Source organism: Cervus canadensis, chromosome 11 (assembly GCF_019320065.1).
Source record: "Cervus canadensis isolate Bull #8, Minnesota chromosome 11, ASM1932006v1, whole genome shotgun sequence".
Lineage (NCBI taxonomy): Eukaryota > Metazoa > Chordata > Mammalia > Artiodactyla > Cervidae > Cervus > Cervus canadensis.
In genome coordinates this window covers 39,649,038-39,760,210 of record NC_057396.1, presented here as the reverse complement: position 1 = coordinate 39,760,210, position 111,173 = coordinate 39,649,038, and the positions used below count along the sequence as shown (strand labels likewise).

The window sequence follows — 111,173 nt, the reverse complement described above, 5'->3', positions numbered from 1 at the left end:
AACACTGGTCTAGTCACACCTCCATCTCCTCTTCCTTACCTTCCTCATTCAGATCTCATTATCTCTCTTCTTACTCTCCTTTAAGCAATTTTCCATATTACCACTAGACTGGTGTCTGAGAGACCATCTCGAAGCCCTTCATGGTCTGACACAAGCTTAAATAGCTGACTGTGAATCCAACATAAATAAACAAATAAATGAATAAAAGGAACCATTCTGGGGGATTTCCCTGGTGGTTCAATGGTTAAGAATCCACCCGCCAATGCAGGGACACAGTTCGGTCCCTGGTACAGGAAGATCCCACATGCTGTGAGGCAATTAGAGCCCATGCTCTGCGATAGGAGAAGCCACCAGAATGAGAAGCCTGGGAGCCGCAACTAGAGAGTAGCCCCCACTCACTGAAACTAGAGAAAGCACACAAGAAGCAATAAAGATTCAGTGAAGCCAGAAATAAATAAATAAAATAAAATTTTAAAAAAGAAACCATTCCAACCACACATAGTACCCTGAACATGCCATACTCAGTTGTGCTGCTATGGCCTTGCAATAGTTGTCCTTCTGCCTTTAAACGTCTTCTCCCCAGTGTTTTCCTATGATCAATTACTGCTTATCTTTGAAGAGTTCTTCTAAAGTTAGCTACCAGCCATGACAGGGAGTCCCTCCCCTGGATTGACTCTATTTTAGTAATTATCTAATTATATTTGTTTACTCTTGTGGGGGGTGCACACAGCACAACATATGCGATCTTAGTTCACCAACCAGGGATTGAACCCATGCCCCACTCATTGGAATTGAGGAGTCTTAACCACTGGACCGCCAGCAACGTCCCCTAATTGTTTACTCATTGTCTACCACATAGACTACAAACCCCTTTGGTGATCCAGCATGATGCCTTTCTCAATATGTTTTTTACAGTGAATGCCTTTGAGGCACATGAAAGCTCTCCAAATACATATAATTTATTGTTGTTGTTCAGTCGCCTAGTTGTCTCTGACTCTTTGTGACCCCATGAACTGCAGCATGCCATGCTTTTATATATATATACATATGTATATATATATACACACATACATGCATAGTTAGTTAAATGGGTAAATGAAAAAAGAAGACTGAAGGGGTAGACCTGTACCAGCAAATATAAAAGATATTATAAAGTAATTAAAACAGGCATGTACAGGGTCAGGAAAAATGTAGGCAAATACATGAGATCAAATAGATTCACATAATCATAAGGATTTGTATATAATAAAGGAGGAATTTTAAATTAGAAGAAAAAAAGGATTATTTAATAAATGTTCTAGGATAATTATCTAACCAATTTTTAAAAATCAGATAACTATCACGTCAGTTCAGCTCAGTCACTCAGCTGCGTCCGACTCTTTGCAACCCCATGGACTGCAGCATTCCAGGCTTCCCTGTCCATCACCAACTCCTGGAGCTTGTTCAGGCTCATGTCCATCGAGTCGGTGATGCCATCCAACCATCTCATCCTCTGTCGTCCCCTTCTCTTCCCACCTTCAATCTTTCCCAGCATCAGGGTCTTTTCCAATGACCAGTTCTTCACATCAGGTGGCCAAAGTATTGGAGTTTCAGCTTCAGCATCAGTCCTTCCAATGAGTATTCAGGACTGATTTCCTTTAGGATGGACTGGTTAGATCTCCTTTCGGTCCATGGGACCCTCAAGAGTCTCCAACACCACAGTTCAAAGGCATCAGTTCTTCAGTGCTCAGCTTTCTTTACAGTCCAACTCTCACATCCATACATGACTACTGGAAAAACCATAGCTTTGACTAGACGGACCTTTGTTGGTAAAGTAATGTCTCTGCTTTTTAATATGCTGGTTAATATGCTTTTTAATATGTTGGTCATAGCTTTTCTTCCAAGGAGCAAGGGTCTTTTAATTTCATGGCTGCAGTCACCATCTGCAGTTATTTTGAAGCCCCCCAAAATAAAGTCTGTCACTGTTTCCACTGTTTCCCCATCTATTTGCCATGAAGTGATGAGAACGGATGCCATGATCCTAGTTTTCTGAATGTTGAGTTTTAAGCCAACTTTTTCCACTGTCTTCTTTCACTTTCCTCAAGAGGCTCTTTAGTTCTTCTTTGCTTTCTGCCATAAGGGTGGTGTCATCTGCATATCTGAGGTTATTGATATTTCTCCCGGCAATCTTGATTCCAGCTTGTACTTCATACGGCCCAGCATTTCGCATGATGTACTCTGCATATACAGTAAATAAGCAGGGTGACAATATACAGCCTTGACATACTCCTTCCCCTATTTGGAACCAGTCTGCTGTTCCATGTCCAGTTCTAACTATTGCTTCTTGACCTGCATATGGATTTCTCAGGAGGCAGGTCAGGTGGTCTGGTATTCCCAGCTTTTGAAGAATTTTCCACAGTTTGTTGTGATCCACACAGTCAAAAGCTTTGGTGTACTCAATAAAGCAAAAGTAGATATTTTTTCTGGAACTCTCTTACTTTTTTGATGATCTAGCGGATGTTGGCAATTTGATCTCTGGTGTCTCTGCCTTTTCTAAATCCAGCTTGAACATCTGGAAGTTCACGATTCACATATTGCTGAAGCCTGGCTTGGAGAATTTTGAGCATTACTTTACTAGAGTGTGAGATGAGTGCAATTGTGTGGTAGTTTGAGCATTCTTTGGCATTGCCTTTCTTTGGGATTGGAATGAAAACTGACCTTTTCCAATCCTGTGGCCACTGCTGAGTTTTCCAAATTTGCTGGCATATTGAATGCAGCACTTTCACAGCATCATCTTTTAGGATCTGAAATAGCTCAACTGGAATTCTGTCACCTCCACTAACTTTGTTCATAGTGATGCTTCCTAAGGCCCACTTGACTTTGCATTCCAGGATATCTGGCTCTAGGTAAGTGATCACACCATTGTGGTTATCTGGGCCATGACGATGTTTTTTGTATAGTTCTTCTGTGTATTCTTGCCACCTCTTCTTAATATCTTCTGCTTCTGTTAGGTCCATAAAATTTCTGTCCTTTATTGAGCCCATCTTTGCATGAAATGTTCCCTTGGTATCTCTAATTTTCTTGAAAAGATTTCTAGTCTTTCCCATTCTACTGTTTTCCTCTATTTCTTTGCATTGATCGCTGAGGAAGGCTTTCTTAACTCTCCTTGCTATTCTTCGGAACTCTGCATTCAAATGGGTATATCTTTCCTTTTCTCCTTTGCCTTTAGCTTCTCTTTTCTCAGCTATTTGTAAGGCCTAGTCAGACAACTATTTGGCCTTTTTGCATTTCTTTTTCTTAGGGATGGTCTTGATCACTGCCTCCTGTGCAGTGTCACAAACCTCCGTCCATAGTGTAGGCACTCTGTCTATCAGATCTAATCCCTTGAATCTATTTGTCAACCTTCACTGTATTTTGTAAGGGATTTGATTTAGGTCATACCTGAATGGTCTAGTGGTTTTCCTTACTTTCTTCAATTCACCTATCACATACTATATACAAAATTAATTATAGATTACATTAAAGCTTTAAATTTAATAGGAACTATGAAAGTACAGAAAGATAAAATAGAAAAAATGTTTTTATTACCCTGAGCAAAAAGACCTTTCTTAGTATAACCTATAAGAAAGCCTCTGATTTTACCCCTGTGAAAACTAACAGAATTTAGCACTTTGAGTGATAGTTGCTCAGTCATGTCTGACTCTTTGCAACCCCATGGACTGTAGCCTCCCAGGCTCCTCTGTCCATGGAATTATTCAACAAGAATACTGGAGTGAATTGCCATTTCCTTCTGCAGGATTTAGTACTTTATCCCACACTCAGAGGAAAATCCACTCCACAAAACAATAATGAACAATGTAGACATTATTGAATTGTTTGAAGAGAAATAGAGAGACAGTTAGTAAATTCTTTTAGACATTATTGTTCCTCCCTCTCATTGTGAGCACCTCCCTTTTTCTTCCCTTTCCTAATCTCTAGAGCAAACACAATCCTTTTCCAGGTTTAATCTTGACTCATAGGCCCTGGAGGTCTAGCCTCTGTGCAGGCATTCCAAATATTTATCTAATAAAACTTGAAGAGCTTTTTTGAGAATCTAAAACTAATATTGGAATAAGGAAGAAACTGAAGTTTTTATTATAAAGAAATGTGGGCATAATTTAAGTTTGCAATTGGCTGAATATTCAGACTCAACAGGGGAGTCTCTAAGAGACAAAATAGTACCAACACCCAGAAAACCCCATATTTCTTTCCAAGTCACTATTCACCCTCCCAAAGAGACACTGGAGAAGCCTCTTAAGCAAAACCCAAAGCCAGTTTCACATTTCTTTATCAAACCGTGACAAAGGAATTGGGGACCTCTCTGGAAGTCCAGTGGTTAAGAATCTGCCTGCACGTGCAGGGGCATGGGGTCTAACTCTGTTCCAGGAAGATCCTACATGCCACAGAGCAACTAAGCCTCCTCGCCACAACTCCTGATCCTGTTCTCTAGAGCCACAGCTACTGAGCTCACAAACTTTAATGATTGAAGCCCCAGTGCCCCAGAACCTGTGCTCCTCAACAAGAGAAGTCACCGAAATGAGAAGACCCAGCAGCACAACTAGAAGTACGGAGGCTTCCGGAGCAGAGCCGGAAGCCCTGCTCACTGCAGCTAGGGAGAGCCTACACAGAGCCATAAGTAAGTAAACAAAATACTGGTGAAAGTCACTTTACACCTTAAGGAGCTAGAAAAAGGAGCAAATTAAAGCAATAGCTAGCAGTAGGAAGGGAATAGTAGAGAGGACAATGGAGACTAATACAATACAGAATGGAAAAACAATAGAGAAAATAGAGAAAAATCAATAAAACCAAGAGCTTGTTTTCTAAAAGAAAAAAAACTAACAAAATTCACAAATATTTAGCTAAAGTAAGATACAAAGCAAGAAAAATCAAAGTATTAAAATCAGAAAATAAATCGCTACAGAACAAAGTTCGTGTGCCCAACTCACAGTGAGGTCAAATAAACTGAAACATCGGAGCCTGGAGCACAGAAAGGTTTATTGAAGTAGGACATTTCTACAGATTTTACAGAAATGAAAAGGATTATAAGAGCATACGATGGCTTTTCATGAAGATGGCACCTAAAGCAGAGAAGGAAGTCCCTGCCCCTACCCAAACTGAAGCCAAAGCAAAGCGTTTGAAGACCAAGAAAGCAGTGCTGAAAGGGATCCACAGTCACAGAAAAAAGATCCAAAAGTCACCCACCTTCCAACAACCCAAAACCCTGAGGCTTAGAAGGCAGTCCAAATATGCTCAGAAGATTACCCCTAGGAGAAACAAGCTTGACCACTATGCCACCATCAAATTCCCCCTCACCACCAAGTCAGCCAGAAAACAGAAGACAACACACTGGTATCCTCTGTGGATGTCAGGGCTGAAAAGCCCCAGATCAGACCAGCTGTGAAGAAGTTCTATGACACTAACATGGCCAAGGTAAACACCCTGACTAGGCCCGATGGGGAGAAGAAGGCATATGATCAACTGGCTCCTGACTATGATACTTTGGATATTGTTAACACAGTTGGGATCATCTAAACTGAGTCCAGCTGACTAACTTTTCATGTAAAAGTTTTCACTAAAAAAAAAAAAAACATGGAGAAGGAAATGACAACCCACTCCAGTATTCTTGCCTGGAAAAGTCCATGGACAGAGGAGCCTGGCGGGCTGCAGTCCATGGGGTTACATGACTGAGCATGTGTGCATGAGGATGGAGGGAGATGGGTTGGTAGCAATAAAGTGGTAGAACTGAAAAAAAAAAAGAGAGAGCAAGAAGATACTATAAATAATTCTCTTCAGGGAGAAGAACTGGGTGGCAGGGGAGCAGTGAGATTTTACTTTTTGAATTTTGTCGTGTATGCATGAATAATTGACCAATAACAACAATAAACATATGAGCCCAAGAACAGGTAAAAATAATTCTTTAAAGTGTAAATTATTTTTACTGTATTTTCTAAAGTATTTGCAACAGGTTTATGTTATCGTCACAATTTGAAATAAAAACAAAAAAGATTTTCTAGGTGTTTGTAGTGTTAATGTGCATACAATTTTTATTGTGTATCGTTAATATCAGGTCTTACCTCTTCTTTGACTAAGGGACTTTTGGTGAAAACAGCATCTTCTTCTTGGCTGTGAGCAGGAACTGGAACCCCTAAGTTTTGCACTCCCCGATGAGGAGACATCAGCCTGAACTGGGAATGGAAACAGTTTAGAAACAGAAAAAGAAGAGTAGTTTCTCAGGAAGCCAAAGAAGGAGGATGTTATCCTAAAAATAGGTTGGAATGCAGTGGCTGGACTCAGGCATTTAGAACTCATTTTTAAGTCCCAGTGTTCAGGCAGCTGTCAGACAAGGCCGGCCGGAAGCCGGTGAAAAACAGCTGGTAAAGCTGGAAGGAAGTAGCAGGCTGTGCATGTGGGGTAGGCAGGGTTGGCACCTTCACATACTGGCACAGCAGTGAGTTCTGTCCCCAAACTGAGTGGAAAAGGCCTGGGCTCCAGTCAAGAGCAACCAGCCAGGTCCAACTCTCTGGATTGACATCACTCTTGTGCCAAAAGAATGCAGGGAGCTCAGATTGCCTTTTCATTTGTGCTGGGTGGAGAGAGTGTTGGCAAAAGTCCAGATGGTTCAAGGCTTTGAGGCTTGGCCCTCTGGCCTGTTTCTCTTAGTGCTGCTATTTGCCCAGGCCAGTAAAGAACCCTGGTTTCTACAGAGTGAAGATTATCTGAACAAATCAGAATAGAATAACTTTTAAAAATGAGAACTTTTTTTCTGGCTACGCTGGGTCTTCGTTGCTGCCCACGGGCTGTCTCTAGTTTCGGCAAGCAGGGACTACTCTTCCTTGTGGTGCATGGGCTTCTCACTGTGGCGGCTTCCGTTGCTGCAGAGCACAGGCTCTAGGGCTTCAGTAGTTGTGGGGCACAGGCTGAGTTGCCCTGTGGCATGTGGGGTCTTCCCAGACCAGGGATTGAATCCATGTCCCCAGCATTGGCAGGAAGATTCTTAACCACTAGACCACCAGTTCAGTTCAGTTCAGTTGCTCAGTCGTGTCTGACTCTTTGCGACTCCCATGAATTGCAGCACGCCAGGCCTCCCTGTCCATCACAAACTCCCGGAGTCTGCTCAAACTCATGCCCATCGAGCCGGTGATGCCATCCAGCCATCTCATCCTCTGTCATCCCCTTCTCCTCCTGCCCCCAATCCCTCCCAGCATCAGGGTCTTTTCCAACGAGTCAACTCTTCGCATGAGGTGGCCAAAGTATTGGAGTTTCAGCTTCAGCATCAGTCCTTCCAATGAACACCCAGGACTGATCTCCTTTAGACCACCAGGGAAGTCCCTAAAAATGAACATTTTTATTTTTAAAAAATATTTTTTCCATGGGCCATGTCATCAATTATCATTTTATAATAGCACATTTGTATAGATTTTTTTATTTTATATTGCCCCCCAGTTGGAATGTAAGCTTCATGAGGACATGGGATTTTTCTGTTTCATTCACCGCTGTCTTCTCAAAGCTCGGAAGGATACCTGGCACAAACTGTTGCTCAGCAGATTTTAGTTTAGTTACCAAAAAAAAAAAAAATTACTGCCAAAAAATTGTTAGAAAAAATTCAAATAGTAAAGTTCAAAAAGTGAAAATTAAGAGTCTTTGTCCATACCTCTAATTCTACCCACCCCCTACATAACCATTATAACATTTTTGTGTGTACAATATTAATCCTAGAACAATCTATCTTTTTATTTCTGTATATCTTAAGCAGAGCACAATGCCTGGCATAGAAGAAAGTACTTGATAAAACTAGTTGAAAAGTCACCGAAAGAGTGGTAAGCAGTCTTGGAGTTGGGGTGGAGTGGCTAAAAAAAGGGTTGGCTGCTATAGGCCAATAGCTATAGGCTATTTCCTCAACAAGTTAGGGTGAGTTCCTTGAGTTAAGCATTCATCTATGTATCACACATCTCAGGAAGAGTGTCTAAACAGGACCAATTATTATTTTTTTGTTTGTCTTTGAATTAATTTTTGTTGGCGTATAGTTGCCTTACAATGTAGTGTTAGTTTCTACCGTACAGCAAAGTGAATTGGCTGTACAGATACTCACATCTCCTCTTTTTGGATTCCCCTCCCATTCAGCTCCCCACAGAGCACTGGATAGAGTTCCCTGTGCTACAAAATAGGTTCTCGTTGTTGTTGTTCAGTCACTCAGTTGTGTCCGACTCTGCAACCCCATGGACTGCAGCACACCAGGCTTCCCTGTCCTTCACTATCTCCCAGAACTTGCTCAAACTCATGTCCATTGAGTCGGTGATGCCATCCAACCATCTCATCCTCTGTCAACCCCTTCTCCTCCTGCCCTCAATCTTTCCCAGCATCAGGGTCTTTTCCTGTGAAGCAGCTCTTCACATCAGGTGGCCAAAGTATTGGAGTTTCAGCTTCAGCATCAGTCCTTCCAATGAATATTCAGGACTGATTTCCTTTAGGATGGACTGGTTGGATCTCCTTGCAGTCCAAGGGACTCTCGAGAGTCTTCTCCAACACCACAGCTCAAAAGCATCAATTCTCATTAGTTATTTATTTTATACATAGTATCAGTAGTGTGTATATATGTCAATCCCAATCTCCCCATTCATCCCACCCCGAGGACCGATTATTTATTAAGCACTTCCTCTATGACCCAAGCATACAATGAGGAGAAAGGTTTGATTCCCCAGCCTGCTGCACTACATCTGGCTTCCTTGAATAAGACTCTTTGCCCTGTTAAACTGGCTCAGTGCCTTTCTACCTGAGCATGCTGGCTCCAAGGCAGAACTCCCATCCCAAGGGGCTCTCCAAGCCTTCTGGCTGCTGGCAAGATGGAACGAGAGGACTCTTCCACAGGCCAACAGACACGGACACCCATGCTCATGCCCAGCACGTCTGGATGGAAAGTTGCCCAGTTAGGACCTCTGAGAGACAGACATCTGTCAGCATTTCTTTGTGAGGGTGTCTCGGGGGATTTGTCTGAGTGCCAGCTTTTCTATGGAAAAGGCAGTCAAAGCCAGAAAAAGCCAGCCATTCAGTCACACTGAAAATACAATATTGAAGCATTCAGCTGGAATGCGGCGATTTACAGCTGTCACACCACACTCTCTAAGTGAAATCACATTTTGTGCCAGACTTCCAAAGACATAATCACATGAAAACTATTTTTATTGCCTTGATGCATGGTTACAAGTAGTTTACCACAAATGTAAGAAAATCTACTATGGGATCTCTGTTGAGAAACAAATACAGGGAGCAAAGTGGTGTTTTCTATTTCACTTCAGGAAACATTTAGTTATAAATAGAGTGATGCACTAAGTACAGAAGAGTGACTTAGGGTGGATTCCTTGCTGGTCAGTAACTTTATTGAGTCAATGAAACTAAATTTCCTAGAATTCACCTTAATGATCTTAATGAAGATCTTCTTAGTAGGTCTTTTAGGTTCCAATTCAGCTTCATTTTCTTCATGACTTCTGCTTATTTCCTTACCAGATCTTTCACCTTCTAAAAGTTAAATAAAATATTCCAGTCTTACACTACACTTACCACTGCGTTCTCACATGGGAGGGGCAGGGGTGAGAGGTGGGTGTTGGAAAGAGGGCCTGCATTCTTAGTAACCAAAACGTTAAAAGTTGCCACATATGGGACTTCACTGACCTTCCAGTGAGGAAGGTCTGAAGGAATAATAATATTCCAATAATACACTTCACCTTCCAATAATACACTTTCACTTTCCAGTGCAAGGGGTATGAGTTCCATCCCTGGTCGGGGAATTAAGGTCCCACATGCGTTGGGGTGAAGCCAAAGGAAATAAAGTTGCCACACATTCCCTCAAGCCCCTGCATCGGCTTGTTTTTTGGTTTGAGAGGAGGCTCTTTTCCAAGTCTTTGAATGGCTGCCTCCTCATTATTTCAGTCAAATGTCAGTCCTTCCTGACTATCCTATTTAATATTACACTCCTCCCATGACTCCGTCTCATGACATTTAATCTTATATTCCTCACACTACAGCATCTGAAATTTTACTTATTGGATTACTGTCTGTCTACCTAGGTTAGACTGAAGCATCATGAAAGCAAGTAACTTGTCTGCCTTTGTTACCATTGTACGCCAGCACATCTACTAGTGCTTGGTACAGAGCAGGCTTCATGTACGTGCTTATTCATAATTGAATAGATGGAAGCTGATAGATGGTAGTGATTAAGTATAAAAGCTTCAGAAGAGTGATTTGTTTAAGGATTTAAAAAGAGAATTTTAAATTTCCAGTCAATTACTGTCTTACCAAAAAGAAAAATGAATTGGGATTATCGTGTCCATTGTCAACTTCTGATCATGACCTTAGCGCCGGTTTCTGTAGCTGGTATGAGTGTATCACACACACAGTGCTGGTTTTACCACTTGGATCTGAGATCAAAGGAAACCAGAAGATATTAGCAAATCCTAGATTAACCACAACACATGTTTTCCTTAATAGCTCTTGGGAGAGTCACCCTAAAACACATTGTTGCTCAATGGAATATGTAAATAAGTAATGAAAAAGTTCATTCAATTAAGGTGAAGCGATACATGTGTATAGAGAAGACACATTTTAAAGGGATAGAAAAAGTGCCTCTTGAACTTAGCAATAATAAGATCATTCTTTTCTTTAGTTCTCTGTAGTGAAAAAACTGTAAGGATGGCAAAAAAAAAAAAAAATGACGTTTTATGGCTCTTATACTCGTGAATTGATACAAAGTAAAGGAATATATTTGCATCAGAAAAAAATTAACATTAGCAATCAGAGCTATATCCTAGATGTCCAAAATATGACTTTGTTGGAAAAGGAAATGGCAACCCACTCCAGTATTCTTGCCTAGAGAATTCTGTGGACAGAGGAGCCTGGTGGGCTGCTGTCCATGGGGTCGCACAGAGTCGGACACGACTGAAGCGACTTAGCTAGCTATGACTTTGTTAATATTACCTCTCTGAAATCTTAACTAATTATTTGCAGGGGGCCACTATAGAAATTAGGTAAGAAACAGGGCTCTCTTTGCTCTAAAGCACAGGAAGCTCAGCTCAGTGCTCTGTGATGACCTAGAGGGGTGGGATGTGGGTAGGGTGGGAGATCCAAAAGGGAGAGGATATATGTATGCATATGGCTGATTCACTTCACTGTACAACAGAAACTAACACAACATTATAAGGCAATTATTTTCCTTTTTTTTTTTTTTAAAGAATGGGAAGCAAGAGAAAAAAACAGGGCCCTAAAATAATGGCAATTGATTTAATTCCTCTTACTTTCACTATCCTCATCTGTAAAATGGAGCTAATAATCCTTCTCACATAGAATGTATAGTTTGTACTAAGTGCCTGAATTCAGTATATATGCAATAAATATTATTTTGGGTTGTTGCTCTATTTAAAGTGCTTGAAATCCAGAAGCCCTTTGAACAGCATCTGGTCTGCGGTCGCTAACCTGCTTCAGCCATCCTGAGCTCTATTATACATCCTCCCTAGGAAGTTACTCAGTGGGCACTGTAGGAAATAAGAGTTTGTTCTGATTGTAATCTGCCCCTATCTGTCAGAACAATAACAACAATAAAAAAATCAAGCCTCATTTCCAATTTCCTCTCTAGTACCAACTGTGCTTCAGTAATCTAACACTGGGCTTCCCTGGTGGCTCAGTGGTAAAGAATCTGTCTGCCAATGCAGGAGACACTAGAGACATAGGTACCATCCCTGGGTGGGGAAGATCCCCTGGAATAGGAAATAGCAATCCACTCCAGTATTCTTGCCTGAGAAATCCCATGGACAGAGGAGCCTGGCGGGTTACAGTCCATGGGGTTGCAAAGAGTTGGATACAACTGAGCACGCACACTCACACCAAGGAAACACTAAAGAGGTACCTGAGGTCAAACTGAACATATGCCTAAAGAGATTGTGTACCCATTCAGGTGAGACTGCCCGTCCACAGAGGCCACAGCAGTAGCAGGACAAAACTGAACCAGAGCAGTAATTTCAGGGCTGCCTCCCCAACAAGAGTAAACTAGCTACTAAAAGGAGCTCCAAAGGCTGCCTCCCTCTCCCTGACCCCTTCCTGAGAACAGGGAAGGGGACGAGGTGTCCCAGGGTGTGACTCAGCTTCCACCTGTCCTCCAAGGCACTGGAGTGGGAGGAGGATTTAAAAAGTCCAGGGATCTCCTCTGCCATAAGTCCAGCTTGTACCAGGGGAAGTGGAGAGCTTTGAACCAATCTTGAGATGGACATTTTAAACCAGACTGAACTGAGTTTTAGTTGTCATATTACAGAATCTGTCCAAGATGACATTAAGGTACAGATGAGGGGGAATTGCCACATCATACTTGAAAGTGGTAATCAAAAATAATAATACCTAAAAATTACCAAGAACTTACTATGTGTTAGCCTGTTCAAGAACTCTACATATATTGTCTAATCCTCATAATAACCTTGTGAAGTAGATCCATTACATTCTCCACTGTACATGAGAGGAAACTGAGGCACAGAGGAGTTAACCTGATGAATACAGACTCCAGCAGTCCTGCTCCAGGGTCCTGCCCTAGACCATCATGTTCCACTTCTTCTTATGCCCTGATAGGGTGAGATTTCTTCATAAGCCTGTACTCAGGTATGTGGGCTCCATCATTTATCAAGACCATATAAGCTGTCAGTGCAGAGTTCTCTCTTTTGTTTACTTAAAGAACAAAACCTCTCAAGACATCTTAACTAATGCAACCAGACCTTTTCGTTTTTGTTGCTTTGTTTGTTTTGACTGCGCCACACAGCTTGCAGGATCTTAGTTCCCTGACCAAGGACTGAACCCTGGGCTGCGGCAGTGGAAGTGATGAGTCCTAACCAGTGGACCACCAGGGAACTCCCCAAGTAGATGTTTTAAAGGCAAGGCTACACATGGCCATGCTACAGCTTCTGAGAAAGTACCTCCTCCACTCAAGCAACATGCAAATACTGAAGAAGAATTTCTCAAATTCAATCATAGTTTCTGATGGAACACATATTCTTGAAGCCAACTCCGACTTCATCAGACTTTAGAAGAATGAAACAATAACCTTCTTTTTTTCACCTGGTCTGAATTGAGTTTCTGTTATATGCACTTGAAAGAGTTCAGAATTTCTGATGGTAAAAATTATAAAGCTCCAGAATGCATTCCAAGAAAGGTTTCATTTCCAAAGAAACTCTCTCCAAGAATTGTCTAGAAAGGAAGTTGTCCTTTCTAGACAATTCTTTCTTTCAAAGGGCCTTAAGTCTAGATTTTTCCCTCTAGATTTCAAAAGCAAATAAATAAGAAGAAATAAATCAATCTTCTCAACATCTTCCTGGAGAGACAGACAGGTATTATTATCCCAATTTGATAGGTTCAAATGGGCACAAAAATACTGAATTATTTTTTGTTGTTATCCACCATGTCAAGAGCCCTGCTAGGAATGGAAAATACTTTTTAGCCTCAGGACAACGCTTCTCCTATTAAAAAGAAAACATATAGAATCCAAATCTAAAAGAATCTAAAAAAGAGAGGATATATGTATGTGTATAACCAATTTACTTTAGTGTACACCTGAAACTAACACAACATTGTAAATCAACTATACTCCAATAAATTTTTTTTTTAAAAAAGGAAGAAAGAAATTTGCAACAATGAACACTTAACCAAGAATAAAGGTTAACTTCTAAAGCTCATTTATTCCACCAAAATAAACTTTAGCCACTCCCTTAGTCAAGTACCAGACATAGTTCAGGCAAATGAATGCGTGAGCAGAAAATATGACTGGGAATTAGATCATTTAGCTTATCACCTTTTTGCCCAGTTATTTCTGTATACATTTTCTGCTTTGAATACTCGTTCATCATTTGCTCTTCAGGGAATCTGATCATTTCGTTGCCTTTTGAGATCTAGTTGTGGGGCATCTGGAATTCATGGTGAGAACAAGATTTCCAACTGTGAGAAAGGTATTTTCCTAATAACAGCTGTTACCTCTGTGGGGGGTGGGATTGTACAGAACTTTTTTCCTAAATTAAATATTTCTGAAATGTTTGAAATTTTTCAATCAGTATGGCTTGCTTTTGTAATCAGAAAAAAGTAAACACATATTTCTTTAAATGTTCAATGCTAAAAATAAAAAAGCAGCCCCACAAAAAAGAAAGATATTTTACCTATGGAGTTCTCCAAGGGTATTTCTCTATCAGTTCAGTACGGTTGCTCAGTCATGTCCAACTCTTTGGGACCCCATGGAGTGCAGTACGCCAGGCTTCCCTGTCCATCACCAACTCCCGGAGCTTACTCAAACTCATGTCCATTGAGTCAGTGGTACCATCCAACCATCTCATCCTCTGTCATCCCCTTCTCCTCCCACCTTCAATTTTTCCCAACATCAGGGTCTTTTCAAATTTCTCTATCAACTAGTGCATTTTGTCCTTTTTATCTTCTAATGATAAAATCCTATGTTCTTAAATTTTGTGATGTCTCAACAGAATTATAAGAATCCCAGGTCTCTGCTTCCAGTCATCCTTTTCAAATCATTCCCCACACTGTTACCAGAGGGAGCTTTCTAAAACAGATCTGAAGAAGTTACATTCCTGTTTCAAATTTGTCTGAAGCTCCTCCTCCTCTGCAGGGCTCAGGGGGCTCAGTGAACCAGTCTCTACCCACCTGCTGCTTCTCAGCTGCATTGCCCTTTACTTGTCACCTTGCTCTTTAAGGCTCTCCAATCCCAGATAAGTTTTAGGGACACCATCTCAAGGCCCCGTCTGAACCATTTCTGTCTCTGTCTAAATGAGAATGCACAAAGATCTCTCCAAAACGCTTGACTTGCTGGGGCTGCACTCAGAGGTGCTCCTGTGAGTAGGATTGAGGTCATAGAGATTGAGACACAAGAGCTGGCACTACAGTGGGTGGAGTGTCTTGCAACAACATGGACAGACATAGAAGGCATTATGCTTAGAGCAGTAAGTCAGACAGAGGAAGACAAATACTCTATGTTGTCACTTATTTGTAGAATCTAAAAAAATAACAAATGAATGTATATAATGAAACAGAATCACAGACATGGAGAACAAACTAGTGGTTACCAGTAGGGAGAGTGAAAGGAAGAGGGGCAAGACAGGAGCGGATTAAGAGATACAAACTACTATCTATAAAATAGATAAGCTACAAGGATACACTGTACAGAATAAGGAAATGTAGCCATTGTTTTGTAATAATTTTGAATAGAGTATATTCTATAAAAATATTAAATCACTATGCTGTACACCTGAAATAATAAAACATTGTAAATCAACTAGAATTCAATTTTTTAAAAAGGTGGGTGGAGAGCCATCACTTTGCTGATCCTCTGTGACCTATCACTCCTGTCTTAACAACAGAAGGATCACCAGCACATCTCTACATTGCTTGATTTTGGTTTTCTCTGTGACTTTAGAGGTTTAACATAACTCTCTGGTGGCTGCTGTGATGTCTGCTAAAATGGATCACTTGGTATTTCTAGCCCAGAACCAAGCTCATAGTGAGTGCCATGTAGACCAGAGGCTACTCTGCTGTACCGGACCTCCTGAGTTCCTGTTGTTGCTGAAGCATCAGGAAGGAGACTTAAGAAGGAAGAGAGGCCACACCAGAGTAGTTCAAAGGCCAGCTTGTTCCTTGCCTGCTCTTATTATGCAATAATTGGAAGCACCCCAAGCTGTGACTTGTCTTGATCATGTGTGGGCTGTGAACTGGGGCTTGTAATGACACAAAAAGCATGTGATAGTGACTGCAACTGGAGCAAATATGCAGATGGGTGGTCAAGATCTGGAAAGGAATTAGCCAAAATATAATTAGTAATGTGTCAGGTTAGTGGTATTATGGATTACTATTTCTTTTTAAAATTTTAAATAATTTAACTTTTAAAAAAAATAATTTTTGTTTATTTAACTTTTTGGCTTTCCTGGGTCTTCGTTGCTATGAGGGCTTTTTTCTAGATGTGGCGAGCAGGGTCTACTGTTGTTGCAAAGAATGGGCTTCTCATTCTGGTGACTTCTCTTGGAGCACAGGCTCTAGGATGTATAGTTTTCAGTAGCTGCAGTTCCTGGGGTCTAGAGCACAGGTTCAGTAGTTGTGGCCCACAGGCTTAGTTGCATGTGGGATCTTCCCGGACAAGGGATCAAACTTGTGTCTCCTGCATTGGCATGGGCTTCCCAAGTGGTGCCTCTTCACCACTGAGCCACCAGGGAAGCCCTAAATAATTTATCTTTTATGTACTTGTTAAGAGAAGAGGGAGTAAGGGAAGAAAAGAATGCTGCACCCTTGAGACCTGAATTTCTAGGGCTTAGTGTAATGGGATATATATGTGTGTGTGTGTGTGTATAATCATCCATCCCACAAGTCACCATAGAGCTCAGTTGAATCCACCCATAGAATTAGAAAGTCATTGAAGGTACATGTGGGGCACCTTAAAGACAGTCTAGTCCAATTCTTCCTTTTATAGAAGAGAAAACTGAGTTTCAGAGAGATCAAGCAGTTTTCTACACTAGCACAGCTAATCTGTGGTAGAGCTAAAAGGAGAACTCAGGCTCACCTTTCCACCAATGAAAGGAAAACTTTTATTCTTTCTTATTACTGCCTTTCAAACACATTCTGTCAATTCTGTCAATTCTCCCTTCCCAGCCACTTAACCTACCGTCTTTGGTCCTCCAGCCAGCCTCAGCTATGTGAGCTCTCAGGTGAGAAGAAAACATCAGTCTCTCTCCACAAGTCAGGGAACTCTGGTCAGATGGTCCCAAGAACTCTCACCACACTCCGCTCCGGGTCTCAGCTGCCTCGGGGCAGGTCTTCCGTTCAGCACACATCCACCTGGGTGTCTGTCAGTCTCTCCGCTTGATAGGTCCCTATTGTTTCCTTTCCCTTGACCAGAGAGAGAGAAAACCACAGTGCTTTTAGTTATTTTCAAAGTAATCCTCTTTTTTTTTTTTTCATATTTTAAGTGTTAAAGCCATCCTCATTTTCTAAACCTCTTCCCTTGATCCTCTTTTCTCAAACCGAAAGTGGGAGTGCCAGGTTACAGATGTCAGAACCAATGTGGGGGCCACCCCTTGAGCAAGTTGAGCATAAACAACCTGACAGGTCTCCTTATAATATGAGGGTACTAGCCACCTACTAGCCTAAGCTCTGAAATGAAGAAAAGAAGGACATCTCACTTAACATCTTGGGGAGGCGGGTTGAATTGGGAGATTGGGATTGACATATATACACTACTATATATAAAATTAGATGACTAATGGGAACCTACTATACAGCACAGGGAACTCTACTCAATGATCTGTGATGACCTAAACGGGAAAGAAATGTATAGCAGATTCATTTTGTTGAAGCGGGAACTAACACAAAATTGTAAAACGATGATACTCTAATAAAAAATTTTTAAAAACACAAAAAACAAACAAATATGATTGCCTCTATTTCTTTCCTGGTGTCTTTGTTTCAGCTGAATCTTTTTTCAATTTTATTTTTATTACATTAGGCATTCAAATGAGAGATGCATGTTTCTGGTTTTTTTTAGTTGGTTGGACCCTATTGTGGGACCAACTTCTGTCTCTCTCCTTCCCCTCAGCTGAGACTCTCAATAGCATCTGCAGAACCCTGCACAGAGACAAGAGGAATTTACAGTATGTCCATCCCTCACTCTCGGGTTTCCTATCAAGGCTGTCGATCATCTAAACTTAGGTCCCGGTCCTATCTGTTATCTGAACTTCAGTCTTATTCTTGAGACTCAGCCCTCCTGGCCCTGCCGTGGACACTCCAGACCTAGTCCATGGATTTCGGCCTAGTCTAGTGACTTAGCTCCAATCCTGACTCCCTGCCCAATCTCAATCCCCCTGCAAATGGCACATGACTACCCCTTTCAATTTCTTAAGATTGTACTGGCCCTGAACTTTAGTCCAGTGGCTAGGGTCCTGCTACCTGCCAACCAGACTTATCTGTTTATCTGAGATCCTGAGTATTTCCTACCTCGGAATTTTCTGTCTCGCACTGAGACGTGTCTTGTTCTGTTTGGTCCCGGGAACTAACTGCTTGCCTATGCTACTGCTTGCTATTTGCCTCTGTGTCCTCCCGATGGTAGAGCTGGCCTGCCTAGGACTATTTCAGGTGACACTGTGTTCCCTGGTGGTGTCAGATCCCAGTCTCTTCTCAGTTGGCTGTAGACTATCACAGGACTCCAGCCAGGCATAAACCATTTCCCGAGAGTAGAATGTTTTGTTATATAACTGCTCTGAAGAACAGCACGACCCTTGGGACTAAACCAGGAAAACACTTATGCAGTGAGTCATTTGAGGGCAGACCATGGGCTTCCCAAGTGGTGCTAATGATAAAGAACCTGCCTGCCAATGCAGGAGACATAAGAGACATGGGTTCGATCCCTGGGTTGGAAAGATCCCCTGGTGGAGGGTATGGCAACCCATTCCAATATTCTTGCCTGGAGAATCCCATGGACGGAGAAGCCTGGTGGGCTACAGTCTGTAGGGTCACAAAGAGTCGGACAAGACTGAAGGGACTTAGTACGCATATGTGGAGTCACCTACTGTCTCTACTCAGGCACAGTCAACATGGATCACAGACTGTTGAGTCCTAGCTCAGTGAATGTATGTATAACACACATTTATCTTGCCTGTCCAGCATCCTTTCTAGTCTGGTACCATAATCTTTTTCCTTTCCCATTCTCAATCCATAGAGTTCTAGTAGGGTTGACCCAAACCTCAGGCTTACCCCTGGCCAATCAGAGCAACACAACACTCCTCAGACAGTGATTATTTCAGGGATGTGCATGTGACCCAAGCTGGGCCAAGGACAGTCTTACTTGGGAATGTTACAGGGCCTATCAGAAAAGAGGTGCTTTCTTCTGGGGTTGTTAAATTGGTAGAATGTAACCTGGAACTACTGGGAGCCATCTTTTATATCATACAGGGAGAGACTGCCCGGTAATGAAATCAATTTAGAGGAAAACAAAACAGAAAGCCAAAGGCAAACTTGTTACAACATTGATGCAATCCTAACACCTGCAATCCACCAATGGACTCCTTGATTTATAAACCAATAGATTTTCTTCTATTGTGTAAGTCAGTAGGAGCTGGTTTCCTATTCAATTCAGTTCAGTTTAGTCACTCAGTCATGTCTGACTCTGCAACTCCATGGACTGCAGCACGCCAGGCTTCCCTGTCCATCACCAAATTCCAGAGCTTGCTCAAACTCATGTTCATCGAATCGGTAATGCCATCCAATCATTTCATCCTCTGTCATCCCCTTCTCCTCCTTCCATCATCATTTCCTAGCATCAGGGTCTTTTCCAATGAGTCAGTTGTTCACATCAATACTTCCAATGAATATTCAGGACTGATTTCCTTTAGGATTGACTGGTTTGATCTCCTTGTTGTCTAAGGGACTCTAAAGAGTCTTCTCCAACACCACAGTTCAAAGGCATCAATTCTTCAGCACTCAGCTTTCTTCATAGACCAGCTCTCACATCCATACATGACTACTGGAAAAACCATAGCTTTGACTAGACAGATCTTTGTTGGCAAAGTAATATCTCTGCTTTTTAATATGCTGTCTATGTTGGTCATAGCTTTTCTTCCAAGGAGCAAACATCTTTTAATTTCATGGCTGCAGTCACCATCTGCAGTGGTTTCCTATTACTTGAAACTAATACAGCTGGTAAGAAAGACTGATTGGTATTTCCTTCTGCTTTACCAGCTCAGTAAACCTCCAGGAAGGAAATATGACAAAGAAAAGTCAGTTGAAAAAGTGTTCAAAAATGTATTCTTCATTTATTCAACTATTCAGTTTAAGAAAGCAACATTATACAATGAAAACAAAACAAGTTACAGAGCCTGTCAGAGCTTGTCAGAACCCTACTCAAATCTTATTTTTCTTTTTCTTCCAGTTTTATTGAGATATAATTAGCATACAGCACCATATAAGTTTAAGGTGTACAGTATGATGATTTGAATTACATACATCACGAAGTGATTATCACAATAAGTTTCCTGAATATCTATCATCTCATATAGATACAAAATTAAAGAAAGAAAAAAAGTCTTTCTCTGTAATGAGAACTCTTAGGATGTACTCTTTTAACAACTTTCATATATAACGTACAACAGTGTTAGTTATATTTATTATGGTGTACTTTAAATCCCTATTACTTATTTACCTTGTAACTAGAAGTTTGTACCTTTCGACTGCTTTCATCCAGTTTCTCCTTCCCCAATCCCTCCCCCTCAGGTAACCACAAATCTGATCTCTTTTTCTATGAGTTTGTTCATTTTTGAAGCATAATTAACCTACAACAGGATATTAGTTCCTGTTACACAACATAGTGACTTGGTATTTTTATACATTTCAAAATGATCACCAGGATAAGTTTGGTTATAATCTGTCAGCATACAAGATATTACATAATTATTGACTATATTCTCCACATTGTGCATTTTGTACCATGACTCATTTATTCTGCAGTTGGAAGTTTGTACCTCTTAATCTCCCTCACCTATATACTGGGCAGGTTAATTACTACCTCTGAGCCTCTATTTCTTCTTTTATAAAAAGGGAATAACAGTACCTTCATCCTAGGGTTATTATGGGGAATAGACATCCTGTATATGGTGCCTAAAGAAGGTTTTCAATACTTGGTAGCTATTTTAATTATCATACAACTTGACCTGCAAAGTGCTTTGGCCTAGTTATTTTAGAGGGATTTACAAAACAAAAACAAAAGGGAAAAAACTTGGTCACTACCTCCAGAGATTCAAAATCTAACTAGAGGAAGCAGTGTTAGAGAAAGAGAGAAAAGAAGCTGTCACGTGACTGGTAGAAACCTTGATAACCGAGAGGAAGGAGATAATTTCCTCTGGGGTGAACACAAAAGTCTTCGTGGAAGGAATGGAATTTGGACCCTAGAATGAACAGTATTTTTCATAAGCAGAGATTGGGAGGAAGGGCATCCCAGAAAAACAAAGAGTGGGGGGAGTGAGAAAATGCATGGCTATGTCTATGGGAGTACAGAGCATGTCAGCATGGCTGGAGTCAGAATCCATACAGGAGAAAATGCTGAAGCTGCAGAAGTTAGCTGCTGGCAGACTTGAGGTGTGGGATGTGCTAAGGTATGTGGCTTCTATTGTATTCTCAGGGAATAGAACCAGGCAATGGGAACCTTTGAACGCTTTAGGTTAGTGTTTATACAACAGGAAAGTTATGATTGGTCAGAAATCACTTAGATCCTCTTTTAAACTGCACAGTTCAATCAGCTGTCCTTAGAACGCCTGCCTCAGTGAACCGCTATTACTGAGAAGTGCATGTTATAACTCTCAGCCGTGTCTTGGAACATGAAGGATGGCTGGTAAACATCATCCCAGAGGCAGAGACGCTATTCCAAAGACTACCGTGTATGATCAAAAGGGCACCAGGGTCAGTAAAGCTTTAAAAAAATGGAGGGGATGTGGGAAGGATCTGTGTTCATCTCTTGCTTGGACCCCTACAATCATTTCCTCCTAACTGCTTTCTCTGCCTGTGATCCTTTTCCATTTCAAACTATTTTATATTCCATGGCCAGATTAATTTTTCTGTCCTGATCCTGTAATTCCAACTCCAAACCTGTAATAACAAGCCACTATCTACAGAACAGACTGAAGTTCTTGATTTCCCTTGGAAAACTCCTTTTGAATCAGACTTTTAGACCATGCTTCATGCTTTTTTGTCATCAGATACTTCTGGTCCACCAAGCAACTATTCAAGAATCCCTTGTTTTCCTGTCTCCATGCCTTTTTCATGCTGCTCAATCTATGGGAGTATTGAATCACTCCACATTCCCTTTCTTATCTATCTTCATTTTTTCCATCTTTAAAGGCTTAATTCAGATGCCTTTCCTGAACCCCTCTCTCTACTACTGTACCTTTGATAATGTCTCCCCATTCTGAACTCCCATAGAACTTTACTTACATTTCTCTTTCAGTTCAGTTCAGTCGCTCACTCAAGTCCGGACTCTTTGCGACCCCATGAATCGCAACATACCAGACCTCCCTGTCCATCACAAACTCCCGGAGTTTACTCAAACTCATGCCCATCAAGTCGGTGATGCCATCCAATCATCTCATCCTCTGTCATCCCCTTCTGCTCCTGCCCCCAATCCCTCCCAGCATCAGGGTCTTTTCCAATGAGTCAACTCTTCTTATGAGGTGGCCAAAGTATTGGAGTTTCAGCTTTAGCATCAGTCCTTCCAATGAACACCCAGGACTGATCTCCTTCAGGATGGACTGGTTGGATCTCCTTGCAGTCCAAGGGACTCTCAAGAGTCTTCTCCAACATCACAGTTCAAAATCATCAATTTTTCGGTGCTCAGCTTTCTTCACAGTCCAACTCTCACATCCATACATGACCACTGGAAAAACCATAGCCTTGACTAGATGGACCTTTGTTGGCAAAGTAATGTCTCTGCTTTTTAATATGCTATCTAGGTTGGTCATAACTTTCCTTCTAAGGAGTAAGCGTCTTTTAATTTCATGGCTGCAGTCACCATCTGCAGTGTTTTGGAGCCCAAAAAAATAAAGTCTAACACTGTTTCCACTGTCTCCCCATCTATTTGCCATGAAGTGATGGGACTAGTTGCCATGATCTTAGTTTTCTGAATGTTAAGCTTTAAGCCAACTTTTTCACTCTCCTCCTTCACTTTCATCAAGAGGCTTTTTAGTTCCTCTTCACTTTCTGCCATAAGGGTGGTGTCATCTGCATATCTGAGGTTATTGATATTTCTCCTGGCAATCTTGATTCCAGCTTGTGCTTCTTCCAGCCCAGCGTTTCTCATGATGTATTCCGCATATAAGTTAAATAAGCAGGGTGACAATACACAGCCTTGACATACTCCTTTTCCTAAGCGGAACCAGTCTGTTGTTCCATGTCCAGTTCTAACTGTTGCTTCCTGACCTGCATTCAGGTTTCTCAAGAGGCAGGTCAGGTGGTCTGGTATTCCCATCTCCTTCAGAATTTTCTACAGTTTATTGTGATCCACACAGTCAAAGGCTTTGGTGTAGTCAATAAAGCAGAAATAGATGTTTTTCTGAAACTCTCTTGCTTTTTCAGTGATCCAGCGGATATTGGCAATTTGATCTCTGGTTTCTCTGCCTTTTCTAAAACCAGCTTGAACATCTGGAAGTTCTCGGTTCACGTATTGCTGAAGCCTAGCTTGGAGAATTTTGAGCATTACTTTACTAGCGTGTGAGATGAGTGCAATTATGCAGTAGTTTGAGCATTCTTTGGCATAGCCTTTCTTAGGGACTGGAATGAAAACTGACCTTTCCCAGTCCTTTGGCCACTGCTGAGTTTTCCAAATTTGCTGGCATATTGAGTGCAGCACTTTCACAGCATCATCTTTCAGGATTTGAAATAGCTCAACTGGAATTCCATCACCTCCACTAGCTTTGTTTGTAGTGATGCTTTCTAAGGCCCACTTGACTTCACATTCCAGGATGTCTGGCTCTAGGTGAGTGATCACACCATTGTGATTATCTGGGTTGTGAAGCTCTTTTTTGTATAGTTCTTCTGTGTATTCTTGCCACCTCTTCTTAATATCTTCTGCTTCTGTTAGGTCCATACCATTTCTGTCCTTTACTGAGCCCATCTTTGCATGAAATATTCCCTTGGTATCTCTAATTTTCTTGAAGAGATCTCTAGTCTTTCCCATGCTGTTGTTTTCCTCTATTTCTTTGCATTGATCGCTGAGGAAGGCTTTCTTATCTCTCCTGGCTATTCTTTGGAACTCTTCATTCAAACGATTTTTTAAAAAATCAAAAATTTAAGTACAGTGTAATAAATAAAATCACACAAACACCCACCACCCAGAAGCATCAATTTTTAACCTAAATGTTTGTACTCATATTCTTTTTTCATTTTTTAATTGAGGTATAGTTGACTTCCAATGTTTCAGGTGTACAGCAAAGTGATTCAGTTGTATATATATATACAAATTTGGAAAATTCAGCAGTGGCCACAGGACTGGAAAAGGTCAGTTTTCATTCCAATCCCAAAGAAAGGCAATGCCAAAGACTGTTCAAACTGCTGCACAATTGCACTCAACTCACATGCTAGTAAAATAATGCTCAAAATTCTCCAAGTCAGGCTTCAACAGTACATGAACCATGAACTTCCAGATGTTCAAGGTGGATTTAGAAAAGGCAAAGGAACCAGAGATCAAATTACCAACATCCGCTGGATCATCAAAAAAGCAAGAGACTTCCAGAAAAACATCTACTTCTGCTTTACTTATCAAAGCCTTTGACTGTATGGATCACAACAAACTGTGGAAAATTCTTCAAGAGCTGGGAATACCAGACCACCTTACCTGCCTCCTGAGAAATCTGTAAGCAGGTCAAGAAGCAACAGTTAGAACCAGACATGGAACAACAGACTGGTTCCAAATTGGGAAAGGAGTACGTCAAGGCTGTATATTGTCACCCTGTTTCAGTTCAGTTCAGTTCAGTTGCTCATTCGTGTCCACCTCTTTGCAACCCCGTGGAATGTGGTACACCAGGCATCCCTGTCCATCACCATCTCCTGGAGTTTACTCAAACTCATTTCCATTGAGTCGGCGATGCCATCCAACCATCTCATCCTCTGTTGTCCTCTTCTCCTCCTGCCTTCAATCTTTCCCAGTATCTTTTCAAATGAGTCAGTTCTTTGAATCAGGTGGCCAAAGTATTGGAGTTTCAGCTTCAGCATCAGTCTTTCCAATGGGTATTCAGGACTGATTTCCTTTAGGATGGACTGGTTGGATCTCCTTGCAGTCCAAGGGACTTTCAAGAGTCTTCTCCAACACCACAGTTCAAAAGCATCAATTCTTCAGTGCTCAGCTTTCTTTACTATCCAACTCTCACATCTATACATGACTACTGGAAAAACCATAGCTTTGACTAGACAGACCTTTGTTGGTAAAGTAATGTCTCTGCTTTTTAATATGTTGTCTAGGTTGGTCATAACTTTTCTTCGAAGGAACAAGCATCTTGTAATTTCATGGCTGCAGTCACCATCTGCAGTGATTTGGGAGCCCAAAAATATAAAGTCTGTCACTGTTTCCACTGTTTCCCCATCTATTTGCCATGAAGTGATAGGACTAGTTGCCATGATCTTAGTTTTCTGAATGTTGAGTTTTATGCCAATTTTCACTCTCCTCTTTCATCAAGAGGCTCTTTAGTTCTTCTTCACTTTCTGCCATGAGGGTGGTGTCATTTGCATATCTGAGGTTATTGATATTTCTACTGGCAATCTTGATTCCAGCTGTGCTTCATCCAGCCCAGCGTTTCCCATGATGTACTCTGCCTATAAGTTAAATAAGCAGGGTGACAATATACAGCCTTGATGTACTCCTTTTCCTATTTGGAACCAGTCTGTTGTTCCATGTCTAGTTCTGTCACTTCTTGACCTGCATACAGATTTCTCAGGAGGCAGGTCAGGTGGTCTGGTATTCCCATCTCAAAGAATTTTCCACAGTTTGTTGTGGTCCACACAGTCAAAGGTTTTGGCATAGTCAATAAAGCAGAAGTAGATATTTTTCTGGAATTCTCTTACTTTTTCGATGATTCAGTGGATATTGGTAATTTGATCTCTGGTGCCTCTGCCTTTTCTAAATCCAGCTTGAACATCTGGAAGTTCATGGTTCATGTACTGTTGAAGCCTGGCTTGGAGAATTTTGAGCATTATTTTACTAGCATGTGAGATGAGTGCAATTGTGCAGCAGTTTGAGCATTCTTTGGCATTTCCTTTCTTTGGGATTGGAATGAAAACTGACCTTTCCCAGTTCTGTGGCCACTGCTGAGTTTTCCAAATTTGCTGGCATATTGAGTGCAGCACTTCCACAGCATCATCTTTCAGGATCAAATAGCTCAACTGGAATTCCATCACCTCCACTAGCTTTGTTCATTGTGATGCTTCCTAAGGCCCCCTTGACTTCGCATTCATCATGGGAAATGCCAAGCTGGATGAAGCACAAGCTGGAATCAAGGTTGCCAGGGGAGACATCAATGACCTCAGATACGCAGATAACAACATCCTTATGGCAGAAAGCAGAGAAGAACTAAAGGGCCTCGATGAAACTAAAAGAGAAGAGTGAAAAAGTTGGCTTAAAACTCAACATTCAGAAAACTAAGATCATGGAATCCGATCCCATTGTTTCATGGCAAATAGATGGGGAAACATGGGAAAGAGTGACAGATTTTATATTTTGGGGCTCCAACATCACTGTGGATGGTGACTGCAGCCATGAAAATTAAAAGATGCTTGCTCCTTGTTAGAAAAGCTATGACCAACCTAGACACCATATTACAAAGCAGAGACATTACTTTACCAACAAATGTCGACAGATGTCGACAAAGGTCCATTTAGTCAAAGCTATGGTTTTTCCAGTAGTCATGTATGGATGGTAAAGAAAGCTGAGCACCGAAGAAATGATGCTTTTGAACTGTGGTGTTGGAGAAGACTCTTGAGAGTTCCTTGGACTGCAAGGAGATCCAACCGGTCAATCCTGAAGGAAATCAGTCCTGAATATTCATTGGAAGGACTGATGCTGAAGCTGAAACTCCAATACTTGTGAAGAACTGACTCATTTGAAAAGACCCTGATACTGGGGAAGACTGAAGGCAGGAGGAGAAGGTGATGACAGAGGATGACATGACTGGATGCCATCACTGACTCGATGGACATGAGTTTGAGCAAGCTCTGGGAGCTGGTGATGGACAAGGAAAACTGATGTGCTGCAGTCCATGGAGTCGCAAAGAGTCGGACATGACTGAGCAACTGAACTGAACTGATAGATATGTACATATACATGAATGTTCAGTTGCTCAGTCTTGTCTGACTCTTAGTTACTCTATGGACTGTAGCCCACCAGGCTCCACTGTCGGTGGAATTTTCCAGGCAAGAATACTGGAGTGGGTTGCCACTTCCTCCTCTAGGGGATCTTCCCAATCCAGGTATTGAACCCGTGTCTCCTCCAGTGCAGGTGGATTCATTACTACTGAGCCACTGGGAAAGTCCAATATGTATATATGTATATATATTCTTTTTCAGATACTTTTCTATTATAGGTTATTACAGCATATGCATTTATATCCCTAAAAGACTAAAACATTATAGATAAAATTATCTCCTTTAACCACACACTTTCCCACTCAGTCCCATTTCCGCTCTCAATGTCCAGTGGTAACTGGTACCATGAGTTTGGGTTGTATCCATCCATTCCATTCCCTATAGTTTTATCTGAGTATGTATATGTATCCATATCCATCACCAATGGACTGTGATGTTGTGTGTTCTTAAATTTATGTTAATCATATCATAATGCATGTATCAATTTGCATCTTGCTTTTATCACCCAAAAATGGTTTTTGAGACCAGTTTAGGTTGATATATGAAATATACTGGGTTGGCCGAAAAGTTTAGGTTTTTCTGTAAGATGTTACAAAATACCTAAATGAAATTTTCAGCCAATCCAATACTATTTTTATTTTATCCATTCCTTTTTGATAAAAATATAAACTATTTCTTTTTGCTATTATAAACAGTGCTCCAGAGGACATCCTCATACTTGTTATTTTGTATACATAGGTGAGAGTTTCTTTAAGATACAAACCCAGAAGTGTAATCGCTAATTCATAGGGTATGTACCTTTTAAAAAATGTTTAATTGTGGTTAAATGCACATATAACATACTTTTACCACCTTAACCATAGTTAAGGTGCAGTTCAGTAGTGTTAAGTGTATTCACAATGGTGTGCAATCAATCTCCAGAACTCTTTTTATCTTGCAAAACTGAAACTCTAAGAGTTTTTAACACATTATTAAGTTCATGACTTATTTCATCTACTTAACTGTGAGCTTTATATGATCAAAATCTTATTAATTTCTACACCATGTCTACTACCATTGTTCAACTGGCAAATGCCTAACAAATGTTTGTTGAGTAAATGAGAGGAGTAATATAATTTTCACAATTATAGTGAGACAAAATTTCCTCATTACACAGATGAGGTACTGGACTCAGTTCTGGGAACCTCAACTATTTGGAACTTATCCTATAAGCCAAAAAGGGACAATCATGACCTCTGAACAGATTAAATAGCTGACCAAAAAAAAAAAAGAATCAATGCTCTAAAGTGTATGTGCTTTAGAGGATTCCCTCCTGAACTTTTATTTGGCATCTACTTACTAATTTAAAAATTTTATTATATAGCATTTTTGATGCCAAAATTAGATTATAAAAATATACAAAATAGGCATCTTTAAATAATCACCCTTTGTTGCAGATAGAGAGATGCACTAGTCAGATTCCCCCCAAGAAAGGGCTTTTTGCCCAGCTGCAGGAAAGGTGATGGCCTTCATCTGTTAACTTCTTGATCATCCTTATCTTTCCAGCCTCTGTCACTCTCTTCTTAGAGTGACTCAAACCAATGACCATGGAAGGTGGTGGTACAAAGTCCTGGCTATTACCACAGATTACAGGACACCTCCAGTAAGGCAATCTTTGCTCCAAAGCTCCCCGTTGGCAGTGGAGATTTTGTACATCTGACCACTACATCTACCCAATCTGGCTTTCTCCTCTTTTTTTTCAGAGGAATAACTTCCTAATGACATTTTCCACTTGTAACTTCAACCCAGCAATTGCTTCCTAAAGAAACCTAACTCTATTCTAATACTATAATTCCAATTCCCAGAGATAATATTTCCTCCCAGTCTGTTTACCATGAGTTTATGTACCTTTTTTCTTTTAGGCTGCACCAGAGGCCTGCTGGATTTTAGTTCCCCAACTAGGGATTGAACACAGTCCCTGGCAATGAAAATGCCAAATCCTAACCAGTGGACAGCTAGGGAATTCCCTGAAGACACACACTTTTGCCTTTTATTTTCACTCATTTAAAATTAGCATTTTACTATGAAATTAAATAATTCTCAAAACTGTTATTTAATAGAATCATCATATGATTGCACCATGATTTTTTAAATTATTGTCTTACGTTAGACATTTATATTATTACTAGTTTTTAAATAAATAATCATGCAATGACTATTGAATGTAAATCTCTGCTCATATCTGTATTTTTCACCTTAGGATAAACAAATAGAAATTAAATTACTGGAACAAGTTTGTATGCTTTTATTTTTACCACATTAAAAATTAATGAAGTTTAAAAATATCTCACTGGAAATATTCCTTGACATATTGAAAAATATTTCAATACTTCAAAACCCTAGACAAGATAGAATGAAAAACACTTATCTTCTGCCTCATTCCTCTTCATAACCCAAAGACAACCAGTTTCCACTTTCCATGTTGCTTCAGGTATTTACCACCATATATTAAAAAGAAAAATGTGTTTATGTTGCTATGTGTTAAACATGCTCTATTGCCTTCCTGTTGTGGTAGATGAGGATGTAGAACTCTGACAAATACACCACACACCCAACTCCACTTCTCCTTCCCTATCTTCCCAGAGTAGTTAAATCATAATTTTAACTTACAATAATAATCAATGCAGATTGTTTACTGTCTGAGCCACAGATGGCAATCAATGTTTACATTATGATCAACACCTATAATTTTCAGAGTCAAAAAGTGAACTCTGACTCCTGTATTGTAAAACTCTAGTGAATAAGAAATCTGTTCCAATGCAATGACTTTTTAAAAAGAAACAATGTTTCTCTGGGACTTCCCTGGTTGTCCAGTGGTTAAGATTCTGCTCTTCCACTGCAGGGGGTTCAGGAACCAAGATTCTGCTAGCCTCCTGCCCAGTCAAAAAATTTAATAACTAACTAAATAACTAGATAAATAATTTTTTAAAAAGTAAAACATGTTCATGGTGGAAATGTTTAATTAAGAAAGCACCTGAGATCAAATGTAATCGAAGTCCCTGTGTAAAATGCTCCTCTTGTCGCCTCTCTGATCCCTTGTCTTCTTTCCAAGTACCGAATCGAATCAATGCTACCTGGGCTATCTGCAGAGTATCACTGAGATGTCCTTGACCCTGAGGTCCCTTGGAGCATCCACTCTGCCAACTTGCAGACCTGTGCTGCCCTTCTCTCTCTGATCAGTTGGAAAAGCCTGTCTCTTCCTCATGCAAAGCTCTTTTTCACGGGGAAATCCCACAGCAGTGTGTGCCAAGTGTGCCTAAGAATTCAGTTCTTTCAGGGAGCTACCCAGAAAGGTACGTGGGCTCCTGGTGAGTTGGCTGCTTCGTTTTAGTACACAACCTTCTCCTTCCTTTGACTGACTGGAGGCAGGTTCAAATACAGCTTTATAATATCCCCACAAACACCCTTCCCTAGCATTCAGGCCCCCGGCTGATTCCACCCTCTATGGAAACTCCTTCCTCAGTTGGGGACGTTTCCCATTTACTTCCAACAATCTGTGTTTCATGAAGTGATGCTCATTTTAAAACCCAAATTTTATTTTCCATAGTACTTCTGGATCCAAGAAAATCAAGGGAAAGTGCTGTTTCAGTCATCGTGTAACAACAGTCCAGAGCCCAGCATGACTTCCAGGTTCTGCACCAACCATGACACTGATACATAACGATGATCAGAGTGCTGGCAACTACCGCCAAGCCGCCAGTTACTTCCTCTGTGAAACTTCTCCTGTTCCCCTTCTACTCACTGAGTTGCTTCCTCTCTCGTCCGCGGGCTTCCCTAGTAGCTCAGTCAGTAAAGAATCTTCCTGCAGTGCAGGAGACCGGGGTTCGGTCCCTGGGTCAGGAAGATTCCCTGGAGAAGGAAATGGCAACACACTCCAGTATCCTTGCCTGGAGAATTCCATGGACAGAAGAGCCTGGCAGGCTGCAGTCCATGGGGTCCCAAAGAGTTGGGCAAGATTGAGCGACTTTCACTTCACTTTCAGTTATCCACACTTAGAGCAGAACTCTTGCTACATGTATACACCCCCGCTCAGCTCTGACAGGGCAGGAAACTAGGTGCCACAATGCAGGACGAAGAGTAAGCATACATATTTACAGGAGGGATGAGGATTTGGGTAGTCCAGGCTACATTCTAATGCTTAAATACCAGGAAAGGGACTTTCTACTCAGTCAAAAAACAAGGAGGTGTCACGTTTTCTTGAGGCAGGGCAACTGGCTTGAACAACTGCAGCGTGCCTTAAAAATATGCCAGGTCATTGAGTGAGAGTCGGATGGGAATGCGGCAAAACCAGTTAGGAAGTCACCCGTGGTGATCCTGCATTGAGATGTGAAGAAGGTTGCAGTGGCGGGGAAAGGAAGAACTACATCCGAAAGGTATTTCTAAAGAAATAATAACCAAGTTAGATTTGCTGAGTTCCAGCTCTTTGCTAGGCTGGGCCAAAAGCACCCAAGTGGGTGTGGACTCAGCCTATTTCGCCCAGGTGCAAAGTGAGGTGGACCAGATTGAATGATTCTCTAGGGGTGACCCACCCGACAAGTGGCAATGTCGAGCTTCCAGCTCAGCTCGTGGGGCTGCCGAAGCCTCAACTGGCCCAGCCCAGTCACCCACGCTTTGCACAGCGGGCTGTGGACTGTTCTCCTGAGCCTCTCAGTTCACTGAGAAGAGCCTCGCAGGGCCCTGGAGTTCAGGGCTGCTTTACAAGCTGCCGAGCCCTGTTGGGACCTCAGAGCTCGGCGCCTCCGAGGGGAAGAAGTCTCTCGTGGCGGCGGAGGCTGGCGCTGACCGGGGCCCGGGCCCCGCGGGGCGGAAGCGGCTGAGTCACGGCAGGGCCGGAGCGCAGTCAGCGCGCAGCGGCTTGGCTGCGGGCAGCTTCAGCTTAGTGAGCCGTGACGCTCGGCGGCCGCACCTGCGGAGCAGTCGGGAACCCCAGCTGACCCGAAGCGATGAGTCAGCGCAGGTGACGCCCGCGGATGTCCGTGCCGAGGGCGGCCGCGTGGCTCCACGGCCTCCGTGCCTCCGGCTCCCGAGCGCTGCGTCCCGGCAGCCCTTCGCCTAGGGCTGAGGATGGCGGATCGCAGGCCCTCCCCGCACCTCCGCTCCGCAGAGATTAGGCGCAGGTTTTCCGCAATCCCGCCCTGGAATTGGAATCTGAGACGGAAATTTGACATCCACTGAAACCTTGAGTGGATGTTGAAGATCAAAGGGACTGGCCCAGAACCAAAACTTGATTTGCGACTCAGTTCCCAAGTTTAGTAAATAATAATGAAAACAAAACACTTTTTTTTTTTTTTTAATGCAAGAGAAGAACTTCCGAAATTCCAAGAAAAAATGAACCTTGGTTTCTGAGATGATATCCCAACACGGTGGGAGCATGCCAGAGGGAATTCCAGAGATCCCCTGATAAGCATGATCTGAAAGTCTTTCTCCAGTTTCTCTCCACTTGTGCAGTGCTGAAGCCAGAACCCATTTTAGTATAATGATGTTTTATTGTTCCTTGTTTATTTTTTAGATAAAAGATGACACCACAGAAATTGCTGCGGGGGAGGGGAATGACACCTAAATACAGTCCGCCAACCAGAAACCACAATTACTTCTGCTTCTCTCTTTACATTACTGTTCATAAAGAAGAGATTTTTCACATAGCTGCAACAGAACTGTCATTTTCTATTTTACCGTTTTCAGGTAATGTTATGTAAGCATTGGCCCATGTTGCACAGACCTTCAGGATCATTATTTTAAATTACTGCATTATGCTTACCACATAAACTACTATCCTCCTGTTGCTATGCTTGTAGGTTGTTTTGTTGACTGTAGGATGTTTACTGCTCTCATTTCTGATTGTCAGTCTTTTTCCTCCATCCGAAAACGTTCTCACTGGGCAAAATGAGGAAACTTATGAGGAAAAGTAGCTGCCAACCATTGCCTTACAGGAAAGCTTATTTTCTTTTTAAGAGTTGGCATCATTTTCCCAAATAGTCTTTTGATATTTTATTCCGCTTGAATCATCATAGTATTTTTTTAATGTTGTTCGGTATACATTTTAAAAGACAAGGACTTTCCAGGAGTCTGACAGAAGGGGGATTCAGAGTTGTGTTATGAGACATTTTCAGATTTTCATCAAGCAAGTTTGTGTTAAATTGCCACTGTTTACTGTCTTCTGCATGACTCAGAACATGTTATTTAACCTCAGTCTCAGTTTTCTCATCAGAAAGACAGGGATAATAATAGTACATAGTTCATAAATTGTTGTGAGAATTAAATGAGATCATATTTGCAACATGAGTGCTTAAAATGCCTGAACATAATACTCAGTAAGTATTTACTTTAAATAATATTGTGTTTTTACTATTAAAGAGAGAGCAATGGCTCTATACTAATGACGGGCAACATCTGCCATGGCTACCAAAGCTAATGTGTTAAGTCTTCTCAATCAGATCAGCAGTTTCATAGAGAAAATGGATAAAGCTGAAAAAAGGTACATAATGTCATCTGATCTTTTTTTAAGGTTTTTTTCTTAATTTATTTTTTGGTTGTGCTGGGTCTTTGTTGCCACATGCAGACTTTCTATAGTTGTAGACAGTGGGGGCTACTTTTCATTGTGGTGCACAGGCTTCTCTTGCAGAGCACAGGCTCTAGGCACACGGGCTTAGTAGTTTCAACTTATGGGTTCCAGAGCACAGGTTTTCAGTAGTTGTGGCACACAGTCTTTGTTGCTCCTCAGTATGTGAAATCTTCCCAGACCAGGGATCGAACCCGTGTTCCCTGCACTGGCAGGCAGATTTTTATTCACTGTACCACCAGGGAAGTCCAGATCTTTCAAACAGTTTTACCTTTAGAAAGTTGGACCTAGCTGGGATAAAGACTAAAGGTGGGAGAGAAGATCAAGAAGCTGTTACGTTTCATTTTAGACTCTTCTACACTACTTTATCACTGTGCACACATATTCCTTACTTTTTCATTGTAATTTTGTATAGTCTGAATGCTTGCTTTGAGTCAGACAGTTTGATGGTTCTTCAAACTGAAAACTAATAGTAAGTCCCAGATGTGATTCTGGTGTAAAACCCACTAGAATTTTGCTTTTTCGTTTTTTTGTCTTAGGCATTGTTTTCAACTACTGCTATTCATTCATCCATTCAACATATATTCGTTAAGTGGCTATTATGTGTTGGGCACTACTGTTGTTGATTAAGACATTCCTCAGCAGGCAAATAAAGTTTGAAACACATTGTGTGCCAGTTACACAGAATGGATATTTGTTAAAGACTTCTGTAATTGTTGGTCCTTGCACTTGTTGCTATTGAATCTTGAGATGATCTGACAGAATGTAGCTTTCTTTGCAACAGAGCTGGACCTAAAACATTCTATTTCATACTCCAGAGTCCTGCACATATGAAATATAGGTAGGATTGACTTTGGGCCTTGTGGTGAGGGAAATTCTTTCACAACATTACTTTTCTGCAGTTCTGCCCAAAGATAATGTTATATCAAAGGGCCCTGTGGGCGTACTTTGCTGGAGAAATTATTTGATTCAAATCAATTCAATTCAAAATCAAGTATTGAGTGCCTACTATTAAAGCACTGGGGTAGGAATGGGTGTGCATGCTAAGTCGTTTCAGTTGTGTCCGACTCTTTGTGACCCTGTGGATTATAGCCCACCAGGCTCCTCTGTCCTTGGGATTTTCTAGGCAGGAATAACGGAGTGGGTTGCCATGCCCTCCTACAAGGGATCTTCCTGACGAGCCAACTATGGAAACAACCCAGACCTTGAAGCTCATTATCTTTTAGGGCCTTAAATCTCTGTGAAGGGCTTCCCTGGTGATCTAGTAGTTAAGAATCCACCTGCCAGTGCAGGGGACACAAGTTCAATCACTGGTCCAGGAAGATCCCACATGCTGTAGGGCAACTCAGCCCATGTGCCGCAACTACTGAGCCTGCAAGAGAACCACCACGATGAAAAGCCCATGCGCTGAAACTAGAGAGTAACCGCCTCTTGCCGCAACCAGAGAAAGCCTGTGTGCAGCAACAAAGACCCAGCACAGCCAAAAATAAACAAATAAATTAATTTTTTAAAAAAATGTAATCTTCCTCATTAAAAAAACAAAATCTTCCTGAAGATTGTTCTGATCTAGGTACTTCTCTTTTTTAAAAATCTTGAATGGATCTCTTTTGCTTTCAAAAAATTATTTTTTCATCTCAGAAAATGCTAAATGAGTACTGGGCACTGTGCTAGGGGTTGATGATACCATTTTAAAAAATTACCATTACTGCTTGCATTATTGTTGATGGCATCTCATTCACCAATACAATGCACTTAAATCAGTCTGAATTGTAGCCAGAACAGATATAATTTTGTCTTGTATTGCTGCAAGCATCTGACCCCTGCTTTATGACTTCTAGTGTAGCTGTTCCATGAGAAATCTTGAAATATACATTATTTTATTATTATCACTTTCCTTTTATTTCTTCCTTGTATTAAAGCACTATATTGATTCTCTAAAGATATGTGTATTTAGTCTATAGTATTTATAATCCTCATTTAAGAATAGCATAGAAGACATTACAAGAAGATGTCTGATAAAATTGAGAACAACTGGCCTAGTCAAATAAATCTAAATGACTCATTTTGGCACTTATGGCCATCATTGCATTGTCTCAGGTTTATTTTTCTTTGCTATATCTAAGATCAGGCGAAGTTGCTTCACTTGATATTACCACTTTTGGAGCAGTGCCTTCTGCTCCCACAGCTCTGAGGTCACTTTGTTCTATGCCACTGGGCTCTGTCAGCTTCGACACATCCAATTGACCAGTCTATTCATAGTCTGTCCAACTGCCAAGAGAGATATTCAATAGGAATGACAATAATTAACCAGATCAATCAAATTTTCTCTTGCAAAGATTGAATTTGAGACCCAGACAGATAATTAGTTAACGGCAGGATCAGAAGATGAAAAACATACAGAGAAAAAGCTGTAACTAGATATTATAACACAGTGGAAGCCAGGAGTAGACAGAAGTTCTTGAATATGCAGAAACAAAATGAGAAGCAGTATTAGCAGGAGCGCCAGATGCAGAGAGAGTCCCTACCCGGTCTGTGGCAGACCCTTAGAAAGGGGTCTAGACAAAGTACGTATTCTCTTGAGCTGCCTTGGATCTAGTATAACCTTCCAGTTCCCAGACAGAATTTAATCCCCCACAAGGTCTTAGTCCTATGTGACTGAGATTCCTGTCTTCTTTATTCTTCCACATTGCCTTGGAGAAATCTATCACTTAAGATAACGTGATCATCATGCTCTCCCATTGCTATGCCCCTTCCATCGCCTCTGTTTACAACGTTCTGCCCCCATGGTCTCCTTGTTTCATGATTCAGTGTCATGTGCAGAATCCAGCTCAGACTCCACCTCCTGCATCCTGAAGCTTAGGTGCAAGTAATGCTTTTCTCTCTCCTTGGAGCTCCCATTTCTACTTCCCTTAAGACTATGTCTCTCTCCCAATTCTGTTACAGAAAAACATCACCTTTATTAGGCCTCCCTGGTGGCTCAGACAGTAAAGAATCTGCCTGCAATGCAGGAGATCAGAGTTCAATCCCTGGGTTGGAAAGATTCCCTGGAAAAGCGGCTACCCACTCCAGTGTTCTTGCCTGGAGAATTCCATGGACACAGGATCCTGGCTGGCTACAGTCCATGGGGTCTCGAAGAGTCAGACATGACTGAGCAAATTACACTTTCACTTTCTAAGACTATTTCTCACTCCCAACTCTGTTACAGAAAAACATCACCTCTATCAAATTATGAGTACCTTGAAGTAAATACATTGACTATTCTATCACTGTTACCCTTCACAGCAGAGCTAAACATAAAGTCATGCGTAGAATAGATGCTTAATTCTTTGCTTCTCCTTCTACTGATACATTGCCTATCTTCTCCCTATTTCTCAGTCTTAGTTTGTTCATGGTGTCAGTTATTTTTAAGAACATGGCTTTGAGGGTGGGAGGTGGGCTCAAGGGGGAGGGAATTGTAGCTAATTCACTCTGTTGAGCAACAGAAACCAACACAACATTGTAAAGTAATTATACTCCAATTTAAAAAAAAGAAAAGAACATGGCAATTGAACCTGAACTGGTTTGTACATAGTTTTACTTGATATCTAGGGCAGCATCATGTCCTATGCACTGGGCATCACAAGAATATACCCAGATATTTTAAATGAAATATTTTCAGTAGCCCTGAAATATTTTCAGTTGACAGTTGCTACTACTTCATTACTGGTTTCTTCTAATGGCATTACCACTCTCCAAATCACTCAGATTTAAAAGGTTTAAAAACCTTGAGTCATCCAAACAAACAAAGACAAAACCGAACCACCGTAACAACAGAACCAAGCTGAGTTTGACCCATGAGCCATAGTTCTCCAACACCAGATCCAGAACCCTGGGAACATGTGGCAACTCTCTTTTTTGAGCTTGCAAGAGACACTGTACAGTGGTTTTACCTGCCATGGATACCTCTGGCATATCACATCTACTGAGTCATATGACCCAAGTGGCAGAATAGCTTGCTCTGTTGCTTGGACTTGCTACAAAGCATACAGTTGCTTGGACCTCGGTAGCAGGTCCCTCTCTTGCTCTTAGTCTTGCTCAAAAGTAGGAGCTTTCCTAGATACTCAATAAATGGGTAAAGCAGTATCTCCAAGGTGGCTTATGCTGCTCTCATAATTGAAAGAGCTCCACCAAGCATAGTTTCTTTTGCTTTCTTTCCTAGTGCAAGGTGAAGCAACTTGTCCTTTAACTTTTAAGGGATGCCACAAACCATTGGATCACTAAACACTTCACCTGGTAGTTTTAAATTTTCATGAGTTTACATGACCTACATATGTATTACTAGGGCTTTGAGGAGTATTTATCACTCCTGCTCACCAGATCCAATTAGTATGATGTTCTGACTACAGTGATGTTCTGTAGAATGTCAAGAGATCAAGGTCACTGCAGACTATATATACAGTGACAAAGCAGGAGAATTAAATAAAACAGCCTTGGGGCAAGACACTAAATGGATACTAATGACTTTTCCACTAAAGACAAAATGGTTTGGGCCCTTACTGTCTGTATAGCCATAACCATTTACTAATTGCTAGAAGCTGTGTTGCTGTGTTGACAGTTCCTTGTATTCAAGCTCCGAAAGAGCCATCCCCAGCAGGATATTAGGACCAGCTCCAAGTGTTCTCTTGCCAGAGAGCTGAATCTGAGTCTTGGATGCGTGTCTCCATGTCAGTAAATTCTCACCTGTTTGGTTTAATAGTCCACTCCCTTGCTCTAACTCTCTCAAGATAAGCTCTTTTGGTTTCGGTTGTGACATATTAGCCAAGTCCTATAGTTCTTTCGCTGTGTAATTTATTTTCTCTTGGAGCAGGAAGAATATTTTTCCTCCTGGGCTATCCTGAGACCTAACCCTGGCTATCAGTATTATGAGCCCAGAGCAATGAGGGGTGACAAGGATGGATCTTAAGAAGGACAAGTCATCTTATGAGGCATCTGCTCAGGTTAAATCTTCTCAGGGTCCTCAAGGGAGGGGAGGTTTTTTTTCCTTCAGCTAGAGGAAGGAAGGGCTTCTGCTAAGCTGGAGGACTTAAGAGAATCCAGGGGTTCACAATTCTCATGCTTGTCCATCTAAGTATCTTTATCCCAGTTTTCTTTTCTTATTAATTTTTATTGGAGTATGGTTGCTTTACAATGCTGTGCTAGTTTCTGTTGTACAACAAACTGAATCAGCTATGTGTATACATATATACCTTCTTTTTAAGATTCCCTTCACATTTAGGTCACCACAGAGCACTGCGTAGTTTCCTGTGCTATGCAGACAGTTCTCATTAGTTTTCTTTCTTATACATAGTGGTGTATATAAGTCAGTCTCAATCTCCCCAGTCATCCCACCCCTCCTTCTCCCCTTGGTGTCCTTAAGTTTGTTCACTACATCTATGTCTCTATTCTGCTTTGCAGATACAATCATCTGTACCATTTTTCTAGATTCCACACATAAGTGATATTATATGATATTTTTCTCTTTCTGACTTACTTCACTCTGTATGACAGTTTCTAGGTTTATCCACATTTCTGCAATTGGCAGTATAGAAGTATTCCTTTTTATGGCTGAGTAATATTCCATTGTATATATGTTTATATGTACCACAGCTTCTTTATCCTTCCTTCTGTTGATGGACATTTAGATTGCTTCTGTGTCCTGACTATTGTCAATAGCACTTCAGTGAACATTGGAGTACCTGTGTCTTTTTGAATAATCATTTTCTCTTGAGTATATGACCGGAAGTGGGATTGCTGGATCATAAGGTAATTCTATTTTTAGTTTTTTGAGAAATTTCCATACTGTTTTCCATAGTGGATGCACCAATTTACATTCCCACCAACAGTGTAGGAGGGTTCCCTTTACTCCACACTTTCTCCAGCATTTATTGTTTGTCAACTTTTGGATGATGACCATTCTGACCCATGTGAGGTGATACTATCCCAGATTTAGTGCCCCACCTTCTTCCTATCAGGGACTGACTTTGACTTGAGATCTGTTGCAGCTTTGAAACAATGCTACCCTTCTGATGAGAACCTAGGCCCAGTTTTCAGCACAGACTGCTCTATTATTTCAGGTGTTGAGAGTCTACTGAAATGTATCACAGAGGTCCTCCTGTGTCAAAGCTTAGTTAAGTTGTCAAGGCTAACAGAGGTTTGTCCTTTTCATTTTTTCTTCAAGTCTTACAATGCTAATAAAAAATGAAGTCCCTCCACAATCTTCATAATCATCATTGCCCCAAACTCTTCAAGCGTCACAGCTACTGTAGATATAGCGAAAATCTCCCTTTCATATGCACCTCATCCCAATCAACCACAGGTGAGTCTTAGTAAATGTGATCCCAGGGAGATCAGAGGTATCACTAACACAGTTTTCAACAGCATGAAGTCTTCATTAGGTGATGCAATTCTTTCCGAAAGTTCTGCTTTCTAAGACCGTTTAATGCATCGCTGTTCTTAGGCTGGATTGCCCTGAGAGCGGAGCTTAAGACAAAGGCATATACAATTATTTCAGAGCACAATCCCAGAGGGCAAAAGGAAGGGACAACAAGGGTTAAAACAAGGAAAGAGAAAGAAGCCAATATAAAGGGGGCTCTGCAGTCAGCTATTGTTCTGGACAACTGGGTGCTAGATTCTGTGAGGCTGTCTCAGGAGTTATAGGAAAGATACCCCAGGACTATCCACCTGAGGGAAGAAAAGGAGAAACATTTTTGGGGGGATCCATTCCTGTTCTCATTGCTTAGGGTGTCCCTACAAGGCTTAAATTTCTCTGGGCACTTTTGGGTTATGACGTGGGAATACCCGAGCAGGTGCCCACAGGATCCTAAGGAGTGTAATCAGAGACATCCTCAGACAGGAAGTGAGACGTCAGTTACATGCCTGAAATGAGACTTTGTCAAACTGCACCTGCATGAAGGTGGTTGAAACCACACAGAATTGGTCACTACAGCTAAAACTAAGAGGATTTAAAGCGGTGCATAAGAAATATAGGAAAGACTCAGGAACTTTACTTCCTGAAGTATCACTCTATAGCAACACTTAGATCCTAATCATCTCTCACCTTGACTACTACAACTCATTTTGTCTAATTTATCTGCTCTTAGTCTCACTCCTTCCAAGTCAACTCTTTATTACCAGAATAATCTTTCTAAAACACAGGCAATTCTCTGGTTCAAATAATAAAGCATGGTGATATGATGATGAAGATCACACATACACATACACACAAATAATAACTATCATGTCCTAAATGTGTACTACATGCCAAGTACACATTTGGCGTATAGTATGCACTATAGAAGGGTATCCATGCAGTATAGTACACTGTATAGAAACAGTGACAGATTTTATTTTCTTGAACTCCAAAATCACTGCTGATGGTGACTGCAGCCATGAAATTAAAAGACGCTTGCTCCTTGGAAGAAAAGCTATGACCAACCTAGACAGCATATTAAAAAGCAGAGACATTACTTTGCCAACAAAGGTCTGTCTAGTCAAAGCTATGGATTTTCCAGTAGTCATGTATGGATGTGAGAGTTGGACCATAAAGAAAGTGGAGTGCCAAAGAATTGATGCTTTTCTTTCTTTTTTTTTTTTTTCAACCCCATGGACTGTAGCCTACCAGGATCCTTAGTCCATGGGATTTTCCAGGCAAGAATACTGGAATGGGTTGCCGTTTCCTTCTCCAGAATTGATGCTTTTCAATTATGGTGTTGAAGAAGACTGTTGAGAGTCCCTTGGACAGCAGGGAGATCCAACCAGTCAATCTTTTTTTTTTTTTTTTTATCTACACAAAGTATAGGTCATTTATTTCCCTCCTAACCCTGGGCTCAGTACATAGATGGCTTCTCTTCACCCTTTGGGTTGACAATTTTCTCCAGGTTGCTGCTGATAATATGGTAAAGCTCAGCATAGAAGGCCCTCAGGTCCAGCACCATGGCCCTGAGCGCCCCATAGACTGCCTCGTCTCGTTCGTGCACCAGGGCCCGGTAATCCATTACATGGGTCTCCTTAGAGGCCTTGGCCACAGCATCCCCACGTTCTGAGAAGTACTTGGAAATAGTTGTCTGGAAGGCTTCCACTTTGGTCTTGACTGCATTTACCCTCTCCAACACCTTTTCCTGGATTGCCACCCCAAAGTCATTTCCATCCTCAATTTTGGGGATCAGGTGCTGGATCCATGTGATCACCAGAATGCATTTTTCTTTGAGAGTCCAGACTTCTGGCTTAACCAGGGCAAGCAAGGCCAGAATCTTCTCATTCCCAGGGAGAAAGCCGCACTTAGGGACTTCTTTCTTCTCCTGCTTATCTGTTTCCATCTCATCATCCTTGGGTGGGGGGTCTGGAATAGGGATGTCCAGTGGGGCCCGGAGAGAATTCAGGTCAGTCACATTGAAGGAGTCCTCTTGCAAGAGCTGATTAAGGTATATGATTTTCTGAGGCAAGAATCTGTAGAGGAATTCCTCGGCCTCCTGGAAAAGATTTTGCCTGAAGACGTCCACCTGTTTGCGGGCTTCCCCGCTCAGGCGCACCCCACAAGGCTTGGCCATGCTGCTCCAGTTGCTGCTAGATCTCCGGTCCCCCCCCAACCAGTCAATCTTAAAGGAAATCATTCCTGAATACTCATTGGAAGGACTGATGCTGAAGCTGAAGCTCCAATACTTTGGCCACCTGATGGGAAGAACTGACAAACTGGAAAAGACCCTGATGCTGGGAAAGACTGAAGGCAGGAGGAGAAGGGGACAACAGAGGATGAGATGGTTGGACGTCAGCACCAACTCAATGGACATGAGTTTGAGCAAGCTCCGGGAGATAATGAAGAACAGGGAAGCCTGGAATGCTGCAGTCCATGGGGTCACAAAGAGTCAGTATGACTGAGCGGCTGAAGCCAAGTACTGTGCGCAGAGGTTTATGTGCATTTTCTCATTTCTCACAAGTCACTCATAAATATCATTATTTACTCTCAATGAGAAATTGAGTCTCATTGAGAGTAAATAACTTGCCCAACATCATACACCTGCCTTGTGGTACGGTTCAGATTCAAATCCAAGGCTTTTAAATTCAAATCTGAGCTTTTCAACCACTCTACAGTACTGCCCTAAAAATTACTTTCACCTGTAAAGCACAAATTCTAACATGATACTTTTACATTTTGGCACTAGCTGAGCTTTCTGAATTCATCTCTCATGATTGTCCTCCCCTTTCCACTCTCAAATGCCATGCATTCTCATTATTCTATGTTCCCGTACCTATGCCTTCTTCCTGGAATGCTCTTCATTCTAACTGCATTTAAAGTGGTATCTCTCATCCTCCAAGTTCAGGGATCATGATATGTAGTAATCTGAAAATCCTCCTGGACTCCTTGAAAATTAATAATTTTGACCTATATGGTCCTTCCTGCCATCTTTCCAGCCTTACTTTTTTCCTTCTTTTCCTCCCAGCTTTTGGATCTCAGATGTGGAGACTTGAGTTAATTATAATCTCAACCCCTGGCACATTTATTATCAATGGTCCTTGTTAGATTCCCTTCTTTTATTCCCCTTAGTCTGTGACTCTCATTAACATCTCTTTCCCTTCCATGGGCAACCATTTTAATATGTTTTATACATATCCTTAAGTAATTATTATGCTTATAAAACATAAAATACTATTTTTTGTGAGTGGGCATTTTTAAATGTCAGATAAAATAGACTTTAATGAAAAAAAAAATTACTGAGCTAAAGACAATCATTTCATAATGGTAAAAGTTTCAGTCCCCCAGTAAGTAACTTAGCCCCAAATATCTAATGCAAGCCAACTGATAGAATTACAAGAGAAAATGTAAAAGTCCACAATCATAGGTGATTTTAATTTTTTTAATATTTGAAGAAACAAAGAGGAATTAGGAAGAAAAAGGACAGAAGATGTTAAAGTCTAAACAGTGTCCTTCCAAAATTCATGTGATGAAGCTTTAACTACCAGAATGTGACTATATCTGGAAATAGGGCCTTAAAAGAGGTGAAGTTAAAGTGAAGCCATTAGGACCTAATCCAACTTGACTGGTGTCCTTATAAGGAGAGATTAGGACACCAAAAAAAGAGACACCAGGGACACAGTGTCCATGGAGAAAACACCATGTGAAGACACAGTGAGAAGTTAGCCATCTCCAAGCCAAGGAGAGAAGCCTCAGGAGAAATCAACCCTGCTGACACCTTGGTGTTAGAATTTTAGCCTCCAGAACTGTGAGAAAATAAATTTCTGTTGCTTAGAAGGGAAAAAAATGTGACAATGTGGGATACTGTTTCATTATTTTTATATTTTTTAAACTTTTAATTTTGAATATTTCTTTATTATTTTTAATTTTAGTTTTCAGACTTTATTTTAAAAAAGTACAAAAATTCCCATACACCCTTTACCCTGACTTCTCAAATGTTAACATTTTACCACGTTAGCTTTAGCATTCTCTTTGCATATGTTTCTTTTTTGACAATAAATTGCAGACACGATACCCTTTTATTTTTTATTTTTTTATCGTTTTATTTATTATTTATTTATTTTGGCTGTGTGGAGGTCTTTGTGCACAGGCTTCTTCTCTAGTTGCATCGAGCAGGAGCTGCCTTCTAGTTCCAGTGCACAGGCTTCAGTAGTTGTGGCTCCTAGGCTCCGGATCACAGACTCAGTAGTTGTGGTATACTGGCTTAGCTGCTCCACAGCATGTGTGATCTTCCCAGATCAGGGACTGAACCCATGTCTTCTGCATTGACAGATGGATTCTTTACCACTGAGCCACCAGGGAAGCCCCCTATTTTTTATTTTTCAAGAGAAAGCGAGTTTGTTTAGAAACATACACATTCCATAGGCAGCATGCGATCTGTCTCAAAAGGTAAGAACAGCTCACGCGACACCCCTTTAATGCTAAACTCTTCTCTGTGTATTTTCTAAAAATATATTGGGTTACTTTTGAGGGTTTGTTTTCAGATTTTATCAAGTTGAATCTAGCAGAGCTTTTTCTTTAAGATATGGTCCTTATGGCTAAGGCGCAGATGTCCTAACGTCTCAGCTGAAGTCCAGGGATGTTTAATGGGATCTCTTTACTCTGTCAGGGTTGGAAGTGACTATCCAGTGACTCCCAGACAACTTGGTCTCTACCATCTCTGGTCCATTCTCTAGCTCCTGGGAGCCTTTATCTGGCAAGCCTTGGACGCTTTCACTTCATGTACATACAACAAAACCCTCAGCCATGTTCTCATGAGCGATCATCACTACCCAGACTTCTGTAGCTCACCTATATACAGCTCCCGCTTTGGGGAAATCTCACCTCAAAGATTCCAGCGATTTCTCCTGGCCTGAGCTCTAATCTCTGATTTCTTAGATCAGCAGGATCCCTGTGTTCTGCCAGAACCCTCTTCTTTAAGCTGTAATTAAGAATTATCTTTAGACAGGATAGACTGGTGATTGCCAAGGGGGTTGGGGGTTGGATTGGGAGTTGGGGATTAGCAGATGCAAACTGGTATGTATAGAATGGGTAAACAAGGTCTTACTGTATAGCACAGAGAACTATGTCCAACATCCTGTGATAAACCATAATGGAACAGAATATGAAAAAGAATGCGTGTATATACACGTGGGCAGTGGTTCAGTGGTAAAGAATCTGCCTGCAATGAAGGAGACTGCCCGCAGCGCAGGAGATGTGGATTTGACCTCTGGGTCTGGAAGATCCCCTAGAGAATGAAATGGCAACCCACTCCAGGATTCTTGCCTGGGAAATCCCACAGACAGAGGAATCTGGCAGACTACAGTCCATAGGGTCACAAAGAGTCTGACATGGCTTAGTGACTAAACCAACACATATGTATATGTGTAACTGAGTGACTTTGCTGGACAGCAGTAATTATCACAACATTGTAATTCAACTATACTTCAATAAAAAATATTTTTTAATTAAAAAAGAGAACCAAAAAAAAAAAAAAAAGAGAACCATCTTCAGACAGATAGGTGGACAACCATAAGGTTCACTTTGTAAGTTCCTTTTCTCTCAGGGATCAGTCTTACACTGTCTTTTTCTTTTCCTTTACCTAAGGATGAATATCTTATGTAGTTTGTCCAATTTTATAGTTGGTTACAGTGAGATGGCTCACCCCCTAGTTACTTTGTTTTGGTCAGAAGTGGCATGTGTGTGGGTTTGTAATTTACATCAATGTCATACGTCATTATGCTGTGAATTTCATTAGGTTGCTTCCTTTTTCACACAACACTGTTTTCCAGATCTGTTCATATTGCTATAGATACATTGAGATTGTTGCTTTTAACTGCCTCATACTGTTCCAAAATGTGAATTGACTACTTTTGTCTTTTCCATTGCTCTTCCAGACTTTCTACTGCTCTAATGATAGATACTTGGGTTCCCTTCGACTTTCCTCTAAAAGAAAACTATGAAGATTTTGCTCTGGATTGCAGACCTAGGACTGGGAGCACTGCCTTATAGTATGAAAGCACTATTTGCTTTCGCTAAGAACTAACAGATTATTTTCCAAAATAGTTGAATAAGGTTATACTTTCACAAGCAGTACACAAGAGCACCATTCTTCCCATATACTTGTATTGACAAATACTTGGTATTATATTACTTTATATTTTTTTGTTGCTGTCCCAGTGGAATAAAAAGTGGCAGTTCATTGTTTCATGTTTCACTAATTACTTGTGACCTTGAGCATTTCTTTATGTCCCATTTAGCAATTCAAGCTTCCCCTTTTATGAATCGCCTCTTAATACTACATTTCCATTTTTCTTTGTGGTCTTAATTATACTGACTGCAGAAATTCTGCATATATACTTGATAATTATCCTCTGTGGGTTTTAGATGTGGTAAATTTCTATATAGACTTTGCCATTAACTTTGTCTCTTGTATCTTTAATTGGATAGAAATCCTTGTTTTTATGTAGATACATTTTTGTTTTTGAGTTTTAAAACCATTTCCCTCCTTCTAAGTTAAAAAAAAATTCTTTTACACTTTTTCTATTAGCTTTACAGTTGTACTTTGCAAAGTTATATCTGGCTACTTCTTTGGTGGTCCAGTGTCTAAGACTCCCAAGGCCCAATGTAGGGGGCTTTGATCTCTCGTCAAGGGACTAGATCCCACAGTCTGCAACTAAGACCCAGCACAGCCAAATAAATAAATATTTTTAAATTGCTGCAAAATTATATTTGTAAGCACATATATAATAGAGTGCATTAATCTTAAGTGAGGACCTAGGTCATTTTTTAAAATATTTATTTATTTATTTATTTATTTTGGCTGCATTGCGTCTTGCCAGTGGTATATGGACTCTCTAGTTGAGGCACGTGGGCTAGTAGCCCAGAGGCATATGGGATCTTAGTTCCCTGACCAGGGATTGAATCCATGTCCTCTGCACTGGAAAGTAGATTCCCAACTACTGGACAACCAGGAAGTCCTAGGACCTAGATAATTTTTGCATGTGTATGTAACTGTTGTAACCACTATTCGAACCAATACATAGAACATTTCCATCATCCCAGAAATTTCCTTGTTTGCTCCCTCTGTCTGTATCCTCTCTAGGGGTAGCTACTATTCCGACTTCTACAACTACTGATTAATTTTCTATACTTTTGAATTTTAATGTAAGCAGAGTCATACCGTATATACAGGATCTATATGTGTGACTTCTGTCATTCAACATTGTCAGGGAGATTCATCCGTATCATGTGAGTATCAGTAATTTGTCCTTTTTTCATTTCAGTGTAGCATTCCAGTGCATGAATTTATTTATCATTATATTAATAGATATTTGAGTCTTTTCAGTTTTGAATGATTGTAAAGAACACTGCCACAAATATTCATGTGCAAGTCTTTTGATAGACATAAACACTACTTTTTTAAAAGTGTATATCCACTGTCATCAGTTCAGTTCAGTCACTCAGTTGTGTCCAACTCTTTGCATGGACTGCAGCACTCCAGGCTTCCCTGTCCTTCACTATCTCTCAGAGCTTGCTCAAACTCATGTCCATTGAGTTGGTGCTGACATCCAACCATCTCATCCTTTGTTGTCCCCTTCTCCTCCTGCCTTCAGTCTTTCCCAGCATCAGGCTCTTTTCCAATCTGTCAGTTCTTCACATCAGGTGGCCAAAGTATTGGAGCTTCAGCTTCAGCATCAGTCCTTCCAATGAGTATTCAGGGCTGATTTCCTTTAGGATGGACTGGTTTGATCTCTTTGGAGTCCAAGGGCTCTCAAGAGTCTCCTCCAACATCTCAGTTCAAAAGCATTAATTCTTCAGTGCTCAGCTTTCTTTATGATCCAACTTACATCCGTACTTGACTACTGGAAAAACCATAGCTTTGACTATATGGACTTTGTCAGTAAAGTAATATCTCTGCTTTTAAATATGCTGTCTAGGTTTGTCATAGCTTTTCTTCCAGGGTAATTCTACCTTATGGTGGTTTAATTTGCATTTCTTTGATAACTTTATGATGTTGAACACCTTTTCATATGTTTATTTTTCATATTGTTTTTTTCTCTTTTTCTCTTTGGTGAGACATCTATGTAAGTCTTTTGTAGACTTTTTGAGTTTTTTTTTTTCCCAGTTTGCAGGAACTCTCTGTATATTCTGGATATAAATCCTTATGTATTTGACTTATGTATCTTATTAACTTAACAATATTCATTATTTTTTAATAAACCTTTTATTCTAGATTTCGAGCAGGAGAGGAGCTAACTCTTCTCTAAACTTTCGCTAGAATTTGACTGTGAAGCCATCTGGCCCTGGGCTTTTGTTTTTGGAAGGTTTTTTTTTTAAATCACAGTTTTGATTTCAGTGTTTGTGATTGGTCTGTTCATAGTTTCTGTTTCTTCCTGGTTCAGTCTTGGAAGTTTGTATTTTTCTAAGAATTTGTCCACTTCTTTCATGTTGCCCATTTTATTGACATATAGTTGCTTATAGTAGTCTCATATGATCTTTTGTATTTCTGCATTGTCTGTTGTAACTTCTTTTTCATTTCTAATTTATTGATTTGAGTCATTTCCCTTTTTTTCTTAATGTATCTGGCTAATGGTTTATTAATTTTGTTTATCTTCTCAAGGAACCAGATTTTGGTCTTATTGATCTTTGCTATTGTTTCTTTCATTTCTTTTTCATTTATTTCTGCCCTGATCTTTTTATTTATTTATTTATTTTTAAATTTTTTTTATTTCTGCCCTGATCTTTATGATTTCTTTCCTTCTAATAACTTTGGAGGTTTTTTCTTTGGTTCTTTTTCTAGTTGATTTAGGTGTAAGGTTAGGTTTTTCATTTGACGTCTTTCTTGTTTCTTGAGGTAGGCTTGTATAGCTATAAAATTCCCTCTTAACACTCCTTTACTGAATCCCATAGGTTTTGAGTTGTTGTCATATAGTGAGTCTGCAAGTGATCCTCCCTCTGCAAATTTTTGCAAGATTTAAGCAGGACAGGTGTTAGCACTTCTCTGAACTTTTGGTAGAATTTGAACTTTTTATTTTAGAATAGCTTTAGGTTTGCAGAGTTACTGCAAAGATAGAACAGAGTTCACCCATACTGCACATCTAGTTTCCCCTATTATTAACATCTTATATTAGCATGGTATGTTTGTCACAACTAATGAGCCACTACTGATACATTATTATTAACTGAAGTCCTTAGTTTATTCAGATGTTCTGTTTTTCCCAATGTCTTTTTTCTTTTTAAGAATCCTATCCAGGATGCGACATGGCATTTTACCTCTATGTCTACTCAGACTCCTCTTGGTTACAATGTTTATTATTTAAAAAATTTTTTTTCTTTTTTGTCTTGAGTCATACAGTTTGTGGGATCTTAGTTCCCTGACTTGGTATTGAACACAGGCCCACAGCAGGGAAAGCACAGAATCCTAACCACTGGACCACTATGGAACTCCCCCTAAGCTTTTTATTATTATGCAATTATAGATTCACAGGAAGTTGCAAAAACAGTACAGAGAAGTCCTATGTATTCTTTACCCCATTTCCCCATTGCATCTTGGACATTAGCACAATATTAAAACCAGAAAGTTGACACTGGTACAATGTGTGTATAGTTCTATGCCATATTATCAAATGTGTGCATTCATGTAGCAGCCACTGCATTCAAGAAGTCTGGGGACTTCCCTGGCAGTCCAATGGTTAAGATGCTGGACTTTAATCTTGAGAAAGAAGAATGGAACAGGAGGAATCAACCTGCCTGACTTCAGACTCTACTACAAAGCCACAGTCATCAAGACAGTATGGTACTGGCACAAAGACAGAAATATAGATCAATGGAACAGAATAGAAAGCCCAGAGATAAATCCACAAACCTATGGACACCTTATCTTTGACAAAGGAGGCAAGGATATATAATGGAAAAAAGACAACCTCTTTAACAAGTGGTGCTGGGAAAACTGGTCAACCACTTGTAAAAGAATGAAACTAGAACACTTTCTAACACCATTCACAAAAATAAACTCAAAATGGATTAAAGATCTAAATGTCAGACCAGAAACTATAAAACTCCTAGAGGAGAACATAGGCAAAACACTCTCCGACATAAATCACAGCAGGATCCTCTATGACCCACCTCCCAGAATATTGGAAATAAAAGCAAAACTAAACAAATGGGACCTAATGAAACTTAAAAGCTTTTGCACAACAAAGGAAACTATAAGTAAGGTGAAAAGACAGCCCTCAGATTGGGAGAAAATAATAGCAAATGAAGAAACAGACAAAGGATTAATCTCAAAAATATACAAGCAACTCCTGCAGCTCAATTCCAGAAAAATAAATGACCCAATCAAAAAATGGGCCAAAGAACTAAACAGACATTTCTGCAAAGAAGACATACAGATGGCTAACAAACACATGAAAAGATGCTCAACATCACTCATTATCAGAGAAATGCAAATCAAAACCACAATGAGGTACCATTACACGCCAGTCAGGATGGCTGCTATCCAAAAGTCTACAAGCAATAAATGCTGGAGAGGGGGTGGAGAAAAGGGAACCCTCTTACACTGTTGGTGGGAATGCAAACTAGTACAGCCGCTATGGAGAACAGTGTGGAGATTTCTTAAAAAACTGGAAATAGAACTGCCACATGACCCAGCAATCCCACTTCTGGGCATACACACTGAGGAAACCAGATCTGAAAGAGACACGTGCACCCCAATGTTCATCGCAGCACTGTTTATAATAGCCAGGACATGGAAGCAACCTAGATGCCCATCAGCAGACGAATGGATAAGGAAGCTGTGGTACATATACACCATGGAATATTACTCAGCCATTAAAAAGGATTCATTTGAATCAGTTCTAATGAGATGGATGAAACTGGAGCCCATTATACAGAGTGAAGTAAGCCAGAAAGATAAAGACCATTACAGTATACTAACACATATATATGGAATTTAGAAAGATGGTAATGATAACCCTATATGCAAAACAGAAAAAGAGACACAGATGTACAGAACAGACTTCTGGACTCTGTGGGAGAAGGCGAGGGTGAGATGTTTCGAGAGAACAGCATCGAAACATGTATATTATCTATGGTGAAACAGATCACCAGGTTGGGTGCATGAGACAAGTGCTCGGGCCTGGTGCACTGGGATGACCCAGAGGGATCGGGTAGAGAGGGAGGTGGGAGGGGGGATTGGGATGGGGCATACATGTAAATCCATGGCTGATTCATGTCAATGTATGACAAAAACCACTACAATATTGTAAGGTAATTAGCCTCCAACTAATAAAAATAAATGGAAAAAAAAAAAAAAAAAGATGCTGGACTTCCACTGCAGGGGGCATGTGTTCAATTCCTGGTCAGGGAACTAAGATCCCACATGCACTGCAGCCAGAAAAAAAAAAAAAAAAAAGATATGGAGCTATTCCATAATCACATATCCCTTAGTGTTTTCCCTTTTAAAGTCACATTACTTCTTTTCTTTCTTGTCCACCACCATCTCTAACCCTTGATAATCACAAATTTGTTCTCTACTTATATAATTTCATCATTCTGCCACTATTGATTTTTTAATTGACTTTAGTTTTTAGAGCAGTTGTAGAATAACAGAAAAAGTGAGCAGCAAGTACAGAGAATTCTCACTTACCCCTTCACTTCTCCCCACTCAGTTTCCCCTGTCCTTAACATCTTGCATTAGTGGTACATTTGTTATAGCTGATGAGCTGATATTGATATATTATTATTTTTTACTAAATATTTTTTAAAACTTTTTAAATTTTGTATTGGGGTACAGTGTGTGTGTTTGGGCTTCCCAGGTGGCTCAGTGGGTAAAGAACCTGCCTTCAGTGCAGGAGACACAGGAGATATGGGTTTGATTCCTGGGTCAGGAAGATCCCCTGAAAGAAGTGACTGAGCATGAGCACAATGCGTGTTCAGTCACTCAGTTGTGTCTGACTCTGCGACCCTTTGGACTGTAGCCCACCAGGCTCCTTTGTACATAGAATTTTTCAGGCAAGAATACTGGAGTGAGTTGCTATTTCCTTCTCCAGGGAATCTTCCTAACCTAGGGATCAAACCCACATCTCCTGTGTCTCCTGCACTGCAGGCAGATTCTTTACCTACTGAACCACCAGGGAAGCTCCTCTGAAATGGGGTGTAGACGATTAATAATGCTGGGCTTCCCTGGTAGCTCAGTTGGTAAAAAATCCTGCAATGCAGGAGATCCAGACTCAATTCCTGAGTTGGGAAGATCCCCTGGAAAAGGGATAGGCTATCCACTTCAGTATTTCTGGGCTTCCCTGGTGGCTCAGATAGTAAAGAACCTGCCTGCAATGCGAGAGACCTTGGTTTGATTCCTGGGTTGGGAAGATCCCCTGGAGGAAGGCATGGCAACCCACTCTAGTATTCTTGGCCAGAGAATCCCCATGGACAGAGGAGCCTGGTGGGCTGCAGTCCATGGGGTTGCAAAGAGTTGGACATGATTGAGTGACAAAGCACACAGTGCTATGTTAGTTTCAGGGGAACAGCGAAGGGATTCAGCCATACATACACATGTACCCACTGATATTGATATACTATAATATTTACTGACATGCACAGTTTACATGAAGGTTCATTATTTGTGTTGTATATTCTATGGGTTTTGACAAATGTATAATGACATATGGGATTCCCTGGTGGCTCAGACAGTAAAGCGTCTGCCCACGATGCGGGAGACCTGGGTTCGATCCTTGGGTCGGGAAGATCCCCTGGAGAAGGAAATGGCAACCCACTCCAGTACTCTAGCCTAGAAAATTTCATGGATGGAGGAGCCTGGTGGGCTACAGTCCATGGGGTCGCAAAGAGTCGGACACGACTGAGCGACTTCACCCACTCATACTGACATATATGCACTATTACTGTATCATATAGAATAGTTTCACTGCCAAAAAGTCCCCTGTGCTCTACCTATTCATCTGTCTCTCCCTGAGCCTCTGGCAACCACTAATCTATTCACTTTTTTCATAGTTTTGCCTTTTCCAGAATGTCATATGGTTAGAATCATATAGTATGTGGTCTTTTCATATTGGCTTCGTTCATTTACTGATATACACCTAAGCTTCCACTATATTTTTGTGGTTTGATAGCTTGTTTCTTTTCATTGCTGAGCAATATCCCATTGTATGGATTTACTGTGGTTTGTTTATCCATTCACCTATTGAAAAACATCTTGGTAGCTTCCAAGTTTTGGCAATTCTAAATAAAACTACAATAAACATTCATGTACAGATTTTCATTTGTACATAAGTTTTCACCTCATTTGTGTAAATACCAAAGAGTGCGATTGCTGGATCATATGGTAAGTGTATGTTTAGTTTTGTTAAGAAACTGCCAAACTGTCTTTCAAAGTGTCTGTACTATTTTGCATTTCCACGCAGTGAATGTGAGTTTCTGCAGCTTCACATTCTTGTCAGTATTCGTTGTTGTCAGTGTTTTGGATTTTAGCCATGTACAACAATAGATATACAGTAGCATCTTATTTTAATTTGCAGTTCCCTAATGACATATGAGGGCTTCCCTGGTGGCTCAGTCGGTAAAGAATCTGTCTGCGATGCATGAGACCTGGGTTTGATTCCTGGGTTGGGAAGATCCCCTGGAGGAGGGCATGGCAACCCACTCTAGTATTCTTGTCTGGAGAATCCCCATGGACAGAGGAACCTGGTGGGCTACAGTCTGTGGTGTCTCAACGAGTTGAACATGACTGAGCGACTAAGCACAATGACATGTGATGTTGAGCATATTTTCATATACTTATCTGCCCTCTGTATATCTTCTTTAGTGAGGAGTCTGTTCAAAGTGCGCATGTGTGCGCGCACTAAGTCACTTAGTAATGTTCCACTCTTTTCGACCCCATGGACTTGTAACCCACCAGGCTCCTCAGTCCATGGAATTTCCCAGGGAAGAATACTGGAGTGGGTTGTCATTTCCTACGCCAGGGGATCTTCCTGACCCAGGGATTGAACAGCCACTCTTTTTTTTTTTTTTTAAATTAATTTATTTATTTTTTCAGTGGGTTTTGTCATACATTGACATGAATCAGCAATAGATTTACACGTGTTCCCAATCCCTATCCCCCCTCCCCCCTCCCTCTCCACCCGATTCCTCTGGGTCTTCCCAGTGCACCAGGTTCGAGCACTTGTCTCATGCATCCCACCTGGGCTGGTGATGAACAGCCACTCTTGAGTCTCCTGCACTGGCAGGCAAATTCTTTACCACTAGGGCCACCTGGGAAGCCCCATCTGTTCAAATAACTATTGGTTAAATTACCTTACATTGTTTACTCTGTGTGCAGGGCTCATACTAGTTGTTTGATATATGTGACCTATAACAATCTAATGATAAAATTGCTATTGTTCCTGTTTTATAGCAAAAAATCCCCTTAGCTCCTCAGTCATGTCAAAACTAGGAAGTTATAGGGTCAAGATTTAACCCGTTTGTCTCTTATGCTAATGCACCTTCTACTAAACTATAATGGTACTGAAGCTCTATGACTAACTAGAATAATTTTTGCCAGCTAAAAGCTGAGTGTTTCTGGATCAACTCTTAATGAGACTGTCTTCCTAGAAAATGAAGGCCACCGAATAACCAATCACAGACCTCCTTCCCAGGAAGTGAGGTATTCTGACCTCAGGTCAGAGTTTTCTGGTTATTGGGGTCAATACTACCTCACATGTATTCTGACTGCTTTCTCCCCTTCAGTCTGCTTTTTGGGCTAGATCTGCATATAAAAGGACTGTGAAAAGTATGTAGCAATTTTCACCCATATTATGAGTGAACAGGTAAAAGGAAACTTTTCCATTGTGAATTAAAATAATAATCTTCATATGCAATTTCTCTTTTGGTTCTAATGGTTATCCTGATTACTTTATGTGATAAAGAGAGTATTTCTACCTGTCCACAGTAGCTAAAAATGACAGTCTTCTGTTTTCAATCTCATTGGAGAAACAGTGAACACCTCCTGCTGTAAATAACTAGAAACTGGACAAAATATACAAAACAGCTGCTTTCAGACTTCAAACAAGGAGAAGGATTGTGATTCTTGAAAGAAAGAAAATAGATGAGGTAGGCCCTATAGTTTCCCCAGTTTTCTGTCTGGAGGCACAGTCTGAACCATAGGGCAGAAAGGGGGTTACCATAAGGAGTATTGTGGTCTTACTGAGTCATAGAGACAGAATTTGAACTTTAGAGAGGTCAAGGTGATTGAGATAGCAGAGTAGGGTTTCTGAGAGGAGAGGACTTTGCAGAAAAAGAACTCAAGAAACCCACATTAAAGTTCCCCTGAATCTTTGTTGAATATTACATAGTTCGATGCCTTTGAAATATGGTACTGGAGAAGACTCCTGAGAGTTCCCGGGACAGCAAGGAGATCAAACCAGTCAATCTTAAGGGAAATCAACCCTGAATACTTGTTGGAAGGACTGATGCTGAAGCTGAAGCTCCAGTATTTTGGTCATCTGATGTGAACAGTTGACTCATTGGAAAAGTTCCTGATGCTGGGAAAGATTGAGGGCAGAAGAGGACATCAGATGGTGAGATGACTGGATGACATCACTGATGCAATGGACATGAATTTGGGCAAACTTCGGGAGATGGTGAAGGGCAGAGAAGCCTGGGATGCTGCAGTCTGTTCCTATCAGCCAGACTGCAAAGACCTTGTTGATCACTTGGGACATTAATAGAACCCCAAAAACCACACCTTAGTTTTACTGTAAAATAGCCCTATAATGATGACTTAGATTTACCCTTAGAAACCTTGTAAGCAAGGCTTGCAGGTGTCAAACTGAACCCCAAATAACTTATTGCCTACCAGGACAAAGCATTCATTAAAGAAAGACAAAAAAATTCACTTAGTCAGCAACATATATTTTACTATATTATCCAATAAAAAATTACCAGATCTGGGGCTTTCCTGGTATCTCCTGCCAATGCAGGAGACATGGGTTCAATCCCTGATCTGGGAAGATCCCACGTGCTGTGGAGCAACCAAGCCCATGCAGCACAGCTACTGAGCCTGTGCTCTAGAGACACAACTGCTGAGCCTACGTACCGCAGCTACCAAAGCCCGGGCACCCTACAGCCTGTGCTCTATGAGAAAAGCCACTGAGATGAGAAGCCTGCGCACCACAATTAGATAGTAGAGAAAAATCCTCGCCACAACTAGAGAAAAATCCTGCACAGCAATGAAGACCCAGTACAACCAAAAGTAAATAGGTTTTAAAAAAAGTATTTACCAAACCTGGCAAGAAGTAGCAAAATTGTGATACAAATTCCTAGTAACAGGAGTGAAAGAAGGAATGTCACTACAGATACTGGAGACATTAAATGAATAACATGAATATTAAAAACCACTTATTCCAATAAATTAGACAACTTAGATGAGAGAGACAAATTCCTTGATAGACACAAATTGCCAAAACTGACTTAAGAAAAGTAGAAAACCTGAATAGTCCTATATCTATTAAAACTTAAATTCATAATTCAAAATCTTTCCAAAACGAAAACTCCAAGGATCTGATGGTTTCACTGTTGAATTCTACCAAATATTTAAGGAAGAAATAATACCAGTCCTACATAAATTCTTTCAGAAAACAAAAGAGGAAGGAATATATTTTATGAGGCTAGCATTATCCTGATACCAAAACCAGGTAAAACCATTTAGGAAAGGAAGACTACTGAACAACATCCCTCATTGAGATAGATGTACATATCTTCAAAAAAATTTAGCTAATTGAGTACAGCAATATACAAAAATGGCAATACACTATGACCAAGTGTAGTTTATTCCCAGAAAGCAACATATGAAAATCATTAGTATAATTCACCACATTAACAGAATAAAGAATAAAATCCGTATGGTGATATTAACAGTTCAAGAAAAATATTTGACAGAATTCAATACCATGTCCATGTTAAAAACTTTAAGGAAATTAGGAACAAATGGGAACTTTTAAAATCTCACAAAATGGGCTTCTTTGGTGGTATGGTGGATAAGAATCCACTTGCCAATGCAGGGGACATGGGTTTGATTTCTGGTCTAAGAAAATTCCACTGCCTTGGAGCAACTAAGTCCATGCGCCCCAACTACTGAGCCCAAGCTCTAGAGCTCTAGGGCCGAAACTGCTGAAGCCTATGCACCTAGAGCCCATGCTCTGCAACAAGAGAAGCCAGAACAATGAGAAGCCTGTGCACAGCAATAAGGAGCAGCCCTTGTTTGTGGCAACTAAAGAAAGCCTGCAAGCAGCAATGAAGAGCCAGCGTGACCAAAAGAAAAATTCTCACAAAGAGAATTTGAAAAAGAGTAAAAAAGTTGAGAGGATTTATACCACCTAGGGCTAAAAGAGTTGGGGGTGGGGGGAGAAATGTATCTGGAAATGCAAATAACCTAGAATAATCTAAACATTTTGAAAAAGAGTAATAAAAAGTTGGAGGATTTATACTACCTGACTCTAAGACTTACTAGTAACCTACAGTCCATGGGGTTGCAAAGAGTCTGACATGACTGAAGTGATTGAGCATGCACACAATAACCTATAGTATCAAGACACTGTGATATTGGCATTCCCTGGAGGAGGGCATGGCAACCCACTCCAGTGTTCTTGCCTGTAGAATCCCATGGACAGAGGAGCCTTGCTGGCTACAGCCCAGGGGGTTGAAGAGAGTCTGACACGACTGAAGTGACTTAGCACATACACATGTGATATTGGCATAGGGACAGATAAACAGATCAATGGAACAAAATAGACAGTTCAGACATAAAGTGAAAGTGAAAGGTGCTCAGTTGTGTCCAATTCTTTGCCACCCCATGGACTACAGTCCATGGAATTCTCCAGGCCAGAATACTGGAGTGGGTAGCCTTTCCCTTCTCCAGGGGATCTTCACAATCCAGGGATCGAATCCAGGTCTCCCGCATTGCAGGCGGATTCTTTACTAGCTGAGCCACAAGCGAAGCCCAAGAATACTGGAATGGGTAGCCTATCTCTTCTCCAGTGGATCTTCTCAACCCAGGAATCAAACTAGGGTCTCCTTCATTGCAGGCGGATACTTTACCAACTGAGCTATCAGGGAAGCCCTCAGACATAAATCTACACACATATATTTGGTTAACTGATTTTCAGCAAAGTGGCCAAGTGAGTCAATGATCAAAGAGTAAGCTTTTTAACAAACTGTGCTGTACTAACTGGCTATCCATATGCTTGTACACTATACACACAAAAGATTAATTCAAACTGGATCATAAATGAAAACATGAATGCTAAAACTATAAAATTCTAGGAGATGGAGTAGGAAATGGCAACCCACTCCAGTATTTTTGCCTGGAAATTCCCATGGACAGAGGAACCTGGTGGGCTGCAGTCCCTGGGGTTGCAAAGAGTTGGACACAACTGAGCATGCACATACAAAACAGACTCACAGACATAGAGAACAGACTTGGGATTGCCAAGGAGAAGAGGGAAAGAGGAGGGATGGACTGGGAGTTTGGGGTTAGTAGATGCAAACTATTACATTTAGCATGGATAAACAACAAGGTCCAACTTTATAGCACAGGGAACTATATTCAATATCCTGTAATAAACCACGACTGAAAAGAATATGAAAAAGAATATATACATGTATGTATAACTGAATCACTTAGCTATGCAGAAATTAACACAATATTGTAAATCAATTATACTTCAATAAAATTAAAAAACAACAACAAAAAATTCTAGGAGAAAATGTAAGAGAAAATCTTTACATTCTTGAAGTAAGAAAGATTTCTTATATTGAACACAAAAGGCACAATTATAAAAGAAACAGATACATTGGACTCTATCAAAATAGAAAATTGCTTTTTGAAAGACCTATTAAGAAAATGAAAAGATGCAAACTGAAAGATTCACAAAACAGAAATCTGACCAAAAGAATTGTACCCAGAGTATCTTACAATCCAATAGCAGTAAGGCAACAACCCAATTTTAAAAAGAAGCAAAACAGGGTATTCCCTGGCAGCCCAGTGGATAGGACCATGGCCCAGGTTCAATTCCTGGTGGAGGAACTAAGATCCCAAAAGCCACATGGTATGACAAAAAGAAATAAGACAGACAAAACAGATACTTTTATAGATATACAGATACTACAAATAGATATTATAGCACATGAAAAGATGCTCAACATTATTAAGTCATCAGAGGAGAGCATTGTGTACATATTACACATCTACTACAGTAGATACACTTAAAAGACTGAGTATTCAAACTGTTGATGAAGATGTCCATAATTGCTGGTGGGAATGTAAAATTATACAACCAATTTCAGAAATGACTAGGCAGTTTCTTATAAAGTTACACATGCACTTCCATGCAAACCAGTCTTTCCGTTCTTAGCTATTTAGAGAGAAATGAAAACATATATCCACACAAAGATTTGTACCCAAGTGTACATATTATCTTTATTTACGATAGTGGAAAACTGGAAATGACCCAAAGAGCCATTAACAGATGAAAGGATGATTGTTGTGTGGATGTCAATGGATGGTTGTTTAGCAATGAGGAAGGAAGACCTATATACTCAACATCATAGAAATAATCTCAGAAACACTACAGTGAGTAGGGAAAAAAAGCCAGACATAAAAAGTGCTTACTGAATGCTTCCATTTTTATGAAACTAGGAATGGCAAATCTAATTGATAGTAATAGAAAGCACATTAGAGGGTTTATGTGTCATGGGGCTGAGCATGTCAAGCTTGACTAGGAAGGCTAATGGATAGAATCTGTATGCTGATTATGGTGGTGGTACCTGGTGTATGATTTTGTGAAAACTCATTGATTTTGTGTCAATTATACCTTGATGAAGTTGAGCATCAGAAAACTGTTATATGGTTTAGGACATAAAGTTCGATTTTGTGTAGGTTAGTGTGTTTCTGAAAGCTTGGCCTCTCTGTACAAATACCAGGGCCGAATGAAATCTTGGAGACAGGGTTGTGGGTGAAATAGAAAAGGATAGTTTTATTCCATTGCCAGGCAAAGGGAGACACACCAGGCCTCTGCCTCAAAAAGCTATGTATCTCAACCCCAAAGAACTGATGAGGGATTTTATAACAGTAAATCAAAGGTGGAGTCTCTGACAAGATTAGGGTGTGTGCAGGGTCTCCAGTGGTAGGGTCTCCTAATCTTGATGAACTTATCTGGTTCCTTTCATCTTGCCTCAGACAATTTTTGGCTGCTCCTTCCTTGATTAGCAATTGTTCTAATCTGCTCTTTGGAACTCAGGGTCATAATGGCTGAGGTCTTGCCTACAAGAAGTGGAGGGCAGAAAGGTCTCTAAGCCTGGAAGCTGCACAGGGCCCTGATTGGTTTCAAATGTACTTAAAAGAAATGCAATAATAAAATTGACAAGGGACCTCCCTAGAGGTCCAGCAGTTTAGAATCTGCCTGCCAATGCGGAGACAACGGTTTTACCCCTGGTACGGGAACTAAGATCCCACATGCTGAAAGGTGACTAAGTCCACAAGCCACAACTACTGAGCCTTGTGCATTCGAGAGCCTGCACACCACAACGAAGACCCAGCACAGCCAAAAAGAAAAATTAAAAATAAAAATAAATAAAATTGACAAGATTGTCTTTTACCTTTCTTTGCATATACCAAGCTTTATAAAGACACATAGGTACCAAAAGGCTGAAACTGCAGACTTACTGCTGGGAAGGATGCTTTGCAGAAAGTTCCCCTTTCTTCACTTTCTTTCAGTTTCCTTCCTTGCCCTCTCCTCAGTCCTTTCCTTAATATCAATAACAATTTATGTTTGTAATGAGCTTTCTAATTACGAAGCAGTTTCCAACCTCATTTAATTCTCAGAATAACTTTGAGAGCCTGGGATAGAATTATTTCTTCATTTTATATATGATGAAACAAAAAATGAGAGCCAATGAGATAAAAAACATTTTACCAAAGGCAGCACAGTTTGTATGTACCTCACAACATAAACAATAGCTTTTTTCTTAGCTTCCATGCTTTTTTTTTTTTAACCCCTCTGCACTTTAAATTGTTTAGAGTAAAAATCTTCCCAAGGTGTGAAAATATACATGATGTCTCTTAAAACAAATATTCATTTATTTGACTGCATCAATTCTTAGTTGCGGCAACATTGGATCTTCGATCTTCTTTACATAAGTAGGATATAGTTCTCTGATCACAAATCAAACCCTGACCAGGGATCAACCCTTCTTAGCCACTGGACCACCAGGGAAGTCCCATAGGATGTCTTGACAAAATCCAGTCAGCTCAGACAGATCAGTCTGGGCCTTAATATGCCCTTAGGTGCTAGGTACTTATGATCAAGGTGTTCACCCACAAGAGACTCCAATGGAGGGCTGAAAAGGGAAGAGTAACTCTTTCCATTTCCTTATAGCTATTATGGTCAGTCCCTCCACAGCCCCCCTCCTCCCATTTTTTCCTCTCTCTAACCTGCAGCCAAACAGGTTTTTTTCTGTTTGAGATCAATTGACTAGAGCACCCCTGGATTGTTCCTTTATCTCTTCCTGATTTTTGCTGAATCCCATTCTACTTCAAAACTATTGACAGCTCTGAGCTCTAGACCCCCTTCTCTAAATTCCTCAGACTAAACTCACCTCCTGAGGGCAGGAGGAAAAGGGGGTGACAGAGGATGAGATGGTTGGATGGCATCACCGACTCAATGGACAGGAGCTTGAGCAAACTCCGGGAGATAGTGAGGTACACGGAAGCCGGGCAAAGGAGTTGCAAAGGGTCAGACAGGACTTAGCGACTGAACAACAACAGAATGTACAAATCAATGCTGGAATCTGAAATAGCTATGCAGGGACGTCCCTGATGGTCCAGTGGTTGAGAATCTGCCTGCCAATGCAGGGGAACAGGAGTCTAATCCCTGGTCTAGGAAGATTCCACATGCCTTGGGGCAACTTGCACCACAACTACTAAGGTAGGACTTCCCTGGTGGCTCAGACGGTAAAGCGTCTGCCTACAGTGCGGGAGACCTGGGTTCAATCCCTGGGTGGGGATGATCTCCTGGAGAAGGAAACGGGCAACCCACTCTAGTATTCTTGCCTGGAAAATCCCATGGATGGAGAAGCCTGGTAGGCCCCAGTCCATGGGCTCGCAAAGAGTCGGACACAACTGAGCGACTTCACTTCACTTCACTTAGAGTCTGCCAGCAACTAGAGATGGTCCCCACTTGCCCAAATTAGAGAAAGCCCTTGCACAGCAATTTTGCCCCAGCTCGGGCAAAAATAAATAAATAAATAAATTTAAAAATAAAATAGCTAGGTAGTAGTGCAAAGACGACTGGCTTTGAATTCATAACGATTGAAGTTTCAATTCTGGCTCAGACCTGACAACTACAAGTATTTGTTGAACTCTTAGTAGACATTCAAGCTCTGTGATAGGTGAAGATGCAAAAGTGAGTTAAAACATAATCATCATTTTCAAGGCCCTTACATTTGAAGGATGGAACAGGGAGACAAAATTCCTAAACAGATTGTATCCGTACAATAATAGACCTAACTAAAGGTTATATTACGAAAATCTTATGATCTTTCACGATCTAAGCCTTGGAGTCTTCATTTGTAAATCAGGAATAATTATACTTCACTTCCAGGCATAATGGCTGGCACATAAGAGATTAATATTGCAAAACCTGTTATTCCAGGGAAAGCCTTTTGTGTCCTCGCTTCTCCTTTCTGTAAAGAAAAAACAAAAAGTGATCTTTTAACAAACTGCATTTGAAGGCTGTAATGTAAGATTCACTTAAAATAAATACACTTACATAACTTTATTACAACAATAAGAGGTGTGAAAGGGAATTACTCAAAATCTCACCATGCTAGAAAATCACTTACTTTCCCTCGCTAGTCTTATTTACCAGTTTTTGTCTGTTATAAAGTTGTATCTATTTTTAAATGTTTGTGTTGTTACAAGGTATACAATACTTATAATTTTTGGTGACTGTTAAAATTTTAATTGACTGGATTCCTGTTATTTGCTTAATCATTCCCCTATGGTTCCACATTTCTCTTGAGAGGCAACAATTCATTGGAGAGAATGAAAACTTTGAAAACAGAAACATCCTAGGTTTGAAGTCCTAAGTGAACCTCTTACTAAGTGATCCTGAGTAAATTATTTAACCTTTCTGAAACTAAGGTTTAAAGAAGGTGGGTTTTAATAAAAATTATGCTTTTATTCTGCATTTAGAGGTGATCTGTATAAAGTCTGTGCCAAAATTTGGATACTCGAAATAAATCATAATTTTAATATTTAATTATCAGTATATAATGTGATAAACACCTTTAACACATAAAGCTCATTTAACCCTTTGTGTTACTTCCTTAAGACCAAGTTTCAAATGGGATTACTTGGGTCAAAGATTATAAACGGCATTTAGAAACATCTCAAATTGCTTTTCAAAAGACTTCCTTCAGTTACACAACTACTAGCAAGACACATTGCATCAGCCTTACTTTATGGTTACCAAAGGTATATTATTGTGTGACATCTTTGTAATTGTTTTAATTCTCTTTCTGAGAAGTTGGAACATTTTTTTCTTTTTCAATAGCAAGTACTGTCTGTAGGAGCGACAGCTCAGGGCCACGTGGGCTGCGGATCGCACAAGTGGACTACATCGCACCAGTGGACTACATCTCCCAAGGTGCTCCACCGGCGCGCCGACAGGAAGTGGCCCGAGCATCTCCCGCCTCCACGCCGAGGAGAAGAGGTTCTATCCGGGGCCTTGGCGCTTCTCTTTCCTTTCGCGCCGGTTGCCGCTGCGGAGCGCGGCGGGTCCATGTGCGCAGTGAGCGGCGCTATTCCTGGCCCAGTAGCACCCGAGCCCCGGGTTTAACCGCGTCCGCGTTGCGATGGACCCCAACACCATTATCGAGGCCCTGCGGGGCACCATGGACCCAGCCCTGCGTGAGGCCGCGGAGCGCCAGCTCAATGAAGTAAGGACGCCGGGGTGGCGGTGGCGGTGGCAGCGGCGGCGGCGGGCGGGCGGACTGTGGCAGGCCGAGCCATACCGGCCTGGCCAGAGGCGCGGACGGCGTCGCTGAGGGGCCCAACTGGAGGGGTGGGGCGGGGACCTGACGACGAGTGCCACGCCGGGGCCCTTTGGCTGCTGCGGTAGTGGTGGCGCCGGCCACGGTTTGCGTCGGATCCTGAGCTGGGCCTCTGGCTGCGGTGGAGGCATGAGGGGCCGGCTAGGGCGAGGCGGGCTTGACGGGCTGGACACATGGCTGGCTCGGGTGGCCGGCCGCCCTCTGGCTCATTCCCAGCTTGTTCTCGCGCCCAGGAGGGGGCGAAAGTCACCGTGAGGTTTTCAGACGTTTCCGGGAGGAGTCTTGCTGGCGCCGGATTTGGAGGGGCTCCTGGGAATGCAGAGCTGGTCCACTGGAGGCTGCGCCTGTCAGCTTGTCCCTTTGCTGGGCTGATGGGTGACCTGCACAACTTTCTCCTCCCCGGCTGAGTTGCTAGGGACAGCTTTCAGAGGCGAGCCCCCACTTCTTAGGCAGGGTGAGGGTAGTGCGGGACACCCATAGGAGTCTGATTCACTGCTCTTCTACTCTATTATTGCCTCGCTGGGGAAGGCAGGGCTATTTAGTGGAAAGTGTCAGGTGAAGCGCAACCTTCTAGGTAGAGCTACACCGCTAATTTCTGAACTGACCTTGGGCAAGGCGCTTAACCTTTCGATGCTGATTTTTTCCCATTCATAAAATTAGGCCAGAGGGTTTGCTGAGAGGTCAAGGGAGACGATGTAAGACAGTGCCTTGAAACGTGCCAAGGTCCATATCAACTCTCTGAGGATTGGTTTATTTTTCTCCCCATGTTTTTGGAGAGACCACTCTTTGCAAAGCAGTCTTATTATGTGGGTATTTAATTGTACTCTCTTCCGTTTCATTCCTTGTTTCTAAATTTCTGCAACTTCTGTTGGAGTATTATAAAGACTTTCAAAAGGATCCCTGTCACTTCCTGTGTCTCCCTATGGATTTGTCCAGCTTTAGTGAGGTTTATGTCTTTATTTTTAAGGTAGAATTCCTCTTTAAAATAGAATGTCAGTTAATTTAAGCTCCTCTTAGCTGGTAGGTAAACACTTCTAAAACTTTATATTGACTAATATGAATTGAACATCTTCAGTGTACCTTGCTGTTTAGAGATCCCTGGCCTCAGTGAACTTAAATTTTAAAAAGCTCATCCACAGAATTTAGACAAATTAAGTGTAAAGTTATTTCAAAATAAAAAGTTAAATCTATTTTATATGGAAGACCATTAGATCTTGCCAAAAATGATGCTCAAATTCTTAGGCTGAAAGTCACGTTGGTAGGAGGATAGATTGCTTTTGGATATAAAATAGTTGAAAGAAATTCACTCTAAACCATTACTAAACTATGGAGAGAGTTATGAATCACTTTTTGATTTGTTTTGTGATAGACGCATGTTAAGATGAACATTATTTTGTTTATGATGTGCTAAACACACTACAAGTTCAGTCATAGTGATTTCTACCATGACTTTGCCCTAAATCACATTATTTTGACTAAATATACTTGTGTGTAATTATTAATTAGAGAAGTTATTATTTGAAAGAATTGGTTCCTTTGTAGGAAAATTGGGTAAGTAATACTTACTGCAAATTTGAAATTTATTTATTCTTCAAGCAGCTCAGTTCAGTTGTATGTACTAACATCTTGTAATAGAGACTTGGGGTAAGTATTTAACAGGCTAGTTTTTAGAAGATAAACAAAGTAATATTCAAAGCATTTATTACTTAACAGTTAAGCTGCTATTAGGGTTTTGAAATTTTCTGGAGTATGAACACTGCTTATCTTTTCTTTAAAAAAAAAATTGATACCTGGCCTGTATTTCTGTAATTGTTAGCTACTTATATTTTGCACTTTTCTTTCAGTTATTGCACCTAGATTTTTTAGTAATTCTCCTAAGATAACTTTTCTGTTAATTAGCATATTCTAATTTCCAGTCTTGCTTGTATTTGAATGCTTTTTGCTTTGACTTTCTTGTAGCAGAACCTTGATTTAGGAAGAAATAAATCCCAGATAAGTCTTGAAGAAGCTTGACTGTAGTAAGAACAAGGAAGTAGCATCTGGCTACTCTTCTGGCAAGCTCTTCTTACTTTGGATAAAATAGGGTAAATGGATCATTCCATCATGATGATGGCTCTTTCAACTGAAGCTACATATTGGTTCATTTAGTTAGAAGAAAAAGATCATTGCCATTGAATGAATCTCTTCAGCTAAGTGAAGTAATCACTAACTCTAAAAATTTTTAATATTATCAAAGTAAATAGTTTAAAAACCAAACCAAAATTTTCCGTCTCAGAGATTGCACTTGACTGTTCCATTTGCTTGGAACCCCTTTTATTCATTTGCCTCCCAAACTTGTTCTCTCACTTCCCTCTGTCACTGTTCCGCTGTGTCCATATCCCTAAGGAGTGACTTGCCTACCATGCTCCCTGTCTCCCTTCACTTGTTTATTTTTCTCTGTGTCACTGATTTATCATATGTATTGTACTTACTGTTTCCCCAGTATAACTTTTGAGTTTCACAAGGTCAGGAATTCTTACATCTTGTTTCTGTTATTCTTTGCTTGTTAATGGTAGGCTTTACTGACTTCCTGTTATAGTAGATAACAATATAGGCTTTAGGTTTCTTGTATGACCTCCACTTCAGGAATTTTAAGGGTATTTATATGTTTTTTATATTACATATTAAGTTCCAGTAGATTGTTAAAGACCACTGTATGGACACTCTTTTTGACAGATGTTTTCAAGATAAATCTGTTTTAGTATTCCTCACTTAACTCTGTAGTATGTTATGAATGTTGATCTTTTTTTTTGAACCGCTGTTATAATTTGGAACCCATTACCATGTCTCAGTTTGAAATATGTTCATGTAACAAGCTTTGCCTCAAAGACTGGAGAAAACCATTTTAATTTTTTTTTTTAACTACTGAAGATTTCTCCACTAGTTGAAGGGTATTAATTTAACCTCTTTTTAAGCATCATTTTCATTATGTTATCATGGTATGTCATTGTGTTGTGTGGGTTGAGCAAAATGATGAATGTAAAAATTGTAGAACTACTAAGTTCTCTCCAGAGTATTTGAATTACTGTTTAAGTGCCAATTGATTAACCAATCCAACACGCAATACATTTCATTTCCTACCTAAGTTAGTAGTTGTTCATCTCAGTGGCAGATGATCAAAACTGATGGAGAGAGGACACATAACCTGTTATTTGGGCACCTAGCTCAGTAGTGGATAGCATTATTATATTGCAGCATGAAAATTGGTACTCTTATAAGCACACTGCCTGGCACATTATGGGCAATAAATATTTGTTGAATGCAAAGAGAAATAAAAACTTGAATAATGGAAATGTTAAGAATACTCATCCTTGAATTGTTAAAGTAGATTTGTGTTACAGGGATCTTTCAATTCTCATTGAGATTGTATACTATATAGTCTAATATATCTAGAAGCGCAATTAAAAAAATTTTTTAGGTTATCTAAAATGTGTGTATTTGGTATTCATTCAACATTGTTTCTTATATTCTAGTGACTATTTGTTTTTGAATACAAAGACTGTTCTTTCCCATCTGTATACACACACACACTTAGAAATGCTTGTTTTTTCATTTTCATTTGCAAGATAAAATATGTCTGAAGGTTTTTGGCAGATTATTATAACAGAGGACAACATCTCTGCTCTCTTGCTTTAGCTGCCGGTGTTCCTCATTGGAAACCTTTCTGTGTGCAGATTTTCACTCACGCTGCTCACGCCTCTTGTTAAGCTCTGTCACCTACAACTATTTTCCTAACCATGGTTTAGTCACTAGGTTGTGTCCAACTCTTGTGACCCCAGGGACTCTGTGTAGCCTGTCAGGCTCCTCTGTCTGTGGGATTCTCTAGGCAGGAATACTGGAGTGGGTTGCCATTTCCTAACCATAAATCTCTTTTAAATCTCTTAAACCCACAGTTCCTAGGCTTAATGTGCTATAAAATAGTTATGTGGGCAGAAATGTTGCTTTTTCACATGCTTTATGTGAATAAAAAGTAAGAGGACGTAGCTTTGGTAAGTTTCTTGATATTTTGTGTTTATCTTTAAAATTCATGAACTGCCTAAGTCACATCTGGTATCTTCACAGATGGTTACTATTACAACTGTAAGTGATATATTTATTTATAATTGGTTTATTTTATTTTATTAAAGGCTTATGAAATGTTTAAGGAAAATCTTAGGTCTGGAAAAGTGCAAAATGACAGCAGTTTGGCATGTCTAAAAATTCAGCAAGTATTTTTGAGACTATGGTGTATATTTTTGGAAGATGGAATAGTTTGTAGTCTGAGCAGGTAACATTCCTTAATTAGGAATGTCATGAAGTAGGTACTGTTGTGAATTTTGTAGAGGGAAAGTCCCTGGATTCTTGGACCGTTAGACAGGAAGTTATTCAGTGACATGACATGTTAAAGATCTGAAGGAAAAATAACAGTGTATTAGTAATACTGGTAAGAAAACAACTTTCCTTTTCAGAATTAGCGATGCATGCATATCTGTCAGTGGCGCAGTAATGATGAGTTAATGATGAGTTTGATTTAAAGTTTGGCTTTTCTTTTGTAAATATTTTTTGTCGCTGATAATTTGTAATTAAGTGTTTAAAAACTCCTTAATTGGAAAGCATTACCACTTTTAATGAAAGGCAGGAAGACACAATGAAGACCCTCAACCTGGTCCTGATTCTACCACTACACTGACTTACCCTTACTGTGCCTCATATTTCATATAGGTAAAAAAGATACAGTATTTGCCTTTGTCAACTTCTTTAGTAAAGCAGAGAGGGAAGACATTCCTTGGCTCTTGAAATTATCTGGCTGTATTCATTTTATGTAAACTCTGATGTCAGAGTGCCCCATTAAGCCCTTCTCTTCCTTGTAAATGATGTAAAGTACAGTAACTGAAGGTTTGTTTGGTTACATTCCAAAATGGCAAGAAATAATAAAAAGTTACCTATTAAAGAGTAAGCTTTAAAAGAGACTGACATTGGGTGATTACATTGGAAAATGTGGGTCTAGAAGGGAAATTGATATTGAAGAAAGCATGACTAAAAAGTTTTGTCTGATTTGAGGAGCTGTAAACCCCAAGGAGAGAATGTCTAGGAGGCAATTGGGAATGTGGAACTGAAGTTTAGGATAGAAGGCAGTAATAGAAAAGTAATTTTTCTTTTCCAAGTGAAGTGAGAGAAAGGGAGTGTGGTCCGGAGGTGTGGGGTGGACTGGAGTGCAGCACACACTTGGGCCATGCTCATTTTGGGGACTCTGAGAAATATGGAAAAGGAGATGGGAGAATTGTGCAGAAAAGTAGGAGGAAGGCAAGAAAAGGAATTTCAAGTAAGAAGATTGGTTTCCTTTTTCCGTGAATAAATTTCAAAATGTTTCTACCAGTGAGCATGAATTCCTTTTACAATAAGTAAAAAGCTATTAGAAAAAAGGGTTGTTGACATTTCTAAATGAGAGAAATAAAACGAAAATGAAGACTTTGCTGGGAGAGTCTTTTATTTTAATGTATTGATAACCTTGGAGAAAACAATATCTGATTACGGGATTAGTGAGTGAAATGCTAGTTCAGTTCAGTTGCTCAGTTGTGTCCAACTCTTTGTGACCCCATGGACTACAGCATTCCAGGCTTCCCTGTCTATCACCAACTCCCGCAGCTTGCTCAAACTCATGTCCATTGAGTCGTGATGCCATTCAACCATCTCATCCTCTGTCGTCACCTTCTCCTCCTGCCTTCAGTCTTTCCCAGCATCAAGGTCTTTTCTAGTGAGTCAGTTTTTCACATCAGGTGGCCAAAGCATTGGAGCTTCAGCTTCACTAGGAATAAGTTTGTAGGTTAAAAGGGTAATAGGGTCAGGGGAAATGTGTTTATGTGATATATATGTCTTTCTTTTTTTTTTTCCCCCTTTTGTAGTCAGACTTATTTTGGGGAGTAAAGGAGCTGCCTGTGAAGTAGAAGATTTCAGGCTTATTTTTAGCTTTTATAATGATAGTTTTCTATCTGTAATGTTTCATAGTCATCTGTCCTAGAATTACATCCTCATGCTGCTTATCTTCCTACAGGATAGATCTGATCATGTAAAAACTTTCAAAAAAATAAGTTCACACTTAATAGATCTTGATGTGATCACAATCTACCAATTCATTTTTGTCTTTAACTGTTCTTTCATTCTCCTAGTAATTTCTTTAACATAACCCATACTTCTTTTCCTTTTAAAAATCTTTTCTTCTCATTTCTGTGGGTTTAACTGCTTTAGGGTCTAACTAAAAAACTTACTAAAAACTAACTAAAAAACTGTCAGTCTAATTAGAATTACTCTCCCACCCTACCTTGAAATGGTGATCTTTCATCTTTATAGTATATGGCATGTTGTAAAGTACTGGTAAGTGGAGTGGAGTTAAAGGAAATGGAGTTGAAGAATTTTGTTGAGGTGGGTTAAGGGTGAATGTTAGTTATCTGTATTGATGACGAATAATGAGAAGGTAAGAAGTTGCCTAGAAAGGTAGTTCTGTGTTGTGGTGAGCAGCTTTTAAACCTGAGTATTAGCAGTTTTAGCTGTATGATTATATAATGACCCATTTGTTGCTTCACTTCTCCTGGTTCTCTGACTGCTAGATGCCAGGAGCTTGAGGAGGGCCCCTAATTAATGTCAGCATCCAGAAGTTACATTTATACTTAGGCTCAATAAAAGATTTATTGTAGCATCTTCTGAAGCCTAATCAGTGTTTGCCAGACTTTGTGATTAAAGTTGATGCTAGTGATATTTTTACTTAAATTTATTTTTTATATTATAAAATATAAAGATGTTTAAAATTTATGATAATTAGTATACTAGTAGTTAACATGTGATAGAAATTCTTCTAAATATGTGATAGTTTGCTCTATCCAAGAATCCAGAAAGTTGTTAGAGATTACCCAGCGCTTGAAAGAGGTTTTTCCTAACTTATACAGTTAGTTGTATATTTTTACTCATTTATAACTATACAGATCTGTGCATTTTTCCCCATTTTTAAACTTAATTGAGGTATAATTTATATATTATAAAATTTACCTGTTTTAAGTGAAAATCACTGATTTTTAGTAGATTGGAGTTGTATGGCTATTAGAACAATCTAGTTTTGGAAACTTTCCGTTATCCCAATAAGATGCCTCAATTTCAGCTTATAGTTAATCCCCATCCCACCCTCCAGTGATGATGAACCTACTTTTTGTCTCAGTTTTTTTCTTGAGAACCTGATGTTTGATATTTGGTACTAATTTAATTGAGTCCATTTGTTACCTTTTTTGGGAGATGACGACAAGGCTTCCTCCACTAGGGATTTCAGATGGATGGGACCAGTAGACAGATGTCCAAGGTTGATATTGCTTGTGCTATTCCTGCTGATAGAAATAAATACCCCTTCTTTCTTAACCTTAGTCTAGCTCAGTTGTCTGAACGTAACAGTTTTTTTGGTCAGTTGTACTTTTTGGATTTATGCTGGTGTATTTCTGAAAGCATTCAAAGTGACAAAATAATAGAGTGATGAATTAGTACTTATTTTCAATGTTTAGTTTTGCTGGCTTTTTAAAATAATAAGTTTATTGAATTCAGTCACTTTAGTATCCAGTTCAGGGTTTTTTTTTAGTATATGCACAGTTATGGATCCATCACCGCAAACTTTAGAGCATTTTTATCACCCCAATAAGAAACCCATACTATTAGCAGTCACTCCCTGCTTCCTCCTACACACCTCCAGTCCTCCGCTGCTTTCTGCCCATAGATTTACCTATTCTGGACATTTGATACAAATGAACTCATACAATCTGTAGTCTTTGGTGACTGGTTTCTTTCACACAGTGTAATGTTTTTAAGCTTCATACGTATTGTACTATGTGTGTGTCAGTACTTCATTCTTTGTTATTACTGAATAATGTTACATGAATGAGTGGATATGCTTACATTTTGCTTACCCATTGAAGGACATCTGAGTTGTTTCCACTTGGTTATGAATAATGCTGTGAATGTTCACGTATAAGTAATCTTGTTGATTTTTTTTTCTTTTGAGGGATAATTTATATAAAATACAAAGCTCAAAAATATGTACAGCTCAGTCAGCTTTTACCTAGGTACCATCCTCCAGATTAAGATAGATAGACAGATAGAGAAAACATTTTCATTGGCCTCGAACTTTCCCTTGAGCCTCTTCCTAATCAGTACCTTTCTTTAGGTTACTGTTACTCTGATTTCTGTTAATTGTAGTTCGGATTCACCTGTTCTTAAACTTCATGTTAATAGGATCACATAGTATGATATAGTCTGGCTTCTTTCTCAACATGTTTCTGAGATCTGTATTATTGATTTCATAAGTTGGGGTTTTTTTTAAATTATTGTATAGTATTTCATGTATGAATTATACCACAGTTTGTTTATATAGTCACGTGTTAATAGACAGGTATTATTGTGAACATAAGCCCTTATTTCTCTTGAATATATAAGGGGGAAATTGCTAGGTTATAAGATAAGTACATGTCAGATAATGCCAGTTTTCCAATATGGTTGTACCATTTTATATATCTACCAGCATTGAATTCCATTTTTTTTTCTTTCTTATCTTGGTCAGCGCTTTGGTATTGCATGTATTGTTTTAGGGTAGCGTTGTCTTGTCCACTTGACGTGTGTGTGTGTGTGTGTGTGTATGTGTGTGTGTGTGTGTGTGGCCATGTGGCTTGTGGGATCTCAGTTACTCAACCAAGGATCGAACCTGGGCCTTGGCAGTGAAAGCCTGGAATCCTAACCACGAAGCGACTAGGCAACTCCTTGTGCTAATTATTTTGTAATTTGCTTGCACATATTTGCTGATTTTTGTTTTGAAGTGATTAACACTTCCTCAGATGCCGCGATATTTTTCTTTTTTCCCCCTCAACATTATTTATACCAAGGCAGGGCTGAAGCCTATGAAGCTTTACTTTTATCTACTTGATACCAAAACTATTTCATGTCTTTCACCCTTTAAAGTGTTAGGCTTAGGTTTTCTCCACCAAGATGATAAAAATTTTCACCTTGGTTTCCTTCAAGTACTGTTAAGGGGTTTTTTTGTATTGTTTAAACCTTGAGAAGTTAGAAATTGATAAAGGTCCCTTGTTATTATAACGTATAGTACCTATTATGTTATAGGAAGATACGCCGAGCAGCACATGCTCACTTCTAACTCACGCGTAGCTGTCTGTGTCCAACCAACAAAAACAGTGGCTGTTGTGTGGTGGTTTTTGTTGTTATAAAGTGACTCCTAAATGTAAACCAACAACCTCATTTGGAGTTCCAGTCATAGAAAGCAGTCTTTTTCTACTCAGAAAGATAAACTGCAGAATTGGGACCTCAGGAGAGTGTTATATATAAATGAAACTACATGTTGTATTTTATGAGTGATTTAACGTACTGAAAAGTAATTTGGCAAAGTCAATTTATGCCCTACTGACTTTAGAACATACTTTCTGAGAAAGATGAGGTATGGTTTTTGTGTGTTTTTTTGTTGTTCTTGTTTTTTGGCCACACTGCACAATTTGCAGGATTCTTAGTTCCCTGATCAGGGATTAATCTCTGGCCATGGTAGTGAAAGCCTGGAATCCTAACCAGTAGACCACCAGGGAACTCCCTGTTTGTTAGGTTTTGATGTTTGCTAAAATACGAATTTCGTGTTATTTCCTTATAGCTATCTTGTGAAGTAGATTTTGTTACATTGATTTTGTAATTAAGAGTTAGATTTGCTACAGACTTGTATATACTACTATATATAAAAGAGATAATTAATAAGAACCTGTTGGTATAGCACAGGGAACTCCATTCAGTACTCTGTAATGGCCTATATGGGAAAAGAATCTTTACAAAACAGTGCCATAAATATTTGTTAAATAAAATTAACCTTCACAATAAAAAAATTAGATTTGCTGAATTAAACTTGCTCAGGAGTTAAAAATGTAGGACATGACATCACTTAGGTTTATAACCAGTACTGTCTTGAATTCTAGCAGTTCATTCATAGAGTTCACAGTTTTATGCAGAAGATAAGATATATTGCTGTAATATTAATGACTTAAGAAGTATCATAGTAGTGGTCTTTGTGTGCTTACCAGTCTAAAAATACAAATATGCTTTTTTTGCTCCACAACCTCTGTGTGATTACAGCTGCCTCTAAGGCACCTTTTCTGTTAATTCATTCAGTTATTCTTTTAATTAATTTGTTGATTATCTTGAATGCCAAACATGAGGAACTGGATATAAAGATAGTAAAGTCTTTACTCCTAATGTATCTTGAGTCTAATAGGAGAGGCAGACATAAAACCAGTCTACAAATATGTAATAATTATTATGAAGTGGAAAAAGAAACCTTGGAGCTTATGAGAGTAATTGGGAGCCCTACTTAGCCCCAGTGTGATCAGTGAGGAAATGCTTCTCTAAGGAAATGTTTTAACTGAGACCTAAAGAATAAAGGTGTGGACCAGTTAACCCTGGTGGAGCATTGGAGAGAAGAGTGATGTAGGCAGAAAGACTCTGAAATGGGGTAATGTTTATTGTTGCAAAAACCTAAGGTGGGGCAATGAGGGGGATGAGAAAGTTTAAGTGAGGCTGATGAAATAGGCAGAGCAAGATAAGACAGGGCCTTTTAGGCCTTAGGAAATACAGTAGAAAATTGTTAAAAGATGTGTTTTAAGGGGATTACTTTATAATTTTAATGATTATTGAGTACTAAATAGAGAATGGTTGGGGAGGCAAATGGTTACATTAAGAGAGATGATAGTCACTTGGACTAGGTTGGTGTTAGTGGGAGTGGAGAAAGTGGATATATCAATTATACAACCATTTTGGCTATGCAATTGATAGGGTCTGATGTATTGAGTTGGGATAAGAAGAGGAAAGTGGACTTCCCTGGTGATTCAGTGGTTAAGAATCTGCCTGCCAGTGCAGGAGACATGGGTTCAATCTCTGCTCTGAGAAGATTCCACATGCTGAGGGGTGAAAAAGCCTGTGGGCAGCAACTACTGTGCCAGAGTGCCCTAAAGTTTGTGCTCTGCAACAAGAGAAGCCACTGCAGTGAGAAGCCTGGGCATTGCAAGGAAGAGTAGTCTCTGCTCTAGAGAAAGCATGTACAAAGCAACAGAGACCCAGCACAGTCAAACATAAATAAATTTAAAAATTTTTTTTTAATTTTAAAAGAAGAGGAACATATTAAAGATGACATTCAATTTTCAGATATGAATAATGGAGGATAGTGATGACAGGTTGGGAGGGGTGGTACAAGGAAGGAAGACTCACAACTTTTAGGGGAAAAAATGATTTCATCATATAAGTCTGAAAATCCTGTGAGATAATGGAGGTAGGGATGTTGACTAGGTCTGTTAGTGTGTCCTAGACTGGAAACTACATTTGATTTATAGATGGTATTTAAAGATAGGAGTTGCATGAAATCAGCTAGGGAGCAGAAAAGATGGCCTATGACCAAGTTCTTGAACCATGTAGACAGAATGAGAAACAACCAAAGGAAACTGAAAGGTACCAGGAAAAGTGATGTATGAACGATTTAGATGGAAGGGTGTTTCATGAAAGTGATAATGGTTAACTGTTCAGATCTATTTAGAGTACTGAAAAGGGTAAATTCCTCCCCTTTATTTATTTAACTGCTCCTGTCCAGGTCTTAAATTTAAATACCACTTCTGGGTTAGGAGATTGTACTTTTGATTCTTCCATAGTGTTTTCTATTTCTTCCATTATATTGATACTTTATTATAGCTACCTGTTTGGCTATCTTGTTTTCCTTCATTGTTCATTTTCCAAGAGGTAATGGAGACTTACTGTCTTGTTCAACCTTGTGTTTTCAGGTCCTGGCATAGTGTTTTGCACCAAGAACAACTAAGTAAATAATTTTTGGAGTGACTGAATGAGCAGAGTAACCCTTTGGGTCTTACGTGGAAGACATTTTTTATATCTGAAGGGAAATTCTTCAGTTTCTAAGAATGTGTTTGTAGAATGCATGAAAAAGTCTGTAAGGAGGAAACTAAAAATCACAGTGTCCATGTGAACATGTGCAGAAAAGTACTGAAACTTGGGCTGGAAGGACATTATAGGAGGTGTTTATATTGCGGACGAGGGAATGAGAATACATATAAGAAGAGATTTCAGTTCTTTTTTAATAAATCAAAAGTAAATATGACAGATTTAGGAATTAACTAACTTTTTTGTGTTGTTAATGAAAGCAGTCCAGGATCATGGCATAAAATTTGGCTAATAGAAAACCTCTGTAATTCTACCATCCCAGATATAACTCATTAGCATTTTTGGTGCATTTCATTATTTTCTGTATGTGTTGCTTTGTATATTCATGTAAATTCATTTACTAAGTCATGCAGTTTATATCCTACTTTTGTTGTATGTTCAAAGCTATTTTAAATATAGCATGCATACAGAAAAATGATCATGAGGATACAGTTGATTAATTTTCACAGACTGGACACACTTATAAAACAGCTGTATTATGACACAAAATGTTATTAGCACCTTGGAAACGACCCCCTCATGTTAATTGATTTTTGCTCATTTTGTTTTTGTCTGGCCACTTAATAGAATATCCCTGGAGAAATTATTACTGAATTGGGGAAATAGGTATCACAGAGGAGACCGTTTGTGAGCTGCTGCCACCGATGTGGTTAGAAGTTCAACAGAATGTAGGCAAATGCAAACATGTGAAGGTTTTAGGAGTTAGGTTACTGCATTTTGTGTGTGTGTGTTCCTTATATGTGAGTGGTAGGAAATAGTGGAACCAACTAGTGGAGGAGAGCCTTTTGTGCCAGCCAAGTAGTGAAATAAGAGTACTAAGAATATTTATTTGCAGAAATTTAAAATATATTTTTTTATTTGTAGGCACACAAGTCTCTGAATTTTGTTTCAACGCTGCTTCAGATTACTATGTCGGAACAACTGGATTTACCTGTGAGACAGGCAGGCAAGTTTCCTGAATTATTTTCTTGGATATATGTAAATAATGTTTGAAAGGTTCATAGTTGAATAGCAGATGTGTCTTAGGAAGATCCTTCAGTGATTTTCTTCCCGAAAAATTGATTTGCCCCCCTTGTGTTTACTACAAACTGTCACAAGTACCTTGATATCTGGTGGCAGAGTTTCAAGGAAGTGGTATTTCACTGAATTAAGAAAGAAGCTGGAAAATGGATGAGGTTTATTGCAAGATTCTCCATTTTCTGTTTCCTTCCATGATGGATGATTCTAAGATACAAACCTCCAGTTATTTGCTTTTACTGTTCTATTTAACCATTTAAAAGATACTATTTCTTAGTCACAGTTTCAACAAATATTAGTTCCTTCAGTATCAGAGTCTATGAAGATGTGGCATGCTACTTCTGATATTATCTGTTAGTCAGCAAAGTAATGAAATTCACATCTTTAGTGCTTGTTATTTATTTGCAGGTGTATTTCTTATAGGACATATAAACTGTGAATAACTTTACTGTTCTGGAAAAACCACTTATATTCTGGAGTTATTTTTTGCTGTTCTTTTTCCTTACACCGATTTTGTTTTTAAAAAAAAGTTTTCCGCTTACTTTATTTAATGCAAGCACATCCCTTTTCTCCCTTTAAGATAGTGTTCATCTTAAAATTTATGTTTTAATGACTAAATGATTTACCTTAATGTTCCATATGCTCTGAAACCTTTCTCGGTTGTTGGAATTTAACATAAGGTCTGTATGGTTAACAGTTGTATTCTGAGTGCCTGAAGAATTGCCTGACACAGTGAAGGTACTCAGTAAATGAATGAATGAATGGAAGTTATGAGTTTTTTAAAATCGGCATATAAATAACACAAATGGGACTTTTGTGTCTATAAAATACGGTAATTTCACTGAACCTTGGTCAACAGTAAATCTTTAAAAAGATTTTCTAGTTAAATAGGAAAAGGTTGGTTTGACTATTTTAACTGTCATTTCTCTTTTACTAATGAAGTTGACATTTTCCCCTTTGGCTATTTTTTTAGATAAGAATCCTTGCCTTTAAATCTCAAAATTTTTACTATGATGTTGAAAGCCTTTGGATTTAGGAAGGACCTTAAGCACATTAGAAACTTGATTATATGTTTTAGCAAAATTAAATTCTACTAGAAAGTTGTTTTTTTAGTATGTACAAAGCCAGAAGCAACTGAACTGTGGAATTGGTCCTAATTTTTAAAGTATCATTACTTTCAAATGTACATTCTTATAATTACTGAATTATATTGTATAGTGCATGGTATATGGTGGTTTCGTTTGTTAGACTTTGAAAGATACATTTACTGTCTTTGTAGTAGAGCTCAAGCATTCTGGATGGAGTAGAGTGAATAATGAGGTTCTTGCAGTGCAGTTCCCACTTGTTTATGTGTTTTGTTTGACCAAACACTTTTTAAAATACTGAATCAAAGTTGTACAAATAAGCATATACATCCACTTCTTTGGTGCATTATGATAGAAAGAAATACTCAGAGGCTGTTTCTCACAGTTCTGGAGTCCAGGATTAAGTAGAAAATTTATTGATATGTGTGTGCTGTTTTGTTATTTAAAAGTTTCATTTAAAAAACAGACTTGGTAAAACAGCTTTCCTACAGAAAAGAGGGTGAAAAGTGTTGTGTGTAAATGTACTGTAAAAACGATTTTGTTTTAGTTTGCAGAGTTATTGCAGTTCAGTTCAGTTCAGTTCAGTTGCTCAGTCATGTCCAACTCTGCGACCCCATGAACGGCAGCATGCCAGGCCTCCCTGTCCATCACCAACTCCTGCAGACTGTATGTTTAATAATGACTTTGTGGGTGATTACTGTAGCCAACATTAAATTCTTGTTTTGTCAACTTTTAAAATAATAGAATACAGTATTTTAATTTTAAAAGGATAGCTTTACTAGCAGTGGTTGGTCTGAAAGAAATAAACTGAGGTGTAGACACAGGGATGCTTACAGTGCTTTCACATTCTTTTGTCAAATTAATCTATATTTTAGGTGTTATCTATTTGAAAAATATGATAACGCAGTATTGGCCTGATCGGGAAACAGCACCAGGGGATATATCCCCTTATACTATTCCTGAAGAAGATCGACATTGTATTCGAGAAAATATTGTAGAAGCCATTATTCACTCTCCTGAGCTCATCAGGTATGTATGTATTTTAAACTTAACCATTATTGAAGGTAATAATTTTCAGGGTTTGCCGAAAAGGGAATCTTTCAGAACATAAAAATTGGTTGTTTTGGAGACTTCCCTGGTGATCCAGGGGTTAAGAATCCACTTTTGAATGCAGGGGATGCAGGTTCAGTCCCTGGTTGGGGAACTTTGATCCTACATGTTCTGGAGCAACTAAAGCCTGTGTGCCACAACTCCAGAGTCAGGGTGCCACGATTGAAAGATTCAGCAAGATGCAGCAAAGATCCCTAATGCTGTAACTAAGACCCAGCGCAGCTCCCTCCCAAAAATCTGTCCTTTCTGAAGCACAAAACTTAAATACTGTTACAGGAAAATTACTTTTTTATTTTCTCACTGCAGTTTAATTTTACATTAATTAGAACCCAAAACTTTAAACTTCATGTCAGACTTGTGAAATATACTATATTCAGATGAAAGGGAGCATAGAAAATTATAGAATTCTGTCATATACTTTATATTGTATTGATGTTCTGAATGAAACCTGTCAGTTGATGGGGATGAAAAAAATACAGTTATCTGCATTTATAACATTTGTTGGGTTTCTTTTAAATCAGTAGTAATAGTTTTTATTTAGTGACTTGTTTTTTTTAATTTATTTTTGGCTGCACTGAGTCTTTGTAGCTTTGCTCAGGCTTTCTCTAGCAGCAATCGGGGGCTACTCTTTGTTGCCGTGTGCTGGCTTCTCATTGCGGACCACAGGCTCTAGGTACTCAGGCTTCAGTAGTTGTAGCATGTGGGCTCAGTTGTTGGCAGCTTGCATGCTCTAGGGCGCATGGGCTTCAGTAGTTGGGGTGCACGGGATTAGCTGCTCTGCGGCTTGTGGAATCTCTCTGGACCAGGGATCAAGCCTGTGTCCTCCACATTGGCAGGGGAATTCTTATCCACTGCACCACCTAGAAAGTGCAATTCAGTTGCTCAGTTGTGTCTGACTCTTTACAACCCCATGGACTGCAGCATTCCAGGCTTCCCTGTCCATCACCAACTCCCAGAGCTTGCTCAAACTCATGTCCATTGAGTCAGTGATGCCATCCAACCATCTCATCCTCTGTCTTCCCTTTCTCCTCCTGCCTTCAATCCTTCCCAGCTTCAGGGTCTTTTCCAGTGAGTCAGCTCTTTGCATCAGGTGGCCAACGTATTGGAGTTTCAGCTTCAGCGTCAGTCCTTCCAGTGAACACCCAGGACTGATCTCCTTTAGATGGACTGGTTGGATCTCCTTGCAGTCCAAGGGACTCTCAAGAGTCCTCTCCAACACCACAGTTTAAAAGCATCAATTCTTCAGCGTTCAGCTTTCTTTATAGTCCAACTCTCACATCCATACATGACTACTGGAAAAACCATAGCTTTGACCACATGGACCTTTGTTGGCAAAGTAACATCTTTACTTTTTAATATGCTGTCTAAGTTGGTCACAGCTTCTCTCCCAAGGAGCAAGCGTCTTTTAATTTCATGGCTGCAATCACCATCTGCAGTACTCTTGAAGCCCAAGAAATAAAGTCACTCACTGTTTCCATTGTTTCCCCATATATTTGACATGAAGTGATGGGACCAGATGCTATGATCTTAGTTTTTTGAATGTTGAGTTTTAAGCCATATATATATATTTGGCTGCTTCGGTTCTTCTCTTGGGCATGTGGGATCTTTCCATTGTGGTGAAGGCTTTTCTAGTTATGTCATGGGCTTATTAGTATTTCTTCCTTCTTATTGTTTATTTTTGACTTTCAGGGTACAGCTTACTACATGCATTCATCATATCATCAAACATGATTATCCAAGTCGCTGGACTGCTATTGTGGACAAAATTGGCTTTTATCTTCAGTCTGACAACAGTGCATGTTGGCTAGGAATTCTTCTTTGCCTCTATCAGCTTGTGAAAAATTATGAGTAAGTATCTCTCAATTCCTGTAGTTCTGAGAAGTAGAAAAAGCTTGGGATATTTAAGCTAATCGGTTTGAACAACTTAAAGTTTCATTTGATCTATATACCAAAGTTAGTGAATTACATGTTGATTTTAATTGTGTCTTCGTTTTGAAATAGCATTCTTGTTTTAAATCTGCAGTCTCTTCTGTTGATTCAGCTGTGAAATTCCTTGTGCCCTTTTTTCTTAATCATCTGTTTCCCTATTCAAAACCTAAGTTATCTATAACTCCTGTATATAGACACCTCAATTTGTGCTGATAAAAGGCCTAAAGATAAGCTTTTTTTGAGATATGAAAGGAGTCAAAGTACACTGAGCTTTTGAGCTCTTTTTCTGGCTTTCTGTGAATTTTTATCTTAATTTGAGTTCTTGCTAAATTTCAAGAACCTACCTCTAATTCTTTAAGAAGAATGCGTTGGAAATTCATTTGATCATTTTTTAACCATTGCATTTGAAGGATTCATAGTCACCTGCTTCATTCAGTGTTGGTGTATTTGAGCAAATTACAGCCTGTGTAAGTACTTGGTATCAGTAAGAAAGATTTAGGGATCATTTTAGACCTGGGTTTAGGGATCAGGAAAAAAAATTTAACCTTGGAAGTTGAGATATAGCACTAAAAGTAATAAGCCGAATGCTGTTGAGGTTTTTCTCTTAAGTGTGTGGTGAAAATGATGAAATTGGTAGGCACTTGAAAATTTTGATGTTAGAACATTAAAGAGGAAGGAACACTACACTATGATGGTGGCTTTATTTCTAGTCCTAACAGCTACACATTGTGAGCCCTGTATTTCTGGGGCTTGTAGTTAGCCTCTGATATCCTTTCTGGGTCCCACTCAAAGTAGCTGATGAACTGCTGCTTTTGTTCTGAGCAGGAAAGAAATATAGCATTTACAGCATTGGTACTGGTGTTTTCTTGTGTTCCCACCAGCTACCCATCTTCCTGCTAAGGGATGTTCCAGCTGTTGCTCCAACCTCTGTCGGAGTGCCAGTTGTTGTAGTTCTGGTAAGTGAGTGACTGAGAGAGAATAGCAGTAACAAGCTGTCATTGCATTGAGAAGGTTCACGTCTCTCCTGCCGTGTAATCTTTAGCAGGAGAGAGTGTGATAGGGATTTTTAAATGGAAGACAGGAGACTGCTGCAGTGGTGGAATTTCAGTTTATCTTCAGCCAGTGTCTGTGGAGCACAAGGTGTTCGCGAGGTATCTGTGTGGACTAACGCAGTTCTCAGAAAATGCATGCCGAGATTGAAAGTTGTGATGGCCTTCAGGAGCATAGATCCTCAGGAAATGCTTGTCAGTTGAAGGAGCATAGAAGGAACAAAGAGGAAAGTGATTGGCTAGTTTTTGAGAATTCCCTGTGAGTATGGTTCACCAGATTGACACTGGTAGTAGGCTTTTATTTGTGGGAAGAGGTGAGCTCCACCTTCTATTCCTCCACCATCTTGATCGCTCCGTAGGCTTTTATTAGTGTCACATTTTCATGCTTTGAGGAGCTTTCAGGTCTTACGGAATAGTATTTGTATCCTTCCGTAAATTATTTTCATACTCATTAGTTTGGATATTGTACCATCCAACTTCCAGGCCACCACTCAGTGTAGAGAGGGAGTTAGGAGAGAAGAATGTCTTAAATAACATGGAATGGGTATTCAAACTATCATAATGTGGGTGATCACCTGGATTGGATAGTGGAGAGAGGGTTGCATAATATAGTTCTCACCTTTGTTGTTATAAGATAATATTGTCAGTAATTAATATAGCTTGTCTAATCAAATTGGAGAGTGCAAATGGCTTCCTTTTGTAAATTGTTACTGTTTTTATTGACTCAAAGAAATGTTCAGATAACCTTTAAATGTATACTAGGTGTAATTTCTGAGCATATTAAATAATATTTAAAACTGTCAGTTAATTGTTTAATCTCAAAACATTATTAGCATGAACATTGCTCTTGCTTTAGTCTTGGCAGTTTACTTTGCTTCTCATTTCACCCAGTGGGAAAAACAATCCAGCCTTTTAGGAATGTCTGCCTTTACCTTTAAAAATGTGCTAACACACTCAATTTTCAGAAACATTTCTCCCTTTACAAAAGCTACTGATAGATAAAACTGGGATCTGGTAGGGGAAATCAGTAACTTAAAATTAAAAAAAAAAGCCAATAGACCTTTTAACAGTACTGTTAAAATGCTAAGGATCTCTATGGAGGAAAGTCTCAATTAGTCAGTACTTCTTTACCCATATCTTTGAAGCAAACTGTAATTCAGAATTCAGGATTTTTCAGAGTTTAGAAAGGTTTAACAAGGTTCACATAATATATATTCTATTGAAATCTGTACCAGTATCCAGGAATCAAACACTATTTTTTATATATGCTATAAGTATATGAATATTTACTCCAAATCGGATAAACAGAGATCATCAATATCCTGTTGAGGTCAGGCTTTGTTGCCAGAAAGGTTACAAAAGAACTTCTGATTTATAGTGCTTTTAGAAATAGAATATTTTCTGCTTTACAGATGCCATTTCTTCCTTAATGCTTTTGGTGTGTAAATCACTTAAGGATGGTAATACATAATTATTTTATATCAATCAGCTCCTAATGTTTAAAAACCAAATCATTGTAACTCCTCAGTTTTATCAGTATTCACAGTTAGTGATAACATAGTGAAATGGTTAAAGGGCAGATCCTGAATCTGCTAAGGTTCATACCTAGATATATATATTAGGGAAGATATTTAACTTCTCTGTGCCTCAGTTTCCTCAGCTATAGAAGTGAGAATATTAATGAGGCCTTGAAGGTTGTTTACCTCATAATAAATGCTCAGTAAATTTTAGATGTTCTGTTGTTATTTGAGGTTTTTCTCAAGTTGCTTTTTGCCTATGATTTAATTCTATAATAGATTTTTCTTCTAGGACTATAAAATTGCTTAGAAAATATTTGCTTTTATCTGTATAAACAGGCAAGTAGTTTAAATTTATATCTCATATTTAATTATAAATAAATTCTCACAGAATTAGTTTGTATTCCTACCCAAAGGTATAAGAAACCAGAGGAGCGGAGTCCATTGGTAGCAGCAATGCAGCATTTCCTGCCAGTTCTAAAGGACCGTTTTATCCAGCTTCTTTCTGATCAGTCTGATCAATCTGTCCTCATTCAGAAACAAATTTTCAAGATCTTCTATGCTCTTGTTCAGGTAATTTTATAGTTTTTAATATATACGGTCAGCTATCATTTGGCACCTTAAACGATGATAAAGAATGTCTTTCAGCTTAAGAATTCACAAAACTGAAAATCAGTTCTTAGAGTTTACATCTAACACATGCTTTGTCATGCTATATGTGTGTAGATTGTCCCACTAATTACAAAACCTATTCCTAAGCTTGACATAAAATGATTAAGACTGTGGGTTTGACTTTGTATATTCTAAATCTTCCTGGGATAAAAGACCCAAATAAGGAAATGGTGGTATCTATAGTCTCAGTTCAGTTCAGTTGCTCAGTCGTGTCCGACTCTTTGCGACCCCATGAATCGCAGCACACCAGGCCTCCCTGCCCATCACCAACTCCCTGAGTTAACTCAAACTCATGTCCATCGAGTCGGTGATGCCATCCAGCCATCTCATCCTCTGTCGTCCGCTTCTCCTCCTGCCCCCAATCCCTCCCAGCATCAGGGTCTTTTCCAGAGTCAACTCTTCACATGAGGTGGCCAAAGTATTGGAGTTTCAGCTTCAGCATCAGTCCTTACAATGAACACCCAGGACTGATCTCCTTTAGGATGGACTGGTTGGATCTCCTTGCAGTCCAAGGTACTCTCAACACCATAGTTCAAAATCATCAATTTTTCCATGCTCAGCTTTCTTCACAGTCCAACTCTCACACATCCATACATGACCACTGGAAAAACCATAGCCTTGACTAGGCCGACCTTTGTTGACAAAATGATGTCTCTGCTGTTTAATATGCTATCTAGGTTGGTCATAATTTTCCTTCCAAGGAGTAAGCGTCTTTTAATTTCATGGCTGCAGTCACCATCTGCAGTGATTTTGGAGCCCCCAAAAACAAAGTCTGACACTGTTTCCCCATCTATTTCCCATGAAGTGATGGGACCAGATGCCCTGATTTTAGTTTTCTGAATGTTGAGCTTTAAGCCAACTTTTTCATTCTCTTCTTTCACTTTCATCAAGAGGCTTTTTAGTTCCTCTTCACTTTCTGCCATAAGGGTGGTGTCATCTGCATATCTTAAGTTATTGATATTTCTCCCGGCAATCTTGATTCCAGCTTGTGCTTCTTCCAACCCAGCGTTTCTCATGATGTACTCTGCATATAAGTTAAATAAGCAGGGTGACAATATACAGCCTTGACGTACTCCTTTTCCTATTTGGAACCAGTTTTTTGTTCCATGTCCAGTTCTAACTGTTGCTTCCTGACCTGCATATAGGTTTCTCAAGAGGCAGGTCAGGTGGTCTGGTATTCCCATCTCTTGAAGAATTTTCCACAGTTTATTGTGATTCACACAGTTGAAGGCTTTGGCATAGTCAATAAAGCAGAAATAGATATTTTTCTGGAACTCTCTTGCTTTTTCGATGATCCAGCGGATGTTGGCAGTTTGATCTCTGGTTCCTCTGCCTTTTCTAAAACCAGCTTGAACATCTGAAGGTTCACGGTTCACATTTGCTGAAGCCTGGCTTGGAGAATTTTGAGTATTACTTTACTAGTGTATGAGATGAGTGCAATTGTGCAGTAGTTTGAGCATTCTTTGGGATTGGAATGAAAACGGACCTTTTCCAGTCCTGTGGCCACTGCTGAGTTTTCCAAATTTGCCAGCATATTGAGTGCAGCACTTTCACAGCATCATCTTTCAGGATTTGAAATAGCTCAGCTGGAATTCCATCACCTCCACTAGGTTTGTTCGTAGTGATGCTTTCTAAGGCCCTCTTGACTTCACATTCTAGGATGTCTGGCTCTAGGTGAGTGATCACACCATCGTGATTATCTGGGTTGTGAAGATCTTTTTTGTACAGTTCTTCTGTGTATTCTTGCCATCTCTTCTTAATATCTTCTGCTTCTGTTAGGTCCATACCATTTCTGTCCTTTATTGAGCCCATCTTTGCATAAAATGTCCCCTTGATATCTCTGATTTTCTTGAAGAGCTCTCTAGTCTTTCCCATTCTGTTGTTTTCCTCTCTTTCTTTGCACTGATTGCTGAGGAAGGCTTTCTTATCTCTCCTGGCTATTCTTTGGAACTCTGCATTCAATTCCTTTTCTCCTTTGCTTTTCGCTTCTCTTCTTTTCACAGCTATTTGTAAGGCCTCCTCAGACAACCATTTTGCCCTTTTGCATTTCTTTTCCATGGGGATGTTCTTGATCCCTGTCTGCTGTACAATGTCACGAACCTCCGTCCATAGTTCATCAGGCTCTCTGTGTATCAGATCTAGTCCCTTAAATCTATTTCTCACTTCCACTGTATAGTCATAAGGGATTTGATTTCAGTCATACCTGAATGGTCTAGTGGTTTTCCCTACTTTCTTCAATTTAAGTCTGAATTTAAGTCTGTAGTCTCAGGGGACTGTAATTACTTATGAAACAGATTTTTCGACTAGGATTAAAATCCTTGCTCTTCTTGTGCCACATGGCCAAAGAAAGATTTGTCTCACCTGCCAGGATCTTTGGTTCAATTCATACCATTACTTATTTTTTATAAATCTTATTTAAATAGACCTGTGACTTTATTTCCACTAAGGTTATTATAACTGACTCACTGCCATTGTTTGGAGTTTTCATGCTATTGCTAGTTCTTTAAAGATAATGTAATATCTTTCTAATGACTCCTTGTATAATTTTTAAAGAAATGAAGGTTCTTTTTATAAGTTATTCTAGGGCATAGGACCAAATGATTTTTTGAGACTAGCATACCCTGAAATCAAATTATAGTACTGGCTCATTTGTGAAAATAGAGGTCCTGAAATGTTAAATAGGATATTGATTTTATGTTCCTATTAAGTGATATGATTTATCCCAGAAACATGAGAATATCAAGAGAAACCAGTTTTTGTGATTAAGTTTTATATTATGCAAAAAGAGAGACCTATAAACAATCTTTAAGGATGGTAGATAAAGTATTTGATAAAATAATCATTTCTGCTTTAAAAAAGAATAACTTAAGTATCCTGTAATAGAAATTTCCTTAACTGAATAAAAGATATTGTATCTTATGGTGAAAATTAGATGTATTCCCAGGAATTTGGGAATAAAACAAGGACTCACTATCTTTGCCACAGTTGACCATTGTACATAAACTAACCAAATCAACCAGATGAGAAATTTGCCTATTTACTAAAAGAGGAAATGTGGATTGCATGAAGTATGTTTTTTAGGTTTTATAAAGAGTAAAAGGAAGTTGGATTTTCTTTTGTAAAGATTTTAAAATATTGATTCTTGATTTTAATTCAGTATACATTACCACTGGAGCTGATAAACCAACAGAATCTGACAGAATGGATAGAAATTTTAAAGACTGTTGTGAACAGGGATGTACCTAATGTAAGTGTATTTCCTATATCACTGAACTTAAATATTTAGTTACCTTTTGAGAATTTTAATTATATTTCCTAAAACATTCTTTGAATTTATGTAGTTTGTGATGTAAATTTTCCTAAATACATGTTTCATTTGTTTATATATGTGAGTATATTAAGGGAAAAATTATAAAGGTTATTTTGTGTGTTATTTAAAGTGCTTGTATATAGCTGGTTTTTTCCATTCTAATTCTCTGTTTCTTCAGTTTTTAATTGAGTTCATAAAATGTATCACCTGGCATAGATAGAAATTTTTTTTTCTTGTAGTGAGAACTTTTAAATCTACTGTCCTAGCAGCCTTCAGATAAACAATATTTTTTTGTTATTTATTATTTATCAAATCTATAGATACCATTAAGGTTGTGTAGTAGTCTGTTATGGATGTTCCATAATTAAACATCTCCTTATTAATGTTTTGTTCTTGTCATTTTTCTTTGTTACAAATAGTTTTGTAAATGAATGTTTTCGTCTGTTTATATTTATGTATTTAAACTAGTATTTCTGAAAGTAGATTTTTAAAATGGAGTTTTTTTTGTGCCCCTTTGATTTGTACCCTTTAACTATACTGGTTTTAGTTAAGCTGCTTGCCCAGGCATTGATTTGTATTATTTGGATCATGACTACAATGTTTTTGAGTTTAAACTTTTATAAAGACTTTTTTTTTAAATTTATTTATTTTAGTTGGAGGCTAATTACTTTACAATATTGTAGTGGTTTTTGCCATACGTTGACATGAATCAGCCATGGGTGTACATGTGATCCCCATCCTGATCCCCCCTCCCACCTCCCTCCCCATCCCATCCCTCAGGGTCATCCCAGTGCACCAGCCCTGAGCACCCTGTCTCAGGTATCAAACCTGGACTGGCGATCTGTTTCATATATGATAATATACATGTTTCAATGCTATTCTCAGATCATCCCACCCTCACCTTCTCCCACAGTGTCCAAAAGACTGTTCTTTACATCTGTGTCTCTTTTGCTATCTTGGATGTAGAGTTACCATTACCATCTTTCTAAATTCCATATATATGTGTTAGTATACTGTATTGGTGTTTTTCTTTTGGCTTACTTCACTCTATTATAGGCTCCAGTTTCAGCCACCTCATTAGAACTGATTCAAATGTATTCTTTTTAATGGCTGTAAACTTTTATAAGACTTTGAAAAAGCATGTCCTTTGTAACTTAAGTAGTGAAGCAAAACTCCTATTATAAACAAAGGTTAGTACTTTCCCAAGTATAGCCTTTTATAATGAAAGGCCAGTGTTGGAGGAGCATTCATGTTTTTGTGAATCTGTTCTGAACTCACACTATTCCTTATAGATTATATTGTCTGTCATTAAATAAATGTCTCTTTAAAGGAAACACTTCAAGTTGAAGAAGATGATAGACCTGAGTTACCATGGTGGAAATGTAAGAAGTGGGCTTTACATATCTTAGCAAGGCTTTTTGAAAGGTAAACTCTTCTCATTATGTGATAACTTAAGTTTTTGTTTTAATTTTCACGATTTGGTGCTTTTTAAATAAGTGCTAATATAAAACATTATAAAGACATGATGGGCATTTTAATGTTCTTTTAGGTATGGAAGTCCTGGCAATGTTTCCAAAGAGTATAATGAATTTGCTGAAGTGTTTCTGAAGGCATTTGCTGTTGGTGTCCAACAAGTAAGTTTAAGATAATTTTTCCACGTAAAAACATGGCACTGTTAATTTAGCTTGCTTATTTCTAGTTTCTTTGTCATCCAAAAATTGCATGTGGCAGTCTTTAACATCTTGAACACTGTAGTTAGCAAATGTTTTGGTCTCAGGACCGCCTTACAATCTGGATTATGGATTATATTACATGTAGTGATATTTACTGTTTTAAAAACTGAGACAAAATTTAACAGTGTTAATTTATTTAAAAGTAATAGCAAACCTGTCACATATTAATAGACTGCATGTTTTTTGTTGTTGTTGAAAATAGCTGTTTTCCAAAATGAAAAATTTTTAGCAGGAGGAAATGGCATTGTTGCACATTTTTACTAATATCTTTAATGTCTGCCTTACTAAAGGCTAGTAAAAGTTAGTCATATACCACATCTACCTCTCTATTCATTGTTTTAATTTGTTCTAATGGAAGTAAATAAAGATAATTTGGTCTCAAAGATAAGTTGGAGAAGGAAAGTCTGATTTAATATACTTTTCACATAATTGTGGAAATTTTTTATATCATACCAACATTTGACAGTGGTATTTTCTTAAAGGTTAATTGCAATATAGAGTTTGAAACTATAACAATAAACATCTCATATTCTGTTATATTAACATTCATTGGTTTGGTATTGTACTTTCAATGGGTCTTTTATCCATATATGATTTTGTAATCCTGCCTTGGTCATTGGAAAATATTGACTTAGTGGGTCAGTGGCAATTTTCTGAATGTTAATTGATTTCATTATGTAACTTGAAAAATTTTCATTCATTCATATCACCACTGATCTTATCAGAAGTATCTTTAAATATTTAAATGCTGTCAGGTGGAACTCAGTGGTGGGTATAAGATTTTGAGAATTCTAGTTTTGTTTGAAGTCTCAGATTTTAACACCAGTTACATATTCTCACTTCAGTGAGAGGCTTATTTTGTTCATCTTTGAGGGTGAAAAAAAATTTTGCCATATACACAAGTCTAAATAACCATAATTTATCAATCAGTTTTTCTTTCAAGCTTATGGTATTTGTTGGAAAAAACTTTTTCAATTCTGACTCTTCCTTCTCTTCGAAATGAATCTTTCGCCTTTTACCGAAGGTTTGCCTGGGGAGGGATAGGCAAGTGTTGCTTCATTTTTTTTGAGGCCTTGTGAGATAAACAAGGCCCAAAGAAAAAAGCTGTTTCCGCTTTTCTTCCAAGCATTGTACTTTGGTATGTAGCAGAAGTGCTGCATGTATGCTTCCCATTTATTAATATTTATATTACTGGTTCATAAAGGACATTCCTAAAGAAAGTTTGTTCTGTGATTATGTGGCTGTAAAGAATATGATGACTGCTAGTACACTTTAGTGCCACTCTGTTGACTCATGTTGGGCACCTGAAGTTTTACCTCCATGAGTTTTGTATCATTGATGTAAGTGTCAACACAGTAAAAATGGCAAATAATGTCTGAGCATTATTATGGAAATAGTTTTGACCTATCAGACCCTGTGAGGTCTGTGGATCTTATTTTAACAACTGCTGTTCTCAAATAACAAAGATGAATTAGAACTCTTAGCAGTCATTAATTGCTTAAATGGTTTGGGTAAGATTTTCCTAAAAGCTGATTTTAACAATATAGTGCTGTCTCAGTGGTGTGTTCATAAATAGCATATGATTTTCTCTTCTTGTATTTAATCAGAAACTCATCCTTTGATGTGCAATGTTACTTCAATTTGCTTATTTTACTTTCGGAATAAATATAGTTCTCCAATACATAAATTTAAAAATTACTTTCTTTATAATAGAATCTGGTGGTTATTTTATGTTGATGATCTGGGTAATGTCAGATGTTTTTGCTAGCTTGTAAATAGTTAAACTCTATTTAAGCTTTGATTTTTGATCAAATTTTTTTTCAAAGGTTTTATTGAAGGTCTTATATCAGTACAAGGAGAAGCAATATATGGCTCCCCGAGTTTTACAACAGACGTTAAATTATATTAATCAAGGAGTTTCCCATGCTCTCACCTGGAAGAATCTGAAGCCTCATATACAAGTAACATTTTTCTATCTGAACTATTTTTCTAGAAAATATATTGGAAATAATGTTAATTACCAAAAGGGTTGAAAAAATCATTTTTTATGTGTGTTACTTGGTCTAGTTCTGGTAGTTTTATATTAGAAAGATAAAGTAATGCCCTGAAAAACTTTATAAAAGGTATTTTGTAAATATTCAGATTATTTGTTTAATCTGAATCTATCGTCTTAAAATTTGCCTTTAAGTTCTTACTGTTAGATCATGATTAGTTTAACATGACTAGTTAACATGTAATTTGGAATAGACAAAGGACTATTTCACCAAATTACTTTTGAGGCTAATTGGTTTATGTACTGTTTCCAGTATATTTGCTTTGTTTTTAACTGTAGGGTTTGATGGACTAAAATTTCACTCTGTATTTTCTAAGAATACTTAATTGCTACCTATGTATACATGTCTTATTTTGTGACACGTGCCTTACCCTTGTTGCACAGAGGGTAAGAATATGTACATTGGTGGTTGATCTGAGAATGCATTTTAATGCATTTATTTATATTTTACTGAAGTTTGATATTAAGCTTTAAAACACATGCTGTAGAGTTATTTTTATTTTAGCACTTATTAGAAATTTGAAAGTTTAAATTTGAAAACCGAATTAAGGTTACTTTTTTAACTTTTAAATTGCAGGGCATTATCCAAGATGTTATTTTTCCATTGATGTGCTATACAGATGCTGATGAGGAACTTTGGCAAGAAGACCCTTATGAATATATACGCATGAAGTTTGGTGAGGACATTTCACTTTTTTAGAAACAAAATATGTCAGTAGTTAAGGTTCTATATGATAAACCTTGAATATTAAGCCCTCACCTTTGGAACTGAAAAGTCTTCCATTATTTTAATATAATTTATCCATTGTGAAGTCATTTGGGAGCTTTTCATTAGTTTGGTCATTTGATGATGATAATCCTCATTTTTAGCAGATGTAAATACAATAGTGTTAGTAGGTTTTGACTGTTGGATATACCTCTGGCACATGCCAAAATTGTTAGAAATTCAAGGGTACACCTTAACACTAAGTATCTAAACTGTGCTTTTGGATCCCATGTCAGTCATCATGTGTATGGAAATTGAGAAGACGCATACTGGAAGCTGGAGTCATACGGAGTCTCTGCATGGAACTAAAGAATTGTAATTTGGCTAATGTTGAGTATTAGTCTTTCTTCCTACCAAAATCTTATGTACTTAAAGTATTTTGTATTTTTGTGACCCCATTGTGAAAATTCTCACAGTAGTGGGGTTTTGTATGATAGAAAATAATCATTGGGAGAAGTTAATGGAGTAAGATTTAATTTGTACACGAAGGACAAGGCATTAGGCTTTTGCAAAATTCTATGGAAATCTGGGTTTGTTTTCATGCTCGTCTTCTGTGAAGATTTAGCAAAAACTAAAGGTCCTTTTTTGTTATCACTGAGCATCATTTGTAAATTATATGAAAATGTTTCATGAAAAATTTGAAATTACTCTTTTTCGGTATTCTGTATTAATTTTAAGTTTATTCTCCAGATGTATTTGAGGATTTCATCTCTCCTACCACTGCTGCCCAGACGCTCTTGTTTACAGCCTGTAGTAAGAGGAAAGAGGTAGGTTATTTAGTGTGTGGATAACTTCTGCTTTAATATTTAAAATATGTTCAGATATACACTTAGGGTTTTTTTTGTTTATTTTATTGAAGTATAGTTCATTTACAGTGGTAATTTCTGCTATTCAGCATAGTGATTCAGTTATTTGTACTTTCTTTTCCATATTCTTTTCCGTTACAGTTTATCACAGGATATTGAATATATTTCACCCTGCTATACAGTAGGACCTTGTTTATCCATTCTGTATATAATAGTTTGCATCTTCTAATCCCAAACTTTTAGTTCCTAATGGTTTCTTAAGATCATCTTGTCATCTGTGTTTTAAAAGGATCTTTGGATATCCAGTAAAGCAGTACTTTTCTCTCTTAATCTAGGTACTACAAAAAACAATGGGATTTTGCTACCAGATTCTCACAGAACCAAATGCCGATCCTCGAAAAAAAGATGGAGCCCTGCATATGATTGGTTCTTTAGCTGAAATACTTCTGAAGGTATTTGTGTGTGTGTGTGTGTGTGTGTATGCACACGTGCATGCAATTAGTTTGTTTTAATAGTGGCAATTGAGATAAAGCTGAATTGAGGTACAGTTCATATACCAGGGAACCCCATGTATCTCAGGTGGGAAAGAATCTGCCTGCAGTGCAGGAGACCTGGGTTTGATCTCTGGGTCGGGAAGATACCCTGGAGAAGGGAATGGCAACCCAATCCATTATTCTTGCCTGGAGAATTCCATGGACAGACCATGGGATTGCAGAAAGTCGGACACAACTGAGCAATTTTCATATACCTTACGGTTTGTCCATTTAAAGTGTACAGTTTGGTAGTTTTTCTTATAAAGAGTTATGCCACCATCAACTCTTAATTCCAAAGAGTTTTCATTATCCCTAAAAGAAACTTTTAGAAGTCACTCCCCATTTTCTCCCAAATCTCCTAGCCCTAGCTGTAATCTCCTTTATGTCTCTGATATGGATTTTTCTGTTCTGGACATTTCATATAAATGGAATGATAAAATATGTGGTGCTTACTGAGTGGCTTCTATGGCTTAGCATATTTTCAGAGTTCATCCATGTTATGACATGTGTAAGTCTTTATTGCCAAATAATATTCCATTGTATTGACATGCCACGTTTTATTTATTCATTCATCAGTAAATGGACATTTGTTTCTACTTTTTGGTTATTACGAACAGTGGAGTTGTGAGCATTTCTGTACACATTTTTGTGTGCATGTGCATTTTCATTTCTCTTATGTAATACATACCTATGACTTGAATTGCTGATCATATGTTGGGAGACTGCTGGACTGTTTTCCAAAGTGGCTGTACCATTTTTTATATATTAATTAGCAGTGTGTGACGATTCCAGTGTCCGTGTCTTTATCAACTTTTGGCTATTGTCTTTTAAAGTTATAGCCACCCCAGTTGGTATCAAATGGTAATTTTATTGTGGTTTTAATTTACAATTCCGTCACGGCTAATGATATTGAGAATCTTTTTTTATGCTTATTGTCCAGTCTTCCTCGGAGAAATTTCTGTTCAAATCTTTTGTCCATTTTAAATTGAGGTATTTATGTTTTTATTGTGATTGGTTAGAGTTCTGATATATATATATATATATATATACACACATATATATATATATATGTATTTTTTTTAATCTAATTTTTTTGGCCACACTGGGTGGCTTGTGGGATCTTAGTTCCCCAACTAGGAATCAAACCTGGGCCCTGGGCTGTAAAAGTGTAGAGTCCTAACCTCTGAACCACCAGGGAATTCCCTGTATATTCTAAATGCTATGCTAGAAAGCTTTCAAATAGAGTTGACGTCTGAACAACACAGGTTTGAACTGTTTTCGGGTCCGCTTAGCATGTGGGTTTTTTTAAGTAGTAAATACTACAGTTGATCGAATCCGCAAATGGAGTTGGTTGAATCCATAGATGCAGAATCACAGATACGCAGGGCTAATTGCAAATTTAGTGTCAGATTTTCAACTGCACAGAGGGTTGGTGTGCCAACCACCTCATTATTCAAAGATCAGGTGTATATGATTTGCAAGTATTTTCTGCCATTCTATGGATTATCTTTTATCTTTTCACATTCTTGATGGTGTCCTTTAGGGTACAATTTCTTATGATTTTGAAGGTGTCTTCTATATTTCTTTGTTATTGCTTATGCTGAAGGTAATTCTTTTTGCATGAGTTATTTTCTTTTCATATTATATTAAATTGTAGTGTTTTTTACTTCTCAGAAAATTGATTTTGCCAGAAATTTGTAAACCTGAATATATCCCTTCACAGCCTAGAAACATGTTTTTGTGACACATTTTCTGCTAAAGAATGAGTGATTGGATTAGATGTATGTTTAGAAACCTCACCTTGAACACATTTTGTCTGGTATTTGTGAAGTCAAGATCTGAAATTTATTTTCATTTTAAAGTTAATAAATGATAACTATTTCCAAATGTATGTAAATAATTAGATACAGTTCATCCAACTCCCAGGACCTTGGTCTATATGATGCTCCATTGACTTCATTAATTTGTGGGTGTATTTTGTGTATCTTTGAGCTTTTCTACATCTGTTCGCTCATTCTTTTAGTTTATAAAGGGTAAATTAAGTGGTTATTTCTTGTGTATAAGGCTGGGAATCTTGAGTGGGTTCTAATGGCACTTTGAAGTTTTTGTTTTAACTTTATATTTTTAAATTTCATACATAGAGAAAATTTCAAAAAATAATTCCCATTATTACCTTGAGAGCAGAATATTTCACAATCTATGTTGTATTGTTCATGTAGAACCTTTCCAGAGAGGTTCTTTCATATAATTTTATAAGAGAAAAATGTTTTGTAAGATAAGGAATAAAATTAACCATTTTTCTATTACTTAAACACCACTGGTGTTAATGTTTGACATAATTGCTTTGTAAACAAATGATGTAAAAAGATTAAAAAATGTACAGTGATTTTTATGTTAATATTTGAGAATAAGAAAATTGGATATGGGTCTTGGGATTCAAAATTCCAGAATAAATATGTCTTGACATCATTAGTCATTTTAAGGATTTGTGTATCTGTTTGACATTTGAGATGATTATATTTGTTTATTTGTTATATTTGTTTATTTTTACAGAAAAAGATATATAAAGATCAGATGGAATACATGTTGCAGAACCATGTATTCCCTCTCTTCAGCAGTGAACTAGGCTACATGAGAGCCAGGGTATGTTTTAAAGCTGTATTGTTTTGTTCATTTACGTCTTATAATGAATAACTGCTTATGTGGACTTTTATATGGAAGCTTTTAAATGTTCACTTTAAAACCCTATTTTATCCTAGACTTTTGTGTTTCTTCAAATGGCTGCTCATAATGTGTGCATAGTTTTCATCTGTGTCTGATAGCAGCATCTGTCTGTGTTTTGCATTCAGATCTTGCTATCCACACAAACATCATGCAGCCAAAGAGTAAGTTGGGATCATAGTACTGGTCTAGTGTTGTCTCTTTTGACTTTATCTACCACTGGCCAGCCTCCAAATTCCCACACAAGAACTTTGGCACTAGAAATACTGTCACATGTTAGAATTTAATGTAAGACACCTATAGTAACTCACTGCATTTTTTTTTTTTTAAAGGCTTGCTGGGTCCTTCACTACTTTTGTGAAGTGAAGTTCAAAAGTGACCAGAACTTGCAAACAGCCCTAGAACTGACCCGAAGATGTCTGATTGATGATAGGGAAATGCCTGTTAAAGTGGAAGCTGCCATTGCACTTCAAGTGCTGATCAGCAATCAAGAGAAAGGTAAAAGATTTGTATATACAAGACATAGTCCTAGAAACTTGACACATTGTCTTTCTTTTTATTTGAAGCTGTTTCTTGTTTGCTCTTTGGTATATATTGATTCAGGTTTTAAGGAGGTTTAGCTGTTAGCACCAGAAGTTTTTTTCTCTTTCTTTTTCAGCTAAAGAATATATCACACCATTCATCAGACCCGTCATGCAGGCTCTTCTTCACATTATACGAGAAACAGAAAATGATGATCTTACCAATGTAATTCAGAAAATGATCTGCGAGTATAGTGAAGAAGTTACTCCTATTGCAGTAGAAATGACACAGCATTTGGTATGTTATTTGACCAGTAATGTATGCATCACTTAGATTACAGCAGGTATTTTCACAGAGCTTACTGTGTATCAGGCACCATTCTAAGTCCTTGATAAATATTTCAACTCATTTAATTCTCATACAGTCCTGTGTGAGGAATATTCCTATATCGAAAGAAAATGTGAGTTATAAAAAGGTTATTTAACTTGCCCAAGTTAGAAGGGGTGGGGCTGAGGTTCACACCTGTACTGTGTGCCTCTACAGCTCAGAGTTTGACATGTACTTACATTGCATCAGGACTGACTTATTTGTGTGGTTTCCTAGAATGCTTTGCACCAACTTGAAATACTAGTTATAAGCAGATTTTTAAAGTGAAATTTTTTAAAATAGTTATTTTATATTTGAACTTTGTGTACAGTACATAGCCCTGAACTTCTGAGAATTAACAATGTAAATTATTTAACGGTAATAGAAAATATGCACTTGTACCCAGCAGCTATCCATTCATATTCCCTATACAGTGATATATTTGGTGTAGTTTATAGTCTTGCTAAATATTGAGATTTGAAGAATCTGAGTCTTGTTATTTGCTGTGAATGTTCTTAACAGCTGATACTGAATTGGGTAAAGACATTTGAGTAAATATAGTTGTTGCTTAGTCGCCAAGTTGTATCTGACTCTTGTGACCTATGGACTGTAACCCGCCAGGCTCCTCCGTCCATAGGATTTCCTAGGCAGGAACACTGGAGTGGGTTGCTATTTCCCTCTCCCAAGGGTTCTTCCCGGTCCAGGGATCGAACCCGCATCTCTTGCATTGATTGGCAGGTAGATTCTTTACCACTGAGCCTCTTGGGAAGCCCAAATAAATGCATTAGTGTATATTAAAATAATATAGTGCATTTATAATAAGCTGATTATTAGCTGTGACTCCTCATAATTAATAACTTTCCTCAGAATATCTTCAAAATGATTGAATTCTGTGGCAACAGAAACCTTGGTGACTAATATTTGATGATTAGTATTTGAGCATTGTCAAATGTTGAGCTGTGCTAAGTCAGTTTAGTTGTGTGTGACTCTTTGTGACTCCATAGACTGTAGCCCACCAGGCTCCTCTGTCCATGGAATTCTCCAGGCAAAAATATTAGAGTGGATTGCCATTTCCTTTTCCAGGGGATCTTGCCAACCAGGAATCAAACCCTCATCTCTTAGTTCTCCTACATTGGCAGGCAGGCGGGTTCTTTACCAGTAGTGCCACTTGGGAAGCCCCAAATGTCAGCCAGTAATACTAATGTTCATAATATTAAGCATTTTCTATGCCTTGCCTTATTTAATCCTCACAGTATCTCTATGAAAATGTCAGGAAAAAGAAGTCAAGTAGTCTGTTTAAAGTGACCCAATAAGTGGTAGAGCAGTACCATTTACTATATAATATTAATTGATTTGGAAATGCCAATCAGTTGTGCTGTCTCAGTGAGAACATTTTAAAAACTATATTTTAGACAAAAATATGTTTATACTGCTTTTAAGGGCAAAGCTTAATTATATTCTCTTCAATGTAGGCAATGACTTTTAATCAAGTAATCCAGACTGGACCAGATGAAGAAGGAAGTGATGATAAAGCAGTTACTGCTATGGGAATCCTGAATACCATTGACACGCTACTTAGTGTAGTTGAAGATCATAAAGAAGTAAGACAATAATCTAGTGCTATAAAAGTTTTAGGGAATTTCAAGCCATTCTTCATCAGTTGTTCTGTGCTTTTGGGGGGCCTCTGACGTATATTCTTTGGTCATCTTCTCACATACCTTGATTTCTGCTATCTTTAACTAGTAGTACCCTTTTCATAGTACTTTATAAATATTTTAGAAGGAATAGGAGGGAGGTATTTGTATTTTTGCCTCAAAGCTCTGAGTTTGGGGTTACCTTTCTCAGATCTAAAAGTATAGTGAGTCCTAGGAAAACTTATTCTTGCTAGTTTTCCTTTTTAATAAAAGTTTTTTTTATTTAGGGTATAATCCATATAACATATACCACCTTAACCATTTTTAGGTGTACACTGTATATATTCCAAATGGATATCCTGCTTCTGTATCTGATAAGTAAAATTTTATCTCATGTTTGTCTCCTTCCACTTTATAACATTATGATGACTTTTAGGAATTTGGGATCCAATTGAGGATCATACTGACAATTAAAGGGGAATTTATATATTCTGTCTATCTTGTATGACTTGGGTGCCCTGCTCACTGTTAAATAAATGGAGCTGACTTAAAAATTACTGGGAGTGGTAGGATTAATGCCTTCTTTTAAATAATTTTTCAGTAAGCTATTGATTTGTGTCTCAGTTAACTTATGTCTGGCTGAATTACACACAAGATTTTAGTCTCTGCAGAATGATGTGGCTCCATTTTTCTAGGAAGTTTTTTTTTCTTTATAGTAAACTGTACTTGATATTTCTTTTTTTTTCTTTTTATTAGTTGGAGGCTAATTACTTCACAACATTTCAGTGGGTTTTGTCATACATTGACATGAATCAGCCATGGAGTTACATATATTCCCCATCCCGATCCCCCTTGTTATTTCTTGTTTGTCTGATTGTAATAGTATTGCATTAAGTTTCATTCCCAGATTGATTCACAATTTTGAAACTCCATTTTGAAACAAAGGCTTAAAATAATTTGTTAAAAATATTGACTTTATATTTAAATGCACTGAATTATTATATATTATTTAATAATTCACTCAGCGTGCTGCAATTCCATATGATTTTCTTCTTCTCTTTTAGATAACCCAGCAGCTTGAAGGAATCTGCTTACAGGTCATTGGAACTGTTTTACAGCAGCATGTCTTAGGTAGGTACCTCTGATTGTTCTAAGAATATCCTACTATTTCATATGAGCAAGCATTGTCCTAATGACTTGGTATTCTCTTTTAGAATTCTATGAGGAGATCTTCTCTTTAGCACACAGTTTGACATGTCAACAAGTGTCTCCACAGATGTGGCAGTTACTACCTCTGGTATTTGAGGTTTTTCAGCAAGATGGTTTTGATTACTTTACAGGTAGGTCAAATCATCATAGAAATACTTAGGGTTCCCCCTGTTTGTATTCAGTTTTAGTATATCACTTGAACATAAAGTTTTGCATATTCTTAAGTGCTTCCTTGTTTGGATAAGTTATCAGTAGTAATTAATGCTCAAAGATGACCCTAGCATTGATTTCCATTATACATTTTGATTTAGTTATCACTTGAGATTTTTTTCTTTAAAACACATATTCTTAAGTTCCAGTTTCCTGTCAGTCTTCTTTGTATAATCTTTAACATACTCTTTATGTTTACTACATGTGAAGGAATGTACTTTAATAATAGGCTCATTTTTACATTTAATTACAAGTGAATAATTAAAAGTGAATGTTAGGGACAAAACATTCAGACTTGCTTCTTTTTCTTAGATTTTTCAGAAACACAGCATTTATATTAGTAGAGATATTTAACTTACACTTTTTATTAATACAGATATGATGCCTCTGCTTCATAATTACGTAACAGTTGATACAGACACACTTCTATCTGATACCAAGTACCTTGAAATGATATACAGTATGTGCAAAAAGGTAGGTCACCCTAATACAAGAACATGTGAGGCTTGTGCTATAAAAAGTACAAAATTGTGAATAGACATGATACTACATTATGGTAAACATGATATCATATGAGTTTGACATAATAAGGGTTATTTAAAGTCATCAACAAAATGGCTTTGATTCCTAGATCTCTCATTGATGACTTTGACAAGTATTTATGTCTACCTTCTGGTATTTAATTAGAACTACGTTTCTTGATTTTAGTGCCTGGACCTTATCTTAGCTTATTCTCTGCTAAGTTTTGAATCAAAAGAAGAAAAGACCAGAAATGATTAGCGATGTTTCATAAAGAACATTCTCAGACTCAAAGATACAGAAAACAAACTAATGGTTACCAAAGTGGGAGGGAGGTTATAAATTATGAGATTGGGATTAACAGATACAAACTACTGTATATAAAATTAATAAACAACAAGCTTCTACTGACGTTCAAATAAATAATAAACCATAATGGAAAATAATATGAAAAGGATCATGTATATGTATGTATGACTTCCCTGGTAGCTCAGTTGGTAAAGAATCTGCCTGCAACACAGGAAACCCAGGTTTGATCCCTGGGTGGGGAATATGATCTGGAGAAGGAAATGGCAACCCACTCCAGTATTCTTGCCTGGAAAATCTCATGGACAGAGGAGCCTGACAGGCTACAGTCCATGGGGTTGCAAAGAGTTGGACACGACTTAGCAACTAAACCACACGTATGTATAAGTGAATCAGCTTTGCTCTATACCAGAAACGAATGCTGCTGCTGCTGCTGAGTCGCTTCAGCCGTGTCTGACTCTGTGCGACCCCATAGACGGCAGCCCGCGAGGCTCCCCCGTCCCTGGGATTCTCCAGGCAAGAACACTGGAGTGGGCTGCCATTTCCTTCTCCAGTGCATGAAAGTGAAAAATGAAAGTGAAGTCGCTCAGTTGTGTCCGACTCTTAGTGACCCCATGGACTGCAGCCCACCAGGCTCCTCCGTCCATGGGATTTTCCAGGCAAGAGTACTGGAGTGGGTTGCCATTGCCTCTCACCAGAAACGAATACAACATTGTAAACAACTACTTCAATAAGGAAAAAAAAAAAAGGAACTACTTGGAGGCTGTGGGTTTATGGTAGCTGTACAGTATTATTAGTAAATAGCAAGATTGTAAAATCTGAAGGTTCATTTTTAAAAAGTCAAAAGTACTAGGCCGTTGTTGGAAAATCATAAGATACATATACATGGTGAATGTTGCTTTTTTTTTCCTCTTTAGAAGTGGGAGATAAAATGATTGATTGCGGTCCTTTATTATTGAGTCAGTGTAATTGGTAACATGAGTTCCTTACATTATTTGTTGAGAGCTCTCAGTCTGTTTAAAACCAGACATTAAAAATGATTTTTCTTCATGAAATTTTTAGTTGTGTTTGTCATCCTCATCCTTTCTGAACACTTAGTCACAGAATAATCATCTATATGTTTTATTTGAGACGCCTCCTTGCAGTTTATATTTTGTGTTGATCAGGTTCTTACAGGAGTTGCGGGAGAAGATGCAGAGTGTCATGCAGCAAAATTGCTAGAGGTTATCATTCTGCAGTGCAAGGGGCGTGGCATTGACCAGGTCAGTGAAGCCATTAATGATTCAGGTTGGAGGATTCAGAAGGGAATTTTTTCCCTCTGCTTTTTGTTTTGGGGCATTTGTTATATATATATTTGGTATGTTGTTTATTATGACACCAAGATAACATGTTAAAATTATTTAAAATTTAACCAATCTTTAATAGTGATCATATATTTAATACGTATGGAAATATACAAAACGACTATCACAATAAGGTTTAGTCAGTAGGAATATTTTGAATCCATGATTGCTGTTGTGGTGGGGCTCTCATATCTCAGTGAAGACTGGTTTTTCTCTAAAATTGGATTTCCCACTGAAATGCTTCAACAATAAAAATTATTGGATCATTTAATGAAATAGGGTTTGGTTGAGGAAACCAGAAAATTAATATGGGTAGGATAGTTAATGCCTGCTATTACTGACAGTTTTGAAATGTTTTGCTATTTTTCTCTATAGTGTATTCCCTTGTTTGTGGAAGCAGCTTTAGAGAGGCTGACAAGAGAGGTGAAGACAAGTGAACTTCGAACAATGTGCCTGCAAGTTGCCATTGCAGCTTTGTATTATAATCCACACCTACTGCTCAATACCTTAGAAAATCTGCGCTTCCCTAATAATGTTGAACCAGTTACAAACCATTTTATTACACAGTGGCTTAATGATGTTGATTGTTTCTTGGGGTAAGTGACATGTACTGGATCTTTGTTTATATAACTTTGTGAGGAACTCTGCAAAATTTTTTTAAGGAAAGGAAGAAAATATTTATTTTATTTTTTCAGGCTTCATGACAGAAAGATGTGTGTTCTGGGCCTATGTGCTCTTATTGATATGGAACAAATACCACAAGTTTTAAATCAGGTTTCTGGACAGATTTTGCCAGCTTTTATTCTTTTATTTAATGGATTAAAAAGAGCTTATGCCTGCCATGCAGAACACGAGAATGACAGTGATGATGACGATGAAGCTGAAGATGATGATGAAACGGGTAAGGGATTTGCAATGTAGGAAGCTAGTCTTACTACCTAGTTAGAAATATCACTGGACTTATTCCTTTAGCCCTTATTCTAATGAAATGTGGGGTTATAGCCAAATATTTACATGTTCATTCATTCATAGACTCTCTAGAGTGTTAGGTCCATGAGGGCAGAACTTGCAGTTGTATCTCCATTACATAAAGCAGTTCTAGGTAAAAATGATTTTTGGTTTGGGGTTTTTAGTGTTTGTGAGCATCTAATACATTTCATCTGTGAGACACTACAGACCACAAGAATAAAAATAGATGTTGTTTAAGTTATTGTAATGGTTCCAAAATGATAATTGCCATTTTTGTCTTTTATCCTATATTATCATAGCCAGCCTTTTAAAAAAAAAATCTTGTAAAAGGTATTCCTGTGGAAATAACAAACTGTTGTTTGCTATTGGTATTTATTTGGTTTGGTAAATACCATAAGGTTTAGAGCATGCCAAGTGCTGGTTCTCATTCAGTCCATTTTCTAACTTTAGAATCTATATATAATATTAGAATACTAGAATCTAGATTATTAACAGTTGTGGTTAGATTTCTGTGAGAATTTTTTTTCTACTTATTGCCGAACATGTATTTAAACACCAGTTCCTGAAACTCTCCCTTCTATTTATTCAGTTGTGATTTTCCAACAGTGATCATTGTCAGTGAGTTATAATGAGTAACAGAATATTTCAGAGTTAACAAGAGCACCTTTTTATGACTTGGCAGAGGAACTGGGCAGTGATGAAGATGATATTGATGAAGATGGGCAAGAATATTTGGAGATTCTGGCTAAGCAAGCGGGTGAAGATGGAGATGAGGAAGATTGGGAAGAAGATGATGCTGAAGAAACTGCCCTGGAAGGCTATTCCACAATCATTGATGATGAAGATAACCCTGTTGATGAATATCAGATATTTAAAGCTATATTTCAGAGTAAGTTTACTTGTTCTGTGTAATTCAGATAGTTCCATATGACCCATTTTCCTGAATCAAACTGTTCTTCTCTATGTCTGCCCCCTAATGAAGAGATTGGGGTATATCAAACCCAAACTAGAACATGATTTAGGATTGTTAGGCAAAGTACCCAAAGTTACTTCTCCTTAGAGATCAGAGTATTTTCCTCATTCTGTTATTTTACTTTTATTTAGATCATAATTCTGAAATAGGCACATCATAGGAAAGTTGTATACTTCATTGTAGCCTCCCAGGTTTTCCCAGAAGTATCTACCCTTATGTTTCTTGTGTTCATGTATTTGTGTGTATTTCTCCCCCTGGCTAAGCCTGTGCTTACCTATCTGGGAATTTGACCTTTTTTGTTTACATGTATAGTCTTGGGAATCTTTATTCTTTTCTCCTGCTTCACAGTGTGTGGCTATAGACTACTAGGTGCCAGTTTTTGTTTTTGATCATCATTTACTTGGATTTCAACAAAACACAACATCAGTGTTCTTTAACCTAGCTTAAGAAATTTAAATTGACACTATATTTGAACCTCCTTTCCTTCCAGTTAACTACTTTGCTATTTTATCATTCCTATGCATTATTAATTTTGATGTAGGATAAATTCTCTGATAAGCAAAGCATTAATCCTCCAAGCCCACGACAAAGCAGTTTTGATGCAAGGTTGCGGAAATGCAAGTAATTGTTTTGGGGCTATGTGGCAGGCTGTTAAAATTGATTGAAGTGCCAAGAACTGACTGGCTTTTGTCCTTGACTTGTATTTTGTATACTTAAAACACATGTTAATTCCTAAAGAATGGTTTGTAATAGAAGGCTCATGCACAGTAAAGGCAGTACAGTAGAAGTAGAAGATCATGAGGAAATCAGTTTTCATTCTTGGGAATTACTCTGTAAAAAATTTTTATTTTGTGGAAAGCCTTTATAGAGAACATTTTCTCTCACTCACTCACCACACACACACACACACACACACACACACACCCCTCATAGCTTTTCTTCCAAGGAGCAAGCAAGCGTCTTTTAATTTCATGGCTGCAGTCATTGTCCGCAGTGATTTTGAAGCCAAAGAAAATAAAATCTTCCACCGTTTCCACTTTTTCCCCATCTATTTGCCAGGAAGTGATAGGACCAGATACCATGATCTTAGTTTTTTGAATGTTGAGTTTTAAGGCAGCTTTTTCACTCTCCTCTTTTCACCCTCGTCAAGAGGCTCTTTAGTTCCTCTTTGCTTTCTGCCATTAGAGTGGTATCTTGGACCTATTTGGTTTTAATCACTTTATGCCATTGGCTTCCCAATTGGCGTAGTGATAAAGAATCTGCCTGCCAATGCAGGAGACACAAGAGATGTGGGTTTGATCCCTGGGTTAGGAACCCACTTCAGTATTCTTGCTTGGGAAAATACCATGGAGAGAGGAGCCTGGCAGGCTACAGTCCATGGGGTCGCAAAGAGTCGGACATGACTGAGAGACTAAGTACACACACAGCTTATATCAGGTCCTCAAGCTGCTGCTGTGAAGTTGCTTCAGTTGTGTTCAACTCTTCGACTCTATGGACTAGCCTGCCAGGCTCCTCTATCCATAGGATTCTCCAGGCAAGAATACAGCCCTCCTCCAGGGGATTTTCCCTACCTAGGGATTGAACCCATATCTCTTAAGTCTCCTGCACTGGCAGGTGGGTTCTTTATCACTGGCACCACCTGGGAAGCCGTATCCTCAGGCAATGTCATTCTTTTTTTTTTTTAATTTACTTGACTGCATTGGGCAGCACATGGAATCTTCATTGCGTCACATGGGATCTTTTCTGTAGCTAATTGAAACACAGGCGTATATAGTTAGACTTGTTACCATTGTCTGTCAGCTTATCTAGTGTGTGTTTTCATTAAACAGTGAGATTTTTAACACCTGGTCTTGTGACATGCTGGGAAGTTTTGTTATTCCTTCTTACGGGTTGTGTTTGACCATTATTTAGACTATAATATAAAAATATGTGAGTATTTTTAAGTACTGCAGAGTACCTTTCTATGGAAAGACTACATATATTTAAGAAAGATTTTTTTTTTTTTCCCCCAGTGGGTTTTGTCATACATTGATATGAATCAGCCATGGATTTACATGTATTCCCAATCCCGATCCCCCCTCCCACCTCCCTCTCCACCCGATTCCTCTGGGTCTTCCCAGTGCACCAGGCCGGAGCACTTGTCTCATGCATCCCACCTGGGCTGGTGATCTGTTTCACCATAGATAGTATACATGCTGTTCTTTTGAAATATCCCACCCTCACATTCTCCCACAAAGTTCAAAAGTCTGTTCTGTATTTCTGTGTCTCTTTTTCTGTTTTGCATATAGGGTTATCGTTATCACCTTTCTAAATTCCATATATATGTGTTAGTATGCTGTAATGTTCTTTATCTTTCTGGCTTACTTCACTCTGTATAATGGGCTCCAGCTTCATCCATAAGAAAGATTTTTGAATAAGAAATGCAGAAAAAAATAAGAATTTATTTTGTACCATTCATCTCTTTTTTAAGGTTTCTGGGTTTTGTGTTTTAATGTAGGAATTTGAGAATTATATCCAGAATGTGGGAATGTGTCCGTTTTTAAGTTGCTTTAACTCTGAATCTTCTAAGGAGTTTGAGTTAACTTTAGTTTCCCTACTTTGTTACTTGTTAGATAACAACTGATTTAGGCTCTTTAAGTTCTTATTTACTAAAGGTGAGGATTTTGAGCGTGATTAGGTTTTTGAGGCATAATGCTAAACCAGAAATTTTTCCCCTGTATGTTTTTCTCACAAGCAATTTAAAATACTGTAGGTAATTATTGGAAAAATATAAACTAGATCAGAATTTCAGTACTGGAGGTAGAGTAGAGGGAACAGAATAGTAGAGAACTACCAGGACTCTTATTGCCCTTTTTTATCTTGTTTCCTTTTTGATAGCTATACAAAATCGTAATCCTGTGTGGTATCAGGCTCTGACTCATGGTCTTAATGAAGAACAAAGAAAACAGTTACAAGATATAGCAACTCTAGCCGATCAAAGAAGAGCAGCCCATGGTATGTTAATTGACCCTCTTTAATGCAATTAATAACTTTGATACAGCTTTAAAATTTAAATTAAGTGATTTAAAATTATGTAAGAGCTACAGTTGTTGGAAGTGATAAGAAATTCACTAATCTGTAGGAATGAGATAAAGAATTTTGGTTTTGGCCACAATTTCTTGATTTTAAGTGTAGTTGAAAGCTATAAGGTTGTTAAATCTCATGGGGCTGGTTTGATAGTGGAAAACTGAAAACTGCAGTTTCTTAAAAGTATATTAAAGACATACATCATTTCTTTTTATCAGTGAACATTTCATGCTTAACAATATATAAATGCTTTTCAATATAGGATATTTTAGGTAATACGCATTCTAACAGTTTTGTAGGTCTTAATAACTGTGAGTCAGACTAGTTTTATATTCGGAGAGGGTCTTCCTTATAAAAAAGGAAGTATTTATACCTCCTTTCTGACATATTTATATTTGAATTTGCTTGCAGTAAATTCATTAGCTGTTACTACCTTTGGAATTGGATCCTATTGATTCAGTATTTGACTCAAAATAGGGTATTTAAGGATTTTTCTTTTTAAACAATGGGAAGTGAAAATTGGCTGAGAAGTCTATAGCATACAACAGAGTTCATCTTCTCTACATATTACACACTTCTCTTCTTTACATATGGAGGGAGAACAGAGACCAAAGTTTGGAACTTCCTGGCTAATATTGGTGGTTAGCTGTTGTTAATGTCTGTACTTTCAGGGATCATTTCTATAGTTTGTTAGTTCCTTCTACTCTGCAAAGTAGTAAGCTGATCGATTGCTTTACCAAATGTTTACTTGTTTTTCTAGAATCCAAAATGATTGAGAAACATGGAGGATACAAATTCAGTGCTCCAGTCGTGCCAAGTTCTTTCAATTTTGGAGGCCCGGCACCAGGGATGAATTGAGTTACCACTCTCCTTCCTGCAGTGTGATTGTAGTGAAGAGCTTGTGTTCCTCCTAGTAGCGGTTCCAGAACTGGTTCATGTTATCTACTCTAAACTAATTGATCAATAGATGGACAAAGAAACCCCAGAAGGTGGGACTTGATCATGCAACTTGGCACTGAAAATGAAACCAGAGGGATTTTGGCCGGGGAGGGAGGTAACTTGGGGGCTAGGGAGTATTTTCTTTATTTTTTGAAGAAAGTAAGGATTTGACTGAAAGTTCAAGTGACACTGTGGAAATCTACAACAGGAGGGGATGTCATGAAGGCAGCTTTTCTTTTTCTGAGGAAAAAATAGGCATGGGCTACAGGACTATTTAAAATGTCTCATTTACAGTATAAGCTCAAAGGTAGATGTAATTTTTACACCTATGAGTATTTGTCCGATTTCTGTCTCTCCTTCACCATTGGGTATCTATTCTTTATATGTAAATAAGATAAGGTAATCGATAGCCTTATTCAATCTTCATCATTTTCATTCATCAAAGATTGTTCCTATGTAGATTATTGGACATTTATTGTAGCACTACATAACTGATTAAAAAGAAAATCTGTAAATGAATTAGCACTTTCATATTGAAACAAGCCTGCTAGCCTATGTATAAAATAGCAAAATGTTTGCTGTTTATAAAAAGATGGGATGTAATGGGGTGGGGGGCAGGGGTAATTTCAAGTTATTAATTTAAAAATGAATTAGCGATTTTGTACCTGGTGACTTTGTGGTGCACTCACCTCTGATAGTGACTTGAATTCGGTATGTTAAAAGGGGTTAGTGATATTTCATTGCTGCTAAAAATGGCAACTCCCTCTGTGTCCTGTTTTTTTCTTAAAGCTCTCAGTGTACAAGTGGATATTTGGGTACAAGACCTTACTGTAACAAAGAGGAAAGGTGATATTTGAAAGCATGTAAATTGGATATAAAGTTCTACTCTTAAAGAGTTGATCAAAGAGTATGACTAAACATCTATATATGCAATCTATTAAAAGAACTTAATTCGGCTCTTATGTCTTGATTTGATTGCAGTTTTTTTCTAATTATAAATTTTTTCCTCGATCTATTTTTATCCTATAACTAGAAAGAACAGGAAATGCACACTTTTAAAACTGACATTTAACACCTGCCCACCTCCCTTTCCCATCTCCTCTGCCCCTCTTGTTGACGCTGGTATCTGATAGGCTGAAGGCACAGGGTTCCCTCCAAAAACCACTGTTTATACCACTGCAAAAACAAGCCAGCAACAAGACAACGTGGAGAGGTTGGCTAGCTTCCCTCTCTTCTAACTGCATGTTCAAAAATAAGCTTTTATTGATCTTGAACATCTGTCAGATGAGTCATACATTGGGTTATTTTTTTATATACAGTATACACACAATATTTCAAATTGAAAGCAACATCTCAATGGATTAAAAACTATTGAGTGCTGTTGTCTATAACAGACTAGAAAATTTGTAAATGTAAAAATGAAACAAATGCACATATTATTTAAAATGCATAATGAAAACCCATTGGTGTTGTGTTTTTCTTGTATGCCAGTAATTAAGCCACTACCGTTGGCATTGTTTGGTTTTCTATTTTAACACTGAAGGAGTGAAAGTATTTCCTATATTTATGAATTTACTATGAAAATCTTGGCAAAAAAAGAAAAAAATGTTTGTCTGAAATGTGTGGGTGAAAATTGTTAATCAAGTGTGTTTCTACTTTTTCGCCCCGAGTTGAACACCATCTGTAAACCCTAGGTTGCTTCAGGGGATTTCATTATTATATAAAAGTCATAAAATTAAAATGGAGTAGTTGTATATATGCAACATTATGTACAGAGGGGAAGTGTTGAATAGTATTAAACATTTTCGTCTTCCTTTACCTTTTATCCCCTACCTAATATCTAGTCTACTTTTTTAAAATTTCAAGTTTCACTGCTCTTTGAATTGATAATTTCAATTTTCACATTGTTATTGGAAACCATATTAATAAAGGTTTTAGTTATTCCCATGCACAGTATGAAAATTCTCGGTTGCTGAGGTTTTGTTTCAAGAAAATGTATTCGTATGTCTTTGAGATCAAGTTTTATTGTCTCCTCTGTCATACAATCCAAACTAATCTACATTTATGAAGTTTTGACTGAAATGAAAGACCTTAAAATTAAACTATATTTAATATTAAATATTGTTCAAATGGTAGTTTCTAATGCACCAAATATACCTCGATTATTTTCAGTATTTCCTTAAATATAACATCAAATTAGAGTTTCTTATAGATTATGAATCTTGATAATGTATCAGTGTTTTTAAATAAGGTTATAGGATTTTAGATAACTTTTTGAGAGTAGTATTTATAAACTTGTAATTAGTTGCATGTGGATTTTATTTATTTCTTTAACATACAGAGTTTCCCACAGTTTCACTAATCTATAACTTATTTTTTAATTTATACAAGTTAATTCTGATTTCGTTTGGGTTTCAGTATGTCTTTTTTAAATGGCTGACATTAGCATAAAATCTTCACTTTTTTGTAAACCTAAGCCATCCATTTTTATAAAAGCTATTCGTTTATCAGTATTAAATAAAAGATGTTAATCTGTTTCTCTGCAGGTAACAGAATGGTGATTACTAATCTACATGTCTTACCAGGATAATGACTGCTACGTTCACCTCTGGAAGAGACCAGAGTGTAGAGCAGGGGTGGCCATACCATAGCACTATGGCTGTGTTCAGTCCCAGATATAGTCCCTGAAGCA

At 38.6% G+C, this 111,173-nt stretch overlaps 2 protein-coding genes, 1 non-coding gene and 1 pseudogene across 3 annotated transcripts; 3 read left to right on the top strand and 1 right to left on the bottom strand.

Moving 5' to 3' along the window:
• Positions 1–5,089: 5,089 nt before the first annotated feature.
• On the top strand, positions 5,090–5,550 carry LOC122449737 (annotated as a pseudogene).
• Positions 5,551–41,303: 35,753 nt separating this feature from the next.
• Positions 41,304–42,112, bottom strand: LOC122450370 (proteasome activator complex subunit 2). Its single transcript, XM_043482685.1, has one exon. The coding sequence runs from the start codon at positions 42,079–42,081 to the stop codon at positions 41,362–41,364; it is 720 nt and encodes a 239-aa protein (XP_043338620.1). The 5' UTR covers positions 42,082–42,112; the 3' UTR covers positions 41,304–41,361.
• A 21,624-nt stretch (positions 42,113–63,736) lies between these two features.
• On the top strand, positions 63,737–110,437 carry IPO7 (importin 7). The gene is made up of 25 exons (XM_043480723.1): positions 63,737–63,974; positions 76,989–77,070; positions 79,102–79,255; positions 81,026–81,184; positions 84,248–84,404; positions 87,661–87,750; positions 89,144–89,238; positions 89,363–89,447; positions 91,373–91,507; positions 92,177–92,276; positions 93,056–93,132; positions 93,507–93,623; positions 96,258–96,347; positions 96,758–96,923; positions 97,084–97,244; positions 98,786–98,914; positions 100,012–100,078; positions 100,162–100,287; positions 100,743–100,840; positions 102,358–102,453; positions 102,910–103,130; positions 103,230–103,435; positions 104,186–104,392; positions 107,354–107,470; positions 108,303–110,437. The coding sequence occupies exons 1-25, from the start codon at positions 63,891–63,893 to the stop codon at positions 108,398–108,400; spliced, it is 3,117 nt and encodes a 1,038-aa protein (XP_043336658.1). The 5' UTR covers positions 63,737–63,890; the 3' UTR covers positions 108,401–110,437.
• Positions 96,489–96,673, top strand: LOC122450675. Its single transcript, XR_006272174.1, has one exon. It is a non-coding gene; the product is annotated as a small nucleolar RNA SNORA23 (small nucleolar RNA).
• Positions 110,438–111,173: the final 736 nt, after the last annotated feature.

Bases quoted from the DNA above. Each gene is read 5' to 3' on its own strand.
- LOC122450370 (XM_043482685.1), bottom strand. From the start codon at position 42,081: ATGGCCAAGCCTTGTGGGGTGCGCCTGAGCGGGGAAGCCCGCAAACAG.
- IPO7 (XM_043480723.1), top strand. From the start codon at position 63,891: ATGGACCCCAACACCATTATCGAGGCCCTGCGGGGCACCATGGACCCA. The intron at 63,975-76,988 runs GTAAGGACGCCG...TTTTATTTGTAG, and splicing joins CGGAGCGCCAGCTCAATGAA to GCACACAAGTCTCTGAATTT. The intron at 92,277-93,055 runs GTGAGGACATTT...TTTATTCTCCAG, and splicing joins ATATATACGCATGAAGTTTG to ATGTATTTGAGGATTTCATC.